The sequence below is a fragment of the Barbus barbus genome (assembly GCF_936440315.1).
Source record: "Barbus barbus genome assembly, chromosome: 43".
Classification (NCBI taxonomy): Eukaryota; Metazoa; Chordata; class Actinopteri; order Cypriniformes; family Cyprinidae; genus Barbus; species Barbus barbus.
In genome coordinates this window covers 181,552-315,000 of record NC_136721.1, presented here as the reverse complement: position 1 = coordinate 315,000, position 133,449 = coordinate 181,552, and the positions used below count along the sequence as shown (strand labels likewise).

At 40.4% G+C, this 133,449-nt stretch overlaps 4 protein-coding genes and 1 pseudogene across 7 annotated transcripts in view; 3 read left to right on the top strand and 2 right to left on the bottom strand.

Moving 5' to 3' along the window:
* LOC306862033 (long-chain-fatty-acid--CoA ligase 6-like) overlaps positions 1-5,713 on the bottom strand; it is a 28,694-nt gene extending 22,981 nt beyond the window's left edge. Inside the window, exon 1 of the mRNA XM_079404620.1 lies at positions 5,463-5,713. Within this exon, the coding sequence (XP_079260746.1) occupies positions 5,463-5,508 (46 nt within the window). The 5' untranslated portion in view covers positions 5,509-5,713. The remainder of the gene's footprint in view (positions 1-5,462) is intronic.
* Positions 5,714-15,277: 9,564 nt separating this feature from the next.
* On the top strand, positions 15,278-18,095 carry LOC306862044 (interferon regulatory factor 1-like). 3 transcript variants are annotated; one of them, XM_079404633.1, is made up of 9 exons: positions 15,278-15,577; positions 16,019-16,109; positions 16,197-16,296; positions 16,382-16,590; positions 16,682-16,760; positions 16,848-16,955; positions 17,047-17,075; positions 17,190-17,319; positions 17,405-18,095. In XM_079404633.1, the coding sequence occupies exons 2-9, from the start codon at positions 16,023-16,025 to the stop codon at positions 17,524-17,526; spliced, it is 864 nt and encodes a 287-aa protein (XP_079260759.1). In that variant the 5' UTR covers positions 15,278-15,577; positions 16,019-16,022; the 3' UTR covers positions 17,527-18,095. The 3 variants fall into 3 exon arrangements, with proteins under 3 accessions (XP_079260759.1, XP_079260760.1, XP_079260761.1); XM_079404634.1 differs by having other exon boundaries at positions 15,456-15,577; positions 15,910-16,109; XM_079404635.1 differs by having other exon boundaries at positions 15,456-15,577; positions 15,981-16,109; positions 17,405-18,017.
* A 51,135-nt stretch (positions 18,096-69,230) lies between these two features.
* On the top strand, positions 69,231-78,405 carry LOC306862245 (solute carrier family 22 member 4-like; annotated as a pseudogene). Its single transcript has 11 exons — positions 69,231-69,683; positions 70,889-70,991; positions 71,127-71,281; positions 71,653-71,823; positions 71,939-71,950; positions 74,922-75,021; positions 75,480-75,577; positions 75,684-75,898; positions 77,702-77,884; positions 77,967-78,102; positions 78,192-78,405. The product of its transcript is annotated as a solute carrier family 22 member 4-like (transcript).
* Positions 78,406-82,645: 4,240 nt separating this feature from the next.
* Positions 82,646-96,792, bottom strand: LOC306862049 (small COPII coat GTPase SAR1B). Its single transcript, XM_079404642.1, has 7 exons — positions 96,110-96,792; positions 89,970-90,045; positions 87,991-88,110; positions 86,714-86,779; positions 86,535-86,638; positions 85,426-85,557; positions 82,646-84,666 (listed from the first exon to the last, which is right to left on the bottom strand). The coding sequence occupies exons 2-7, from the start codon at positions 90,025-90,027 to the stop codon at positions 84,550-84,552; spliced, it is 597 nt and encodes a 198-aa protein (XP_079260768.1). The 5' UTR covers positions 90,028-90,045; positions 96,110-96,792; the 3' UTR covers positions 82,646-84,549.
* LOC306862029 (protein transport protein Sec24A-like) lies at positions 96,749-130,967 on the top strand. Its single transcript, XM_079404611.1, has 22 exons — positions 96,749-96,951; positions 99,969-100,169; positions 108,291-108,446; positions 110,141-110,676; positions 111,591-111,766; positions 111,838-111,940; positions 113,195-113,321; positions 113,442-113,551; positions 114,254-114,366; positions 114,443-114,561; positions 114,640-114,695; positions 114,773-114,979; positions 115,390-115,513; positions 115,964-116,122; positions 116,969-117,142; positions 117,289-117,399; positions 118,509-118,684; positions 123,219-123,353; positions 125,119-125,223; positions 126,570-126,662; positions 127,836-127,939; positions 129,579-130,967. The coding sequence occupies exons 1-22, from the start codon at positions 96,897-96,899 to the stop codon at positions 129,691-129,693; spliced, it is 3,255 nt and encodes a 1,084-aa protein (XP_079260737.1). The 5' UTR covers positions 96,749-96,896; the 3' UTR covers positions 129,694-130,967.
* The last annotated feature ends 2,482 nt before the right edge of the window (positions 130,968-133,449 follow it).

The following is a 133,449-nucleotide window of genomic DNA, read 5'->3' as shown; positions in this document are numbered from 1 at the left end:
AAAATATTTACATGTCTATATTTATATTAATTTAGTCTATATTATAAATAAATATATTTAATATATAAAAATAAACTTTTTCTGAAATATATACGTGTGTGTGTGTGTGTGTGTGTTTATATATGCATAATAAATATACACAGTACATACATATATATTATGTAAACAAAAACTTTTATTTTGGATGTGATTAATCGCGATTAATCGTTGAACAGCACTACTTTAAACACAATGATTTGGAATGTACTTTAGATATAAGGTCTGTTGGCGATACGGATCGGTTAGGCTGTGAAGCAGGACAGGGTCAGATATTGATAATAAGCTCAAAGCTCAGATGAAGCTCTGCGCTGGTCTTCCTCTGCTCTCTATAGTGCTCAGTTCACTACAAACCACAGAGAAAACACACACAACCGGCTCGTTTGCTCAAAGTGTGTTTGTCTAATCAGAAATTCTGGCTTCCATTTAAACCGTTTTCTAAACCTGTTTTACTCACTACAGAAGTTATTGTAAAAAAAAAAAAAAAAAGATGCATATTTTAAAAAGACATCACAATAAACATTTAGGTCTTTAGAAGTTGTCTATTTTTAGTAAGTAAACAGTGACTAATAAAATGAGTGAAAGTTCAGTGAAAGTTCTACTTTCATATTATACCTAATTGAACTTTTGTTTATGGCGAAATTAAGTTTAAAAAGCCCCCCCAAAAATGTATATTGATATCGCTAGGGATAGTTCACCCAAAAATGTAAATTCTGTCATCACTTACTCACCCTCAAGTAGTTCCAAACCTGTATGAATTAGTTTTTTCTGCTGAACACAGAGGAAGATATTTTGAAGAAAGTTTGTAACCAGGCTGTTTTGGGGCACCATTGACTTCCATAGTAGGAAAAAAAATACTATGGAAGTCAATGGTGCCCCAGAACTGCTCTGTTTCCCACATTCTTCAGAATATCTTCCTTTGTGTTCGGCAGAACAAAGTCATTCATACAGGTTTGGAACTACTTGAGGGTGAGTAAGTGTTTTTTAAGTTGGTCTAAAGTATTGTGAGAAAGACACATTACCAAAGCAATGACACTGAGAGAAAACGGCGAGAAAATACTGCTATTAAACACTTGACACTGGATAATGAATCCATAATCAGCAGGCTGAGCTGAGTAATAATACACAGACTGATGGAATCATGTGAAGCGCTCAGATCAGTGTGCTCTGCTGGGATTCTGCTGCTAGAGTCTCCTTTGCTTCATAAAACTGCATTTAAGAGTTTATTTCTCTATAGTCATTAGACCAGCTTCTCCATGTGTGTTCTGCAAATGGACATCCAGAGCCTCATACAGCTTGAGAGCAGTGATGATTGGCTGCTATCCATCTTGAAGGCGGGATCTGGAGAGTAAGGCTCCGCCTCCCCTGCCCTGCCCCAACAAAGGCATCACTAGCAATTAGCTTGCGCTGTCACCGGAGATTACGGCCTATTAGTCCAGAAAACAGATGGACGGGAGTAACCCTTGCTTTCCATTGGCTGTCTAAAGTCTGTCCACCTTTCCCTCCTCACATGTGCTGACTTCCTGAAGACCGCTCCTCTCATGTAGGTCACGTCTCCTGCACTGTTGCCCTAAAGAACTAATTCTACCTGATTTAACGAAGTTGGTAATCAGTGATGTTATATAATATTTTTTTCTTGAATAAATGCAGTTCATGTAGTTTTACATTTTGGTAAAAAAGTGACTTGCACATGTTTCCATAAAGAGATATTTCTACCTGAATTAACCTTTTTTTGGTATAAATTAACATATTTAGGGCGATTCAGTGATGTTAAATAATAAGCAGGTCCTTTAGATGTAGTGTGAGGATGAACCCGATCTGCACTGAACACTGTGTAACTGTGCAATTAATCATTACGTAGCACTTTACAAAAAGGTTTAATTATTTACAATACTTCTACAGAATCTCAGTTAATGTTAATTGCAACATTTACTAATACATTATTAAAATCAAAAGTCCTTTGTTACCATTTTAAAGTGAACTATAGCATGAACAAACACTTCACAATTAAATTTTCGTATCTAACATTAACAAATATTATGAACAAATGCTGTAAAAACATATGGCTCACCACTAGTTCAGGTTACTAACAAGACAGAAATAATAATAATTACTCAATCAACCTAAATGCACTAATTTATACCAACAAAGAGTCATTTTATGGGTTAGAAACAGGTCACCACTTTATACAGTCTGCAAAGAGCAAAAAATAATCAAAATATTGTTATTTTAGTGACCACACACACACACACACACACACACACACTCTTGTACACACTGATGGAGCTGAACTGTTAATATGAATGCATTGCAGTTACTGAATTTAAAGGCATTTTTGTCTCCTTGATATGTCTTGAGCCTGTGTTGCAGCAGCGCTGATCGCTCTGGTTCTGTGTGAATGCTGCTGCAGCGCAGTGATTATGGAAACGCTGGTCCTCGCGGCCGCCGTATCACACCACCCTCAGCAGATGCGGCTCCGCTCAGCCCTCCCTCCCTCCATCCCATAATCCACCGCTCTCCGTCTACCCTTGACTACATGATACACAGTCTTAGCTTACAGCTCTCTCTCTCACACACACACACACACACACACACACACACTGGCTGAGAGATACACAACACATTAAAAATCAAACACACACATTCTCAACCAGCAGCTATATCAGTTAACATCGCTGAGCCAAGCTCAACACAAAACTCAACTCTGCAGAGTAACACATGCAGCTTTGTTCTTCTCAGTGTAACCTCAGGTCCATCCATTCATATTAAACCACATTTTCTAATATCTGCTTGAATAAAGCCCTGCTGCTCTGGAGAAATGCATGATAAACTCACACGGTGCACATCATTACCAGCGTGAGAGTAATCCAAACAACTAGCGCTCACACATGACCTACCCAACTAACCCAGCTGGCATGAGCCGCACAAGATGCGCTCTTTACTCAGCACATTATTCTGCTCACTAAGCGACATTTCAATGGTCCATACAATCATAAAAATCAATCTTCCCCATTCAGCGAGATGGGCTGTGGTTAGACACACATGACTGCTGCCAAAACAGGATCTCGGTGATGTTCCTGTAAACGGCCAGCTCTCGGTGCCCAGCTGTAAAGCAGAAGTGCTGGAGACCATTGAGCAACAGACTGAGAAATTCCCAAGACTTACTTTCACTCGTCTTGTGATTCAAGATAAATCTTTCTGCATTTCTTTCAGTAAGGGCTGAGCATTTTTTATGAGATTTAGATTTTGAATTAATGATCACATCTAAATTAACAGGTTTTATTCGAGTCAAAAATATGTTGAAGAATGTTGGTATCAAACAGATCCTGGTAGCCATTAACTTTCATATACTTTGGAAATTAATGGCTATCGTCAAATGTCTGGTTACCAACATTCTTCAACATATCTTCTTTTGTGTTCAGCAGAATAAAGAATCTCATACTCAGTTTTAACTCAACTCACACAGGACCACATCACCTACAGCTCAACCTGGCAAAGACGGAGCTTCTTGTCTTCCCTGCCACTCCGACTCTACAGCATGACTTCACGATTCAGTTCGGCTCATCAATGATTACCCCATCAACTTCGGTCAGAAATCTTGGTGTAATCTTTGATGACCAGCTGACCTTCAAAGAGCACATTGCAAAGACTGCTCGATCCTGCAGGTTTGCACTACACAACATCAGAAAGATCAGGCCCTTTCTGACAGAGCATGCTGCACAACATCTTGTCCAGGCCCTTGTCGTTTCCAGGCTGGACTACTGCAATGCTCTTCTGGCTGGTCTGCCATGAAACACAATCAAACCTCTACAAATGATTCAGAATGCAGCGGCACGACTGATCTTCAACGAGCCCAGAAGAGCGCATGCTACACCTCTCTTCATCTCCTTGCACTGGCTACCAGTGGCAGCTCGCATCAAGTTCAAGACACTGATGCTTGCATACAGATCTACCACAGGCTCAGCACCCTCCTACTTCCACTCACTATTACGAACCTACATCCCCTCCAGAAGTCTGAGATCTGCTAGTGAGCGACGCCTCGTGGTACCATCACAGAGAGGCTCAAAATCACTCTCCAGAACATTCTCGTTCATCATTCCTGGCTGGTGGAATAATCTTCCCACCCCTATCCGGAACGCCGGATCCCTGGCAATCTTCAAGCAACAACTGAAAACTCATCTCTTTCGGCAATACTTGACTCCATCCTAAACTCAAAAAAAAAAAAAACTTAAACTTTCCCTCTATCTTTCTCTCCGCTTACTAGCTTGTACTTATTTGAACAATGACTGAGACTTGGTGTTACGAGCACTTCCTCTGTCTGATTGCCTCTTCAAGATGAATCGCTTCATGTATTCCCCAATTGTAAGTCGCTTTGGATAAAAGCGTCTGCCAAATGACTAAATGTAAATGTCATACAGCTCTGTAACAACTCGATGGAGTGTAAACGATGACAGAATTCTCACTTTTGAGCTTTAATGGTAACAATTTTTTACATTAAGTGCAGTGTGTCACATAGTAACCCTAAATCTTTAAATTATAGAGGACGGTCTGAAAGATTAGGTTCACCTCTGTCTATCATCACACTGGACTCAATGCATTATTCATACGCGGCACATGGCAGCCGGGCGGCTCGGGTTTGACTTGGCGAGCTGTGGGTGTCTTAGTGCAGCACACGGCTATGAAAAATGCATGAGGTGAAGGTTACACTGTACCAAAAAACAAATCAAACACTTAAGTTTAATTGCTGCCTTGAGTTTTGAGTAAAATCAAAAGGCGCAAGCATGCATGTTTGAACTGAAACTCATAAAATAGAGAAATGATGTGCTAGAGCATGTCATCGAGCGGTTTCTTTGAGTAAAATAAACACTTTGAACTGTTACCCTGGCTGCAGAACCAGTCGTACCCTAAGCAGTGCGCTACCCGCTCAGCTGGGTGGAGTGAGGCGCGGTGACGCTTCAGCACCCCGTCGCTGGACAGCTCCACCAATCAGGCGCGCCGCTCTCGCCGTGACGTCAACGGCCTCTGCTTAGTAGCCTACAATGAAGCACGACACCGGCAAACCAGCCGTTTAACACCACGTCCCATAACATGCTCCAACATAAGACAAGTTACACGACTATAAGTGTCCCGCGTCGCTGTTCCACATCATGCACACTCACAGAAACACACTCTCACGCAGCGACGCGTCGCTCGAGCTCTTAAGCGTCTCGTGCCGCATAACGCAAAAACACCACCATCAGCAACAGCACCATCAGCAACAGCACCATCAGCAACAGCACCATCAGCAAAACGCCCCTGAGGCGAGTGTTAACAGAGCAGCTGATACAGATGAGATAGCGCAGAGAATGCCTCTCTCAGACGATGTTAATTCGTGAGCATCTAATGATGTCCGTCTCTGTGTTTCGAGCGAGCATGAGGACACTCACCTAGCACAACCCAGACAGAGCCCGCGACTAACGCGAAGGCGAGCATGTCTCGTTCATGGGGAGCGATGCCGCAGCGCTCATCTGTGCCGCGTGGAGCCGAGCTGAGACGCGCTGCCGCCGGCCGCAGGAAGAGAGAGTGAGGATCACCTCCTGTCTCCTCCCTCACCGGGATGATGAGGAGGAGGAGGAGGAGGAGGAGGAAGCACCTATGAGGCTGCAGATGCTGCGGGCTGATTCCTCACGTCATGTGTGCACACAGCGGTTTACAAAAGCAGGAGTGGTTTCTCCTCATTTGATTACTATAAGATCGTCACATTTATGACTTAAATCACATCTTTAGTTTTACCTGAATTTTCATAGACTTAATCTACCAGAAACGTGAGATGTTTATTTATTTTTTGAGTTGTTTTTTTTTTAATCTCGTGACGCGCAGTCTATCTTTTGCTCCATCACCAATTCCCAGAGGAATAGCGCATCACGTGACTCTCAAGCTCCTCCTCCCCTGTTTAACCTTGAGTCGCTCTCCTTCTCCACATCCATCCAGAGCGGATCACGTGATATGTTAAACGTGCATTTCATTCATGTTGGGATGCTTCATCACATAACAGTGCTGCTGCTGAGATGCTTCTTCCTCACACCAGACTCTGGGAGAGGATAGGTTTGTCTGGAGAGAAGGACAGGCTGGACAGTGACGCAGCTGCTGTGGATTTGTCACTCAATCCAATGTGACCGAGCTGTCAGAGCAGATGGCCCAGTGGAGATTTACTCAAGCTGCTCTCTCTCTGCTTCACACTGACACTTAAACGCTGTGTGTCTGGATCAACTAGTGCAATTCCAATTCAGGCCTTTTCTGAGATGAATTCCTTAAGTGTTTCTTTTGCAGTGTTTTACTTAAAAATGACAGCAGGTCATGCAGTGGAGATCTCTATAGGTAGACACAATAATGTGTGAAATCTGATAGGATCTCTGTGTGTGTGTGTGTGTGTGTGTGTGTGTGTGTGTGTGTGTGTGTGTCAATCTCATGCAGGAACGGCTGTGAAAACATCTCCACATCTTCAGTAAAGGATCTAAAATTTAAATCAAACATGTTGAACATAAAACCCTACAATATGGAAAATTGCTTCACCTTGACTACAATAAATATTCTGAACATTAATCTGCTAACATGGGGGGCAATTCTGCTTGAGTGCAAAGCCTTCATAAACTATTTCTATTTTAATTTGACATGTATTTAATTTCTTGACGTTGGGTTCAAAGGGAGTGCAAAACCTAATAATTTTCTTTAAAAAAAAGAAAGATATGCACATAACAATGTAAACGATGCTAATCCACAGCACTCCAGTCCATCAGTTAACATCTGGAGAAGACAAAAGCTGAAACAAGACGTTTTTAACTGAAACACGAGTCCATAATCTCCTGTTCACAGTGGAGTGAATTTGCACTGGTTTCTCTTCAGACGTAAAGAAATCGTTTTAAAATTGAAACCTACTTTTTCTCCTCACGACATTCTTCCATCACGTTTTCTGAAACAGATCTTCGATACAGTTGGTCCAGACATTCTATGTACTATTAATAATTTTCTGTCGACTGGGACAGTCTCAACCTGTTTTAAACCTGTATTGTGACCCCAATTCTTAAAAAAAAATCACTTGATGCAGCAATATATGCAAACTATAGACCCATCTCTAATTTGCCGTTCTTATCCAAAATTCTTGAAAAAGCTGTTTTCATTCAGTTACAAAATTATTTGCAAAGCAATTCCATCTCTGACATCTTTCAATTTGGCTTTAAAACCCTGCACAGCACTCAGTCTGCGCTCTTGAAAGTTTTTAATGATATTTTATTGACCACGGATGCCGGTGATGCTATGGCATGTTGTTAGATTTGAGTTCCGCTTTTGACTTTGTGGACCACTGGATTCTTTTATCCCGGCTTGAACGTTCAATCTTCATTTCTGGTACAGTTTTGAAATGGTTTCAATCTTTCCTGTCAAATAGAAGTTTCTCTGATACGTTTAGGCACCCTTTCATCCTCGATGGCTCGACTTACTTGCGGTGTACCCCAGGGATCGATTTTAGCAACATTCTTATTTTCGCTTTTTGACTCACAAATAACTATATGTTACTCAGTGACGATAAAACTCATATGTGACCCTGGAGCACAAAAACAGTCTTAAGTGTCAATTTTTTTAAATTTATGCAAGATTTATGCAAACATTTATCCGGAGGCTGAATAAATAATCTTTCCATTGATGTATGGTTTGTTATGATAGGACAATATTTGTCTGAGATACAACTATTAGAAAATCTGGAATCTGAGGGAGCAAAAAAATCTAAATATTGAGAAAATCTCCTTTAAAGTTGTTCAAATGAAGTTCTTAGCAATGCATATTACTAATCAAAAATGAAGTTTTGATATATTTATGGTAGGAAATTTACAAAATATCTTCATGGAACATGATCTTAATATCCTAATGATTTTTGTCATAAAAGAGAAATGTATAATTTTGATCCATACAATGTATTGTTGACTATTGCTACAAATATACCTGTGTTACTCATGACTGCTTTTGTGCTGCAGGGTCACATATCATTCAATTTGGGCCAAAAGAGCATTTAGGTGGAAAATCCATTGACTTTGGCGCACTTACTCCATATCTTACCTCAGATGTCATGGAGGTAAAATCATTTTATAATTCAATTTAAACATATAATAATTTATAATAATCTTAGCCATTTATATACTAAATTCATTGATTTGTCAGTTATATTATATTTTGTTTTATATTAATTTTCCACTGTTTAGTGTTATGATGTGTGGTTTCAAAGGATGTTTGTCATGAGGAATAGACAAGAGGGAATGTTTATGTAGTGAAGGTTTACTCACCCTCAAGTTATTTTAAACCTGTGTGACTTTTATTTCTTCTGCCAAACACAAAAGAAGATCGTTTGTGGAAAGAGAAGAAATGTTAAAGAATTTTTGTAACAAAACACTTCCTAGTCCTCATTGATTTCCATAGTATTTTCCTTCCATACTACGGAAGTGAATGGGGAACAACGACTGTTTGCTTACTAACATTCTTCAACATATCTTATATGTTAAACAGAAGAAAGAAAATCATACAGGTTTGGAACAACTTGAGCGTGAATAAATGATGACAGATTATTTATTTTTGGGTGAAGTATCTCTTTAACTGATAGAAGACTACTGATTGGCTGTCTGTTACCAGACAAAACGGATATTCTCTGATAGGATCTGGCATCCAGGGCTGGAATTTGGAAACATGATCTAATACCATTGTCTTCCAAATACAATAAAAGGCAATGGGGACCAGAAAGTCAAGGAGTTCTTCTCTTCTTTCATTAATCTGTTCACTTTTATGTAATGGTGGAATCCTCTCAGCTGGTTTAGTTTTTTTATCTATTTATCTATTTATTTATTTATTTACAAAGAATCATGCTTTCAACAACATGTAATTAAAGAGACTAACACTAAATGTTTTATTTAGATCTACTAAATATAGTTTTTCTGAGGCCAAAAGCCAAGGGCCTCCTCAAATGCTTTTCATTTACGAGATGTGCATTAACCGCGGACACGCCAACGGTTGCTGTTCACGGGGTTTATTACTACGACAACCGTCGGCCTGTCCGAGTTGAGCTGCTTCTTGTGTATCCTGCTTGTAGCAAATGAAAATATAATGCATCTGAAGCTGACTGCCGCACGAGCGGAGGTCTCTCTCCCCCAGCGCGCGCACCTCTCTCTCTCTGCGTCTGCTCTGTTCATCACGCGACTGAAAGGAGCAGCGCTTTCAGTTAAAACATAGATAGGTTGCTTCTCTAATTTAACAATGCAAGTATAGCCGAAATCACAGCACAGCTTTGGTCTTTATCTTATGTGTAGCCTATTTGATTTTATCAGACGACGGCTGGATTATAAATCAGGATGTTTGTGCAGATTAACATCTTGGAAGGAAGAGCTGGTGTCTTAATGGGTCGTTTTCAGTCACTATTTCATATTCATTCCGTTGTCTGACAACAGAAACATTTAGATTTATGCATTTAGCAGACGCTTTTATCCAAAGCAACTTACATTGCATTGAAGTTACAGTTTTTACATTTTATCAGCTCTTGCTTTCCCTGGGAATCGAACCCATGACCTTGGCGTTGCTTGCGCCATGCTCTACTATTTGAGCTACAGGAAAGGAAACAGTAAAATATATTAATGAAAACAGTTTTATTGAGAATTTAGCTGCATCAAAATACAGTATGTGGCAAAGAGAGGCAAATGTAATAATAAATAATAAATGTACATTTTGCATGATCAGAAGAAATGAGCTGTCCTGTCCTGCGCAAATGTAAACAGGTTTGTGTAGTAAATTGTTCCAAGCAAATAAAGAGAAGTAATAGGAACCTAGTATTTCTATGTTCTCTTTTTCATGTGTCTGATAGACAAGAACAAGTTCTTTGAAAAAATCTATGACCTATGAAACATGTCTACTCTTCATGCTCTGTTGAGTAGGGTTTCACTAATAATAAACATATATTGCATAAAGCATCCATATTTGTCCATGCCCATGTTGATTAGAGTATTAAAAACTTGAAAAGTATTAATTTAAGGAACATTTAGAACATATAAAAATGTGCGATTAAGTTGCGATTATTCGCGAGTTAACTCATGACAATCATGCAATTAATAAATATTTTAATTGACAGCCATAAATTAAAATTACTAAAATCAAATGTAGGCTTACACTGGTAACTCATCTGTGGATTTTCCTCGTCAATATATGCTATATTCACACTTTTCTCACTCTCACTAATTCAAGTTTTTATAAGAATGAACCTCTGAAGGGAACCGATTGTCTTCAGAAACGTTTCGATGGCATTTTCATTTTACCTGATAAAGTATCATTTATGAGCTGAGCACTGCTTTGTTTACAGCCGTTACCGGGGAAACCGCTATATTTCTGATGTTCCAAAAGCACCTCCTACTGGCAAAGAATGAATGTGCATTTTCAATAATCCAGTCTGCAGTTTTTGTTCAGACCAATGTCAAAATCCACCTAGATGAACCCATTTTAAATAATATAATTCTGACTCATCCCTTTTCTTAAAAAAAATTGGTTTAAAGGTTCAGTTGTTAGGTTTATCATTTTATAATTTATTTTGTTTTTGGCTAAAACTTGTATCTCAATGGTAAATTGCTATTTCATGGTCTACAACATGAAAGAATAAAAGTGTCTGCTAAATGAATAAATGTAAATGTAAATGAAATGATCCCATTATAACATGTACATGAAAAATGTAGAAACATTGGACTCAACTATGAGGCACCATTGTGCAGCAGCAAGCATCACGACAAAAAAGGAACCTCAAGGTTAATCTAGGTAAATGTGTGCAAATGTATAGGGCCTCATTCCTATATTTGCCTAGGGCCCCCAATTCACTAAATCCGCCCCTGTCGAAATCATTTGAAAATAACAATATTCAATGCAAACAAATCACAATGATGTGGTTGTTTTTTTTGGACATTGTCCTGTTCATAACAGTAAACCTGCTGGACATTTTGTCAGGTTTACCTCACTTTGGGGTACAAATTTGTCCCCAAAATATGGTTAAGTAGGTACACTCACTCACACACACACACACACACTCGCACGCACGCACACCCACTCTCACACCCACTCTCACACACACACACACACACGCACGCACACACACACACACATACGCACGCACACAGACAGACACAGAGACGGGAGAGACAGAGATATTGAGGGAAATGAAGAGAAGGCAAAGGGAAGTGAAGGTGCAGTTCAACAGAAAGCCTTTAATTACAGCCCAGCCTAATGATTTACACCTCTTTTTGTATGGCCTTACAAACAATAGTGTTGTCTGTGGTTTCAGAATTTGCTGTGGGTGTATATGATGGCCTGGATGAGTGTGAAATTTCCAGGCCTGAATTGTTTCCTCATCCACCCTGCTATAGGCCATTAGACAGTGAGAAAGAGGCACACTGATAAACAGAGCAGTGCTACAGTGAATGGCATCAGAACAGATCTCGCCTGGCTGTCCACTGAAGCTAGGCAGGGTTGAGCTGGTCAGTACCTGGATGGGAGACCTCCTGGGAACACTAGGTTGCTGCTGTTAGAGGTGTTAGTGAGGCCAGCAGGGGGTGCTCACCCTGTGGTCAGTGTGAGTCCTAACACCCTAGTATTACAGTGATGGGGACACTATACCGTCAACGAGCACTGTCTTTCAGATGAGACGTTAAACTGAGGTCCTGACTCTCTGCGGTCATTAAAAATGCCAGGATGACTTTCGAACAGAGTAGAGTTGTGACCATCTTCATGGTCTTCTTTACTGATTGGCTGCATTGCTGTCTCCTCTCCTCAGTTAGCTGGTGTGTGCCGTCAGGAGCCATCCGGAGCACCAGGACCTCCCCCAGATTAGGTGCTGTTTTTCAGCTGCTTACACACATTTTCAAAACTTTGCCTCTTTATTTTTTTCAAAACTTTACACACAAATCCAAGAATTGCACACAAAATGCAAAATGCCTCACATCTCTTTCCAAACTGCATTCAAAATATCACAAACACATCTCAAAAGCAAACACCTTTGCCATAATATTAATTCCTTTGTGTGTTACATAGAATTGTGTGTTGTGTTTCGCAAAAAGTGTTTTAAAAGAAGTCAAAGGCAGATAATTAGTGTTTTGCAGATTTGGTGTGTGCTTCTGCTGTTTGAGACTCAGCTTTCAGAAACTGTGTGACAAGGAAAGATTTAGTGTGTAAGCAGCTGAAAAAAATACTCCAAAAGTGTGAAGCGGCGCTACGCAATGCATCCAGCAGCAGCAGAGCAGGATCAGCTGATGAATGTGCCTGGACGTAAAGTCAAGCAGCGAGAGTCACTTGATCCTATGGCACAGAAGTGTGTGATACAGTGGTGTGATATGAGAACATTAAAGCTTCTGATGCCACGACGGTGTAAACTGCATAACGAGGTAAACTGATGCCAGTAGCCTACATAATTACAAGCTTGTCAATTCAGCACCATAGTCATTTAACTTGCAGTTATTAACAACAGCCGGATGTATTTATTATAAATGATACTGTCATTACTTATATTAAATATTGGGGAATATTTTACTTTTATAGAAGCTGTTTTTGTAGTTTCCACATTTAGTTTTTTGAAAAATGACAAATTCCATAGTTTGTTGTTACTTATTATTTATTTTAAAAACCATATAATGGTGTTAATGAGGACCAAGGTTTATTTGTTATAATCTTACTATCGGGCTACTATCAGTTAAACTCTGGATTCTATGAACTATAAGGGCAAAGGATAACTTATCAGAATAGATGTAATAGCTTCTATATCGTTAAATGTTTAGTTCTATTTAATTTCAACTGAAGTAAAATGTTAATTCAATAAAATAATTATTAGTGTCTTATATAAAGCAGGTGTGAAATATTTACAAATGTTAAAGTCCTTAAAGGGATAGTTCTCCCTTAAATTTAAATTGTCATCATTCCCTCAATATCATGTCATTCCAAACCTGTATGAATTTCTTTCTTCTGTAGAACATAAAAGAAGATAATTTGAGAAATTCTAGATATTTTTGTCCATACAGTAGAAATCAAGGCTGACCAAAATGGTTTGGTAACATTCTACAAAATATCTTCTTTTGTGTTCCACAGAAGAAAGTAATTCATACAGGTTTGGAACGACATGAAAGTGAGGAAATGGTGACAGAATCGATCAGCAATAAATGTTCTGCATTCTAGCTCAAAATCAATGCTTTCATTTGCTGAGAATTCAGTAATATCTGTCATTATTTGTTTCTGTACTGTTTTCTGTATTCATTTATTTACTCCCGTTGAAGCCCCTATAACCCATGCAGCAAACAGAGGAACTGGTGGGCTGGATCTGTCCAGCGCTGAACTTTAACCCCAGTCCAGCCTGCTGATGATGAGATCCCCTCCTCACAATGCAAAGCGCTTAGAGTGTCTAGAAAAGCACTATATAAATGTAATGAATTATTATTATCATGTGCAGATTTAGTGTACAGTGATTTGCTGAAGTCACTGTTTTTCTGCTGACAATAACTCACTTCTCTTTAAAGCCTCGCAGTCAGAAGAGTTGATGAAGGTGCCTGTCTGAAAGTAAACTATAATACTGAAGAATGCATGATAACTGGAAAGACATGCAAGAAATCCCAGCGCTATTAAAACTTGAGAGCCTGTTCTGACCAAAGCATGCATTTGTTGGACTGTCCTCTGCGAGCTGATCTAACAGCAGTCTGATAGCATTGATACTATTTTAAAAACATTTTCCTTATCGTATAAACATGTGATTTTGGATTATTATATCAAGGATCGCTCATTAAAGGATGTTTGTTTTATTATAAATTTTATTTAATTTTTGTGTAAATTTCACATCCATGAATGCAAGTTATAGGGCAAATAGGACAAGCCTATTTTTATAGGCTTGAAAAAGAGATTAAAATGTATCCAGATATGATGTCAAAATCTAAAAATAGTAAAGCAATTAAAACGGTTACTATATGCTCATAGCCTACTATATATGCTAAATATTTACTTTATGGTGCTTACTTGCAAAGTACATTTTCTTTATTAAAACTGAATTGTAACATGTAAAATATGCACAGTATATATTTGCTTGCAAACTGATGGACATGTAACCGCTCTCCTTTTCTCTCTCTTTTGCTTTTTCTTGTTCTGTTTTGTTGATGCATGTGAAATGTGCTTTGTTGTACACTGGGACATGGCCTCACACATGCTATTTGTTGACAATAAAGCAGTCTGACAGCAGCAGATCCTCTCTGGAGCGCTAGACCTGGATCCTGGCTCCGGTTTCGAGGGGAATATCGCGGGATGATTCTTGGGAAAACCCAGGAATTCACGGAGCAGAAACTCCGCAGGAAAACACCGCCTCCTGCTGCTAGATTACATCATCATCATCTTCATCTTCATCATGCGCTCGCGCTATGTGATTGTGGGTCAGTCTGACAGCTAGTTCTGCTGAAAACATCTCGAGAGCCCTGCGTCGCGCTGCGCTGTTTTTAACGCGTCCTGCGTCAAATTCCCCTAAAACGCGTTTCCTGAGAGCAAACAACACACTACCGTTTAAAAAAACAAAAGACACACCTTTAGCCCTCGAGGCTCATTCCTTCAGCATAATCACGGATCCCGAAACCTAAAATGATATCGCAGGACTGTCATCAGCAGAGAGTTTCTTTGAAACGCTGGCTCTTACAGTAACTCTACAGTAACGCCCCCCAGCGGCGCGTCAACGCGCGTTTCCCGGAAACACACGACTTCTCTCCCGGACTGAACCCTGTCTGCACTCTATTCTGTGTTCATAACACACTCATATAACTCAGTGTAGAAAGAAGACACATTCGCTATATTTACATTAACAGTGGGTAAACTCGCATGCGTGCGTGGACTAAACATCGCTGCTGGTGTCAGACTTGCTCGCATTCAAGAGATGCATGATGCCATACAGGGTTAATTCAGGTTACAGTGTCCCAGTTTACCTGAATTCACCCTATATATGTGAAATGAGTGGAAGTGAATGCTATAATTAACAACAACATCTATTATTATTATCATTATTGTGATTAATATTATTAGGGATTAATTCTGTCAACCTATTATTATCATTATTATTGTTGTGGTGAATTGTTGATTATCGTGGCAATAACACATGAATATGTGTGTGTGTGTGTGTGTTTGTGGGGGGGGGGGGGGGGGGGGGGTGTAATATTCAGCGGTGGCATGTTGAGGGTGTGTGTTTATCCAAACTGAAATGTCTTCCGTACTTAGCCCTTCTATCTCATAACAGCATGATTTCTCGGAAATCAGCCTGCTAAGGTTGTAGAGGGCTGCTCTGTGTGCGCATGCGCGGGATGCTCACCGGGAAAAATCCCCACCAGACCTATATATACCGCGCGCCGCGCCTCCTCCGTGCAGTAAAGCGCGAGCTGATCTAGACAGAACTTCAGCAGCAGTTCTCAGAGTGGATTCACTCCTTCACAGGACTTACTCTTTTTCCAGTTTCTCTCATTTGGATATAACATTTGATCATATTGTAAGTGCCTTTCATAATATGAAACGTTTTATTGCATTGAATATTATTAATGTATTGAATATTATTATTGCATTTATGCTTAGAAATGCTTCGCTTCAGTTGTAGATGCGTGTTGTTTTTCTGGTTAAATAACGTGACAGGCTAATTATTTCGATTGTTAGTAACGAATGCAAGTTACAGCAACAATGTTGCAAAAACAACAACAGCATCAAAAGTAACTTTTTTATTTTGCTAAGATATATTTTGTACATGCATTTTTGCTTAGATGTAAAGCAAACCACATTAATACATAATAAAATAAATATTTAGTAAAGACTGAGAATTTTGCACAGTTGAATTTCTCAGAGAAGAAAAACAAAGTGCCGTTTCCTGGTCATGAACTTGTCAAGGCTCCTCCCTCCAGATGCACAGCGAGTAAAGCAGCTTCTGTCTCTCTCACAGAAACATGCCTGTGTCCCGAATGCGCATGCGACCCTGGCTGGAGACCAAAATCGACTCCAACACCATCGCAGGACTCATGTGGGTCAACAAGGTAATGCAATAAGATCATTAATCACAACTGTCTAGATAAGCATCTGCAAGTGACAGCATTGTTCTAATGGATCTGCAATGCTTTCAGGAGGAGATGATGTTCTCCATCCCGTGGAAACACGCGGCTCGGCACGGCTGGGAGGTGGATAAAGATGCCTGTCTGTTCAAGCAGTGGGCCATTCACACAGGTGAGCAATCGCTCGAGCACACACACACAGACACTGAGATCACGGTCCACCGCAGGTGTGCTCACACTTTGCTTGTGTTCCTCAGGTAAATACAAGGAGGGAGTGACCAATCCCGACCCCAAGACCTGGAAAGCCAACTTCCGCTGTGCCATGAACTCTCTCCCCGACATTGAAGAGGTGAAGGACAAGAGTGTGAACAAAGGCTGTGGCGCAGTGCGAGTCTACCGCATGCTGCCCGCCATCGCCAAGAAGAAGATGAAGAGATCCAAGAGCCGTGACAGCCGCAAGCGCAAGGTAAGCGTGTGCCAGCCAGTCTGCAGCGCAGGTACTTGGATCGATCCTGCATCCAGATCGCAGCATTAAAGTCATGTGTTTGTATGTTCAGATCAAGACAGAGGATGCCGACACTCACGAGATGCAGGAAATGACCCAGGAGAACACCATCGACAGCACCGTCAATCCAAGTAAGGCTTCTCAGATTTGACCTTTCTATCAGAGCTGAGGTGTTCACAAGATCGTGATGTTCATCACATCTCTCCTTTCTCCTGAAGTCAACGCCAGCCCCTCCGAAGACACCCCTGCATACGAGATGGAAATCACCAACTGTCCTGAAGACCTGTACATCAGCAAGTTCCAGGTGTCTCCGGTGCACTCCACAGGTAACAGCTCTCGCCTCGCTTCACCTGTGTCTCTTATCACTGATCACTGCCTCAAACTCACTGTGTGTTTTCTCCATCTTTCCACCTGCAGACCTGGAGGAGAGCGAAGCCATCATTGAGGTGAGTGTAATCTTTGCTCTTTATGCATTGTGCTTTTTCATTGACAGGAATACCCTGTAATCAAAGAACAAGCAAAACCCAGTGGCTTACAAGTTCTGCGTTTTGCTCTTGCAGATCTCACGGGAATTGGAACGTGATAGCACGCAGTGGCTGCAGAGCAATTTCTTTGCAAAGGGGTTCCTGGGCAATGAAGCAGCCACAACAGAATCTCTGAGTCCAGATAGCCAGTGGAGCGAAAGCTCAGGTAAATGTTGCTTGAGCTCTGTAGACGAGTGTCTGTTCTGAACTGAGCAGGAACTCACGTGCGTTTCTCTGTCCTGTTGCTGCAGGAGAGGAGCTGGAGTTCCGGCTCTACACTGAACTGACACCAGACCTGCGTGATGACTCTCTCTGCACCTACACCGAGCTCATGAACATCAGCACCATGCCACAGACCATGTGTTCTCTCTGAGAGCCGCCTCGCTCCTCGGACTCTGTCTCACACACATCTTCTCACTCATGGACAATGGACTCCAATCCACACAATGGCTCAACCTCGTACCTCAGTCTCGTTGGTTCATACGTCTGGATTCTGATGATCCTCGCAGGATGGACAGCTGCTCTTTCTCTGAAGGATCTTCTGGAACGGAAACTAGACGACGGATTGTGGCTTCGCTCCTCTTGTACAGCTCTGTGACCGTGTAACCTCGTGTAATGTGAACTGGAGCGATTCCGTTATGTGCTCATCATGGCAGGGGTTTCCTCAACAATAGGATTTATACATATGTACATTTTTCACATTTATCAGATGAGAGTTTGGGAAGGGGTTCTTCACTGTACATACTGTAAATATTTATTTGTAATAAAAAACAAAATGAATTTATTTGCTGTTGTTTGTCTTATACTTTCCTGAGAGAGAGAGATATTTTGGCTTTGTTGATTAAATTAAACTTGTTTTATTCCAAGCACCATTTCTCATTTCCATTTAGTTTAAAGAATTTGATGCACTAAAGCCAAAAATGAATAAAATAAAATATTTCCAAATAGCTAGTTCAATTCATTGTAAACACAAACTGAAAAACACACAAATAGTTAGATCTAAATGAACTAGTGTATATATATCTGACCCTGGACATCTCTGAATTCAATAATGAAATGCCTTTAACTTTTTTTAGTTTAGAGCTTTATTAATCCCCTTGGGACAATTAATTCAAACTTTCGTAGTGCTTCACATATACAACACTTAACACACAGATACAATACTCAAAAAAATAAATTTTTTTTTAAAAAATACACAAAGTACATAAAAGGGGGGAGAGAAAATAAATATAGATAAAGGTGACGACTTGACTGGAGCACAGAAGCAGTCATGAGTAGCACAGGTATATCTGTAGCAATAGCCAACAATACATTGTATGGATCAAAATTATACATTTCTCTTTTATGACAAAAATCATCAGGATATTAAGATCATGTTCCATGAAGATATTTAGTAAATTTCCTACCGTAAATATATCAAAACTTTTGATTAGTAATATGCATTGCTAAGAACTTCATTTGAACAACTTTAAAGGAGATTTTCTCAATATTTAGATTTTTTTGCTCCCTCAGATTCCAGATTTTCAAATAGTTGTATCTCAGACAAATATTGTCCTGTCATAACAAACCATACATCAATGGAAAGCTATTCCATTAATCGACCCTTACGACTGGTTTTGTGATCCAGGGTCACATATTATTATGTAACATTACTGAATCAACCTAGATACTCTAATTGATGCAAACTTAATATTCATGGGTTGAGTCAGGTAGAAATAACTCTTTAAGCCACTTTTTACAGTCTTTTTAAAGAGACAGTTCACCCAAAATAACACTGAGCACAGCTTGATATCAAATCACCTGCAGAACGCAAAATAAGGTAGATATTTACAGTGTTTAGCTGATGTCATCACAAAGGGCATAAAGTTATTGTAAAGTGATCCGTGCCGCTCTGGAGGTTTAATCTCCTGAAGTGACAGTAAGTCATGTGACACTCGAGAACCAATGAGGGCTGATGTCATTGACACGTTGCCATATTGGATCTCACCTTGTGAAAAGCAACAAATGTGCTGAATTGTATTGAATGTGCACTTGCAATGAACTTTATATCTTTAAAGTTTTTTTGTTTTTGTTTTTTTTTATACTACTTGCAGATAATGTTATATTAATGAAATAAAAGGTCACTTAAGTTCACTTATGTACACTTAGTGCACTTTCATAAATAGTTTTTAATGAAGTCCATTTGAAATCATTGTTTTTGTAATCTTGTGTCGTGTTTCAAGAAGTACATTTATTTTGATGTGTTGATAAACATACTAAATCACACGTAAATAACTTGATTATACTTGTAAATGCAGTGTGTTATGCAATATTACATTCAAAGTTCATAAGTGACCCTGGACCATAAAACCAATTTTATGAAATTAAGATGTATGCATCATCTGAAAGCTGAATAATAATCTCTCCATTGGTGTATGGTTTGTTATGATAGGACAATATTTGTCTGAGATACAACTATTAGAAAATCTGGAATCTGAGGGAGCAAAAAAATCTAAATATTGAGAAAATCTCCTTTAAAGTTGTTCAAATGAAGTTCTTAGCAATGCATATTACTAATCAAAAATGAAGTTTTTATATATTTACGGTAGGAAATTTACTAAATATCTTCATGGAACATGATCCTTACTTATTATCCTAATGATTGTTGGCATTAAATTAAAAATCAATAATTTTGACCCATACAATGTATTGCTGGCTATTGCTACAAATATACCCCAGCGACTTAAGACTGCTTTTGTGCTCCAGGGTCACATATATATTTTTAAAAATGTAGTAAACTGCACATTCTTCATTGCAAATGTGTAAATATAGAGATATTTAAACACGATATTCAAGTTTAAACAGAAATGGCATTACAGTCAAGTCAGCTTTATTTCTACAGCGCTTTATTCAGTAGAGATTGAGTGGAGCAGCTTCACGGCGATGAACAGGAGAATCACTTATGGATCAGTTCAGATTGTGCTGTAAAGATAGTGGAGTCATTATCCAGACCCGCTCAGTTCAGTTCAGAACCAGAAGACTAGAGTCCAGCTGGATTCAGTCCAAGAGCCTGATCTCATCTGATGGTGTCAGTCTGATCGTATCCACAGATTTCCCAACATTTATGTGATTTCTGAACTAATCAAGACAAACGAGGCAGTGGTAGCAAAACTCCATCAGGTGACAGAAATGGTCTGAGTGATATTGATCACGGTTTGTTAAGCTGGCATGAAGTGGAAGAATAGAGCTGCGGTCTGTTCATCAGGATGAAATATGAAGGCAGATCAGGCAGTAAAGGACCAGCTTATCAATGAACGTCCCTAATGCCACTGATAAAGCAGTCATCTAGGAGTATATTACAGTTTACCATAAACACTCGTCAGTACATTCAGCAGAACTTTAACCATATTTCAAAGACAAAAGAAGTAATTATGAATTATGCTTAAGTGGGTCAAAAACACTCTTTAAGCTCATCTAACTGCATTTAATACAAATTTCCTCGATACTACATTTTCATTCAATTGTAAATAACACCGTTAAGGTTATATTCAGTTCACACTTAAGTATGCTCAATAACACTTTAGTTTAGGGACCGGTTCCCACTGTTAACTAGTTGTTTATTAACATGCATATTACTGCATGTTCCTTAATTCACCCCATATCTAAACTTAGCAACTACCTTACTAACCATTAATAAGCAGCAAATTAAGAGTTTATTGAGGCAGAATTCATAGTTAATAGTGAGAATTGGTCCCTAAAGTGTGACTGTTCTTAAGAAGTATATTATTTCTGCAATAGGTGCTCTTTTTAAAGCCTACTTCATTTTCAGAAGGGTCTGTAAACATGAGCTGATGTGAGAGTGATTAAGTGTTTCAATTTCACTCTGTTTGTCATATAAAGTGATCGTATGGCTTCAGAAGACTCACTTTTTCACCACATTTATTTTCTTTTTGGTGCTTGAGACTTTAGACCCCACTGAGTATTATGGTGTTGATTCTTCAACAAATCTTCCTTGTTCTACTGTAGAAAGACAATCGTATGAGTTTGGAACTGATCCTGAGAGTCTGCTTAATTCATTATTCTAACCGCTGTGTTTCTGTTATGGTGAAATTCAGAGAATTCCAGGCATTATTGAGTGAGGAAAGCAGTTTATTTTTCTCTGTTCAGGCGAGAGTGAGCGTTAGAGCTGAGACCCTTCACACAGATAAATAAGTCAGTTTAGAGAAAAGCATCAAGTGCATTTAATGCAATCAAGAAAACACATTAAACAAGAGACGAGTGAGGAAAAGCAAAACGGCTCCAGAGCCTAGTAAACAGATATTCAGCTATTAAAGCACGAAGCGCTCCTGTAATGAAGTGCTTGTATGAGTCCCAGTATTCAGATGGAGTTTGTTGATGAATGTGGTGCCTTGAGAGTCTGGTCTTCACAGGTCTGCACAGCACAGGCTCCCGGCATTAAATCTTGCTCTCTGAAACACAAAGGAAAGAAGGAAGTGTGATGAAAACATCTAGCAAGCAGTTTCCTCTAACCGACCGCCGAGGCCTTTCTCTACATGAATGCATGATATATGTTAGATGGAGTGATTTATGGACGGTCGTGTCATACATCACAGATCTCAACGTCCTCTGCTCGTTTTCTTCTTGAGGAAATACATTCTCTCAGACAGTTTTAGACTCGTAAGATGGCATACCAACGACTAACCCACCTACACATCACTGATTATATCAGCTGTTGTTTGCAAGACAAGCTAAATTTACAGCAAATACCTTCACCTTGTTGCTCTGCCACATGCTTATCTACATTAGAGCCTGCTATAGAGCGCTTCATCTGTTAATGCAGCTGTGCACTCACTCCCATACAGACAAGCGTGTACTTATTGCCTATAAGCACCTGTAATCATTTACTGTGATAATATTTGAACATTTCACCAACATCACACTCTGCACCAATTCTGAAAGCCAGTTTCTAATTTCTCGATATATTTGCATGAATAAGAGTTTCCATTACATTAGGCCAATCAGCAAAATAAACCTTTAAAGTAGGCATAAAATAGCCATTCAAAATAATTATTGAAATTATTTTGTATAATGACAATAATAATATGCATGGATAAATAATTTATAATGACCATAGCAATATTCTATTAACACACGATTGTCAATTATTAAAATCTTAAAATGGTCTTGTACCATTTTATTAACATTTGGTTAAAGACTATTCTTGACTGAGCTAATTAATATATTTGAGTAAAATATATATTAATATATGTACATAAATATATTAATATTGATCTATCTATATTGAATATTATATTGAAATATGTTGAAATAATTATAATCTAGTTACTGCTAGAATAGTTGCCTTCTGCAAAAATAGAAGTAGTCTTTTAATTTTTGAATGAATATGATGCCTGACATCTAAAAGAATTTGAACCATATACAAAACAATCTCAAGTAACATTATTAGATACTACAGCAGTAAAGTGATTTCTTTGAAGTAGGCTTTTATTTGAGGTGCAGTGGGTTAATATAATTTATTTTTAAGTGTTACAATTGCCCCCAAACACTGCTACAGTTACAATTGTAACACTCTGACTTCTTGCATTTGATATTATAGTCTCGTCCTTATTAGTGAACATTAATTATCTCTTTATTAATTAGTGCACCTATACGTGTTTCTTGTATCAAAAGATGACTGGATGTGTTTTAAGTATTCTGTGAGTTATGAAGGAAAACATGCATCCTTTACATGTTTATATTTCACCAACAAATTAATAGAAACATAATTCTACTATGAAAACATTCATATAAAAAGAGGCTTATATGCAATTGACAACTTGAGTTGTATTGAAGTGTTGAATATTAAATAAATGTAATTAATTGATTATTAAATTAACTTTATTTTAGTTTTTCGTTTCAATTTTCGGTTAAGTGGAATTTCTAATTGAGGTAACAAAAAACAACACAAAACATGACATGACATTAATTAAAAGTCTAATATTACTGTTATATATATATATATATTTTTTTTTTTTTTTAATTGAGTGAAATGAAACATAGATTAACAGCAACAACTTGATGTAATGACCTACACAAAAACTGATAGCAGTGACAAATATATACATATATACAGGAGAAGAAAAAGAGAGGGAAAAAACAAGCAGATATGTTATAGATGTATGGATGCGGTCATTTAAACAGGTACAGAAGTAAGTGAATAGTTTCAAGAATTGTAATAGTAATTAATAATATTATTAATCAAAATTCCTTGTGTTATTTTGGCAAAAGATGAAATGAACAATGTGCCATGAACAACCTTTAATGCAGGACCAGCTCTAATGTCATAGTCATTGTAGATGGAAACGATCAAACACTCAATTATATCACTGACAGATGATGGACTACTTTTAAGATTGTGGGACAAAAGTGCTAGTGGAATAATATTAGCAATAATAATAGTAGGCCTAATAATAATAGTAGTGGATATAGCGATGGAAGCAGCGGGAGCAGTAGTGATAATAATAATAACAATAATAATAAATTATAGTAATTATAATAATAATACTAATTAATGGTCTACTCTGTAAAATTATTATAAATAGCCTCATTCCCCTCCATAAAATAAATTAATTATAATAATACTGTTATACAATTATACAAAAACGATATCATTTTAGGTTTTTGGTCAAATGAATCCTGAATTTAATTTCAGTGCATCACTAGTTATTAACAGTGGAGATACAGCTGCAAAACGCAGTGAATATGTTTACAGTTAATGTCTACATAATGTACTTTATGTGAGTTTAATGAACTGTCAAAGATGTTATTTAATCTATAACTCAACCTGACAAATGACATCAGCGGAAGTTAGATGAAAAGTAGAAATAGACCCTTAACGTTTTTCACAGTATGCTGTAGTGTGCCACCACCGTCCCCTCTGTGATCAAAGATCCCCTGCTCTTCTGTAACCTGCAGCGGTCGAGCTCATAAAGTTTGGGAAATACCATCAACGGGCCGTTTGTGTGTGAGATAAGATCGGGGAGAAACCCTGCGCTCTCTGACTCACACACACTCTCACACACACACACACACACTTGAGCTTGCCGTTGACTCACGTAAACATCGAGATTATTTTTAAGCGACGTATGAGGCCTAAATGTCTGCTTAACCCCCAGTGAATCAGAGGAAACACAATTCATTTGTCTGGCGCGTTGAAACGTGTCCAAAAATAACTCATTTCTTTTTTAATGTTGCATAAGGAAAGGGGAACCTCCGAGGAAGTGAAATACTAGTGTGGGGTTTTATTCAGGACAGATAAACAAGGACTCAGGTCATCTGTACATGTGTGTGTGAGTGACGTCTGCTTCGGAAAAGACCCAGAAAGCCTGGTGTTGTGAGAAACGGCTGTGATGTGATGGTGGTCAGGACGGGACTTTTAGGTTTCACTACAGATGGTGACAGAAGCCTTCAATGACAAATAGGGAACTACATTCAATGCACAGTAAAACTAAATATAAAGTCATTAAATATTACCCTACCATGGCTCTATATGTTACGGAAGGGGACTCAACACGAGAGAAATGGTACAAAAGGTGAGTTTATTAAAAGCAGATGAGCGTTGGCAGATGAATGACTGGAATCGTTCAGACTGTAGAGACTGTGAGATGACTGTTGGTTACTGGGATCTTGACAGGAGCTCGTGGATGATCGCGGTGCCACGGTGGTTTTATGGTGACTGGTGATGAGGTGATGATTCAGTGCAGGTGTGCTCATCAGTACTCTGGTGAGGGTGCTCGCTGTGATTGGGTGGACTGAGAGCCTGGTCCATCTGTGACAATATACTACTTCCAGAAATGATAAACTGATGCATGAAGAACCGGTAAACCTAGTGAAAAATAATTATACTTAAATGTATTTATAATACATTTAGTTCATGCTAAGTATATTACCAATACATTTTCATATTTATGTACTTAATAAAATGCCCTGCAATTGTACTTTTAGTATATTAAACTGTTATACTTAAAGTCTGCCAAATTGGAACAACTAATTTTGTAGTTAATGCACTTTAATTGTGTCGAAGTAGTGCTGAAGTCCAACTAAATATATACTTAGTATATTTGATTGTGCTAAAGTGGAAGTATTCCAAGTATACTTCAGGTTCTCTTTAAATATTTTGCATTTTAAGAATTATATTATTCAAAGATCATACACGCCTCATCAAAAGTGACATTAAAACACATTTTAGACTTAATATTAAGAAATGTGCATTGTGCACAAGCAGTACTCCAAATAAAGTTTAATTATAATTTTTAGATGAGTAAGTCTTGAGTTGTCTCTCAGTAAATATGTTAATAGATTTGAACTATATTTAGTATGAAATAAATGTATTTTAAATATATGACTTTTTTATTTGGGAAATATCCCGATCTATCTACAATCAAGCTGTAGCTTGATCAAATAATGGAAAATACTGCAAATATTATTTTATTATTCCTTTTTACTTGATATTAGCTTTAGAAAGACAAGAGTCTGTTAGAGTTCAGGGTTTAAATGTTTTTGAAAGAGTCTCTTCTGCTCATCAAGTCTGACTTTATTTGATAAAAAATACGGTAAAAATAGTGAAATATTATTACAGTGTAAAACAGCTGTTTTCTGTGAATATCTGTTAAACTGTAATGTATTTCTGTGATCTGCAGCTGTATTTTCAGCATCATTACTCCAGTCTTCAGTGTCACATGATCTTCAGAAATCATAATAATATACTGATTTACTGCTCAACAAACATTTCTGATTATTATCAATGTTGAACACAGTTCTGCTGCACAATATTTTTGTGGAAACCGTGATACATGTTATTTTTCAGGATTCACAGATGAATAGAAAGTTCAAAAGAACAGCGTTTATTTGAAATAGAAATCTACTGTAACATTAGAAATGTCTTTACTCTCACTTCTGATCAATTTAATGTGTCCTTAATGAATAAAAGGTTATTTTTTTTTTTTTTTTTACTGTACTGAACCCAAACTTGAACAGTTGTGTATTACAGTTTTTCTCGATTGCTTAAACACATTTCTTGAAACTATGCCTGGTATTCTCAAAGCAGTAAACACGAATCCATAACTTCTAACTCAATTCCCCTAACTTCCTATATTCAGGTCAAAATGAAGCTCTCCACTCAAAACAACTCATTCTTGCTGAAAAAACTAGCTTTGCTTACTAACAGTCAAAAACACACGCACTTCAGAACAGTTTTACACACTGATGAGATCAATTCAAAACAATACTACAAAAACCAGTTATAAGTTATACCGTTTTATTTCTCAGTTTACAGTTTTTCTCAGTTGCTTTGGCACATTTTCCGAAACAGTCTTACCATTCTCTAAACCGTGAGTGCAAATGTCACAACTGTTTGCTGGAACTTCAGAGCTTTATTGCATGTCTGCAAACTGTAGTTACTCACCCAAAACATTTCATTCATGCTTCAAAACCTAGTTATTGTGTCGGTAATTTGGCCAAGGCCACCAAAATATAAAGTATTTTTGTCATCATGTGAGCCACACTGGTCAAAATGTTTAGTTGTTTTTTCACATGACTGTAGACAACTGTGTGTAGTATAACTGAGGCAAACTATGGCAATAGTTTAGATGACAGTTACTGTAAGCCTACTGAAACGCAGAAGGCTGCACATATATCCATTTCAAAAGTACAAATTTACACATTACTGTATTTGGGATATTGATTGAAAGAGACTGTTTTGAAATGTTTAAATTATTGGGGATATGGTTGATCTCCCAATATTTAGCTGCACACTTCAGCTATTGTAAGGCCATGATTGACAACATGATCCACAATAGTGGCCCTAATTTCATCTGATATGGACCTCTGTCCTTGGCCTCTTCTGCCTCTTCCTCTGTTTTGCCTGTGTACCCTTCCACCATGCATTCCTCTCGGCTGTTGACCCTGATCGTTTTCTGGGTGTTCATCCACTGTCAGAATTTGTAACTCAGAATTTGACAACTCTGTGTTGTCCTCTGTCTATATATGCTTTCCAAATGAAGATTCATGAGATGCACCTTTGAGCTATTTCAGAGAACTGGTTTACATATAATTGGTTGATCTATATTATCTTCATTCGTGAAAGTCAAGATTCACTTGCACAATTCATGGCAAATTTACAAAACGTCTAATAGAAATGTGTAGAAAATATGTTTGACAGTTTATGGCAACTAGATCAACCATTTTGCATTTTGACTTATACGATGAACTAATGACTTGAGGTTTTGAGGGGTAAGACTATAGCACAGAGAACTATATAATACATCTTAAACAACATGACAATAGCAACTGATAATGTAGGAAACCACAGAGAAATGTACATAATCAGTTGCATGAATGTACCAAAGCAATCCTAACTTGTTCAAAAGAATGAGAAACTTTTTATGGTGTGTACAAGTGACTAGATGTGGAGGTTGAACAAGTAGTTTTGAGAATTTCATTTCTGATCTGAGAAATGCACCAAAGCCACTAAGAAAAACTGTAAGCTGACTTTGGCCCTTTTATCTCTCCATCGAAGGTTCTGATTGGTGTGTGATACATTTTGACTCCTAGTGTTTCCACTCGGGTAATTGTGTGCTAATTGAGCTCAAACCGTGCAGACTTGAGTGAACAATATTTAATGCTAGTGCTTTCTAAATGATCACATGGTGTAAGCGCTGAGAAAAGTAGGGATTTGTGTGTAGAGTTTTGCAGGAACAGTTCACCAAATCTGACTCGTGTGTTAAAGCAGGGAATAGTGGTTATAGTTCAGCAAAATGGGTGTGCTTTTTGAAAAATGGCGTTACGGTTTTAGTATTTTAGTTCAAAAGCCTGGTTGTAGTGTTTTAGCAGTCGAGAAAAACTGTAATGTCCACTAGTTTTATGTTTTTAATGTTACAAATGAATAAATAAAATCCAAGGAATTTGAAAAAGATATAAAAACAAACGATGAAGGTAAAACGTTCCCAAGAGTGTTGCCCGTAGTTGACAAAATGCTGAATGTTCAGGATATGACTATTGTGGAAGCAAACAGTCTTGTGAAATGTGTCAAATAAGCATATGATTATGTTCCTCTTTCTGTCAGTGATGTGTTTGATTGTAAGGACAGGAAAATCTCCCGCCCCGAGAGAGCCACGATAGAGAGACCTGTTACGACAAGTACACTAGCTAGAGCTCTGCTGCCAAACCAGAGCCGAGAAACAGACCGAAACTGGGACTTATCTGTGCTTTATTACATTTGACCCCAGCTGAAGGAATCGTGACCATTTACAGGAATAGTTCAGCCAAAACATAGAGGTGAATGGGTGCCGTCAGAATGAGAGTCCAAACAGCTGATAAAAACATCACAATAATCCACACCACTCCAGTCCATCAGTTAACATCTGGAGAAGACAAAAGCTCAAACTAATCCAGCATTAAGATGTTTTTAACTCAAACACAAATTCATAATCCATAATAACTCTTCCTCCAGTGAAAAAGTGCATCTGCTGTTGTCATCTCAGATTTCTTCACATTCTTATTTGTGGCTGAGCTATTGCTTTAAGATTTAACAGGTTAATACTTACAATTTTCTACAATCACTTTGCTATTATTTTCAGAACCTTGATGTCATTTTTCACAACTCTAGACACAAAACTCACAACCAATGATCAAAATGCACATTTTTCAAAACTCTAACCCTTTTCTCAATTGCTTGGATACAATACACATAAAACTTAGATCATTTGTTCATTCAACAGAAATCACCTGTTCAATATGACACAACGTAACATCAAAGTACTACTATTTCAAAAGGCAATTCACACATTACATTTCAAATGAGTGTCTATTCATGTCCTTACAATGATCTAACTATCAATTGATACAACTGCTCAACATGATAAGTAACCATTGCATTACTCTTAATGCATAGTTGTATGGAAACAGACAAACAATCTTCCATGTTTAAATCATGAACGTTTCAAGATACTGTAACGAGATTCATTGTCACCAATTAGCGTGGAGCATGAACCAATTAGACTACAATATCCATGAATGTAGCCTAATATTTTATCATAATGCTTCATCAGACACTGTGTCTATGGTCCCAAATACTGTACCACCTTTTCAGACTATTTACAGTATTGACAGTACTGCACTGTATAGATGCAGGCCCTTGTAATTGCTTGTCCAATTCTGCCAACTCGTTACTGATGATTGAGTGCACATTGTGGAATGAGTATATAAAGAGTTGATTGGGATCCAATTGCAAGAGCATAGTGATGCGTAACATGGAGCCAGCAGGTGATCCAGGTCACAATGGAGGTCAAGCAGTGGTGGGAGGAAGACGTGTTGGTCAAAGGAATGGTAGAGGACAGGCACTCCTTCTGAGAGGTGGTCGTGGGCCTCGTTTGAGAGGTGTGGGGGAACGTGGTAGAGGACAGGCGCCTCTTCTGAGAGGTGGTCGTGGGTCTCGTTTGAGGTCGTGGGCCTCGTTTGAGAGGTGTGGGGGAACGTGGTAGAGGACAAGGCCACGGACCAAGACAGCGGCAGCAACAGCATAGAGTGTCCAATGAAATTCGGGCAATAGTTGTAGACCATGTCATAAATCATGGCATGACAATGACTGAGGCGGCTACAATGATACAACCAAACCTCAGAAGGTCAACCGTGGCCTCAATAATCAGAACTTTCCGCAGTGAGAACCGGTAAGTTATCAGCATGCACTAAACATTATGCTACTCTCAATTGTCAAATGACTGCATACCAATGTGTATCACAGAATAGGTGATGTGACCAAGTGTCTTCTTGCTCTAATGTTCCCTGTTGTGTGAGTGTCTTTGTTTGTGTGTGTGTGTGAGTGTCTGTTTGTTTGTGTGTGTGTGTGTGTGTGTGTGTTAGTGAGTGTGTGCTATATATATGCATACTTCATTCTTTGGACAATAGCGTCAGAGGTGTCAGACTCGTCTGACTGATGCATGTTCATGATTGACAGATGAATGAAAATTCACTTCATGTAATTATTTGTTTATTTGTTTTTCCTGTTTAATGTTTTGATTGACAGGTGGTTTGTGGGTCGCTCTGGTGCTGCTAGGTCACACTCAGGGTCAGGCTTGGGGTCTGGGTTTTGGCGTATCTCTCCTCACAAGTGACTAAGCCCTGATCTGAGAATAGATCCATCTGCAGCTGCTCCAGTGCCCCAGATGTTTTCAGATGCATGAATGCTTACATAATGTGTTATTCAGCAGTAATGTATTTCTGCTTTGATCACGTGTGTGTTTGGCTGCTCGACTGGCTGGATGAGTTCAGCCCTTTAATCACTTTTCTGCCCTGACCTGAAAAACCTACAGCTTCTATATGTCGTGACAAGCTGTTCAATAGAAGCACAAAGAACAAGTATCTGAAGGCAGTGTCAAGACAACAAGAGCTTCAAAAACACAGAATGTTTGCTCAGAGCTTTAATGTTATCAGACACAAGCCGCGTGTAAACGTCACAGATGAACGAGACGAATCAGTCATTTTGTCTTTCAGTGTAAATCACCAGTCAGATCAACAGTCCATTGATCTGAACTCGAGCAAATGTGTTTAAGTGTTATTTTAGTATCATTGACACACTATTGTTTTTTTTTGTTTTTTTTGTTTTTTTAATGTTTAGAATTTTTCTTTTTCATTTTAAATTCATTTAATGTTTTTAAATTTTTGTTTTATTTTTGTAATTTTATTTATTTATTTTTTAAATGTCTATATAGTTTTTGTCATTTTTATTTCAGTTTGTTTTAATTGTTTTACTACATCAAACTACATTTAAACTAAATAAAAAATAAGAAATTTAGCTTGGCACCTAGCTGAAATAAAATAAGTTTAATATTTTATTTTACATTTACTTTCATTCGGCAGATGTTTTTATTCAAAGTGACTTACAATTGAGGAATACATAAAGCAATTTACCATAACTTGGCAAATAAACATGAGAAGTGCCCATTTTACAAGGTCTTCAGTCAGGAAGGGATAAGGATAAAAGCTCACGGAAGAGATGAGTTTTCAGTTGTTTCTTGAAAACTGTGAGGGATTTGGCTGGTTTGGTAGGGTATTCCACCAACAGGGTACAGTGAAAGAGAATGTCCTGGAGAGATATTTTGTGCTTCTCTGCAAAGGGACCATAAGCCACCGCTTGTTTACCGACCGCAGGCTTCTGGAGGGGATATAGATGCTTAGAAGAGAGCAGAGGTAGGAGGGTGCGGAGCTGTTCTGTAGGCAAGCACCAATGACTTGAACTTGATGCGAGCGGCAACTGGTAGCCAGTGAGATGAGAAGAGATGAGAAGCGGTGTGACAACAAGACATTGAAAACAAGATGTGCTGCTGCATTTTCAATCATTTGCAGAGGTCTGATTGCAGGTAATAGAAGTCCAGCCAGAAGAGCATTGCAATAGTCCATCCTAGAAATGACAAGAGCCTCATTTGTAAAGCATGCATATGCACAGATTTGTTCTTAACAGAAAAACTCCATGAGATCATGTGGCGATAATATTCATATTATTTTTTTAAACTGATTTAAAAGCCAACACATTGTTTAATGTGTAGCAGTAATCATTTTTACATGTATTTTTGCATTAAATGTTAATTTTCCAACAGAATAGTATGTCAACACAGACCGGGCCGTGTGTCACTGTGTTACAGCTGAAATCTCATATGCTCTCGAAAACTAGATTTATGCTTCGAATTTCATCATAAAACAGACAGATGTCAAAACTTCTCAAGGGCCCCAAAATCACCTCAGTTCCCAGAGGGTTAATGAACACTGGTCGTCTTTAAGTCTGAAGTTGTAGCGCAACACGTTTTGTGCTGTTTTAATATGAAACATAGTCTCAGCTTTCTAATTCTGTCTTATGTTTTATGATGAAATTCAGTCTATATTGTAAGCCTAGCCCTAGAGTTCACACATGTTTATGGGTGAAGTCCTTAAAGAGTGAACGGAGAACCATTATTTCTAATAGAGTTAAATACTTTGTGATGAAAGACCTGCGGCGCTTTAAGCTAAAAGATACAAGACTTTTCCCAGAGAAATAAACCAGTGAAATATGTTGTGTGTGAGTTTTGTCTGTTTTCCTCACACAAACACTGCAGTGTGTTTCAAACACAAGGAAGGAAAGCCTCAATAAACCAATGTTCATTGCGGTGGAATTTTAAAGTCAGATAAGGCCATGTCTGATAATATGTGTACGGCTTGTCTTCAAGCATCACTTGAAGCAAAGAGCAAAGAGGGTTTGTTCTGGAGGATGTGGTGAAAAACCGTTGAGGTGAAAGGTGGCTCTGCCCTTCCTCTTCAGCGGGTTATGACTGAGGCTTTCAGCTCCAATGCCATCAAATCAGAGCTCTAAAGATTGATATGGATGACAGAGAGCTTCTGTTTCACTCCGGAGAGGAGAGCAGCACACATCAGACCTGAACCCAGAACACTAACCCCACATAAATCAAGCTGCTCTTCTCCAACTCCGTATAGTTTATATTTTTTATCTTTTATTTTTAGTTTGTATAGGGTAAATACTTATATATAGTATACTTATAGTTAAATCTGTCAGTAGGTTAGTAGTGTATAGGTTTATAGTGTTTTTTACTTCATTGTTGTATGTCTGTATTTATGTAGCACCGTGTTCCTGCGAGACACGACATCTCATTCCACTGTATGTCCCCACATGTAGAGGAATAACTATAAAGCTCAACTTGACTTGAACTCCTTTAAAACAGTTTACAAGCTTAATAGCTGATGAATTTCTCCAAGTCAGTCAAGTCACATTTATGTCTATAGTGCTTTATAGTCTTTATAAAGATCATTTCAAAGAAGCTTCACAGTAGTAAACAGGAAAATAACAGATTGTAAAGAGACAATAGTGCCTTTATTCAGCTCTACTGATGAAGTTCACCAGTCATTTGCCTACTAGTACTGGTCAACAACAACAAGATATATATGTGTACATATATATACCATACAACTTTGTCCCCTCACACTGTAAAGTGCAAAGAGTGTCTTTAGAAAAGTGATATGTAAATGCAACAAATTATTATTATTATTATTATTATATACATATGTGACCCTGGAACACAAAACCAGTCTTAAGTATCAATTTTTAAAAATTGAGATGTATGCATCATCTGAAAGCTAAATAATCTTTCCATGGATGTATGGTTTGTTATGATAGGACAATATTTGTCTGAGATACAACTATTTGAAAATCTGGAATCTGAGGGAGCAAAAAAATCTAAATATTGAGAAAATCTCCTTTAAAGTTGTTCAAATGAAGTTCTTAGCAATGCATATTACTAATCAAAAATTAAGATATATTTACGGTAGGAAATGTACTAAATATCTTCATGGAACATGATCTTAATATCCTAATGATTTTTGTCATAAAAGAGAAATGTATAATTTTGATCCATACAATGTATTGTTGGTTATTGCTACAGATATACCTGTGTTACTCATGACTGCTTTTGTGCTGCAGGGTCACATATATGACCTGTGCTGGCAAAATGAGTCACATTGATTTTAAAAATGAGCTATTTTTAATTTCACATACTTCATTAAAAGACCTTCAAAATGACGTATGATATGTTGGAATTGGACGGAAAACAACTGAGCAAGAAGTGTTTGAAGTTGACGAAGTCAGCAAAGTCAGTTCTGAGAAAAAACGAGTCACAGAATTTTTTACACACAAAATGACAAAATTACACACGCTGTCACTCAAACAGCAGGAGAACACACCAAATCTGCAAAACCAGACACTAATTCTCAACCTTTGACTCAGTTTTCAATTTCATAAAACAAACACAACACACAGTTCTCTCTGAAACACACACAACTCTATCAGGAAGTATCTTGGTTTCCTTTTTCAAACACAACCATTTAAAATGCCACAGTAATTCATCACTAACTCCTCACATGTGCAAACACTTATTGCTTTATTTAACACTAACCAATCATGGTTTTAGAACAGGCCTATAAATAGACCACAGGTCAAGTTTGGTGCATTTCTTATATCAAAAATGAAATTCTCAATCTACTAGTTCATCCTCCACATCATCTAGTCACTTGTGCACATGATAAAATCAGTTTCTCATTCTTTTGAACAAGTTGTGATTGTTTGGTACATTCATGCAACTGATTATGTACATTTGTCTGTGGTTTCCTACATTATCAGTTGCTATTGTCATGTTGCTCATGATGTATTATATAGTTCTCTGTGCTATAGTCAGACCACAAGTTAAAGTGTAACTGTGAATCCTATCCAGTCTCTTTCAATCAATATCCCACATACAGTAATGTGTACATTTGTATGGATATGGCATAGATAAGAAGTGCAGCCTTCTGCATTTTAGTACAGGAACTATCATCCAAACTGTTGCCATAGTAATACAAACAGAGCAGTGTTATATTGACAACAATACTAAACATTCTGCCTATCTTGTTTGTGATCTTGACTGTGAACAATGACACGAGGACTTTTCATTCTGATGGCACTGATTTGTTCATTGACATAAATGCTGCTTATTTTTTGAGAGATGCATTAAAGATTTTGAGTAAGTTACAGGCTTTCGCAGGAAATCCATTGTGTGGTGCTGTTTGTATGAATAATTTTGAGAAATGCACATACTTCTTTGCAAATATCATAGTAAGGATGATTCAAGAAATGCACCAAAGTGACTGAGAAACACTGTAGGATTTGAACAATGGATGCAAACAATGTATTTCCTTTCTTCTTACTGAGTAATACTGTATTCACAACCACTAATGCTTACAGTAAAAAAAAAAAAACGTTTGTTTTCAATCTTGCGTTCATGTTTACCATTAATTTTTCATGGAATATTTCAACATCTCTTTGCTGATTACTTTCAGTCTTGTACAGAAATGCACTCAGGAGCTCATGAAAGAACAGCTTTAGGTTTTGAATAACTGTGTAGATGATATATCCTAAAAGGTGTTTGCAAATGTTTGCTTTTGAGATGTGTTTGTGATATTTTAAATGCAGTGCTTCATTTTGCAAGAGATGTGAGGCATTTTGCATTTTGTGTGCAATTCTTGGATTTGTGTGTAAAGTTTTGAAAAAAAAAAGATGCTAACTTTTGAAAATGTGTGTAAGCAGCTGAAAAAACAAAACAAAACAAAAAGAAAACGGTAAAGTTTTCAAAGCTAAATCACCCAGCAACATTACATCTTTTCCTCCATTTCTTTTCTTAATAATAATTACTATATTAATAATAACAATATAGCTAATTTTGATTTTATCTATGTCATTATAAATAAAAACATATGCAAAAAAGCAGTAGAACCAATTTAACCTCTTAAGACCCGAGAAAAAAGTTTTAGGAAAATTTTTTTTTTTTAATGTCTTTAAATTGTTTCGAGCATTTAGAATAATGTAAAAAAAAAAAAAAAAAGATATTTCATTCATAAGTTATGCTATGTCCTTGGTTGAGGACATCAGGACTCAATTTCTTTGAAAAACTAAAAAGACATGAATGAACATGCATGGGCAAAAACAATAGATTTCTTAAATCACCAATACATTTTTAGTTTAAGATTTGTTTTTTTTTTACCAAACTTTGTATAAAGATGATTCTCAACTATGTTATAACAGAATGATTCGATATACATTTTTTCTTTCTGCAAAATGTGTGTAAAATGGCCATAAACCGGTTTTCTCATTATATACAATGTATCTATAAACTAAATCTAACTTGCATATTAATGTGTTTTTGGGGCAACATTTAATGAAAAAAGAAGTGTAATAATGGGAGTAATAATTGACCAGATTTTCATAATAATACATAATATTTCATAGAATATTTAAATATAATTTCTTTCACTATTCATTTGTTGTGTCTGAGTATATGTCACTTCACTTCACTTTCAAAACCCGTAATAAACATGCTTTTAGTCCTCATGAGGACATGTATGAAATCAATGCCCTGTTTCATAACAGAAAGTCATATTTTGATTTGAAACCCATAACATTTTCCTGAGATGTTGATTTATGACACACAATTTAAATACTTTCAGACATTTTTGAAAACCAAGGAGAGGGAGTGGTCATGGTGAAACATCCAATCATTTGGTGTCCCTGAAAAGCCCTGAATGTGTTCTGTACAGGACATCCAGACTTGACACTGTGGCATATACAGTCTCAGAGAAATACACTCAAATATAATGTCCTCATATGAGGCCGCAGGGTCTTTAGAGGATAAGAAAGAAACACATAATGCATTACCTTTTCCATTTTACATCTAAACCAAAGCATTCAAATAAGAAAAGCAAATAATCAAATGTAAAATCCCTTTATTGTGTTAATGACAAATAAACTGATTATTAAAACTACAAAAGCAGTTCAATCCAGAGCAGCGAGTGACTCCCTCTTTTCTTTTATTGTTTGACTAACAATGAGACAGATGGCCTACTGTACTGCATGGATCTAATATACTGTTAAACATCTGAGGTTTTTCCCCAACAGTTTCCCAAACCTTCATCTAAAACATAACAGATTATGTTTGCATGAACACTTGCATACTGTAATTCTGTGTATATGTGTACATTTATCGACATCGCACGCTGCCGGAAACACAAACGCTTCGGATGAGAGTCAGCACGAGAAGCGAATCAAGAAAAGGTACTCTTCACAGAAAACAGGATCATTTTGATGTTTCATTTGGAGTATTGAGATCGCTAGACAAGAGATTAATGAACTAATTTTTGTGAAAATTTGACTAAAATCGACATTTTTCACTTTTTTTTGCCTGTAGATCAAAATAAACCTGTGCACTTTCACACTCATTTTGTCACCACGGATCACATATATATTGTGTGTGCTTATATAATGTGTGTGTGTGTGTGTGTGTGTGTGTGTGTGTGTGAGAGAGAGAGAGAGAGAGAGAGAGTATATATATATAGTGCTGTTAATCGATTAAAAAATTGAATGGTGTTAATTAATCACGATTAATTGCACATTTAAAATACTAGGATTTATGAATGAATGAATGAATGAATGAATGATGAATGATGCATTTATATAGTGCTTTATTGTGTATTGCTGTACACCCACAGCACTTTACAATCATGTGGGGGTCTATCCTCAACCACCAGCAGTGTGCAGCATCCACCTGGACAACAGCGCCAGTGCGCTCACCACACACCAGACACAGGTGGAGAGGAGAGAGAGTCATTGAGCCAATCAAGTGGATGGGGATTATTAGGAGGCCATGATAGACAAGGGCCAGTGGAGGGAATTTGGCCAGGACACCGGGGTTACACCCCTACTCTTTACGAGAAGTGCCATGGGATTTTTAATGACCACAGAGAGTCAGGACCTCGGTTTAACGTCTCACCCGAAAGACGGATTTGCCTGTAAATGTGTTGAAATAAAGGAATGCATGACAAACTAGTTTAAGGAAACATAACCTTTCACACCTCCTCCAGATATGAGACATAATCCTTATTATTCTTTTGTTTTAATTCAGCCATTATCAGCCTTTATACTGGCAATAAAACATTTACTAAGCCACATCGCTTCAATCCCAGAACACATTTACCCAACTATTATCAAAAGTATTTCTAAATAAATACAAAACATTTTCTTGTGACCTTACATGAAGTATTATGATAAAATGCATTATAAAGAAGAATTGGAGCTGTTCTGCAGGTGCATTAGAGCTAGCATTAGCATCATGCTACATATTTATGAGATAAATAGTGCACTTTTACTCAGAACTCACTTTAAACCACCATCGAGTGTTTGTAATAACTTCCTTTTGCGATCATGTGTGTATATATAGCCTACACTTTACATTATAAAAGTAGCCCAAAAAAACGCAACCCACGGCTCTGTCATTTTTCCCCAGACTGTATTTTCAAAATAGCCCAATTGTGCGGGAAAAGAAAACCGCAAGCTTGGCAACACTGGTAGTGTGGATAGTGTGCACATTGGGACGCAGGCAATGATTACCTTCCGCGCTGCGATGACGGCACGAAGTTGGGGTCAAACCAGGGCTAGACCTACAGCTCTACTGCGGCACAGGCCCCCATTACTTTTTCTATCCCTTTTTTCTTGAAAGAAAAAAGATTGTGTGCAACACATGGCACTGTACACATTTCCATTGCTTAAACCACTATTCTTACAATAGCAATACTGAGGAAGGTAAACATGTATCTTTAACATACTTAACATGAACATTTACATTGTTTACGGCATAAATGAAATACACTGTATGGAAATAATAAAAGCGGAGAGATTTTTTCTTTTTCTACAGCATTTATTAATCTTAGATGCTATTTACACTAAGTGCAAATAACTATAGATTATATTTACACTGTTAAAGGATTTTCTGCTATTTATACTTATTTCAAATAGTGGCAATTATCTGCACATTAGTATTGTAGTACATTATAAAATGCAATAATAACCATACTGAGAGTAAATTATCATTTTAATTCAAATTATTAAATGGATGCCACCACATTGGAGCAATATAAGCCCTCCCTGCACCGACCCCATGTGATAGGATACTTTAAAATGGAGAAGAAAAAACAAGTTTGGTGAAGTTCGGACCCGGACCCGGACCCGGGTCGAAGCATCTTCTACGCCGCTGGACGGGGCAATGCACTGGCGTATTTTGTAGTAAGCTTACCTTGATGGGCAGGGTTAGTGTAAATTGCTTCTACCGATTATTTGCATTTAGTGTAATAGACACTCCGTTTTTAATAGTGAACTGATTTCAGATATTCTTTTTAATAGTCAACTTATTCGAGTCATCGTCATAAAAGCCCTGTCATAGACAGAAAGATACGTCTTTCATTTCATCACGCTGAATGCTCACTAACTGACAGTCATCAGCTTTCAGGACATTTCAAGTTTTATTTTGATGTGTAACATAGCAGTGATATCTAAGCGGGTGAGTAGTTTACTTAAAGGTGCCATAGAATGCATTGATACAGTATTTTAAATTGTTCTCTGATATCTACACAGAAGGTATGTGGCTTAGGTAAGGGCAAAAAATCTCCAGAAACGATTTTACATGTCCATTTACAACCCTAGGATTTCTCCCTAGAATGAAACGGTCTGTTATTGGCTTATTTGGCAGGGTCATGAATAATAATGAGCTCTGCTCTGATTGGCTGTTTCACAGTGCTGCTCAATGTTGAGCTCTGCTCTGATTGGCTGTTTCACAGTGCTGCTCAATGTTGAGCTCTGCTCTGATTGGCTGTTTAACAGTACGGCTCATCAGCAAGAAGGAAGCACAGGGAGGAAAATATATATTTAAATACTTTCTCTCGCAGTTATATCGTCGGGTAATTATACTGTATATAAAACGCGGGCATCAGGGAGCCGTTATTAATATGCTAGGCATTGAAACTGCTTTTGAACGATCCATCGATCGCGTTATAGTTCACTTTCAAGAGACGCGATCACACAAACTATGTTTACATTATGGAGCAACAGTACTTACCACACATTTCACAAGATCAGATGCTTGTCAGTGGTGCTCAGGATCTGTAAGTCATTCGCCATCATCCTCATCTCTCCTTACTGAGAGTGAAATCTTATGTACTGTCACAGGCTACCGCTAGCAAGGAGCTAACCATGTCCCTTTAGTGGCTCGCGTTATTTGCTTTCTGTGCCTTTCTGAATACAGACACCAACCCATCCCTGCACTTCACACCCCCTGCACGGCCTGGAACATAACATTTATTGTGTTATTTTCGCTGTTGTCCGCGCTTGTTTATTTACAATACCTGCAGAGCTTCTGATGGTTCGGCCGGCTTAGAACAAGGGCGGGTTTATGCAAATGTTGGGGGCGTAGTGATCCCGACTGTTGCGTCACAGTCGGTGTTATGTTCTGATTCGCCTGTTTTTCAGTGGTCTTTTTTAATCACGAGATTTACATATGAAGGAGAAAACTATGGTGTTTGAGGCTCACTGTATGTCATTTCCATGTACAGAACTGTTATTATTTAAATATGCCAGGGTAAAGACAGTTTTTCATTCTATGGCACCTTTAATATGCAATCAATAACGCCATCGTTTTCTTCATTCAGGCTGAGAGCTCGCACAAAACCAAGAGGCGGGATTTATCGCATGAACCAATCACATTCAATCATAACCGATCATATCCAATCATATCAGAGGCCCCTCACTGCAGAACAAAGATGGAGGGGGTGGGGTTGGATCCACATCTAGTGGGTGGAGATTGGTAGGTTTAGGTGTATGGAAGGTGGGAGGAGTTGGATCTAGCTATAACCACGCCCCCTGGATCTTGTGTCATCTCAATCATATCGCGATGGAGGCATTGCCTCGCGTGAATTAGGTACGTTGCATAAAGACCAGTTTTGTTTTTTGTTTTTGCTGCGATTGTCGATGTAAATAAATACACTGACAAATAAAGTAAATTGTTAAAATTTAAACTTGAGATTTATACTGGGGCACGTGCTCCTGTAGAAGGGGTCTAGCAATGCCCCTGGGTCAAACCTTATCAAACTATTAATTTATGTAAAAAAAATATTAACGCGTTAAAATTTTTAGATTAATCACATCACATGCGTTAAGGTGTTAACGTTGACAGCGCTAATATATATATATATATATCAGGGGCGGTGTTTCCGTATGGCATGTGTGAAAAAACATTGAAAATTGAAAAACATTGACAGGCTACTTTTATTATGCACCATTTCCATTCAAGCTTTTCAAATTTAACTTCGATTAGATAGGGACAGCACAAAAAACTAGCACACACACACACACACACACACACACACACACACACTCACACACACACACACACACACTCTCACACACACACACACACACACACACACATACTCTCACTCTCACACACACACACACACACACACACTCTCACTCTCACACACACACACACACACACTCACACACACACACACACACACACACACACTCTCTCACTCTCTCTCACACACACACACACACACACACACACTCACTCTCACACACACACACACACACACACACTCACTCTCTCTCACACACACACACACACACACACTCTCACACACACACACTCACTCTCACTCTTTACTTGTATTGACATGTCTATTATAGTCATATAATTTATATTATAAATAAATACATTTAATATATAAAAATAAAATATTTCTCTGAAACATACAAGCATGTGTGTGTTTATGTAGACATGATATAGGCCTACACAGAACACACACATATATTATGTAAACAAACATTTTTATTTTGGAAGCGATTAATCACGATTAACCATTTGACAGCACTATATAAAATGTATATAAAATAGAAGGGGGAAAATTCAATAATTGAACAACTGCGTCGTCAGCGTTGGTCTTGTAGACTTTCCTGGTCAGTGCTCTTACTGCACTACTGTATATGAAACTCAAGCTCAGATGCAGTTAACAAGGTGACCAGCGAATGATGGAGATGGAGTGTTTTGAACGGCTGTTATCTGTGCATCGCATTATATGCTTTCATCAACTTTTACAGGTTATATAACGTTTATTGTAGCTATATGGGCGCTTAGTTTTTCTTGTTGTTTAATAAACTTGCTTAAAATCTCAAATTAAGAGCTTATGCACAGGATATATAAAACGTACAAAAGTAGGCTGTATTGGCTAGACGGCAAATAACCTCCTACTTCTCCGCTCTTCAAGCACACAAAAACATTAGCCTTTACAGACATTAGTGTTTGAGTAAAGAAAACACTGTAATATTCAAACAACAATTATTTATTTACCCTTTCATTGCGAAAAAGCGGAGAACCTCCTTTCAGATCGACGCGCCGCGCGCAGCCTGGACGAGACACATTTCCGCTTTTTCGCAATGAAAGGGTAAATAAATAATTGTTGTTTGAATATTACAGTGTTTTCTTTAACAGCCGTTCTAATGAGAGACAAAACACTCCATCTCCATCATTCGCTGGTCACCTTGTTAACTGCATCTGAGCTTGAGTTTCATATACAGTAGTGCAGTAAGAGCACTGACTAGGAAAGTCTACAAGACCAACGCTGACGACGCAGTTGTTCAATTATTGAATTTTCCCCCTTCTATTTTATATACATTTTATATAGTGCTGTCAAATGGTTAATCGTGATTAATCGCTTCCAAAATAAAAATGTCTGTTTACAATCATTTTTGCACTAATCACAGAACCTTCATGTCGTTTTTCAAAACTCTAGACGCGTAATTCACAACTAAGTTCAAAATCACTATTATTATTATTTCAAAATGCAACGCATTACATCTGAATTGAGTGTCTATTCATTTCATTACAATGATCTAACTATCAATTGATACAACTGCTCAAAATACTACATAACTGTTGCATTGCTCTTAAAGCATAGTTTTATGTAAAATTTTGAACAACATTATGAAAGTGAAGCGAGTGAGGACTGAGTATGTTTCAGGTATGATCAGTTTCAAGATGCCTGTTATTTGGAGAGGGAAAAAAATCCCAAAAATTCCATGTCATTGTCATCAGTATTTGTTTTTCCTACAGTAAATGTCTTTTTAGAGGGTGATAGAGCTGGAAGCTGATGAAAGCCATTCATATTTTTGGATGAGGCCAAGAGATGGAGGAGAGGTTGAGAGCCCAGCAGTAACGGGGCCCAGAACGATGTTTTCTGGGGGGCCTGACCACTCCTCCACTGAATGTGATTTTGAGGGGTCCCATAGCAAAATCTGTGCAATGGGCCCAGAATTCCTAGCAACAGCACTGAGTGCAATCATGGTTTTAGGCTCATTCCCAGTTTATCACCTTGTATTTACCCCCATACTCTCCTTTTCTTACTGTTACCCGACTGAAGAGTTTTTCTCCACATGGAGGTGGAAGGTTTTCAATAGACCCCCTCACAAACAAGTCACGCTTCTCCAGGCCATAGATGATGTGTGCAATGACAGGAGGAGACCAATGTCAGGCCTGTTTTTGCCATACTAGAAGATTCTTTAGCAAATGAAAACATCCAATAATCCACAAGACGGGGTTGATAAAAACAGAAGTGCAGTGAGAAACGCTCCAGCTGACATTTTACTGTAGGCCTAGTTTTTTTTTTTTTTTAAACCTGTCGCGAGTTGATTATTTGATGAATACTTTTCAAATGTTGTTTAATGATTCCAGTGTCTGTCTAGTCTATTACAATGATGTATGCAAAGCTGCATCATATGTTTTGAACAACTATATTTAATGATTGTACTAACAACTAAACAGTGAAACTATGGGTATCTTGTGTGTGGGTGATCTAAAGTTATGTTCCTGTGATAATTCATAATAAATGAGTATTTTGAACCAATGCTTCTGCAAATGCAAGGCTTCTTTAAAGATATGAAGGAAATATGCAAAGTTGTGAACACTGGACAGCCTGTGTTACAAATAATGACTGTTTTGAGTTTTGTGTCTAGAGTTTTGAAAAATGTCATGAAGGTCATGAATACGTAAATACACACATGCATGTATTTATTTCAGAGAAATATTTTATTTTTATATATTAAATGTATTTATTTATAATATAAATTATATGACTATAATAGACATGTCAATACAAGTAAATAGTGTCTGTCTGTGTGTGTGTGTGTGTGTGTGTGTGTGTGTGTGTGTGTGTGTGTGTGTGTGTGTGTGTGTGTGTGAGAGAGTGAGTGTGTGTGTGTGAGAGAGTGTGTGTGTGTGTGTGTGTGTGTGTGTGTGTGTGTCTGTGTGTGTGAGAGAGAGAGTGAGTGTGTGTGTGTGTGTGTGTGTGTGTGTGTGTGTGAGAGTGTGTGTGTGTGTGTGTGTATTTGTGCTAGTTTTTTGTGCTGTCCCTAATCAAACCAATGAATTCAGTTAACTATGAAAAGCTTGAATGGAAATGGTACATAATAAAAGCAGCCTGTCTTGTACATTTTTTTCAATGTTTTCCCCACACATCACATGTGTCATATTACATCTCAACTCATTTGCTGACTTTCCAACTAAACAAATACACCCATTTTCAAAGAAAAAAAAAAAACATTTTGAGGAACTGACGCCACAGAGTCTGCTATAAATATTCACACAATAAATACTGAAATGGTGTGTGTTGATATCAAACAAACATTCATATGTATTTATGATGTGAAAATAATGCACATACAGCTGTTACTTTTATTTCATTTATTGTTGTTGTTATTTAAAAAAAAATGGGAACATCTAAATTACTGGTTTTATTCAAGTCAAAAATATTATTAACATCACCAAACACCTATATACATTTAACCAACAAAAGTCATTTTTATGACTTTATATAAAAAATATGTATAATATAATATAATATATATAATGTCAGGTTGAATCAACCTAAATTCATTCATACCAACAAAACTAAACGTTATGGGTTAAATTAGGTACACAGTGAAAATTATTTTTAAGTTCTAACAAACTACTTCCGTTTTTCTACTGCATAATGCCATGTTTAATTACTTGCGACTTCTTTCAAATTTGCAGTCAGTTTCTGAGAGAATTGTTTGTCCACATGTTTTCCCCGTGTAGTCACAGCTCTTTAATTGAATGATTGCTCATCAGCTCTTGGTCGATCCTGTGGTAAACACTGGATGTTGTGCCAGTCCTGCCGTCATTAGCGTGTTGTAAGGAGTGGCGATCATCTCAGGAATGTGTTTATCATACGTTTGCTGTAGTTTGACACGAGCCATGTTCTCTTTATGGCTTTTCTGCTGCAATCATAAAACCAAATGCAAACAGACACTTCCTCCTCCTGAAGCCCATCCAGTCTCAGCGCTGTCATTAGGACTGCATTAGGGCAGGTCAGAGGTCAGAACGCCTCAGAGAGACAACACATCTGCTGCACGTCTGCATGCTCTCCTTCAGGTCCTGTGATTCTCCCACAGTCCGCAGACACGAGCCAGGCTAATCATTTTTAAACTGACATTAGTACAGGGGAGGTCAGAGTGTAATGAGCTCTTAGATTCATGTGGAGAAACAGCCAAAGCGTTTGTGTGATGATCCAGTATATGCGCTTCATGCCAGCTGTATTTCATCATCGCACATAAGCTTTTCTGTTCTTTAATGAGGCTGAGCAGAAAAGGGAAGTTGAGCTCAAACGTATTAGGAACTTGACCACATCTGCTAGAAATGTCAGTCTGTTATGCCAACACAGAGTGTGGGAATGTTTCACAAGTGTTTGTAGCTCCTTATCAGAGAGTAATCATTTGTGTGAGAAGTACAACTATGACTCGAGCTGAGTCTGACTGTGTGAACGGCTGTTCACCTGTGAAGGACTTTGAATCAGGTCAGAAACACAAATACTGTACTACTGACAGACAATTGCACACCTGAGCTACATAAATGACGACATGCGAGCGATTGTTCTGCCTGCTATTGTAAAAATGAAGCACTTCTCTTGTGCAATATTTACTGCATTGATCCAAATGAGCGCTGTATGACTTAAGACCCATGACTCCAAAACCCAATAATATGGGATGAATCGCCCTGAGAGCGAACAATAACCCTGCTTCATATGGACATGATAAACATGGGCAGATGGATGCAGCTCGTTGCATTATACATGCGTCTCGCTGGCTGTCAGACGTCTGCTGTGTTTCCTAATAATCTGCATAAAGCCTGAGGACGCTGCTCTCAACCGCCAGCTTGTTGCAGAATCCTAGGCAGAGCAGCTTGGATTTCTTGTAAATCATGTGACTTTAGCTCCAGCAGCACTTCTGCAGCGTGACCAGACGGAGTCGCCCTTGAGAGGAAACGCAGGCATTTACAAGAAATCCCTGAGTATCGCTGGAATCCACCCTGCTTCCCTAGATGCCATACTTCACATAACTAACTGCTGACTGTGACACATAAGACCATAAACACCCTGGCATCTTTCAAGGAGATGAGAGAATCAGAGCTTTATAACAGGATACTTACACTGTCAGTAAAAAGGCCCAGCAGCAGGAGCCTTACAAACAACACCTTCACACCTGAAGGGTGCATATTAGTGTCTCTGGGGAGTAAATGTACCCTTAAGGTAGTAATGTGTTGTCTTAGGATACAAATACCAACCTTTTAAGGGTTTTTCTAGCACAGAGTGTAGTTTCCAGTTGTTGGAGCATCAGTAGGGCTGTTTTAAAGCGGCGCTGGGAAACAGTGTTAGTTAGGAAGAGGAAGCTGTGGATTCCACATCACATGAGTTTCACACACTCACACACTCGCCACATGTGGAAGCGTGCATGAGGTAGTGGCCAGCGATTCGACAGACATCGAGTCATTGTGATTGTGCAATTCATGCTTGAGAATTTATGTATTTTTTATTTCATGAGCCACTTTGATTTCATATGATCATTGTTGCATTGCATTAAAACAGTCTGAGAGTTTGAGGCTTGTGCTGCTTGAAATGCCAGTTTGCAGAGTGATAGATGGAAATGCAGTGAGAACGGCCTCAGAACGAGTTTTTCATACAGTGTGCAGCATACCAGGCTTTATCTCCACGCATCTCATCTCTGATGACTGATGAAGACAAGCTACCTAGCAGCTGTTTGCTTTCATTGTGTTTGTTATTTCAAGCTGTCTGCTGTAGAATCATAGTGGAAAATGAGGCACATATTATAACACGCAATGCATTTGCAAAAGCAAGTAAACAAAGTCTGGCATGACCTCAAACACAGACTAGAAAATGATGCAGCGTACTCAGTCAATTTCCTGCAAAAGTATGCCAACATTTCACTGTGTATTTTAGTCCAATGCAAGCTCAAAACCGCTTATTCTGTTTATTTCCTCACATTGTGTGAAGAGACAATCATCGCCATGGAAGGTCACCTTAAACACCCACAGGGACAGAATCAAACCTGCTGATGTTTATGGATCATTAAAACTTTGCATGACATGTATGAACCTTTGGATGCATTACGGACAGTGCTGGGGAGTGACTAGTTACATGTAACAGAATTACATAATTTAATTACAAAATAAATGTAATTGTAATTAGAAACAGTTACTGAGAAAATATGTGTAATTAAATCACAGTTACTTCTGAAAATGTTAACGATTACATTACATTACAATTTTTCACACACACACACACACACACACACACAGACACACACACACACACACACACACACACACACACACACACACACACACACACACACACACACACACACACACACACAGACACACACACACACACACACACACACACACACAGACACACAGACACACACACACACACAGACACACACACACACACACACACAAAGTCACACACACACACACACACACACACACACACACACACACACACAGACACACACACACACACACACACACACACAGACACACACACACACACACACACACACACACAGACACACAGACACACACACACACACAGACACACACACACACACACACACACACACAGACACACACACACACACACACACACACACACACACACACACACACACACACAGACACACACACACACACACACACACACACACACAGACACACACACACACACACACACACACAGACACACACACACACACACACACACACACACACACAGACACAGACACACACACACACACACACACACAGACACACACAGACACAGACACACACACACACACACACACACACACACACACACACACACACACAGACAGACACACACACACACACACACACACAGACACAGACACAGACACAGACACAGACACACACACACACACACACACACACACACACACACACACACACACACAGACACAGACACACACACACACACACACACACAGACACAGACACAGACACACACACACACACACACACACACACACACACACACACACAGACACACACAGACACAGACACACACACACACAGACACAGACACAGACACACACACACACACACACACACACACACACACACAGACACAGACACAGACACAGACACACACACAGACACAGACACAGACACACACACACACACACACACACACACAGACACAGACACACACACACACACACACACACACACACACACACAGACAGACACACACACACACACACACACACAGACACAGACACAGACACAGACACACACACACACACACACACACACACAGACACAGACACAGACACAGACACACACACAGACACAGACACAGACACACACACACACACACACACACACACAGACACAGACAGACACACACACACACACACACACACACAGACACACACACACACACACACACACACACACACACACAGACACAGACACAGACACAGACACACACACAGACACAGACACAGACACACACACACACACACACACACACACACACACACATTGAATTGACTACTTTCCTAAATTGCAGTGACTGCTCTAATATGAGACACCAATGTTTGAGGAGTTTAGGACACATGCTCATTCCATAACTGTTTTATTTCCTTTGTGGCTTTATGTATATGCTTTATTTTTTTAAGATTATCTGTTTTTCCAAGGCATTATTACATGCCAGTGTTTCCCGCCATCGCTATGCAAAGATTTGATTACAAGACCAGTATTATATAGCTATTCTTTCTTGTTAAGATTTTAAGTCAGTATTTAACCTCTGAATGATCTCAAAGTAAAAGAGGTGTTAAAGTCTGATTTTGTGGTGGCTGTGCTTTAATATGATATTATTATAATCTTAATTCAAGAGATGAAGGGTTTTGTAAGTCTGATAGCAATCCGTGTTGAGTTTTACTGTAAGGTTTACAGTACTGCTTTACATGTTTCAAAATGATTAACAGTTGAAAGCATTCGTTAGAAATTTAGAAAAGTAATCAGAAAGTAATTAAATGTAATCAGTTACATTACTTTAATAAAGGCATTGAAATCGTTACACTACTTATTACATTCTAAATTGGGTAACGTCTGTAACCTGTTACATTTCCAAAGTAACCTTCCCAGCGCTGATTACGGGTTACAACAGCTCTCAAAGTTAAAAGAGTTATCACTATGATGATGTTAGTCATTTTAAACATCAGAGAGAAAAGTCCTATACCCAACAGATCTAGTGTGGTTTTACAGCATACAGTTCATCATAGCTCTTTCTTACAATGATGCACGTTCTGAGTTATAATGTAAATGCATTACAAATGTGGCTACAAGATCTTCTAGGTCATGAGCAACGTATTTCAGTCAGGCCTGTGAACAAAGGCCCTCATTTGCATATGAATGTCTATGGAAATCCTGCTTGTTTTGCTGCTGATCTCCATGGCATACCGGCTAAACAGCAAAGTTCAGATTCAGTGCTGATATCTTGGTGACTAACTGACATTGAGATATTTTGATAATGAGAGCATGTGATCATACGCAGATATGGTGTTGACAGACTCCCTCTGCTGGAGAGAAGCTCCACTGCACTGACTCTCTCTGGGCCTAAACAACAGGTTTAGCATAGTACATTAGTTTAAACCTTAGATAAAATGTCATAAATAAGTAATTAACCTCTATTATACATGATTATACACAGTCTGGAGTACTTGATTCTGATTGGTTAAACGCTAAGGTCAGATAAGGTCAGAATAATAGTAGTGTTGTATAAGTGACCCGCCAAACCTGTCTATCCACGGTCTCTTCATAGAAAAATAATGCTTGCATGTCCATGTATTCATTTATTTAAGAAGTCATTGATGTAAAACAGAATTCTGAATGACGCTCAAGAATGAATGAATATGACATTTAATACTATTACTAATTATGATGAATGCTTACAAACGAACCGCAAGACAACATGAGTATGAGGTTTAAAGCAGGGATCATGAATACCAGTGTTGGGTGTAAAGCATTACTACGTGATTAATTACTGTCATTTAATCACTTTTCCTTTGAAAAAGTGAAGTAACATTTTTCGATTACAGTAACTTATATATAAATGATCTAAAAGCAGCATGTTCAGAGGAACTTATGTGTGCTGATGATGCAGTAGTTTTAGTATTTGATCAGGATACAGGAGTCCTAGAGGAAACGATGACGCTGCAGCTAGATAACAGACTCTGCCCACACGCAGGAAAGACTGAGACCATTCTCTTTGCATCTAAAATTAAACTAAGAAAGGATGATACCTTTTCGATTAAGATATATGATATGGCAATAGAAAAAAAAAAGGTAGTAAATTATTTGGGTTGCTTAATAGATAATAAATGAACGGGTGATTTTATGGCTAGAAAGGTATTTTCACAAATTTGTGGTAAAATGAGGTTTTTAGCGATGAGGCAAGCTGATTTATTAGATGTTCATTCCTTGAGATTATTGGCAGGGGCATTGATTCAACCCCAGTTGATTATGCTATCTCTTTTTGGTATAGCAGTTGAAAAATAAGTTGCAAAGGGCTCAAAATAAATTAGTGAAGGTCATTTTAAAAGTGCATTTTCGATCAAGTTTGGATAGTGAAAGCATAAAAATTGTCAGAAAATGTAGCATAAAATTGTTAATAATCGGGTTCCAAATTACTTAAAAAAATAAATTATATGGTGAGTCAACAGCATTCCTATGGCACTAGGGGTAGAGATTTTAATATTTGTAAAATTCCATGTAAATTTAAGACTTTGGAAGGGAAAAATATGTCCGTATATACTAGTGCTATAGCATGGAATAAATGACCAGTGTCAATAAAGGGAGAAAAAGAAGGGTTGAGTTTTAAGAGATGATGTAATTAGATGGTAATTATACGTGTTTCGATTGGGCAAATTAGTTGTGTTTTATTGTTAAATTGAGTATTTTCTTTTTGCTGTTTTTGAATGAGTTGAATATGTAAGTGATTAGGAGATACTAGTTGCTTTGTCAGTTCTGCACATAGCCATAACCTTTATATTAACATTGAGGGCCGCAATGGAAATAAGCCATAATGGATTTATTGTGTTTTTATCCTCAACTATTTTTTAAGTGTATGGGATACTATGTATTTTGTACAGTTGTTTATAAACTTAAATTTCAGTTCAATTCAACTTCTGATGTAATTGCATTAAATTGTGTATAGATCTCTATATAAAGCAAGTTGATTAAACATCAAATTTTAAATCTAATGTAAAATGGATGTTTCTCCCTTTAAATACTCAATATTTAATCAATGATTTATGCAATTTTATGGAAATGTTTTGAAAGAATTAGAAGAGCAGTTTCACGTCTATCCTTGTTTTGCTCAACTGCTCGAGGTTAATATGAGATTTAGAAAGTAATAAGTACTGCAATAGTTTTTAGAGCAAGTCATTCGCAATATAATTACACTATTGAAGGTGTAATTAGTAGCTAGTAATTGCAGTTTTTCTTTCAGCTACTTCCACACTAAATATTTCCTTGTCACACAGTTTCTGAAAGCTGAGACTCAAACAGCAGAAGCACACACCAACTCTGCAAAACCAGACACTAATTATCTGCCTTGGACTCATAAAACACTTTTTGCAAAAAAGTTCTCTCTGTAACACAGACACACACATCTAGCAGGAAGTATCTTGATTTCTTTTTCAAACACAACCAATCAGAAAGCCACAGTAACTCATCACTAACTCCTCACATGTGCTTCACTGAACACCAACCAATCAATAAACACACATCTACACAGCTACACATGCTGGATGGGTTTCTGTTCTTCTGTTCTGTGTAACACTGTATTCACAAACACAGATGCTTACAGTAAAAAGAGTTTGCTTTCAATCTTGTTTTCATGTTTACCCTGAATTTTACAACATCTCTCTGCCGATTACTTTCAGTCTTGCTTCATTTGCATTTGTGTGCAATTCTTGGATTTGTGTGTAAAGTTGAGGCAAAGTTTTGAAAATGTGTGCAAGCAGTTGAAAAAAAAACCCTGTAAACTTTTGTCGTTCAGAGTTTTACATTTAATTTCTTAATATGCAAATTCGATGCGATAGTGTTATTCTCGGTCTCTGTGGATGAGTGTGGTTATTCTGCCCCCTGCTGGACACTGCAGGCACAGCTCTAGTTACCCCTGGAGCATCCGCTGCGTTACTCTACACATAATTCTACATTACCATGACCAAAGCTGTAAATGTGATCGCAAAGCGACAGAGGAATAAACTGAACAATGAAGGGCAGAATAACTGAAGCCTGTGCGAACCCTGACCGTTCTTCTGATGCATGTTTGACCAGAGCATCCCGTGCTCGGAGCGTGACGTCACCACGACCGTTACACGACTTCAGCGCTAATCGTGAGTAACATCGCGATCGCGACCAATGTAACGACAGCACAGGTAACGCTCGCGCGACGATCGCACGATCTAGACGCGACTCAACGCGCCACAGCCTTTTAACGCAGAGTCACTTTCTCTTTCACATTCGCCAACAGCAGAGATCGCCACAGAACATGAAATTCTGAATATAATTCCCAAAACTCACTAATTCTCAGGCCAGCAGGCACATCACAAGATATCTGTAAATGTTATGTTGGCTATGAGACATTTGTAAAGCATGACAGTAAAACCCGTTTGTAGAGATGTGCTGGTGTGAAACAGCTGGAGTCGTGTAGAGTAATCATCAAGTCGTTTAACTAGAAATCACTTTCCAGACTGAAGGATTGAAACAGGCTTACCGAGAGTCGATCCTGGCGTCTAATACACAGAAGAAATGCGTTTAATCCGAACTCGTGATGGACGCAAAGGTATCAGACGAGCACAAATACACTGAAGGCTTTAAAGCCTCTGCTCTTTCACTTTCGCTTTACTCAGATGTGACGGAGGAGGCTGATGCGAGGAATTCACGAGAAACGCGTGCTGGAAATGACCTTTCTCTGGAATTCATCTTTAGGCCAGGGTGTCAGAGTTTAGTTTCAACCCTGCTTCAACACACAAGCATGTAGTTTTCAAATAAACCTAAATGATTAGATTAGCTGGATCAGATGTGTTTAATTAGGGTTATATCTGTGGCCCTCCAGGAGCTGGGTTTATTATGCGTTATTTTGATGATCTGAATGGAATCAGGGGTCTGTTTCATAAAACAAGTTTACCAAATAACCCAGGCTTATTTCATTTAGTCTGACTTATTTTGAACCAAATCAACTGACAATAAATCAGACTAACTGAAATAAGCCTGGGTTATTAGGTAAACTTGTTTTATGAAACAGGCCCCAGGTTTTAATGTGGTGTTTATTTTTCAGAGCAGCCGCACAATCCTCTGAGCTCCATTCATTACGCTCCATTATTAATTCTAGCCTACTGCACTAAAATAAAATATGGTTACACTTTATTTGAAGGTGTCCTTGTTAGAGTGTAATTATATAAGTACTGAGTAATATTAATTAACTACATGCACTTACTAAAGCTGGGGTTTTCAAACTTTTTTGTCAGCTGAACCCTTTTGACATAAATTATATACTTAAAGTACCGCCTGATATTAGTAAATATTTCAATAATTTAATGGCACATTTGTATGTTTAATTTTAAAAGCATTTATTTTTATCATTTAGTTTTAAATTTCAGAAATATTTATATAGCTATTGTTATTATTCTAACTATTTTTTATCGATTAAACTATTCTAGCTATTAGGCCTACTTTAATTTACAATGCATTACATTTTTTCCACAATAATTGTTTAAATACAGGGTTTTCCAAAAAGAGAATTCTTTTTTATACATTTAAGATTTAACATTCACATGACAATTCTATAAACCTGTAACATTTATTTGCAAAAATGTTTTAAATTATTATTATTAAGCACACCCTGTACCAACTCACGAACCCCCTGCAATTCCCTCACGACCCACCAGGGGCTCACAAACCCCACTCTGGGAAACCCTGTCCTAAAGGGTTAGGGTTAAGGTGAGGGTTTGGTTTAGGGTTAGTTGCATGTTATTATAACAGAAAGTACATGTAACATGTAACAAGGACACCATACAATAAAGTGTAACTTAAAATGTTTATTTTAAACTTACAAATGTGTAAAATATTAACTATTTAGTTATTACTAAATGTTATAATCCACAAATAACAATGATAAAATTATGCTTTATTGTAAAGTAAACTAAGCATTGTTAGACTTATTTATTTGTTTATTTATTTATGGCAGAGTGCATTAGAGCAAAGTGCAGACAGGGACAGATACAGCCTGGTGAAAGTGAAAACAAAAGTGGTTCCTCTGCACTGGTGTAAATGGTGGCAGATGCTCTTTGCACCTCAGTCTATTGTAGAACATTATAAAACAGTATTGCATTCAGTGTATATTTATCAAAATGTATGCTGCATTATTGGGAGTTTGCTTGCCCTGTCCTTTCAACATGATGAACTTTACTATGAATGAATGAATGATGCATTTATATAGCGCTTTATTGTGTATAGCTGTACACCCAAAGCGCTTTACAATCATGAGGGGGGGTCTATCCTCAACCACCACCAGTGTGCAGCATCCACTTGGATGATGTGACGGCAGCCACAGCACAACGGCACCAGTGCGCTCACCACACACCAGCTACAGGTGGAGAGGAGAGAGAGATAGAGCCAATCAAGTGGATGGGGATTACTAGGAGGCCATGATAGACAAGGGCCAGTAAACTTGCAATCCACTGAACCATATATTGTGTAAATGTGTCCTAAAATCGGCCTAAAATATCAATCACAGTCTGAAACCAAAAAAAATCAGAGTCAGTGTCCATCATGAAATCTGTCATCTCTGACTGACCAAAGCCTGCAGAAACGCTGCAGTGACTCCAGACACAGATCTGCGGAGGAGTTTATTCCAGCCTTAACTTGCCCAGGCCAGAATGTTAGACATCTGTAAAGATCGTAAGAACTTGAATTGATTTTGCATATTATTACTAGAGTTTCCTTGTTCCATGTTAGTTCACTCCTCAAAATCTGTAGCATGTCTTGCTGAGTGTTTCCAGGTCTTTATCCACACGGGTCTCTCTATCAGACCGGCTGTGCTCCTCAACAATGTCTTAAGATTTGTTTTTTGGTAATTTGGTTCACAAACCATCTGACAGAATCAGAGTCACTAGACTGATAACAATATAAAAAGATTCATCAAGATTCAAGAGTGTGCCAGTGAGTCCAACGCTCAGCCCATTCTCTGATTATTTAGATTGAGAGCTTACCAGAAATACAGAGACACTGGTTTTACTTGCCATGCAGACAGCTTGAGAGACACAAATGCTCTCTTTTTTGCATGACATGTTTGGGGTCTTTGCATTAAATATGGTAATTCAGTGATGTCTTCACAGATGTGTATTGTGATCATAGACATCCATAAATAAATCAAACACAGACAGCAGAGCACCATTACAAATGCTGCCCACTGCTCCGGGTGTGTGTTCACTACTGAGTGTATACTTGGATGGGTTAAATGCAGAGCACTAATTCAGAGTATGGGTCACCATACATGGCCACATACCACTTCCCTTTCCCCCCTTTCCCTTACAGCATCCAGTGATTTGCTGATAGCATGCATTTATAAGGTCTGGAATTCAGAATTTATATATATATAAAAAACACACACATTGTTAAAGAATATGAATTAATTTAGTCTTAACGAAAACTGATCAATGGGAAAGTGGCAGGAGATTTGTTTGGCACGAGCTCCTCCAGCTCTGAATCAGGGCTCCTACAGATTTTATCAGTGAAATTCAATTTCCAGCACTTTCAAGCAGTGCAGTCAATGCTTTTTTTTATGTGGAGGTGGGACATTAGGACCTAGGGGAGAATGAGGGGTGATATGATCAGAAACGGCAACGTAACTAATTATCATAGAACTAGATAGAGTACAGGCCAAGGCACTTCGAATATGCTGTGGTGCGTTTAGGACAACACCTATTCCTTCATTACAAATAGAAGTAGGAGAAATGCCTTTAGACCTAAGGCGATTAAAACTATCCATGTCTTACTGGACAAATCTGCAAGGTCATGAAGAAACACACCCCACAAAGCCGGTGTTATTAGATTGCTGGGAGTATGGGCGCCCATCATGTGTCAGGGAACTGTCGTGTGTGTGTCAGGTGTTCCTGCCTCTTGTGCCCTTATTTGGTTTGTTTCCTGTCCTTGTTAAATGTAATCATTAGTTAATTCTTGTCTAGCCGTGTTAGTCTCGTTATCTATGATTTACCTGTGTATATTAGTCCTGTCTGTTCAGTTAAACTTCGTCTGGTCTACTCGTTAACCCCGGTGTGTGATGTCCTTGTCTGCCTTGCCTTGTCCTGTCTTGCCCTGATGTTAAGTAAAGACTATTATTTGAGTTTACATCCTCGTCTGCGTGTTCCTGGTTCCTCCCTCGTGTGTGCACCGTGACAGAAGACCAGACCAAAACAGTAAGCGGCGCCCCTTCACCTCGTTTTGTTTTCCGTTTTTTTAAAAGTCTTTCGTTTGTTCCTGTTTTTGGTCTGTCTCTCGTGGCATGGAAGTCGCCACTCGACATCCCGCCTTAGCCCACTGCAAGTCGGCGTGGGAGTTCGGCGGGATCGCCGCGAGTGTCGCGAGTCCGCTGGCCGCGAGCCCTGCAGTCTGCCGTTCGCGGGAGAAGTTCGCCGTTGTCCGCGGCTCATCCTACCCGCCGATCGCAGGAGATATCTGCCGCCGTCCGCGGCTCCCAACCTCGCCGCTCACACCGAGCCCGCCGTTCGCGGGAGTTCACGCCGCCGTCCGCGGCACACCGAGCCCGCCGTTCGCGAGAGTTCACGCCGCCGTCCGCGGCACACCGAGCCCGCCGTTCGCGGGAGATCACGCCGCTACCTGCGGTTCACCCAAGTCCGCCGTCCGTGGGGAAAGCCAACCCACCGTCGGCGGCTTCACCGTGCCCGCCGTTCGCGGGAGATCAACGCTGCCGTCCGCGGGGAAAGCCAACCCGCCGTCGGCGGCTCCCCCTGTTCACGCCGCCGTCCGCGGCTCCCCTGTGCACGCCGCCGGTCCGCCTCTGACTCAATGCCCGCTGGTCCGCCTCTGACTCAATGCCCGCCGGTCCGCCGCTGACTCAAGCCCACCGGATTGCCGCTGACTCAAGCCCACCGGATTGCCGCTGACTCAAGCCCACCGGATTGCCGCTGACTCAAGCCTGCCGGTCGCCGATAACCTCTCCGTGGATCAAGTCCACATGTCACGGCCAGGAGAGCCGTGTTTGTGTTCGTTGTGCCCACAGGAACATTTTAAACTTACCTTGTCATGTCTTGTCCATGGAGACTCGTCTGGGGCAGGCGGCTCCTTGAGTTGTGGCCATGGAGGCCAGTCGCAGCCGCTTGCCCCCCCTGTCGCAGAAGTGGAGGAGGTCGCTGAGGGACCCTGTGAGGGCCCCTGACTCCTCGTCATGCCCAGAGGAAGACTCGGCTTCCTAGCCAGCCCAGGAGGGCTTCTGGTTCCTGTGGGATGTCCTGTTTGTCTGACCCTGGAGGGTTTCTGTCGTGTTTTGTCTGTCTAGCCCCGGAGGGCTCCTGATACCCCCTGGATTCCCCATGGAAATTTTGGGGGGGGGTAGTAGAGCTCTGGGTGGAGTGGGTGGGCCGAAGAAGGATGCCATGGCCACAGTTACCACCTGCCATGGCCTCCTGAGCTCCCTGCTCCGCCATGGGTCCTGTCTGTCTGTTCCGCTCTGGAGGTCCCCGTCCTGTGGTCCGTGTCTGTCCTGAGAGGCCTCCAGAGCGCCCACCCCCCCCTCCCTGATGGAACTGTTAAGGCTCGGGACGAGCCTTTCGGGAGGGGGGAGTTATGTCAGGGAACTGTCGTGTGTGTGTCAGGTGTTCCTGCCTCTTGTGCCCTTATTTGGTTTGTTTCCTGTCCTTGTTAAATGTAATCATTAGTTAATTCTTGTCTAGCCGTGTTAGTCTCGTTATCTATGATTTACCTGTGTATATTAGTCCTGTCTGTTCAGTTAAACTTCGTCTGGTCTACTCGTTAACCCCGGTGTGTGATGTCCTTGTCTGCCTTGCCTTGTCCTGTCTTGCCCTGATGTTAAGTAAAGACTATTATTTGAGTTTACATCCTCGTTTGCGTGTTCCTGGTTCCTCCCTCGTGTGTGCACCGTGACATCATGCAGTTTTGGCTGGCATGGGAATAGGCTGGCAAAGGATATGGAAATTGACAGCATTGCGTGTTGCAAAACTGTTAGTACACCAACAATCCCACCATGGATGTTTTATTCTCCCAGGGTAGATTTGGAAGTTAAGGATATAATTAAATCGGGGATATATCAAAAAGTTCAGAAATATATTGACATAAATTATGATGACACAGTTCAGATTTTCACAGACGCATCAAAAGATCAGACTGGGAAAACAGGGGTTGCAGTCCACATTTTAAAGTATAATGTTAATATTAAAAAAAGGACAACAGACCATTTGGCCATTTTTACAGCAGAAATGTTAGCAATAATTCTGGCTTTACAATGGGTGGAAGAAGTAAAACCCAATAAGCTGATCATCTGTTCAGACTCAATGTCCTCACTAGCATGCATTCAGAGTGGAAAGTCTTCATGTAGACAGGATCTATTAGGTGAAATTAATCAACTAATTTTAAAAAATAATCAACAGAGCATAAGCGTAGTGTTTCTATGGGTTCCTGCACACAAGGGAGTGGAGGGGAACGAGAAGGCAGACATGCTGGCGAAGGAAGCTGTTACAGCAGAACTGGTTGAACTGGATATCAAATTAAGCAGGTCAGAAATTAAAAGTATTATTAAGGACAAAATTAACAGAATGTGGTGTCGTGGCACGCCGGAGTTGTTCTCGTCTGGATCTCAGTTGGTGCAATTATAAAGGCTCAAAACAGCAGAGTTTCAGGTGTCAAAGAAAGACTTTATTAACAAGTAACAAAGCCGAGAGAGAAGCCGCCACATCCACTGTCTCTCTGACTTCTCGAGTGTTTAGTACATCATATATACTCTTTTTACTGCCCAAATTTGGTAGTTCCTGTTTTTTTTATTGGTTATGTCTGTCTGATTTACCACAATTAATAACTAGCCCACCTGGTCCAATTTTAATGGTGGCGTTTGGCCAGATCCGCCATTTTTAAAAAGTAAAAAGTTCTTTATTCCATCACTCCTATTGGCAGTAATCCCAGAAGACATACATCACAGTTGTATCACTCCCATTGGTTGGCAGTGATCCCAGAAGACATACATCATAGTTGTTTACATGTATCTGTCATATTCGTCATATTCTGGAAATCACCCAAAGTTCCTCGGGTTATTCTAAGTTCACTGGTATAACACCTGCATTTTGACCAGTGTATGACCCTTAAAGACTTATAATCAGTATGGCCAGTAGATGGCACTCCAAGACCCATAATCAGTATTTAGACATCCAGTATAATAGTAATTAATATAAGGATATCACACTTTGCATAGAATAGTACATGGATTATGTTCTTAAACATGTCTAACATTTTGAATAAGATAATGCTATAGTGAGTAAACAAAATTATACAATATATTCCCCTCTTTGAGACTTACTAAGTCTCACCATCACGTCCATTACCTAGAGTGCAGTTCCATAAGTCCACCCCTCCTTTTATACCTTCTTTCAGCCAATGTATGGCCTCTCATAACCTCTTATCAAATGGTTTCTTCATGATACCGCACTCCAGAGGAAGCCAGACCCAAACATCTCTCCTCACCCTTGACTAGAGGAGAGTAAAAGAATCTGTCTTCCCATCTAAACATACTTTTGAGGATCAACAATTCAATCATCAATGTGTGTGTAAGCATGTGCACAAAATGTTCAAGCCTTGCCCATGGTTGTCATGGTCATGTAGAATATATGAGTGATTAATCAACACATCTAGAAAATTGATTTAAAACACTGGTTTGTCCCACGCAGCCAGAGGAACTCTAGGCATTTCCGGTAGCCTAGAGTGCTATCTGGTGATGTTATCCTTCGTTGCCAGAGGAGCTTCCTCTAGCCCTATCTGGTGTTGGAGTAGATGGTGGGTTTTTAAACCCCCAGTTGAATCTACTCATGTTGCTAAGCACTGAGGTGCTCGTCGATCCTTCCTTCTTCCTTTCTGACAACATTTCCCAGTGTATACAACAATAATTGTTATAGTAACCAATGGAATGTTAGTGTAATAGCATAAAAAATAAGTATAGAAAAAATACATATTGATCTCTGAAGGCTGGGCTAAATGAATAAACACTGTTATTGCACTCCTGACTTGGGTCAGACCCTCAATCACCTTTCAGATACCAATTAATCCTTCTTTGTCATTCCCTTTTTCTGGTTGCAATGCCTCATAACATGGACAATGACCTGCTTCAGACCCTTATCGTCCCCTTTTTCTTTCATTAATCACATTATACATTTAAGATTAGTAAATTAATTTCAATATAAATGATATAAGGAGTAAATGACTTCAGGAAGGGGCATATGCCAAAGGAAAATACATAGTACCCCTATCTCTCTCCCTACACTATCCAACACCTCTAATATATCTACAAAAGTGAAAATAAAGAAGTATATAAAAAATTAAAAGGCACCCCTTCCCTACCACTCCATTGTTATTCAGGAAGGGTTTACACAACTTTGTCCAGGTCAAAGTCATCCAATTCGTCCAGTCCAGGTCCCACAGTGTACCCGTGGGCATATCCAATGTCAACTCCAGTTGGTTTTATCAATATGTTAAGCATCTGTTTGGCTGCAGCACTGGCCAGCATGGATCTGATGAAAGGCACAACACAACAGAACAGTACAAAAAACACAACAATAGCAATGGCTGTTATGATGCCCACTCTAATCAACCATTCCCCCCATGACCCAAAAATTGAATTTAACCAGTTTCCAATCTGCTTATCTGCTCCAGCATTCTTAGCCACTTCCTCTCTCAGATTTTTTTCAGTTTCTCCATTGCTTGGGTGAATGATCCATCCGGTGCTGTATTATTTGGGATATAGGTACAACAGTCAGAACCAAACATCACACAAACTCCTCCTTTCTCGGCTTCTACTTGCTCATTTCCTTCCCCTACTTGCTCATTTCCTTCCCCTACTTGCTCATTTCCTTCATTTCCTTACTCATTTCTTGCTTTAAATTCTCCTGGTCTCCCTCTAGTTTGGCCAATTGAATCTTAAATACACATCTGGGTCTTGATACATTTCTCTATTTAATTCCAAATAACTACACAATTTCCCTTGAATTTTCCTAGGTCATTTTTCCCTTTTGTCTTGTTGAAGCACTCAACGTCTAATGTGCAATCAATTACATAAGCTACGGGGGGTTCAGATAGATACTTGACCAGTATTCCCTGCAAATAAGGAAACCAAAAACCTTGGCGCTTTACCTTTCTAATCACTTCCCCCCTCGCGCAATGGTCAAAACCATGCGCGTCAGAGATCAGGATTATATTAGCAACACATGAAACATTGGTTAACAGCGGATGTGTATTTGGATTTGGAACCTCAGCAGGCCAGTCCTCCACAATCTCATTCACTGCTCTCAGATCATGTACCAGACGCCATTTTAATTTAATTTTAATAATTTAATAATCTGCTTTAGCTACTGGCAATATTGGAGTGTTACTATGGCTATTAGTTTCAATGAGTATTCTTGCTGCCATTACTCCCTCAATTGTCTTTTTTTTTATTTATTTGTATTCCCTCTATTGCTTCTGGTTTCAAAGGGTACTGTATTTTCCTGGGTATTTTAGCTCCAGGTCTAAGTGTTATTCTAATTGGATTAGCTGATTTTACTAACCCTACATCTGTATCATGTTGTGACCGTAATTCTAATGGCGGTTGTTTCTCTATTTCTTTTATTAATTCAGTCTGTTTTGTTTGATGTTCCTCAACTTTTGGTTTATTTTTTGTATTTACGACCATTCTAGGAATTCCCATCATTGGAGTTGCACATAAAATCTTAAGATACATGTTATCTGCTGATTGAAATATTAGAGGATTTTCTGTAGCTTCCCATTCACTTTTTTCTGCTTCTTGCATCATGGGGCCTAAGTCTTTGGAAACATATTTCTTTATTTACATACAGAGTAACATGGGGAACTGAATTGGACACCCCAAACCATTCATCAATTAATTTTCCTCTATCTATCTGCAGAGCTGCGCCTTTTGGCCCTATCACTATATATTGTGACATCATAGTGATTGTCAGTCCTTTTGTGTCTTTCAGCCATCTTTTTTCAAATTCTGGGTCTTTGCTTTCATCATACTTCATAGTACAATGAAATTCAGTTTTTGGTAGACTTGGTTCACAAAGTTGTTCTCTTATGTATCTTCCCCATTTGCTAAGTGTTTTTTCTACATCTTCATTCAACTCTCCTAACCAATATATGTTAGCACATGGCTCTTGTGTTTGTTATAATTCTGTAAGATTCATTTCTCTCACTGCTCTATCATTTATATAAATTCCATCTGGAGTACACCATATTTGCATTCTCAATTTACTTATATAGCATCCATACCCAACAAATTGACAGGTGTATGTCCTGAAACTAAAATTGGTAATCTTATTTCGGTGTCATCTAAGCTTATGCTCACAGGGGCCGTCATAGGAAGTAGCTGAGTTACCCCCGAGAATCCTACTGTCTTTATATATTTTCCAGACATGGGGAGGTGCGAGGCATATCTTAGATTCAAACAGGAATACGAGGCCCCCGTGTCAAGCATGAGAGTTATTGACTTTCCTTCGATATTAACTCGCAACATTAGTTCTTGATCGGCATCAGAAGATATCATTGGCAGCTGATTCCTCCCCTCAGGCTTCTCTGGGCAGCCCTAGTAACCTTGATCAGGACCACGCCACGGGTTGACAGGTCCTTGAGCTCGGGTCTGCACTGGTTGTTGTTCATAATTAACCCCTGATGTCATCAGTTGGTCTTGCATCCAAGGATTGGAGGGACAGTCTCTTTTAAGATGTCCAGGCTGATTGCATCCCCAACATATTCCTGGTCTCTGTTGATTGTTGTTAAATCTGCCTCTACCACGTCCTCCTTGTTGCGGTCTGTTCCAATTCCTGTTGTTTGCTTGCTCTGGCTTGAGATATATGACCACTGGTTGTCCTTGTGGTACATTGCTTGGTCCAGCAGGTGGCGCCTGTGCTGTCACAATCTGATTTGCTGGTGCAGCCACATTCATTGGTGCTGGTGGATTGACTGGCACTGAAGTATTGACAGGTCATATTCTTCTCTTGTCATGTTGATAGCTTGCTTGATCTTTTCTCTTGTCCTGTTGCATCTTTCCTCCATCTGTGCCAGTTCTTCCCGGATTGAGTCAGCAGGGGGCGCTCCTCCTTCAGATGATTCATCAGACTCTCCTTCTTCACAGCTCTCCCTGCCTCTACCAGCTGATGTCACTTGCCTGTGGCATTCTGCCAATTCTTCTAGCATTGCTGACAGATGATGATGTGTGAGAGGCTCACCTGATTTCTTTTTTTTCTTTGTAGTTCTTGGTCCCCCTTCTTTCAATCCTTGGCTCCTCCCTGTAGGTTGTTTTCTCTTCCTCTCGTCTGGATTATGGCAATGGTGTGGATGTCCACTGCCCCTCCTCCTGTGGCTCCAGCCCCTCCTTCACAGCCCTGTGAGCATACTTTTCCTCCCTATTGTCTGATGGCATTAGTTCTGTGCAGCTCTGCTCATCTATTTCTTCTTCTGGATTTGTGTCATGTACATACCCCTCAAATTCTATGGGCCCTTTTATATCTAACACTGTGACATTTTTATCTATCAGTTTGGTTGGTAAATTGTTTTAACTTAACTATTTATCTCTTTATTAGGTGATTTACCTCTCTAATCCCAGTTATTTAAATTTAATAGCTAATCTTCACCAAGCTCATCAGACGAGGACCACTAAAAGTATCCGACCCCTGATTACACCTGGACTTTTACTGGGCTGAGGACTTATTACCTTATTTATAGAATCCGATTAGTTTGCCTCAAATATTTCAAAATAATCCCAATATGTTTTCTGGTTAATAACTTAAAGGGTAACCCAATGCCTTTTGGTTCTTTTATCTGAAGATTGTTTTTTGTCCAAATGATGTGTTCCCCCAAGCTGAAAGCTTCAAAACTCCACAGTCTCCTCTCATGTAAGTGAGAGATGACATTCATTTTATGCAAAACCCTTTTATCTTGAATATACTAATGTTCAATTCGTCTCTTGTACACCACATTGGGTTTAAGGGTTCCATATAATCAATCAATAACCTTTTTTCCCGCATTATTAGAAGTTTTCTACCTCTTTTTTTTTTTTTTTTTTTTTTTATTAATTGACTATCGTTAATGTCATTTACATTTAATTTATTTTCCAATTGGGAAGATGCTGAAGCACAGAGCCTAAATAAATTAGTTGTCAATTGTCAAATTGTTATATGTTTGTACACCACATCTTCCCAGGGTATTCCTGGCCATTCAATTGATTTTTCTCTCAAATTTGTAATTGCAATCAATTTCCTAAGAAAATTATTTTACTTGAATTCTGTCAACTTTTGTACCTGTCCATCCAAATCAACAAAACTTGATTCCAACCAAAAATGGTTGTGGATACCTTGTGTTCTTACCAAAGCATCCTGAAACTGATTTTCTCTTTCACTGTTACATTCATTTGGTTCAAGGTGTTTCTTTTTCTCTGTTCGTTTCATACTACTTCGGATGAGACAGGCACAAAATAATGGCAAATCTCCCTTTTATTCCTTCGTCCTTAGCTCTTCCTTGCTTCCTTGCTTCTCACACACACTTGCACTCTGCCCGGGCACATACGCACACACACAGTCAGTTTATGTATCCTTTCACACACACAATGAGCTCATATACTCTCACACACACACACTCACACACACACACACACAGACACAGCCGGCCCCCACCTTTGCCGCTCTCCTTCTCTCCCTCTCAACAGTGAGAAGTCATGCGCTCAAACGGTCTCTTCTCTTTTTACAAAGATTAGTCAACTCTTCCCTCTTTTCATCAACAATTTTTTTTTTTTTCTTTCAACTATTATAATTCCATTAACATACTTCATTCAATATGCTCTCTTTCAATTTTTAAAGTGATTTTTCTCTGCAGTTCTATCAAATATCCGTGCAATTGCAATTTCAGACAAACATATATTTCTTAAGTGTACCAGCACTCACATATAACATATCACGAACAAAGACTAACGGTTTCGTTTGCAAACAACCTGTCCGAGCAGCACCCTCTCTCCCAGGGCCGGTAACCACAGGTTCATCAAAATGCCCCTCTTTACTAGGCATTTGCCGGCATTTGGCGCCCCTCTTAACTAGACGCCACACTCTTGCCCTTCTTCTCTAGGCTTTTACTACTACTGTCATTGGCACCATCTGTGCTCTTTTAACTAATGGGCGTATTCTTTAACACTTGAAACTCAATCAATCTATACGCACCTTTTTACTTTAATATTCTTAAATTCGTTGATTGGTGAGGCCCTATCCCAGACTACCATCACAGGCGCCACCCTAGTCAACCACGCAAACAATCTTATATCCAATATATATAAGCAAAACTTGCATACCTGAGGCCTCTTTTTAATTTTGGATTGTTTGCGTGTCAACCTACAGGACGCCGGGCCCCCAGTCCAATTCTGTTCGTGACGCCAAGCTATGTCGTGGCACGCCGGAGTTGTTCTCGTCTGGATCTCAGTTGGTGCAATTATAAAGGCTCAAAACAGCAGAGTTTCAGGTGTCAAAGAAAGACTTTATTAACAAGTAACAAAGCCGAGAGAGAAGCCGCCACATCCACTGTCTCTCTGACTTCTCGAGTGTTTAGTACATCATATATACTCTTTTTACTGCCCAAATTTGGTAGTTCCTGTTTTTTTTATTGGTTATGTCTGTCTGATTTACCACAATTAATAACTAGCCCACCTGGTCCAATTTTAATGGTGGCGTTTGGCCAGATCCGCCATTTTTAAAAAGTAAAAAGTTCTTTATTCCATCACTCCTATTGGCAGTAATCCCAGAAGACATACATCACAGTTGTATCACTCCCATTGGTTGGCAGTGATCCCAGAAGACATACATCATAGTTGTTTACATGTATCTGTCATATTCGTCATATTCTGGAAATCACCCAAAGTTCCTCGGGTTATTCTAAGTTCACTGGTATAACACCTGCATTTTGACCAGTGTATGACCCTTAAAGACTTATAATCAGTATGGCCAGTAGATGGCACTCCAAGACCCATAATCAGTATTTAGACATCCAGTATAATAGTAATTAATATTAGGATATCACACTTTGCATAGAATAGTACATGGATTATGTTCTTAAACATGTCTAACATTTTGAATAAGATAATGCTATAGTGAGTAAACAAAATTATACAATATGGCAGGAGAGATGGGATAAGGAGGTAAAAGGCAGACATTTGTATAAAATACACAAAGAGGTGACAGCTAGTAAAATCAGTGGATTGGAAAGGCAGGAGGAAACATGGTTTAGCAGACGGAGGATGGGACATACAAGTTTAAATAGTGGATTACATATTATAGGGAAACATCAGACTGGATTATGCACAAATTGTGGAGTAATAGAAAATGTAAAACACATACTTTTAGATTGTACACAATACACCAGAGAAAGGGAAAAAATGAAGAGAGCGGTAAAGAAAGATTTAACAATGGAAAATGTATTGAGTATAACCAGCACACAGTCTACAGTTAGGGCGGTTATAACTTTTATTAAAGAAACCCAATTAGCAAGTAGAATTTAGTTTGTTTTTGTTTTTCTTCCTGGGGGTTGAGGAGCTCAAGGTGGAAGCTGGAGGAGCTGAGCACGCAGCAACAGCTGAAGCTTGGGCCTTGATCCTATAGGATGTTAACGATTAGGTTTTTTTTTTTTATTATTTTAAGAATGATGACGTCCCAATGTGGTCACACCTCAGCCCAGTAGATGGCGGTAATGCACAATGATTGCAAGCTGCCAATACAATTTACAGAAGAAGAAGAACTAATTATCATGCAATAAAGCAGGTGAGCAGCTGTTTTAAAGGGAGCAGAGTAGAAGGATGTGAAGCTGAACAGAATGTTTGCGCTGAAAGGATGTTGTGATTAAGTAGCAGCAAGCATGCACATTAAATTAGGCGAAACTGAGCTTGCGTTTGTTGACGACACAGAAGCGGGGCAGATGACTGTTACGCTGGATAGCACGAGCAACTATCTGTGGTTTTAGAGTTTATATATTGCAGTATAGACGTATGGTTTTATTGGTTTGTGACTTTGTGGAAATAGTATGTATGTGTGTTTGAATGTGTTGTGCCCTCCTTCCCCTTGCCATTAGACGCGAGTTGGGAGGTACAGAAGTATAGTTTGGATAAAGGGGAAGGTACTGATTGTGTATTAAATGGTATTTGTTGTGTCTGTAGGTTTCCCAGGCGGTGTCTGCACGTGTGGTGTTGTATTGACTTTGATTGCTGTGGTGTGAGGCTGTTCACAGAGTCGGTAATTGAGTGATATTAATATTAAGGTTTGAAGAGCTTTTATTATTTTCTTACCCACCTATTCTTCAGTGTACTGCCTGGGTTGAGTGTTGATTGTTTTATTGTGACTTGTTTCTCATTTCTTTTAATACTTGTTTGTGATTTATTGTAATAAAACTGCTGTGTAAAAGCCGCTACAACTAAATACCAATTTGACTGCTGGTGTGTTTGTATATTGTTTACTTTTGAACCCATTAATTGGGTCAAGGTTACATTTATAATAAACTATGAAAACTATATTTCAAAAAATAGATTTAATAAAAACAGAGGTGGACAGTAACAAAGTACATTTACTTGAGCACTGTATTTAAGTACGCTTATAATTAAGAGCATTATTTTTATTGTTTGGAAACTTATGACTTTAACTTCACTGCATTTGAAAGACAAATATTGTGTTTTTCAATCCACTGAAGTAGTCATTACTACTGTATGTAGCAGCTTTGAAAGGCAGTGGGGGATTTTTTCTTCACTTAAACGTGACTTCTATTTTTTAGTTTATCAGTAATCACTCTTGTAGGGTTACATGTTCTCCCAGCATTATTGTGAACACTGATCAGTTGCAAATGTGATATTTATTTACAATTCAATAAGAAGTTAATACTGTGGTACATATAAGACACAATATTGTCTGATATTGCAAAATTGTGTAAATGAAATTATATAATAATTATAAATAACCAGAGCTTTCTGGCAGGACAAAATACACTTGCATGAATGGGAGACCATAGCAAACACAATATTTTACGTTCCCATTGACTCCAACAGCAAAAGGAAAAATAATTTCTGTCCTAGAATTCCCATGACTTTCCCAAAGTGGGGGAATATAGAAAGAGATGGATTATGGTAGTCAGAAAAGAATAAAGAGTCCAATCTTAATTTGTAAGCACACCACCAAAAAGTGCTATTCTTTTACTCCTTTGGCTAGTTTTATTGAATTAAAGGTATTAATAACGCAAAGAGGATATGATGTAAACTGTCCCTTACGAACATTAACCCTGGTTTTATTAATCATTGTTTGTTTTTTTTGGGCATATTCATTACCATTTGTATAACCATAGTTTTACTACAAATACGATGGTTAAACTATGGTTAGTGTAGCAAAATCATGGTCAATTTGTGGTTACCATGGTTTAACTGCTGTAGCCATGTTTTTTTGGTTTTATTTGTAATTTGTATTTATAGTTTATTTGTATTTGTAAAACCATGGTTAATTTTCATAAAGGGTGGCTTACTGTAGGTGATCTGTAGTTGTATAGGCCTGATGTTTAATTTTTGAATTATTTAATTATTTGCTCTTCACATAAACATAATTCATACTCCTCTTTCAAATAAGCAGAAACGTTTTCAGGAACAAATCGTTCCGGCTGAACTGTTGATGAAGGGAGGACAGATGTGATTTTAGGCGTGTACATGAGGACTCACAATGCATGAGGAATCTACAATAATGCTTTAATTATTTTTGTCTCTTCTAAAAAAAATTGCATTTTCAAAGATGATATTCAAACCTCAGGCTCTTGATAACAATTAGAATCAAGTATTTTCCAGACTGAAGGCTGATCCTGCGGTGAGCTAATCAGATTGCAAGCATTCGTAATTCTTTTGGCTCCTTTTAGTGGAAAAATGTGCCTTGGATTAGTTGCCATGTACATAATGTTAAAGACCAGTCAAACTCTGACAAGACTCACAGCCTTCCTTCATGTGTCCAGGCAGAGGATAGCAGTGTTCTTCTCCAAATATCTCCAGGAGTTTCCAAACACCAAAGACCTAAAAACCAAAGCTGACTTTCTCTTGAATGCCGTCTACATTTCCACGGGGCTTCACAGCCTCTACATAGTTTTTGTTGGGGCTTCACCATCACATCACTGTCGGATAGCGGATAGAAATCTAAGTGAAGAATGGCTGAAAGCCAATATTCCCAATGAGATGGTCAATGGAAACCTACAGCCAAGTCAGTGTTGGAGATACAGGCTGGAGACGGTCAGAAGCCTGTGTGCGCAGAGTTACTCGCCGCTGGAGGTGAATCTGACAGACATTACGCTGGAGAAGTGTGTGGACGGATGGAGCTACAGCACAGACATCTACCACTCCACCATCGTCTCTGAGGTGAGTGCCTGCACGCAAAACTCTACATTTAGGAAGATTCATGTAAAATACAGTTTTTTCAACTGCTTACATTTTCAAAAATTTGCCTATTTTCTTTTTTACACACAAATCCAAGAATTGCACACACAAAATGCAAAATACCTCACATCTCTTGCAAAATTAAGCACTGCAATATCACAAGCACATTTCAAACGCAAACATTTGTTTTGCATTGCAAACACCTTTGCCATACCATTATATTTTTGGATATATCATATGCACACAGTTATTCAAAACCTAAAGCTGTTCTTTTATGAGCTCCTGTGTACATTCCTGTACAAGACTGAAAGTAATCGCAGAGAGATGTTGTAAAATTCAGGGTAAACATGAAAACAAGATTGAAAGCAAACTCTTTTTACTGTAAGCATCTGTGTTTGTGAATACAGTGTTACACAGAACAGAAGAACAGAAACCCATCCAGCATGTGTAGTTGTGTGGATGTGTGTTTATTGATTGGTTGGTGTTCAGTGAAGCACATGTGAGGAGTTAGTGATGAGTTACTGTGGCTTTCTGATTGGTTGTGTTTGAAAATGAAATCAAGATACTTCCTGCTAGATGTGTGTGTCTGTGTTACAGAGAGAACTTTTTTGCAAAAAGTGTTTTATGAGTCAAAGGCAGATAATTAGTGTCTGGTTTTGCAGAGTTGGTGTGTGCTTCTGCTGTTTGAGTCTCAGCTTTCAGAAACTGTGTGACAAGGAAATATTTAGTCTGTAAGCAGCTGAAAGAAAAACTGCAATAGAAAAGAAAATTTCCATCCACTTGGATTGCACAGCTTTAACAAACCAATCAACTTCATGTGATTCATATTTGTCAGTCGTATATTAATAAAACAAGAATGAGATTTGAGTAGTACTAATGAACTGAATCTGTTTTACTCTGTTATAGATTTATCATCAATAAATCCAATTTGTTTCATTTGTTATATGTGAACTGAATCTTGTTCCACAGCTGACCATTTTTTTATCGATTAAATTTTTCACAATTAACAGATTTATGAGTTTAAATTAAACCAAACAGATGCAAATAAAGTATGCCATGATTCCTTTTTGAGTGCATGAAAACTCGGCCAGTGATAAAATGGCCAGTGATTCATCCAGTAATATTAATAACAGTGTGTGAAGAGCAGATGATGGTAAGCTGTCGATCTGTTATATGTCCTGGCGCAGTGGGATCTGGTGTGTGACAGCGAGTGGAGAGTCCCGTTCGCAACCTCAACACTATACATGGGCTACCTGTTGGGCTCTCTGGTTTCTGGCAACTGTCTGACAGGTACTGCTTTTGTCCACATGTCATAATCAGTGCAAACATTCACAAAATATTTTGATAATTTGTTTACTGCAAGTGGTCTGTTCCCTCCTCACCACCGCTGTTAGAGACACACAGTGACGTCTGGTGTCTCATCAGGTTTGGCAGGAGGAAGGTTTTCTTTGAGTCTCTGGTGGCAGAAACACTAGTGATGCTCGCACAGTCCTTCTCCGACTCCTGGCTGCTCTTCTGTGTTCTGTATTTTTTTGTTGGCACAGTCCAAATATCCCTGTACCTCACAGCGTTTGTGCTTGGTAAGCATATTATAAAATGAGATGTCACTGAAGTGAATATAGTCTGCTGATGAATTTCACTGCCTGAGATATGCTGGAAACGCATGCATTCTTAAAAATAAAGGTTTAAAATAGGGGTTTTTCACAACAATGGCACAGAAGAACCATTTGGAAGAACCATCCAAAGAACCTTTCAGTGAACAGTTTTTTCTTAGTGTGAGGAACATTTTAATAATCTAAAAATGTTTTTGCATAAAGAACCTTTTGTGCATTGGAAAGGTTTCATGCTTGTTCAGGGTTCTTCTTGAACTATCAAAGCCAATGAAGAATCTTTGTTTTTAACAGTGTGCATGGGATATTCTAGATTAATAAATGTCATTACGCTGTCACAGGCAGTGAAGTGCTGAGTAAGTCCTTGCGTGTTTTCTTCACAACGCTGGGAGTGAGTCTGCATTACTGCATCGGTTACATGATGCAGCTTACATGGCCTTCGCCATCCATGACTGGAGGTCCCTACTGAGGGTTCTGTCGTGCCTGACCGTGGTCTACATCTCACTGTGGTGGTGAGTCTCAAGAAAACCAGAAGGGTTTCAGTTACACTCGCACTACACTTTCCGTTGCATTCACACTGGAGACACAAGCTCCTGCGAAGAAACCTGCAGCATTTTAAATCTGCAGCATTGCAGAAAGGTAGACTATGCTTTCACATTTTGGATCATTTGTTATGTTGAATTATAGTTTTTATAAGGCACACAGAGCATGCTGTCACATCTCATGCTGAAAGCCTGAATTCATCTTTAGAATTGGCTCAGTTCTCATCATTGGCCACTTGACCCTTCAGTCCTTCCCTACAATAGATCATCTCCATCTATTGTAGGGAAGAAGTTGTGCAGCATGTTTTGTCAGAAAGGGCCTGATCTTTCTGATGTTGTATAGTGCAAACCTGCAGGATCGAGCAGTCTTTGCAATGTGCTCTTTGAAGGTCAGCTGGTCATCAAAAATTACACCAAGATTTCTGACCGAAGTTGATGGGGCAATCATTGATGAGCCTAACTGAATCGTGAAGTCATGCTGTAGAGTTGGAGTGGCAGGGAAGACAAGAAGCTCCGTCGGCGTAGCAGTGATAGGAGAAGCCATGTGCATGTATGATGGGACCCAGTCATGTAGTGTATGTGGAGAAGAGGAGGGGTCCTAGAACCGATCCCTGAGGAACTTCAGTGACCAGTTGATGTGGTTTGGATACCTCCCCTCCCCAGGCCACCCTGAAAGACCTACCGGTGAGATAGGATTCAAACCAGCGAAGTGGAATCCCAGTGATGCCCAGTGATGAGAAGGTAGACAGGAGGCTCTAATGATTGACAGTGTCAAAAGCAGCAGAATGAGGACTGATGATTTGGAATCGGCCTTTGCAATTCGCAGGGTTTCAGTGACTGAGAGTAGCGCAGTCTCTGTTGAATGGCCACTCCTGAAACCTGACTGTTTAGTATCCAGTTTGTTGTACTGTGAAAGAAACCGTGAGAGCTGGTTGAAGACAACTCGTTAGAGTGTTTTCCCTATGAATGGAAGGAGAGAGACAGGTCTGTATTTTTCTAAAAGAGAAGTGTTTAATGTAGGTTTTTTGATCAGTGGGGTTACCCGAGCCTGCTTGAATGCTGTGGGGAAGATGCCTGTGAGGAGAGATATGTTGATAATGTGTGTGAGTGCCGGTAAGAGTGTGGAAGAGATTGTTTGGAGAAGGTGTGAGGGGATCGGGTCGAGAGGACATGTTATAGGATGGCTGGAGAGGAGAAGTTTGGATACTTCTGCCTCGGTGAGGGGACAGAAGGAGAAGATGGGAGTTAGAGCAGTGGATGTGGTTGATTGGAGGTCCTGTGTGTGTGGAGTTGAGAACTGGTTACTGATTGTTCTAGTTTTGTCTGTGAAAAAGTGTCAAAGTCGTCAGCAGTTATCGAAGTGGTGGGAGGTGGAGGAAGGGGACAGAGGAGAGAATTAAATGTTCTGAAGAGATTACGCATGTCTGGAGCGCTGGTGATCTTGTTGTGGAAATGTGAAGATTTGGCAGTGTGGACTTCAGTAGAGAAAGATGAAAGCAAAGACTGATACCTACTCAGGTCCGACGGATCGTTTGATTTGCGCCATTTTCTCTCTGCCACTCTGAGTTTGGTCCGATTCTCACGAAGAACATCGGATAACCAGGGGTTAGAAGGAGCAGCCCGTGCTGGCCTGAGGAGAGAGGACAGATGTCGTCTAGACAAGAGGTTAAGGTAGAGCATAAAGTGTCAGTGGCTGCATTTACATCCAGAGAAGAGAAATGGGTAGGCGAGGGAAGAGAGGAGGATACTACAGAGGAAAGAAGGGAGGGGGAAAGGGAGCGTAGGTTGCGTCTGAAAGTAACCGGTAAGGGAGATGGTGGCACCTGGGTAGCAAAATGTAAAGTAAATGTAATGAAGAAATGGTCAGAGATATGGAGTGGTTGTACCAGAATGTTATCTGTAGAACAATTGCGTGTGTAAATTAAGTCAAGTCGGTTGCCTGATTTGTGCGTGCTAGTAGTGGTGAGGCATTTGAGATAAAATTAAGCTAGGAGTGAATGGAAGTCTGTAGCATAAGGCCTGTCTAGGTGAATGTTGAAATCGCCGAAGACTAAGAGTGGAGTGCCATCCTCCATGAAAGAGGACAGCAGTCCGTCCAGCTCATCTAGGAAGGTTGCTAGAATTTGGCCCGGGGGACAGTAGATTACCACAATCTGGAGTTTTATAGGAGCTGTTACCGTAATGGCATGAGATTCAAATGAGTTGAGATTGCCTAGGGGAGAGTGGGTTGAGTATTTCTAATTGTTTGAAATGAGCAGACCAGTGCCCCCACCCCGGCCAACTTGCCTCGGGATGTGAGAGAAAGAGAAATTGTGAGCGAGAGCAGCTGGGGTTGCTGAGTCTTCTGGACGAATCCAGGTCTCAGTCAAGCCCAGGATGCTGAGTGTGGATTGTAAGGAAAATGCAGAAATGAAGTCTGCTTTGTTGACAGGGAAAGAAAGAGGTGCAGTGGAAGATGTAGAGATAGGGCGCAGGTTAGCAGGGTTACGTAGCCTTCTGCGTGTGTTTTTAGAGCGAGGTTGAGAGAGAACCGGAATGGTTTGGAAACACATGACAGACGTGGAAGGATAGAGGATAGGAAAGTGTGAGGGAAGATAAAAACGATACTTAAGGGTGTGCGGTGTCATTGCTCGGTCAAAGTCGCGCAGGAAAAAGTCGTCTGTCTTTACACTTCTGCATCAGCGTTCGGACATAAATAAATACAGTTTAGGAACTAGAGTGAAAACAGCTGTGGCCGGCTTCTGATCAGCCCAGCCAATAAGGTTAAAGGACTCCTAATAGCCCAAGACCAAACTAACACTTAGCACAATCACACAGGCTCATTCTCAGCTGAGGCGCAAATTATTCTAATTACCAGTAAGTGCAATCAAACATAAAAACCTCAATGAATATGTAGAGTAGAAATAGGTAGGAAACGAACTATGCCTTCCTAGCAGCAAGTAAATAATTTAAACATCAGAACTGCGACCAAGTATTCAAAACACTTACGCGAGCTGCCGTCTCTTCTGGTGACTAATCGGCTTTCCCCTAATTTTTTTATATTTTCCCCTAATTCTTTAATAAACCAGAAACATGCAGGAGACCAAGCACTTCACACTTCAAATAAAGACGACACCGAACAAAGAACAGAAAGAACTGAGGAAAGATAATCAACCAAACAGGGAGCAGGTATGTGCTAATCAATGTGTAACCCAGGTAACAAACGAGTAACTGGAAACAAACAGGAAGATGCTGAGAAATTAGTTCAACTAAGGAAGACCGGAAATAAACCAAGGAACAAAGAGCACTAGAACCAAACCAAAACAGAACATAACCTTCATACTGTTATGAAAACTTTATTTCTGAATGTTTTTTTACATGTTCAAAACATCCCGTTTTTGTTTTGTTATTGTAATTATTAAGTTTTTTTCTTGGTTGTGCATCATGAGAATCTTACATTTGAATGTTTTTTCAATACATAAAACACCATATTTTCTTTAAACATGTTAACATCAGATATTGATAATGTTATAAGAACGTTATTTTAAGACTGTTTTGTCCTAACCTTGAAGAAGCATTCTGGGAGCGTTCCCATGGTTAGCTGGAGGTGTTATGAACAGCGGATCTGTTTTGTATGGTGTTGCTAGGTTAAAGAGGCGACGTCCCAGAACAGCAAGTACAGCGTGCTTGACGTTATACGGACCAGCGATATCCGCAAAACCACGTTCCTGTGTTTACTGCTGCGGTGAGACATTCATGCAGTCTAACATGCATGCTTCAGTGCGATATATATTTCTCCTATGCTCTTCAGATGATACCACTTTCCATACATCAGTGAGTGAGGAAAATAGGATGGCCATCAACATTGGATATTTCGGCTTGTCCATGAATACCACTAACCTTAGCGGCGATCTGTTCCTCAACTGCTTCCTCTCCGCGGTCACTGAGGTGCCTGCCTACATCGTGTCCACGTTTCTTCTGAAGAGCTGTTCTCGGAGACCCGTCCTGTCCGCTTTCCTCGTCATCGGAGGAGGATTTCTGCTTCTGGTGCAGCTGATACCTGAAAATAAGAGCTCATACACGCAATACTGACAAAATACCTTTGGCATGGATCACAAGATCCTACTGCGGATTCAGATTTAAAAATGAGCCTTACATTTAGATTTGAAGAGTAAAACACTCTTGTCCATGCAACATCATCTTTTGCTGACAGTACTTAGAGAAAAGGACAGTGTTGGTGGAAATATAAGAGCCATTTACTGTACATTAACTCATTAAGCAGAGGGTTTATGCTATAAGAGTCAGTAACAGCAGCAGTGAGTAATCGAGGGTCATAGAAATTATGTTTGAGAGGAGCATGTTCAGATAATTAATTTAGCAGGATAGTATATATATGCAGCCAACAGGCTATATTCTGAGCTTGGAGGCCTCTCCTCGGACAGCACGCCAAATATGCCTACTGTTTGTTCAATCTGATTATGTTTAAATGCGAACTTTTGAATTTATTATAAAACCCTAAAAAGCACACAGAGGACTGTAAGCATTCAGAAAAAGCATCAGCAATAGGTTTATCAACCCAATCCTATGAATGCCAGTGAGTTTATGACGGGTCGAGGGTTAGCTTTCATTCCATGCAAGTAAAACTAGATTTGGACCATTTCAAGGAAAAGAGGTTAAGCCTATTACTTCCACATTTATTGAGAGAGCTGGGGCCTCATTTATCAAATGTTGCGCAGAAACCATCCTAAATTTGATCTTACGATCATTTCTAAGATATGCGTACGTGCAATTCATAGAATGAACATACGAACAGAAATCACTCGTACGAGTTTCTTTCAGATGTGAAATCTATGAATCACAAATGATCTTGAGTTTGCGCGCTATTGACTGGTTTAATCTCGCTGCCTTGTAAACGACTCCTAATTAATATCATTAACATATAAAAGATCACCAGTCATCATACTTAAGAACAGCTTATATTTTAAAAAACCTGCAATACTCCGACAATAAAAAGTGCGTACGTCTGCTCAGACCCTGACGTGATGCTAAGCACTTTTCCACGTCAAAGACTGTCTTTATAAATATGAACGCTGGCGTGGATTTAAGCGTACGCACACTCTACGATCAAATCTGAGCGTACGCACGCTTTATAAATGAGGCCCCCAGGACTGGATGTTTCCAGGACACTTTCACATATGTGTCCCTGCAGCACAAAAGCAGTCATGAGTAACACAGGTATATCTGTAGCAATAGACAACAATACATTGTATGGCTCAAAATTATACATTTCTCTTTTATGACAAAAATCATTAGGATATTAAGATCTTTTAAGATATTTTGTAAATTTCCTTCCATAAATATATCAAAACTTCATTTTTGATTAGTAATATGCATTGCTAAGAACTTCATTTGAACAACTTTAAAGGAGATTTTCTCAATATTTAGATTTTTTTGCTCCCTCAGATTCCAGATTTTCTAATAGTTGTATCTCAGACTAATATTTTCCTATCATAACAAACCATACATCAATGGAAAGATTATTTATTCAGCTTTCAGATTATATATAAATCTCAATTTCAAAAAATGTGACACTTAAGACTGGTTTTGTGGTCCAAGGACACAAATATTTTTGAGTTTTTGCTGATTTAAGACCTTTTCTATGGGACCGTTCACACCAGTCGCAATCATTCGTGCTCCTCTCAAACTTTGTTAATAAACATCATATATTGCTGATAAAACTAAGATATAATTCTAATTTGACTAGGAAATTAGTTTTAAAAGAAAGAAAATCCACGGCTGATCAAGGGTGTTTGATAAAAGGCAGTTATTTTAATGCAGTGGTCATTATAATGCTGAGACTCTTTCACAGGTCTGCAGACTCTGGCTCTGGCATTAGAGATGGCCGGCAAGTTTGGCTTCACCGTGTCCTTCTGTGTGGTCTACATCTACACGGCGGAGCTCTATCCCACCGTCCTGAGGAACCTGGGCATCGACACGTGCTCCTCAGCCGCTCGCATCGGCAGCATCACTGCACCTTACGTCATATTCCTTGGTAAATCTGTCCTATGAGTCTAATCTTCTGCATCACAGTGGACTGGAGACGAGACGTTGTGTTCTTCTTTCTATTCGTAAAGGCACTTTCAACAAATATCTGCCCTACATCCTGATGGGAAGTCTGACCATTGCTTCCTCAATAGCAAACATGTTTCTGCCGGAGACGTTTGGAAAAGCGCTGCCCGAGACTCTGGAACAAATGCAGAAATGCAAAAGGTAAGTCACTTGAATTATGTGTGTGTTTTAACAAACCATACATACACATTCATCTTTATCTATAGACTTTACCTCTTGTTTTTTATTAGTTTTATTCGAAGAGAGAAACGCACCTTGGAGGAAGGAAAGGAACAGTCATCGTGAAAGAAGAAAAAATGTGAAAGAAGAAAAGTTTGATGGCTACACAACTGGAAATAAATCCTTCTCTGGACATTAAGACATTCAGAAGATCCTACATGGCTCCTCATCAGTGGCTTCAGTTTTATAGGCAACTCTTGATAAAATGTGAATAAAATCAGAATCAGAATGAGCTTTATTGGCCAAGTGTGTTTACACATACAAGGAATTTGTTGTAGTGACAGAAGCTCCACAGTGCAACAGAAAGACAGTAACAGGACAGGACACAGGTAATGAAACAAAATACAAGAAATAGCCAATAACCAATGTACAAAGCAGCAAAAAAACAACAACAACACAATATATAATATAGGCGACTATGTATGTACAGGTCAAGTATGTACAAATTAGAAATGAGAAAAATAAAAATAATATAAGTGAGTGTGGTGAATGGATAATGAATTAGTTGTGTGTTCCACGTTTATTTATTGAGTGTTCATGAGATGTATTGACTGAGGGAAGAAACTGTTCCTGTGTCTGGTCGTTCTGGTGCTCAGAGCTCTGTAGCGTCGACCAGATGGTAACAGTTCAAAGAGGGAGTGTGCTGGATGTGAGGGGTCTAGAGTGATTTTACCAGCCCTTTTGCTCACTCTGGATAAGTACAGTTCTTGGAGAGTGGGGAGGGTTGTACCAATGATTCGCTCAGCAGTCCGGACTACCCTCCGTAGTCTTCTGAGGTCAGATTTGGTAGCTGAGCTGAACCAGACAGTTATTGAGGTGCAGAGGTTGGATTCAATGATGGCAGAGTAGAACTGTTTCAGTAAGTCCTGTGGCAGGTTGAACTTCCTCAGCTGGCGAAGAAAGTACAACCTCTGCTGGGCCTTCCTGACAATGGAGTCAATGTGAATATCCCACTTCAGGTCCTGAGAGATGGTGGTGCCCAGGAATCTGAAAGACTCCACTGCAGTCACAGTGCTGTTCATGATGGTGAGTGGGGGGAGAGCAGGGGGGTTTCTCCTGAAGTCCACGGTCATCTCCACAGGTTTGAGCGTGTTCAGCTCCAGGTTGTTAAGACTGCACCAGACAGCCAGCTCCTTAACCTCCTGTCTGTAAGCAGACTCGTCACCGTCCTGGATGAGGCCAATCAGTGTGGAGTCATCTGCAAACTTCAGGAGCTTGACAGAGGGGTCTTTAGATGTGCAGTCGTTGGTGTAGAGGGAGAAGAGCAGTGGGGAGAGTACGCAGCCCTGAGGAGCTCCAGTGCTGATGGTTCGAGTGCTGGATGTGAATTTGCCAAGCTTTACTAACTGCTGTCTGTCCGTCAGGAAGCTGTTGATCCACTGGCAGACGGAGGTTGGGACGGAGAGCTGGGTTAGTTTATTCTGAAGGGTTTCCGGGATAATGGTGTTAAAAGCAGAGCTGAAGTTCACAAACAGGATCCTCACATAAGTCCCTGCTGTGTCCAGATGCTGCAGGATGAAGTGCAGTCCCATGTTGACCGCATCATCCACAGACCTGTTTGCTGTGTAGGCAAACTGCAGGGGGTCCAGTAAGGGTCCAGTGATGTCCTTCAGATGAGCCAAAACCAGTCTTTCAAATTATTTCATGGCTACAGACGTTAGGGCCACAGGTCTGTAGTCATTAAGTCCAGTAATTTTGTGTTTCTTTGGGACGGGGATGATGGTGGAGCGTTTGAAGCATGAGGGGACTTCACACAGATCCAGTAATCTGTTGAAGATCTGTGTGAAGATAATGTGAAAATATGTCTACAGGCTTTTTTTTTACATTGAGGTTCTTTTTTTTTTGAAAGGGTATTTGTTTTTTTATGTCTATCTGTAATTGGTATCAGCACATGAATTTTAATTTTTTACATTAACCATTATACTTAACATATAATTGAAAAGATATGAATGGTTATTGTGAGAATCGTACCAAAATCAGAAAAGGTATTGGCATCCAGGTTGTTGCATATTTAAAGTGTTTGTGCAAAACTTGATTATGATTGGCCGAGCTGCACTCTGCTCCTTAGTACTCTTATTACATTCATTCCCAGTGGAAGCAAAGCTAGACATCTTTTAAGATGGGTAATAGGGTTACAAAGAGGACCAATCACAGCTGTTGGGGTCTGTATAGACATAAAGAAATGCCAGTGGTGTGAAGTAACGAATTACAAATACTCACGTTACAGTAATTAAGTAGTTTTTATCAGTAATTTTACTTTTTTGAGTAGTTTAAAAATTGTGGACTTTTACTTTTACTTGAGTACATTTTAAGTGATGTATCGGCACTTTTACTCCGCTATTTTCCTCCGTTTGTGGTCGTTACATGCTTATTTTAATTTTATTTTTATCCATTAATATGATTGGATAGGGAGATAGTGTCTCGTGACTTTCGTCAAATCAAATTGTGCCTAGAAAGCTTTAACCGCCAGCTGCTGTCTATCACGGCTGCTGGAAGTGTATTCCTCAAGCATCAATGCAGTCACATCTTCCTCTAATATGTTCAGGTAAATTTTGGATTTCTGCTTACTGAATGATTTGTATATATGCTTGCCTCTCTACACGACCTGAAATGTGCTGTGAGGTTGCGGATATTGCGTGCAGTGTTAACTCCCGCAAGTGCCACGTTCAGTAAATTCACTTAAGAGCCGCGCGATCTGCGCTGCTTCTCTCTCTCGCGCATTCAGCTGCAGTCACTTGGATACGTTTTTGCTTGTTGAACTTGTTGACTTTTGATGAGTTTGAGCGTGTGATGCGCTGTGAAAAAGTGTGTTGGAAACACTGTAAAACGATTTGCAATATTGTACTCAAATTGAGGACCAATATGCACCTTATTGATGACCTGTGGCGTTAATACTAATAATCTAATAATCTGTGTCAGCGCGTGATGTAATAAAACTGCAGCTCATTAATAAACTTTTTTTAATTTCTTTTTTTTTAATCCATTTTATTCAATCCGCCTTCATTTAGCATGTGTACTCGCGCATAAACAAATGTCAAGTTCAACACTGTTGCATTCAGTTGTGGATGCTGCTGATCACCGAGACCGCCGCGTGCGTTTGTTTTCTTTTGAAAAAGTTTCCCCAGAAATACGTTGTTATTTAATGTATTTTTCCTTACAAATTGTTTTATCGACATAACAATTCGAGTAATGTATATGTACATGTAATGTACATGATGCCATCCTTCTAGAACAATGTGCATTTGTTAAAATTGTAACATAAATTATAGTTGTTCTTGTTTCTTTATTGCAAAACGCTAAAACTGGCCCCGTTTTGGAGAGAAATGGGCTCTCATTTGAACCCATATCATGGTGTGTGATGCTGAACTATGAGTTTCTTATGGTGTTTGTATTTGCACTGTTTTAAACATTAATATTGTATGTGCAACAACAGCATGCTCTCAGTGGCCTTACACATGATTTTAAATCTATTTTTCAAACTTTATGATTTAAATGGGGATAATTGTACTGAGAATAACTTTCATCTTTTCTTCAACTGAATACTGTTTCCGTGCTGTTTTGATGTGTTTTAAAGAGTTGGCAGTCAAAATCAATCAAAACTGCTGGATTATAGATATTCTTCATTCTTTATGACAAACAAGATAATGTGAATTCCAGAATGTACAACGTTTTTTAAAGGTGACCCTGGACCACAAAACCATAAGTGTCAATTTTTCAAAACTGAGATCTATACATCATCTACACAAAGCTGAGTAAATCATCTTTCCATTGATGTATGGTTTGTTATGATCGGACAATATTTGGCTGAGATACAACTATTAGAAAATCTGGAATCTGAGGGAGCAAAAAAATCTAAATATTGAGAAAATCTCCTTTAAAGTTGTTCAAATGAAGTTCTTAGCAATGCATATTACTAATCAAAAATTAAGTTTTGATATATTTACGGTAGGAAATTTACAAAATATCTTCATGGAACATGATCTTTACTTAATATCCTAATGATTTTTGGCATAAAAGAAAAATCTAATTTTGACCCATACAATGTATTTTTGGCTATTGCTACAGATATACCCCAGTGACTTAAGACTGGTTTTGTGCTCCAGGGTCACACATGTATAAATTGCAGTGTAGAGCAGTTATTATGACGGGGTAGAATCCACAGCTCAGTACTCACTACTCAATACTCATGAGTACTTTTACATAGGCTACTCTTTTACTCTTACTCAAGTAGTTTTGTGGACAAGTACTTTTACTCTACTCACACTACATTATTTGGAAGGTAATGGTACTTTTACTTGAGTATATATTTTCAGTACTCTTTCCACCACTGAGAAATGCAAAGGACAAGCTGACGAGACAAGACTACTCAAACTGAGATAAACAGCACCTGCATACACAACAATACCTCTGCATTAAAGCAGGCTTCTGTTGAGTCCTCTAGTACCAAGTAACCGCACAAGTACATCCTCTTAGCTCTTTATTCAACACATGCTACATTTTACAGGACTATTACAGCTTCTTCTTAGAGAACACCAAGTAGCACTTCTACACAAACAATATACTGCCACCTTGTAGTTAAACTACAAAACACCACAACTTCTAGTTATTTCTGAAACTGGATGTTTTTCATGCAGCTACCTCTGGATCAAATTTACAGTCAAATATTATGATCATGCCTCGACCTGTTTAACGGAGAACCACGGCAGAGTCTGAAGAGCATTGCTATATATACATTTTCCATTGGGATGTGGAATAAAGTAATGGAGAGCGTGTCTTAGTTTCCTCTGCTGAAGTTGGTTTAGAGATGCTGTAAGTAATGAGACCTGGATGGAGTGATGGATCAGAGGTCTACGGTGAACCCAGGAGATCAACAGAACAAGAGATGTGCATTTGATCAATCAAAATCTGCCTGGAAACTTAAGTACTTTCTTTTTTTATTCAGTAAACATCAACATTATACAGTTTGCATAATTATTAACTTCATACAATAAGAAAAGCCAGAAGGAAAAGCAAAAAAGTGAAAGTATTCACATGCACGAGCACATCCTCAGTGGCACTGCGGTCTACTCCACTTACATTGGTTTGAGAGCTGACAGTGTTATTTGTGCCTCATTGATGGTTTATCTATCGCTGATGTTTGGATTGCATTGGCTTTATTGCAGGACTGTTCCTCTTCCACCTACACCACACTTCTCTCTGCATGTATACGAGACATTAAATAATTCAGAAAAAAAAAGTGAGCTCAACATGGCTTGCTTTCATTGCAAACATTTATTACAATTTCTGATGGAAACAACTGTATCTCTCGTAGATGGACCAGCTCATGGAATGACAATGATACACTGAAGGACAGTACAGAAAATAAAACGCATTTATGTGCCATTCCACTGCGACTCCATAGAAATAGACCTTGGCATCTCATCCCGTTTTAGATGTTTTACACTAAGTTATTTGTGTTTATTTAAAAAAAACTAATAAAAATTAATAATCATGGAACAAGGCATGCATAATGTTTTTTCATTCATGTTATTCAAATTAAGGACAGCTTTAAAAAAATCCATATATGGCATTTATATAAATTACATTTCGTCCATGTCATCGATTAACAGCTGTCCTTATTTCACTCACTTGCACCCAAGCTCTGCTATCCAACAGCTTCAAACATCACCATCTTGTGTGTGTCCACTGTTCACCATCATCATGTTACTAGTCATTAGCAGTTAAATATAATAATCAGTGTTTGTGTGAAAGGCATGCTCTTCTCTCGCCCCAACTATCAGACACTTGTGGCCAGTAATGATATTCACTGAGCTTTACTGCCGTGTCTTCAATTCCAAATCATATTCAAAAAGAAAAACAACTATTGGTCTATTTCAGTTTACAGTAACTTTGGGAATGAGTTTCTGAATGTGGCAGTACAATTGTTTTAATTTTTTGGGTGAACAAAAACATATGCAATTCAACACGGCCACGTCAGCGCATTAACAGACAGTCTCGACTTCAGCTTAAAGCCTGAGGACTGTGGCCTCACGACAGGAAACGAAACGCTGGAGAAGTCAAAGCACTTCCTGTTTAAAGTGCGTGATGCAAATGACTCAGAAGCGGTGTACAGTTGTATGTGGTGCGGTCAGTACACACACAGAATCATTCACTGATGGACAAAGAAATCAACGGACATTGAACAAAAACCATCAAATTACAGAGTAAATAAAACTGAAGTCAATGCAAAGATTCGCTGTTTGGAATTGACCACATTTGCAGAATCACTGCAGGTTTGTTGTTTTGGTAAGAAATAATATGAACTGAATGATAACAGTCTGTGGGAGTCGAGTCGTCGCTGTGAAGGCGGGATGAGTGTGGTGTGGTCCTCTAATCGATGTACTGTGAGAGCCAGCGGAAGCCCTCGCCGTAGCCCTGTCTCTTCAGCACGCTGCACATGAACACCTCCAGAGGTCTCGTGTTCAGCTCTTTGAGGGGAATGTTGCCCTGAAGACACAAACAAGACCATTAAAGGCACTTGAACACAACTCTGAGACGTTCAGGTGAATGCATCAAGCAGGACTGTGACTGAGTCACAGCGCCACCAACAGGCACAAATGCTCCTCTAATATTTCACCCAAATCACTTCAAACTGGCTCAGAATAATGTCAAGACACAGATGATACAAAACTTTGATCCTTGATTTCTTAAACGATGTTTCCATTTAACGCATCAAGCCTTAAAATTATTTTCTTAGGCATTTCTGAGTCTCTAAGCATTCATTAAATGTCATGACATTCAACACACAAGAGTTATTGGTCACTGGACATCAGTAACAGCTCAGAAACGAGCGTAGAGGGAGGGTCTGCTTTCGACTAAAGCAGTGGGGTTTGTTTCACCCCTACAGCCACCAAACCTGGTACATAGGGGCTTTTGCACTGGGTGGTTATAGGGGCTCAGTAGCTGCCTGTGCCTTAAACAGACCACCGGGGCTAACAGCCTCGGACCTGCAGCACCGAGCACAATATTACTGTGTTTCCACTGTTAGGCCAGAAGCTCTGCTGCGCTTCACGCGCTTCACGCAACCCCATCATTTCACCAACAAAGAGAAGTCAACAGAAAACTGACCATGGCATGTTTTCACAGACATCTACCCAGCACAAAGAAATCAGGACACAAGCTACAATGTGTTTTGACTGTTCCTTTCAGGCTCTCATCTCAAACAACATGTTCTCATGAAGCGTCCCTGAGAGGTCTGTGTCTCACCTTTCCCGTCGTCTGACCGTACAGTCCAAAGATCTCGCGCAGTTTCTCCTCACTAATGGCTTCAGGTTTGTCGATCTTGTTGCCGAGGATCAAGATGGGCACATTTCCAATGGTTTCATCTGTCATTAGTGCCTGTTATTCACAGACAACACACACACACACACACACACACAGGTACAGTATGGCATGAGACGATGAATTGAGACACTTCAAATAAAATTTCCATATTGCATAAAGGCTTGCTCTGACAGGGAGTCTCTGTTCAGCCCAAAGTATACTTTTTTTCAGTTTAATTTTGAACTACCTATTTTACATTTTAAAATTATTTAAATTTTAACCCCTCATTTAAATTTCAGATTCAATTTTAAGCCCTTATGTCACATAACATTTTTTCAGTGTAAATTTTAAACCCCTCTTTTTAAAAATTCCAGTTTACATTTTAACCCCTTGCATTAAATTAAAAAAAAATAATTCTGTTTAAATTTTAACTCCTCATTTATTTATTTTTATTTAAATTTGAATCCCTTATTAAAAAAAAAACAAAACAAAAAAAGTGTTTGAACTTTAACCCCTTATTTCAAATTTTTTATTTTTCCAGGTTAAACTTTAACCCCTTATTTTAAATTTACCCCTCATTTAACATTTTCAAAATTTTTCACTTCATTTAAAAAAAAAATAATTACAATTAAATTCACATTTTCTAACCCTAACTACTCGGACAGAGACGTGTTTTTATTGCTCAAATTGCACATTGTTTGAAGCTCAACATCAGGCAAGATGTGGAATAACAACTTTGTAAAAAATGTATTCAAACGTATATAAAAAAAAAAAAGTATATTTTTTTTATAATTAAAAATTTAAATATTTTTCCATCCAGTCAATGGCAGTAATTGACAGACAAATCCAGAGGTGTCCAATCCTGCTCCTGGAGGCCCTGCTGCAGAGCTGGAAGTTTCTAGCGAGTCTGAAGCCCTTGACTAGCAGGTTCAGGTGTGTTTAACTAGACGCTGTAGGACAGTGGCCCTTCAGGAACAGGTTTGGACACCTCTCGACTCACTGATTATCAGAAGCATGGTTAGTTGACTGGCTGGAGACAGTATAAAGCTCACGTCTAGCTCTGTTTTGGACTCGGCCAGTCTGGGGACATCTGCGCAGTCCACCAGGAAGACGATGCCGTTAATGGCTGGGAGGTAGTTCTTCCACACTCGTCGAGCTGTTCAGAAACACACAACACTGAGTACAGTGACCTGGTGCAGACAGACGGTGATGTGTGGATCTGTCTACTCACCCTGAGCGTGGCCACCCAGATCGAACGTGGTGAAGGTCATACCAGCAATCGTCAGCTCTTCTGAGGCTGTGAGGATAAACAGACCCACGAGAGATTATTCCTGCCCACATTCCCTCTCCAACTGAAACCATTATTACTTAAACAATAATAAATACTTCAGATGACAACTTCTGAATTCTGTAATCTATTCATAGTATTTTCTCACCAACAAAGCAACTGTTAAAAACATGACTAAAAAGTAGTAAGCACTGTAACAAACAATGCATCAGTAATCTGGAAGGTTTGTGCTCACAAACAAAGACCACGCAATGCTATTTACACATACGGTAGAGTGAATATCTGTCCCTGCAGCACAAAAGCAGTCATCAGTAACACAGGTATATCTGTAGCAATAGCCAACAATACATTGTATGGATCAAAATTATACATTTCTCTTTTATGACAAAAATCATTAGGATATTAAGATCATGTTCCATAAAGATATTTAGTAAATTTCCTACCATAAATATATCAAAACTTCATTTCTGATTAGTAATATGCATTGCTAAGAGCTTCATTTGAACAACTTTAAAGGAGATTTTCTCAATATTTAGATTTTTTTGCTCCCTCAGATTCCAGATTTTCTAATAGTTGTATCTCAGACAAATATTGTCCAATCATAACAAACCATACATCAATGGAAAGATTATTTATTCAGCTTTTTATGTATAAATCTCAATTTTAAAAAAAATGGACCCTTATGACTGGTTTTGTGGTCCAGGATCACAATATGCATTGAATAAAACTATAAAACTGTGAATATGCAGGATTTCTCTGGGCCTGCCGACTTTAGCGAATGAAAGCTCTGTCTGGATTATAATATTCAATGTTGTGAAAGAAATATTAATTTTGTGTACATGTAATGTGTGATTCCATTCATATAAAAACGAAAAGATTTGCCAAAATGTTTCTTGAACAAAACACGCAATTGGGCGACAACTCAAAACTGAGAAATTTAAACTTGGAATCGAGAATAATTAAGTCAGAACTGTGAGAGTTGCATTGCCTTTTCATTCCAAGGTGGAAACACAGGCTTTCATAGAATATTACACGAATATGAGAAAATGGCCAACTGGAAGTAGCGTAGAGTAGTCTTCACGAACAAGAATGTAAAGTGTGTTGCTCATGCTATCCACTGAGAGCATACGATGTTCACGGTCAGACGTACGGTACTGTGTTTACAGACGCACCGGTGAAACTGAAGCTCTCTGGAGCCGGTGTGGTGAATGCACACTTACTGGGGTGTAAGGTTGGCACATGCTGACCCAGTCTGTCATCTTTGAGCATATGCAGAAGCGTCGTTTTGCCAGCATTGTCCAGACCGAGGAATACTAATTTGCCAGACTTCTTGTACAGCCCTGAAACAGAGTGATTTTATCTGATTAAATGCAGCAGTTTTCATGGAATAACCCTCCTTTCCACACTGAGAGCGATGTGAATCACCCGTGAATGCTGCTTTCACACCGAGCGTAAAACGAATGTTCGCCTTCTGCTAATTCACGCCTGCACGCTAGGTGGCGCTGACCAACAATGTATTTTTCCTCAGATATGTATCCGCGTATATGGATTTAACATCTAAATGAAGATAAACATAGCTTGTGTTTCTGGTGTAGAACCAAACTATCTATAATTCTTACAAGAATAGGCTACATCCTAAAATATAATTAGAAGTACAATTAGCATCAAGCTACACTTGAAAATGTATTTAATTTATTAATGTATTTGCTTACCCACTTTAAACCATCATCAAGTGCTTGTAATGACTTCTGATTGTGGTTCATAGTTGATTTTGATTCTATAATAAGCAGACATATGCACTCTTTGTTTAATAACGCTACGCTGCTAATATTAGTCAAACATCCTTTATTGCTATAAAAAAATACCATGAGCTGCATACAACACATCCAGAAAATATATCATCATAATCATGCATTTGCATTCATATTTCATGTGTAGAAAAATGTTTCACTATTTTTTAATACAGAAGATCTAGAGAGTGAACGTGCTCTGTCTCATAACACTCGCACACAAGGAAGAAAGCAGACGGCTCTACAAATCACGATTCAGTGGAGAATTATTAGAAATGATATTCTGTATGAAGAACATGTGAGAATAAATCTGTTCTCAAACACCAACAATAACAAGAACTCAGCATCCACTCTCTTATCCAGGATACTCTTCTTCGTTTGTTTACACTTCTTTTGGAAACAGCGCCACAGCTTTCGTGCAGCTGCTCCGGTCACGTGATCCTAGCTCAAATCTGATGGGACAGCCTGTGTTTTCGCTTTGCAAAAGTGAAAAGATTCGTCGGATTGGACGAGAAAAAAATTCACATTCACAGCACCCATAGAAAGCTGTTGTTTTATTCCAGCGCGTCATCACATGTGAAATTAATTTTGCTTTTTCATGCTCCGTGTGGAAAGGCCTTAACTCATTCAAACTGTTGAGTGGCAGATAATTATGCTAAGTATCATTAACTATTACACAGTAGCAGTGCATTAATCACCCTATTTTCCACTTCGAGCACTGCTTCAGCTCAACTCTTACTCTTTTCTCACTATATAATAAGACTCCTAGATTACTCAGTGTGTTCATGGTAAGAATGAAGGCCGACGCCCACAGTGCAAACCAGAGATATGATTGGATGGACTCATCTACATGAACGAATTACTGGACTCTTCAGAATATTTGGTGAATTCAGAATATTTCTGATAAGCGACGGTACAATGTTTTGACAGTTTTGGAGCTCAGTATCAGTCTGAGCTGGACGAACAGGAAAAACCAGACTGAACAGAGACACAGGGTAAGATCGGCCCATGATGCAGTGCATGAGTCAGTACAGAAACTACACCAACATCTGCTTCAGCTCCATTTACTCCTGCTCTTTCATCGGCGTCTTAGATCAAAAAGTAACACCCTGTTTTTACTCAGAAATGAACTGTCAGATAATGCTGACTGACAGATTTAACAAATTCACATTCAGCTCTGACCTCCACTTGATCCCAACATCTCCTGAAGAATAAAATCCAGTCACACACCACTTTCTGTCATTGATTAGCCAATTTCACACAGAGATATTTCACGTTACCAAAGTAAACTGGGTTGTGATCTGGAAGTTCATGTGTTTGTGACCGTTTTTGATTGGAAAGTGAACTTGGAGAGGATGTTTCACGTTTACAGTCGGTCAAATGCAGTAGGAGGCAGCTCATGAACTTACCCAGGAACTGCAGAACGCTACTGAAACCACTATAAATCCAGTCAAATATGAAGGACATATCCAGGCCGTGGAATATCTGAAAAGAAACAGAAGTATTAAGAGATTTCACAGGACACACTTTCAGGTGTTTTGAATATGCACTAAACGGGTAATTAGCAAATCAACTGAAAGTGCTGAAACATTTGCAGTTATACGCACATGTTTTTCCACACATACATGTGATGTTCTGCACTTTGGCTTTCCATACGGTTCTGCTCCGCAAGTCTCTCACGAGCGCATCTGGCAATATGGACGAGGCCTGACGCACGCGAGCAACCTGTGTCCACTCGCCCCTGGCTCCACGTTTAAAACTAATGTAAATAACTACTTGCCAATTTCACTTGAATGAAATTAAACATTCAGCACGTTTCCCACTTGTTCTTAAAATCCCAAATACTTAAAAATGAATGAATCAGCCTGTGTAACATGTAATACTTCAGTAATTGACTAAAGAAACAGTTCTTTACTTATAAAAAATAAACAAATCTTTCCTGTGAAATTCAGTAATTCTGTAAAAGTAGTAATACCATTATAATCTTCCCTGCAGAAAAAAAACAAAAACAAAAAACAGTAGAACCCCTCCCAAAACACAATAGAAAATGTAAATGATTTAAGGGTTATAATGGGAAAAGTCTCTTTATATAGTCTTTGATGTAATCTAGCAGATGGCAACCAATAGAACAACAGTAATACCTATTGGAATAATGCCCAAACAAAAAGGAATTTGGTATTGGTTTTTATGGAAATTATAAGAAATTCTGTGATGGTTTCTATTGTTTAGTTTTTTTTCAGCAGGGTAACGATACTCATACTGTGCTGCACATTATTGACAATATTGAGCTGAAGCTTGACTTTGCAAATTTAGAATCGCAAATCAAATCGCAATGTCATAAAAAAAGAAAAAAAGAAAAATAAATCCGCAATTACATTTTCCAACCAAGAACTCATACATTTAAGACTTTATGCTTTAATTTAAGATCTTTTTAAGGCCTTAATTGGTGGATGGAGAATTAAGACCTGCAGAAACTATTACATGCACAAATTTTTGCCAAAAGCCAAATAAAGTTTCAGAGTTCTGTTTATACGAACACTTTTTATTCGTTTTCTATTCATTCACATGTATTACATGCGTCCTGAACAAAATGAATCACATGTGCAGATCTTCAGGTCGCACCTCAGTACTTCAGAAGAGCTTTCTTTAGGAAATATGTTGTAACTATTCAGTCTCCTCTACTGGCCAGCTCATAAAACAGGGTTAAATACACATGCGCAGGAGAACATAAACATACGAACCATGAATCTGAGTGAGAAGCAGTCATATTCAAGCGTTTACAAGATCAGTTTTTTCCTATTGATCAGATTATCTCAGGTCTTCAATCGGATTTCACTCAGATCAAGATCAATTGGATCGATTAGAGGGGTTTCTGATCTGATTAAGCCATCAAACTGATTTGGCTTTATGTAACAGTCTGTACGCAAACTATAATTTTAATGTAATTTTTGTTTTATTTTAAAAGAACTAAACCTCGTCATAATGAACATCCATAACTTATCTTCCAACTTAACTTATCTATTTTGTAACGCAATAGCATACAGTACTTCTGTGATAAAGACTTCAGCTGTTATCAGGATTTGAGCGTTTGATAGCAGCAGCTGTATAAAGTTCATTCAAAATAAGGTTTTTTTATCCAGAGATAATCTGCCGCTGCTGAAGAGTCGACAGGCAGGTCTCAGGTGATTCAGTGCTCATATTCAGAGCGGTTCTGATCATCATCATCACAGATGTGAAGGAAGGAAGGAAGGAATGAATGAGCGCTGGTGTTGCGCCAGGGCTCGCTAGATCGCTAGCCCGACGTCCCGGGGCTATTGTGTTTTCCAGTCGGGCTACCAAAATGCATCACTGCCCTGCCCGACGGGCCTTAAATACAGGGCTCCCACGCAGTGTTCCCTCGGCCGCGCAGGAGAAATAAGTGTGAGTTGGGAAGCCATTTGATTGAATGCCGCCAGTCAAAGGGAAAGAATAGCAATGCTCGGGCAAACCGCTATAGAGCTGATGTCACGATAGAGTTAGAGCCGGTGAATGCGGTTTACAGGTTTCATAGAAAGAGAACGATATGCACCAAATGAGTCGCTAGGGTTGTAACGGTATGAGATTTTCACGGTATGATAATCGTCTAAACATGTTGGATGTATTGCCTGCTTTTGCAGCCACTTTGCGTCCACATTTTTTGCAAATTGGATTCGTCCTCAAGGACAACCCCACGTTCGTGTTTTTTTTTTTTTTTTTTTAATATCCAAAATATTCCCATAATGCAAATTTAAACTTTTTTTCGGCGGGGGATGGAGATTCTCTCTCTGTCATTTCAGCAGAGTGAAGCAGCCGAAATAAATTGCATATGCGCGGGTGAGATTATTATATATATATATTTTTTTTAAACCGTAGATATGCAAATGTTTACGGTATGATAATCGTGTACGTTCAAACCGCGATAGACAGTCATACCGGTATATCGTTACAACGCTATGAGTCGCTGTAGAAACTGAATACTTCAATGGTTGCGGTGCGCTCAACACGAGAGACAACACAAACACAATCACATCTGAAATAAAACATCCTCCTGTATTAAAGAAGAGTGGCTTGATTAAGTGCTGAAATAACAGAGGATGGGCAAAGAACAGTAACAAAGACATGTTCAGTCACACAAGAGTATTGAACAAACTGTACTTCATAACCATGTTTAGACAGATATAGAAGAATTCATATGTTCACGCTTTTATATTTAACTTACAGATCTCAGCTTAAGTTTTGCTTCAGATTCTATTCTATTCGATCAGTTTAAATAGTTTTTGATAATATATTATGTTAGGGCTATATTATAAACCTGATAAATAATTGTTTTTGAGTCTTTGACTTTGAGTCTCTTGCTCATCAAGGCTGTATTCATTTCAAAAATACAGAAAAAAACAGTGATATAGTGAAATATTATTGCAATTTCTAATATCGGTTTACTATTTTAATACCTATACAATAAAATAGTATTTATTCCTGAGATCAAAGCTGTATTTTCAGCATCATTACTCCAGCAGTGTCCCATGATCCTTCAGAAATCATAATAATATGCTGATTTATTATCAGTGTTGAAACTCTTGTGCTGATTAATATTTATTTGGAACCTGTATTTCTTTTTTCTTTGATTCTTTGATTAATAAAAAGTTTAAAAGAACAGCATTTATTCAAAATATAAATATTTTCTAACAATAGAAGTCTTTACTATCAATTTTATCCATTTAACACATCCTTGCTGAATAAAGTTTATTTAACTTTCTTTAAACTTTTTTAAAGTATCTTTAAAAAAGAAAGAAATAAATTTCTGCCCCCAAAATTTTGAATAGTTTATATTGTAACACAAAATATCTATTTTGACTAAACACTGTTCTTTTTGACTTTTTATTTTTTTTTAAATATCACAGTTCCAGCATTGATTATAAATCAGCGTATTAGAATGATTTCTAAAGGATCATGTGACTCTGAAAATACTGCTTTGCTTCACAGGAATTAATTACATTTTAAAGTATATTAAAATAGAAAACTTTTTTTAAAATTGCAATAATATTTCACAATATTATTTTGTGAAATAATATTCAGTATTTTTTATCAAATAGATACAGCCTTGATGAGCAAAAGAAACTTCTTTAAAAAACTTTATTGATCCAATCTTTTGAACTGCAGTGTATTGTTCAGTAAAAATGTTTTCTCTTTAACCTAAAATATACATCATTTAGTCACATCAAGGGTCAAATCAAATATAAATAGCACATTAAAGTTAAAAGTTACACACTTTTGTGTGCGTGCTGTACAGGTCTGGTATGAACAATGCTTTTGCTGGAGACCGAAGTGTCCGGCCAAAAGAGAAAAGTTTTGCTCAGCAAGAAAACAATTAGAGGAACATTGCTCCCACGGGTCCTTAAATTTGATACGACTATACTGAAGAGTTGTTCAGGCCTTAGACCATTTAACGTATTTAAAACGGTCTAAGAAATAATTTTTCAAATTGCCTTAAATAGGTTTTTAAGAATTCTGCAGATACCTTGTAAATAGTCAAATAAAACGCTTTCCTTGATAATCGTTGATATTTGTGTATTGAAAATGTTTTTGATTGACATTTATGGTCTTAGGGCTAGTTAAATTAATTTTCGGGCTACCAAAATCTGAAGAGTACCTGCCGAAGGGATACCAGGGATTTAGAAATTTTGCGAGGCCTGTGCGCAATCCGTCAGCAGCCGCTGGATTAAAGAGCAGCAGCGCTAAAGGTGAAGGACACGTGTGAGCTACACGTCAGCATGATCTTAAACACACACACACAGAGAGAGAGAGAGAGAGAGAGAGAGAGAGAGAGAGAGAGAGAGAGAGAGAGAGAGAGAGAGAGAGAGAGAGAGAGAGAGAGAGAGACACACACAGAGAGAGAGAGAGAGAGACACAGAGAGAGAGAGAGAGAGAGAGAGAGAGACACACAGAGAGAGAGAGAGACACACACAGAGAGAGAGAGAGAGAGAGAGAGAGAGAGACACACACAGAGAGAGAGAGAGAGACACACACACACCACTGACTGACTAAACAACCTTATCCCTTGTAGCTGTTTTCACTAACACAAGGATATGCAAACATGTCACTGCTTTATAAAAATAATTATTTTCATAATTCCTGAGACAGTGAACCTCAATCTCACCCAACAGATCGGCCTTGATATCAAGAGAAATATTTTAAATATATTGGTGCATTTACATGAATGTTTTATTAATGTACAATGGCATCTAAATAAATAAAATAACAGCCATAGCTCATATATGAACAGACTGCCATTTCATCAAAACCATCAATCCATCAATCAAAGACATAAACACAGCTGCTGGCACAGAAGGCCTCTTATTATGAACCTGATGATGGGGAATTCATTCATCTAAGAGCAGGAAATACGTATGACTTCATTATCAGTAATAATGCTGATGTGAGTGTAAACGGGTCATATTTGTAACAGGAGCATCTACAGCTCAATCAAAAGCACATTCAGCTACTTGAACGCACTTTACTAAAGAGACTGGGTTATTTCTGAATCAATGCTTTTCTGAGCAATAATTCAAACACGAGGTTTCATCAGAAGAGGGGACCTGGTCAAATCCTCAAAACAACAGTACTTTGGCATTTCTTTAAGACACGTCTGGATATTTCTTCACAGCTCATTAGCATGTCAAATCAGAGTCATGTGATGTAACCAACCAAACACATCCAGAAGTTCATCTGTCAAACACTAATCAAGATACTTTTATGAAATCTGAGAGGTTTCTGTCGCTCCATTGAAAGTCTGTAAAACTGAAATGTTCAGAAAGCGTCATAAATCATCTTGTGAAGTCACACACTCATTTTATATGACGAACAGATTTAACTTCGGGTTTTATTCACATTCAAACACTGATCACCACACAAACAGAAGGTCATTTTGATGTCTTCATGAACTTTCCATGAAGAAACAGAAAGCTCTCGGGTCTTCACTGGCGTTTAAACTACTCTTATGAATCTGAGCAATTGATCATAACTTTCATAATTCATATTCATTTATGAAGAAATGATTGGGATGCGTTATAAATAAAGACATTACAAATTATGAATTATTAATTGATAAACTGATAATAGATGCGTGTTTATTGGCTGGTTACACCATGAGTTATTAACTTAAAATGATCAAAATAATACAGGTTTGAGGAGTATATTAAATATTATCATATTAAAGCAACATGAATACAAACATCACATTCCTACGAATCTGACATGTCTTCGAAACAGATTGTCCTTGTCTTTACTCTGCTCGGTGTTTTCAGGAGTTATTTTGATCTGAGGAGTAACAGTGCGGTATACTAACCCACACTGAAGGCGCTGTCATGACGCTATTAGATGATTAGAGTTAATTAAACGAGCTTCAGCGTTACACAACTCAGTCAGGCTAACATCTCCCGTTAGCTTTAGCGCTAGCGGCCGGCAGAGGAGAAACCCGCTCACACGGCGGAGAAAAACACACAAACACACACACCGAGACACACAAACCTACCTTGAGTGTGTGTACAGATGAGTGCAGCTCTTTCCAACGCAGCTGAATGACTGAATATTACAGAAGAGTCGAGAGAAGACACTCACAGCCGCTCACAGCCACGACACACAACAATGGCGCTACTTCCGCTGAGTGTCACAATAGAACCCGTCCGGCGCGAAACAACCTGCATAAACAACAGCGCGCGCACACGCACACATTCTCTCTCACACACAAACACACTCACACTCAATTTTAATAATATAACTATTTAGAGAACTTCAGCACAAAAGTGATTATACAGTGTTAAACACCGCAAACAAATGTAATAATCATTATTAGGAAGATTGTATAAAGCAAACAGGACAGCTTTCGTAGTTTTTACATTTCTATATAATTCTCAGGTCCTGACCTCTACGGTAAATTGTTTAAATGAATGCGTTTTTTCGGTTCATGTAACTTTTCGTATGCACTCTTGTAATAATGAAATCTTATACATGTGCATTTCTCCAGTTGGAGCACGTTTGCATGTGTTTGTTTCGAAGTATAAATAATATTAGCTTCTTCTGTGTCTCATTCATTCTGAGAGCTGAAGCTGAACGCTCTCTGCAGTGCTCGTGTTTCCAGTACGGCGGAAAACGGCACTACACAGGAAATGCCACGTGTACCAAGTGCGCATGCGCGCTGCTCCGCTCGACTTCCGCTGAGAGGAAGGCGCTGTTTATCACCGCGACGCTCGGCAACGCGAGGCAGAGAATGACCGCAGCCGCGGGCCTGTGAGACGCTCGCTGACCGATCCGACTTCACGATGTCCAGCGGCGGCTTCGCGTCACAGAACGGCGCCGGAGGCTCGTACGCGAACGGTGAGTACCACGCGTCTGAACGCGCCGCGCTTTCTCCGGAGTTTGATCACTTCAGCGACGCGACCGGCCGGAATCCTTGTGCGTCGCGTCGCTTGATGAAGGCCGAGTTCTGTGATCTTCGAGTAAAGTTCATCACTAACGACTAACTTAGTCAAGCGGGTTAACCCTAGTTAGCGGACTGGCGTCAGAGCGACTAGTCAAGCGGGTTAACCCCTAGTTAGCGGACTGACGTCAGAGCGACTAGTCAAGCGGGTTAACCCTAGTTAGCGGACTGGCGTCAGAGCGACTAGTCAAGCGGGTTAACCCTAGTTAGTTAGCGGACTGGCGACAGAGCGACTAGTCAAGCGGGTTAACCCTAGTTAGTTAGCGGACTGGCGACAGAGCGACTAGTCAAGCGGGTTAACCCTAGTTAGCGGACTGGCGTCAGAGCGACTAGTCAAGCGGGTTAACCCTAGTTAGTTAGCGGACTGGCGACAGAGCGACTAGTCAAGCGGGTTAACCCTAGTTAGCGGACTGGCGTCAGAGCGACTAGTCAAGCGGGTTAACCCTAGTTAGCGGACTGACGTCAGAGCGACTAGTCAAGCGGGTTAACCCTAGTTAGCGGACTGGCGTCAGAGCGACTAGTCAAGCGGGTTAACCCTAGTTGGTTAACGGACTGGCGACAGAGCGACTAGTCAAGCGGGTTAACCCTAGTTAGTTAGCGGACTGTCGTCAGAGCGACTAGTCAAGCGGGTTAACCCTAGTTGGTTAACGGACTGGCGTCAGAGCGACTAGTCAAGCGGGTTAACCCTAGTTGGTTAGCAGACTGGCGTCAGAGCGACTAGTCAAGCGGGTTAACCCTAGTTAGTTAGCGGCCTGGCGACTAGTGGCGCAGCTCAGCGCTGATTGGTCCAGACCCGCGGGGTTTGTTTGTTAATGTCATGAAACATGGTCTTATAGAATTAATTAATCGCTGCAGGAGTATTTAGAAACGAACAAGTGAAAGTAAAAATGGTTAAATATGAAAAACTAGAAGCTTCACAGAAATGATGACCTTCCACACGCCACGCTCTGATAGAGCTGTCAACTATTAATCACATCCAGAATAAAAGTTGTTGTTGTTTGTTTAATATATATGTGTGTGTACTATGTATATTTTTATGTACATATATACATGCATGTATATGTTTAAGAAAAATGTTGTTTATATATTAAATGTAAATGTGTGATATGAATATAAATATATACATGCAAGTACATGTTAATATTTTAAATATATATGCTGTTTGTGTGTGTTTATATATATATATATATATATATATATATATATATATATATATATATATATATATATATATATGTGACCCTGGACCACAAAACCAGTCATAAATGCCAATTTTGAGATTTCTACATCATCTGAATAAATAATCTTTCCATTGGTGTATGGTTTGTTATGATAGGACAATATTTGTCTGAGATACAACTATTAGAAAATCTGGAATCTGAGGGAGCAAAAAAATCTAAATATTGAGAAAATCTCCTTTAAAGTTGTTCAAATGAAGTTCTTAGCAATGCATATTACTAATCAAAAATGAAGTTTTGATATATTTATGGTAGGAAATGTACTAAATATCTTGATGGAACATGATCTTAATATCCAAATGATTTTTGTCATAAAAGAGAAATGTATAATTTTGATCCATACAATGTATTGTTGGCTATTGCTACAGATATACCTGTGTTACTCATGACTGCTTTTGTGCTGCAGGGACAGATATATATTATGTAAACAAACTTTTATTTTGGACTTCCCAAATTAATTTAATTAAAGTAATAAATCCAGCTAACCAAATACAATGGTGCACTAATATAGTCATTTCTGGTATTATCATCTGATAGCATGACTGTAACTCCGTACACTACTCTCACATTGTGTTTAATTTCTGAATATGATATGATACGTGTTTACTGTAAAACAGCAGATAATGCTTCAGAGCCTGGAAGATGCTTCTCAGCGGAATACTGAGGCGTCTTATTCTAGGCTCGTTTAAAATTAAGGTTATCTGACCTGAATGTTTGCACATTTCAATTCGATGTATTTGTATTTTAACAATAGATATTATTTAAGCAGTTTTACAAAGAAAAGTGCCTTACAAATGTCCCTATGTGTTATGCTGAATGGTGATTATACGAGGATCTAAGCTGCGACCCCAGACACGGCTTAACCCTGATCAGTGCAAGTCTGAGCTGTTTCAGCTGAGAGAAACTGGCCCTGACTGATCAGTGCCTGTGTTTTGTCTCAAGATGCACACTAGTGATGTTTTTTCTAAGGCACGTTTATAAAAATGGCTGAAATGTCCTATTTGAGCTATGGCCTGTTCCTGATTTAGTCCTGTCGGTGACACCGCGCCCAAATCTGACACAATCTGGGGAAGTTTGTACAATATCTTCAACACAATGGTACAAAAACATTTGATTTCAAACTTTCATTATTCATTTTATGTATATGTTATATCATTTATAATTAATTCATTATATTTATGAAATTACATTTATTTGAACAAAAAAAAGGTAAATAAATCTGAAAAATGTAAATGCTATCAAATATAAGCTTGTGTTTTGCACATCAAACAGAAGTCTCTCTGTTCAGGAACCCAGCGTTTTGGCTTTTAAATACTTCTAGATTCACACCACGGTGTTTCATTCACTATATTAATATTAATATTTTAGAACTGTACTGTGCAGCCGTGTGATTGCTGTCAGATAGCGGGTTATTCTGAGGCTCTTCATTCGCTGAAGGCTGTTCCGCTCGTTAGAAGAGACGCTGTGTGACACTGTTTTGAACGTTAGCATCACAGGCGCTTGAGATCTTTGAGTTTTGATTGCTCATTTATCCTGGCTTGGATTCAGTGTGTGTGTGGAGATCTTCCTCCGGGTGAAGATGACGTTCTCCTGCGTTCATCAGGTTAGGGGACTAGTCTGTGATGGCCAGCTAACCCAGTGTTTGTAACGGACTCTTGTGTTGTCGTGTGCTGCAGGTCCATCGCAGAACCCCGTTGGTGTTTTCCCGTCTAATCAGGGCTTCATGGCTCCGCCGCAGCCGGGCTACATGAACACTGTGCCGAGCAAAGGCCTGCCGCCAGCCATCTACTCCCAGCAGCCTCAGCGGCCTCCGCCCGGCGGGAACCATCCCAGCATGCACCGCAGCACACCGCCGCACGCTAACTCTGTGAACCACGGTACATCACACTCCAGCCTGATCAGTCTGCTCACCACGCTGCATTCATCTGATACTAAACACAGTTCAACAATAATACTCGCAAATATCATTAGTGTTTAAAATAGCTCTGTGAATAAATGTATTTCTGTGATCTGCAGCTGTATTTTCAGCATCATTACTCCAGTCTTCAGTGTCACATGATCTTCAGAAATCATTATAATTTACTGATCAACAAACATTTTTATTATCAATAATAATTGATCATGTGACACTGAAAACTGGAGTAATGATGCGGAAAGTATTTCTTTGCGCATCACAGAAATAAATTACAGCTTAACACATATTAACACATTTCTGTTTTACATTCTAATAATATTTCACTGTTTTTACAGTATTTGTGATCAAATAAATGCAGCCTTGCTGAGCAGAAGAGACTCTTTCAGAAACATTCAAATAACTTTTGTCTGGCAGTTGTGTGTTTAGTTTTGTGCTCTGGTTTGATTTGCTGATTTATGTGCTTTGGTTTGTCAAAAACTAAATACAAATGCACAGTTTTTCACCAGATTTGAACAGCAGGTCTAAGCTCTTCATCTTTCTGCCACAATGAAGACGTGCAGTAATGATAATAATACTACATAAATACATTACAACTATAATTTTCTAATTAACTGGGTTCTAAAATCATAACTGAAAAGTTGTGAGATGCTTTCATACCCAAAAATGACCAAAAAGAAATGAAATGAGTTGAAGTTGCAGTGTAACGCAGAAAGAACACACTCTTGACCTCTTCAGCTGTTTGAGATGTTAAATGTTTATCCATATCACTATCATTCAGCTGATCAGACACTGAGAACGTCTGCTGTAATGATGTGTGAAGACATACGGACACTGTTGCTCATGTATATTGATGCCAAATGAATCCCATCTGCTCCGACTGAAGTCCATGCAGCGGGCGGCTCCTCAGGGGATCACACACACACTCACTCACTCAACCCTAACTGTTCCTGACTTCTAGTATCTTAGAAATGGTAAAGCTAGTGAGAAAATGGTTCTGTCTCAATAGCCATACACCCAGAGATATTATTTTCCAGTCACGTCAAGACGGAGGTCTCGGTGTTCCAAACATTGAATGGATTTATACTGCTTCCAGAATAGGTCGTCTTCTTAACATGCTGAATAACGACGATACATCTGTCAGAGAGTTGGCACGTGAGTCACTCTTTCTTCATCTACAGCGGCGCAAAATACCGGCTGCTTCGTGCAACGAGCCACAGTTTCTTGGATTTAAATTAAAACAGAATGGAAAATTGGACATCAAAACAGCTGGATTTGGAGTACCGTCTGATTGGCTGGACTTAATGATCTTTGCCAGCGTACAGGACAGCAGCTCTCTTGGCAAGGACCAGACGAAGCGGTGGTGGTGCTTAATGAGAATATAATAACAGATCTGCATATCTCTACTCTAGCGGTACTCAACACAGAAGGAACATCTCGTCAATTATCGTCCAATAATGTATGAGTCTCACTTCATCTTAGAAAAACTGAAAGTGCTCAGCATTGGATGGGCTTGAAACTACAGGGAAAATGAGCACTTCTCCAATCAGCTGACCATTCAGTATCCCACTCTGTTTTGACTAACTTTTCAATCTCAGAGGATATTCAAATGTTTATGATTAAAGCACGACTACAATGTCTTCCAACAATGTACAATGTCAATATGGTATCCGTCAAAATACAACTCCTATTGCCTGTTACATCAAAATCAGCAGGAAAATGAAACCGTCGCTCACATCTTAAAGGGATGTTGTTGCTATAAAGGACTGTATGTGTCCAGACACGATCGCCTGGTTGATTTGATTGTAAAGGACTTGAAAATAATACATAAAGACAGTAAGATTTCCCAGCATACTACTGTTGAATTGAACTGGTTCTATCAGAACACATCTGACAGAGACTATATTAAAAACATTCCAAATACTCCTGACATTGTGATTGTAAACGAGGCCTGAACTCTGTATTTGTTATTGAAGTTGGATGTTGTTTTGACTTGTATTTGGATACTTCCTATCTATCCAAATTGCTCAAATATCAGCCATTGGTTGAAGCCATCCATCAACTTGACTACCAGTGTAAGTTAATTACTCTAGTATTTGGAAGTTTAGGTCATGTGCACAAGAATGTGATTAAAGGACTGCAGCTGGGTGGATTGCAAAAAAAGAAAGCAAAAAAACTTGCTAAATTTTGTTCAGTTTCAGCTATTATAGGGAGTATGCAAATATGGAAACAAAGATGTTTGTCTATCCTTGAGTGTTGATTGTTATAAATATAAGGACTTGTGAATGTATGTTAGCCGTGTGAACCTGTCATCTTGCAAACTGACTTCCCAAGGTGTTTGGATTCCGTTTTTGTTGCTTGTCTTGTGGATCCAAATAAAGGAAGAGAAATGTGAGTGAGTGAGTGCGTGCGTGTCTGTGTGAGTGCGTGTCTGTGTGAGTGCGTGTCTGTGTGAGTGGGTGTCTGTGTGAGTGGGTGCGTGAGTGAGTGAGTGCGTCTGCGTGAGTGAGTGTCTGCGTGAGTGAGTGTCTGCGTGAGTGAGTGTCTGCGTGAGTGAGTGTCTGCGTGCGTGAGTGCGTGCGTGGGTGGGTGAGTGCGTGAGTGAGTGTCTGCGTGAGTGAGTGTCTGCGTGAGTGAGTGTGAGTGAGTGTCTGCGTGAGTGAGTGCGTGCGTGGGTGGGTGAGTGTGTGAGTGAGTGTCTGCGTGAGTGAGTGCGTGCGTGGGTGGGTGCGTGAGTGAGTGCGTGGGTGGGTGAGTGTGTGAGTGCGTGAGTGAGTGCGTGGGTGGGTGGGTGTCTGCGTGAGTGAGTGTCTGCGTGAGTGAGTGTCTGCGTGAGTGAGTGTCTGCGTGAGTGAGTGCGTGCGTGGGTGGGTGAGTGTGTGAGTGAGTGTCTGCGTGAGTGAGTGCGTGCGTGGGTGGGTGCGTGAGTGAGTGCGTGGGTGGGTGAGTGCGTGAGTGTCTGCGTGAGTGAGTGCGTGAATGAGTGGGTGCGTGAGTGAGTGTGAGTGAGTGTCTGCGTGAGTGAGTGCGTGCGTGGGTGGGTGAGTGTGAGTGAGTGTCTGCGTGAGTGAGTGCGTGCGTGGGTGCGTGAGTGAGTGAGTGCGTGAGTGAGTGCGTGGGTGGGTGCGTGAGTGAGTGGGTGCCTGAGTGAGTGTGCGTGGGTGGGTGCGTGAGTGGGTGAGTGCGTGAGTGAGTGTCTGCGTGAGTGAGTGTGAGTGAGTGTCTGCGTGCGTGAGTGCGTGCGTGGGTGAGTGCGTGAGTGAGTGTCTGCGTGAGTGAGTGTCTGCGTGAGTGGGTGAGTGCGTGAGTGAGTGTCTGCGTGAGTGCGTGCGTGAGTGGGTGCGTGGGTGAGTGCGTGAGTGAGTGTCTGCGTGAGTGAGTGCGTGCGTGGGTGGGTGCGTGAGTGAGTGAGTGCGTGGGTGGGTGCGTGGGTGGGTGGGTGCGTGAGTGAGTGCGTGGGTGGGTGCGTGAGTGAGTGGGTGCGTGAGTGAGTGCGTGGGTGGGTGCGTGAGTGAGTGGGTGCGTGGGTGGGTGTCTGCGTGAGTGAGTGCGTGCGTGGGTGGGTGCGTGAGTGAGTGCGTGAATGAGTGGGTGCGTGAGTGAGTGTGAGTGAGTGCGTGGGTGGGTGAGTGCGTGAGTGAGTGTCTGCGTGGGTGGGTGCGTGAGTGAGTGGGTGCGTGGGTGGGTGAGTGCGTGAGTGAGTGTCTGCGTGAGTGGGTGCGTGGGTGGGTGAGTGCGTGAGTGAGTGTCTGCGTGAGTGAGTGCGTGCGTGAGTGGGTGCGTGAGTGAGTGTCTGCGTGAGTGAGTGTGAGTGAGTGTCTGCGTGCGTGAGTGCGTGCGTGGGTGGGTGAGTGCGTGAGTGAGTGTCTGCGTGAGTGAGTGTCTGCGTGAGTGGGTGCGTGGGTGGGTGAGTGCGTGAGTGAGTGTCTGCGTGAGTGAGTGCGTGCGTGAGTGGGTGCGTGAGTGAGTGTCTGCGTGAGTGAGTGTGAGTGAGTGTCTGCGTGGGTGGGTGCGTGAGTGAGTGCGTGGGTGGGTGCGTGCGTGAGAGTGCGTGAATGAGTGAGTGTCTGCGTGAGTGAGTGTCTGCGTGAGTGAGTGCGTGAGTGTGAGTGAGTGCGTGAGAGTGCGTGCGTGGGTGCGTGAATGAGTGGGTGGGTGAGTGCGTGAGTGAGTGTCTGCGTGAGTGAGTGTCTGCGTGAGTGAGTGTCTGCGTGCGTGAGTGCGTGCGTGGGTGCGTGAGTGAGTGCGTGAATGAGGGGGTGCGTGGGTGGGTGAGTGAGTGTCTGCGTGAGTGAGTGAGTGAGTGCGTGTGAGTGCGTGCGTGGGTGCGTGAGTGAGTGTCTGCGTGAGTGAGTGTCTGCGTGAGTGAGTGTCTGCGTGAGTGAGTGTCTGCGTGAGTGAGTGTCTGCGTGAGTGAGTGTCTGCGTGAGTGAGTGATTGAGTGTGAGTGAGTGTCTGCGTGAGTGAGTGTCTGCGTGAGTGAGTGTCTGCGTGAGTGAGTGTCTGCGTGAGTGAGTGATTGAGTGTGAGTGAGTGTCTGCGTGAGTGAGTGTCTGCGTGAGTGAGTGTCTGCGTGAGTGAGTGTCTGCGTGAGTGAGTGTCTGCGTGAGTGAGTGATTGAGTGTGAGTGAGTGAGTGGGTGGGTGCGTGCGTGAGTGAGTGTCTGCGTGGGTGAGTGAGTGCGTGGGTGGGTGAGTGAGTGTCTGCGTGCGTGAATGAGTGAGTGCGTGGGTGGGTGAGTGAGTGTCTGCGTGCGTGAATGAGTGCGTGCGTGAGTGAGTGTCTGCGTGAGTGAGTGAGTGAGCGCGTGAGTGAGTGTCTGCGTGAGTGCGTGAGTGAGTGCGTAAATGAGTGGGTGCGTGTCTGCGTGAGTGAGTGTCTGCGTGAGTGAGTGTCTGCGTGCGTGAGTGCGTGGGTGGGTGCGTGAGTGAGTGTCTGCGTGCGTTAGTGCGTGCGTGAGTGAGTGCGTGAATGGGTGAGTGCGTGAGTGAGTGTCTGCGTGCGTGATTGAGTGTCTGCGTGAGTGAGTGCGTGAGTAGGTGAGTGCGTGAGTGTCTGCGTGAGTGCGTGCATGCGTGAGTGAGTGTCTGCGTGAGTGAGTGTCTGCGTGCGTGAGTGGGTGCGTGAGTGGGTGCGTGAGTGAGTGTCTGCGTGGGTGAGTGTCTGCGTGGGTGGGTGAGTGCGTGAGTGAGTGTCTGCGTGCGTGCGTGGGTGGGTGCGTGAGTGAGTGCGTGAATGAGTGGGTGGGTGAGTGCGTGAGTGAGCGTCTGCGTGAGTGAGCGTCTGCGTGAGTGAGCGTCTGCGTGCGTGGGTGGGTGCGTGAGTGAGTGCGTGGGTGGGTGGGTGCGTGAGTGAGTGAGTGCGTGGGTGGGTGCGTGAGTGAGTGCGTGGGTGGGTGGGTGAGTGAGTGTCTGCGTGAGTGAGTGTCTGCGTGCGTGGGTGAGTGCGTGAGTGGGTGGGTGAGTGAGTGTCTGCGTGAGTGAGTGTCTGCGTGAGTGAGTGTCTGCGTGAGTGAGTGCGTGGGTGAGTGAGTGTATGCGTGAGTGAGTGTATGCGTGAGTGAGTGTCTGCGTGAGTGAGTGTCTGCGTGAGTGATTGAGTGTGAGTGTCTGCGTGAGTGAGTGTCTGCGTGAGTGAGTGTCTGCGTGAGTGAGTGATTGAGTGTGAGTGAGTGAGTGCGTGAGTGTGAGTGAGTGTCTGCGTGAGTGATTGAGTGTGAGTGTCTGCGTGAGTGAGTGTCTGCGTGAGTGAGTGTCTGCGTGAGTGAGTGATTGAGTGTGAGTGAGTGAGTGCGTGAGTGTGAGTGAGTGTCTGCGTGGGTGAGTGAGTGCGTGGGTGGGTGAGTGAGTGTCTGCGTGCGTGAATGAGTGAGTGCGTGGGTGGGTGAGTGAGTGTCTGCGTGCGTGAATGAGTGCGTGCGTGAGTGAGTGTCTGCGTGAGTGAGTGAGTGCGTGGGTGGGTGAGTGAGTGTCTGCGTGCGTGAATGAGTGAGTGCGTGGGTGGGTGAGTGAGTGTCTGCGTGCGTGAATGAGTGCGTGCGTGAGTGAGTGTCTGCGTGAGTGAGTGCGTGAGTGGGTGAGTGAGTGTCTGCGTGCGTGAATGAGTGAGTGCGTGGGTGAGTGAGTGTCTGCGTGCGTGAATGAGTGCGTGCGTGAGTGAGTGTCTGCGTGGGTGGGTGCGTGAGTGAGTACGTAAATGAGTGGGTGCGTGTCTGCGTGAGTGAGTGTCTGCGTGCGTGAGTGCGTGGGTGGGTGCGTGAGTGAGTGTCTGCGTGCGTTAGTGTGTGCGTGGGTGGGTGCGTGAGTGAGTGAGTGCGTGAATGGGTGAGTGCGTGAGTGAGTGTCTGCGTGCGTGAGTGAGTGTCTGCGTGAGTGAGTGCGTGAGTAGGTGAGTGCGTGAGTGTCTGTGTGAGTGAGTGTCTGCGTGAGTGCGTGCATGCGTGAGTGAGTGTCTGCGTGCGTGAGTGCGTGAGTGGGTGAGTGAGTGTCTGCGTGGGTGAGTGTCTGCGTGGGTGGGTGAGTGCGTGAGTGAGTGTCTGCGTGCGTGCGTGCGTGGGTGAGTGGGTGGGTGAGCGTCTGCGTGAGTGAGCGTCTGCGTGAGTGAGCGTCTGCGTGAGTGAGCGTCTGCGTGAGTGAGCGTCTGCGTGAGTGAGCGTCTGCGTGCGTGGGCGGGTGCGTGAGTGAGTGCGTGGGTGGGTGAGTGAGTGTCTGCGTGAGTGAGTGTCTGCGTGCGTGAGTGCGTGGGTGAGTGCGTGAGTGGGTGGGTGAGTGAGTGTCTGTGTGAGTGAGTGTCTGCGTGCGTGGGTGAGTGAGTGCGTGGGTGGGTGGGTGAGTGAGTGTCTGCGTGAGTGCGTGGGTGGGTGAGTGCGTGAGTGAGTGTCTGCGTGAGTGAGTGTCTGCGTGCGTGCGTGGGTGGGTGAGTGCGTGAGTGAGTGTCTGCGTGCGTGCGTGAGTGAGTGAGTGGGTGGGTGGGTGAGTGTCTGCGTGCGTGCGTGAGTGAGTGAGTGTCTGCGTGCGTGTGTGTGTGAGAGTGTGAGAGAGAGAGGGTTAGTGTGAGAGAGAGGGGGTGAGTGTGTGAGTGGGTGCGTGAGTGTCTGCGTGAGTGAGTGTGTGAGAGAGAGGGGGTGAGTGTGTGTGTGTGTGTGAGAGGGTGAAAAACCATGCATTAAGAGCCGGGGCGTGAAAGCTTTTTGAATTTTGAAGATCAAGGTAAATTTAACTTATTTTGTCTTCTGGAAAACATGCAAATATCTTCCATAGCTTCTGAAGGGCAGTACTAAATTAAAAAATATTATATTTAGGCAAAATAAGATAAATGTACACACCTCCATTCTGTTCAAAAGTCTTCATGCCCCAGCTCTTAATGCATGTTTTTTCTTCTGGAGCATCAGTGAGCGTTTGAACCTTCTGTAATAGCTGCATATGAGTCCCTCAGTTATCCTCAGTGAGGAAAGATGAATCTCAAAATCATAGTCATTGTTGGAAAGGGTTCAAATACACAAAAATGCTGAAAAACCAAACAATTTGTGGGAGCTGAAGGATTTTTCTGAAGAACAGCAGGCAGTTTTAACTGTTCCGGACAAACAAGGGACCCATGAACAACTATCACTAAACAAAAAAACAGCTTTGGATCGTTAGGGTTAGGGAAGTGTATGTAAACTTTTGAACAGGGTCATTTTTATAAATTCAACTATTTTCTCTTGTGGACTATATGTAAACATCTTTTATGTGAAATATCTTATTCAGGTCAGTACTAAATAAACAATAAAATGCATTTTGTATGAGCCGTCTTATTTTGGTGAAATAAATAACGTTTTGCAAATTCTGAAATGGGGATGTAAACTTTTGACCTCAACTGAACCTGTTATTCATGACAAATGAAACATTGAATGTTTGGCACAGCTCGGTCACTCTGATTGTGCTGTCATCATGGAGTAATTCTGCTTTTAGAAGTTAATTTTCATTCACCGCAGGACCGTTTCATTGAGATGGTGAAGCCAAAGCTGGTTCAGACGATGCAGAGTGGATGGCTTTATTCCTTGATAGTGTTGTGTAATGCTCACTGATGTTCTTCTGATGTGTGGCAGCTCCTCCTGCGCTGAATGTGATGGCTCCCCCTCAGACGTTTGGTCCTCCTCCTGTGGACGTGAGAGGAACACCTCCTCTTCCTCCTCCTGCAGTCGGTCCTCCTCTTCCTCCTGCAGCGGCTGTGAGAGGAACACCTCCTCCTGCACACAGTGACGGTAAGAGAGCCGCATGAGCGCTCTCAGAGAGACAGCTCACCCAAATATTAAAATCTTGACCAGCGGCGCGTCAGGCTCTCGCAGGTAATACTGAGCTCCAGAGAGGGAACCAAATGTCAAAAATTATCCTGTTGCAAAACAAAATATATATGTGTGTACTGTGAAGACATGCATGCATTTATATATTTTAGAAAATTTTTATATTTATATATTAAATACATTTAAATATAATATAAATTATATGAATACAAATATAAACGTAAATATTTTCAAAATATATACTGTGTGTTTGTCTATATATACAAAATAAATACACACAGTACACATTATATGCGTGTATATATATATATATATGTATATGTGTAAAAAAAACTTATTTTGGATGCAATTAATCGTTAGACAGGACTAAATAATATGGATTCATTTTACGATGCCTTAATAAATCTTTTAAGTTTTGGACTTTCAGTGTTTTAGGTTTCATTAAAAACACCTTAATTTGTCTTTGATGGAGGAAGTAAAGCCTCAGGTGTTTGGAAAGACATGAGGGCGAGTAAATGATGATTTGTGGGTGAACTATTTCTGTAATGCTGTGCTTCCGTTGCTAATCTGAACTGGGGCTGTTCAGTTTAATACATATAATTATCGGCCGAGATAAATTGCCTGCTGTAGATCAGGTCTGACGTGAGTTACAGTGATGAAGGCGCTCTTCTTCATCCTCTGTATGTGACTGTAACTGTGTTGTCTTTAATCCCGCATAATTAATATTAATTCAAAACCTCAATCTGACATTAATTACTAATCTCGCTTTTGATCAAAATGATTGCTTGATTTGTCTGTTGCTCTCTGTTTAAATGACGGTCGTCTGTGTTTGGATGAGCTGTTTGTCAAAATGGAAATGCTTGCATGATAATATGTGACCCTGCAGCACAAAAGCAGTCATGCAGGTTATAATATCAACCTGTCCAGGGACTGCGGGTGGAAATTAGCATTTTTTGCTATAACCTGGCACATGACATCTCTTCTTTTCTAATGTTTTTTGTGCATTGTCCCTGATCAAATAAATTCAATTCAATTCAATGAGTAGCACAGGTATATTTATATCAATAGACAACAATACATTGTATGGATCAAAATCATACATTTTTCTTTTATGACAAAAATCATTAGGATATTAAGATCATGTTCCATGAAGATATTTAGTAAATTTCCTACCATAAATATATCAAAACTTAATTTTTGATTAGTAATATGCATTGCTAAGAACTTCATTTGAACAACTTTAAAGGAGATTTTCTCAATATTTAGATTTTTTTGCTCCCTCAGATTCCAGATTTTCTAATAGTTGTATCTCAGACAAATATTGTCCTATCATAACAAACCATACATCAATGGAAAGATTATATATTCAGCTTTCAGATGATGTATAAATCTAAATTTCAATTGACCATTATGACTGGTTTTGTGGTCCAGGGTCACATCATATAGCAGTGAGATGTGTTTATGTCCTTGAGAAGAACATCAGAAGCAGTCGATGTAAACAGTGCCTGACCCGTCAATGTGGCCGTCTCAACCGAATGCTTTTGAAGCGTTTCATTTGAGGCTCTATCAGACATTTCCACAATTTATCTTTTTTTTTCTTGGATTAGAAGAAACGGTTCTCCGTGCACTGCAGTGTGATGTTGTTGTGTCTGCAGGAGTGTACCCCGCTCACCCCGGACACATGCACCGGCCGCTGGGCAGCTCTTACCCCTCGCTACAGCTGGCCTATCAGAGCGTGTCCGGCTCGCAGATGCAGACGCCGCCTCCTGCGCAGCCGCAGCTCTACACACAGACGCAGACACCTCCTCCTGCGCAGACGCAGCACTACACGCAGATGCAGCCGTCTCCTGCGCAGCCGCAGCTCTACACACAGACGCAGACACCTCCTCCTGCGCAGACGCAGCTCTACACGCAGATGCAGCCGTCTCCTGCGCAGCCGCAGCTCTACACACAGACGCAGACACCTCCTCCTGCGCAGCCGCAGCTCTACACGCAGATGCAGCCGTCTCCTGCGCAGCCGCAGCTCTACACACAGACGCAGACACCTCCTCCTGCGCAGACGCAGCTCTACACGCAGATGCAGCCGTCTCCTGCGCAGCCGCAGCTCTACACACAGACGCAGACACCTCCTCCTGCACAGACGCAGCTCTACACGCAGCCGTCTCCTGCGCAGCCGCAGCTCTACCCGCAGGTACGTCTGTCTCAGATCAGACTCATGCTCAGGATTCTCTCAGCACGGAGTAGTTTTCAGCTACTCTGCACTCGCTCTATGAACTCTACTTTTAAAGGTGTTTTTCTTGTAGTAGTTATAGTTTGGGTAGGTATAGCTATTAGATGGATGTTAGACTGTTATGTAATACAAAATTGGTGGGGGGGGTTTTTCTGTCCCAGTTCAGAGATCTTGACCCCCTCTAATAGGTTGTAGCTGATTGATTAATTTACGTAGCACCAATATCGCAAAGCCTACGATTGAATCAAAATTAAAGCTCAATTTTACATACTATATTTAAAAAAAAATTACAAATCTATATATAAAACAATTTTTTTTTTAATGAAATTACATTTTTCACAGTGTAATGTAATTATTACAATAGATTTCCTGTTTTGTATAATATTTTATAATAATTACGATAAGTCATTATTATTGTTTTTTTTATTTCTTATTTTCTGTGCTAAAGCTCCCCCCAACACAATCACCCCAATTATTCTAGAATTATTTCTTTCCAAATAGAACTAAGTCATTTGGTGAAAAGTCCATTATTTTTTTCATATCACAGTATGAAACGTATATACAGAAAAAAATATTGCATTGTCAGGTTTTCCCAAAATCAGCGCTACAGTATGCAGCGTTTAAAATCATATAGCAATGTTATGATCGAACTGTAATGTTATGAAAGGAATACAAATATGCATATGCTTAAACTCAGGAAATAAAATTAACAAAGAATAACGGCTAATTAGATTTGGGTTGACTTCGAGGCTGATAAAGTTAAGCAAGTCCTCTTACTGACCATTTGCTGAAAACTGAGTGTTTTTTTGTGAGTCTGTTTGTGGTTTATTGTCTGAGAGCAGAGCTAAGCTAGTGTTTGTGCTGTTCTCTTGCAGCCGTCTGCAGCTCAGCTGAGCCCCTCGTTAGCGTCGTTAAGCCTGCAGTCCCAGCCTCCGGAGGCGCTGAGGGTCGTGAACCTGCTGCAGGAGCGCAGCCTCCTTCCTCCAGAATGCGTGCCGCCACCGGTGCCCTGTCTGCCCCACGACCTGCAGAAGCTCAACTGCAGCCCAGAGTCAGTGCTCCTCTCTCTACGCGCTCTCTTGCTGGGGTTTGTGCTCTCGCTGACCGTGTTCTCTTCCGCAGGGTGTTTCGCTGTACTCTGACCAGCATCCCACAGACGCAGTCTCTGCTGAACAAGGCCAAGCTTCCCCTCGGCCTGCTGCTGCACCCCTTTAAAGACCTCTCTGTGAGTCCCCTGATCCTCAGACACCACATCTCACCTGGGCATCCAAAACACCTTCTGTACACCACCTCTCACCTGGGCATCCAAAACACCTTCTGTTTTAGAACCGGTTTCAAATTCCCAAAAAGCGAGTGTTCGATGAGACACGTGCATTTGCATTCTGCTTACCGATTCCTGCGTTCGCATTTTAATGTGCTTTAACACGATTTAAGTGCAGGAAGGGAAAGAACTTGCGCCCTGTTTGTGTGCAGCGCAGACGTCTGAAGCACGAGCACAGAAAAGATCATTCCAGGCCGGAACTGACTTCTTTCATATTTATAGACCAGAAAACTACATCAGAATATCATCATAAACACAGCGGTTTCTGTCTTAAGTGAATGTAAACATGAGAAAGAAAACACTCATGTACAGTATTATTAGATCTGAGTGCGTACTGCTGAACACTAGTGCTGTGCAAATAATCGAATGTGATGATCATGCGCATCTAATCAGTAAAACCGCTTCTGTGATTAGTAGTAAATCTCTTTCACGCGCTTTCAGAGCAGCATTTACTACACAGAGCCATAGTTCACAGACAAACTACGCAATATCGTGTTCATAATCGCAGATGAATTGCATTCGATTATTTCCACAGCCCTACTGAACACTGAGAGCAGTCGAGCACCAGAAATGAAAACCGTCATCGTTTGCTCCCTCGTCTCCTTCTAAACCTTACTGACTGACTGTCTTCTGTGGAAGGAGAAATTCAGTGTGTTGAATTTACTTTCGGTAATAATGAACAGAAATCGAAGCTTTCCGGCTTCAAAAAGCACACAGAAGCATTGTAAAAATATCCTAAATGTCACATAGTCAGACAGTAAAAATAATAAGAAAAAATATTTTTATTTAGTCACCAAATTGCAGAATTGCATTGTTCAGAAGTGCTGCTTTTTTTTTCAGTCATTTTACGTTTATGTATTTAAAAGATTAATCTTCAGCATTATTTGTAGTGTGTAAATGCATTCATCCCACCTCAGGGCTGCATTAAACAGTTGTGTAAACGCATTTAATGTCAGTTCTTCTGTGCTTCACTTACGCAGTGCAACGATGGATTTTGTTGATTTTTGGTTAGTAACGATAGAGCTTTGATTTTTGGGTGAGCTTTATCAATCCTATCACAATCAGAGCACCAGTGCTCTTCTCATCACGAACATCCTCTCAAGCGCTGACGGAAATGATCTCATGAGTTATTAATGAGCTAATGTTCTTCCTCTTCAGCAACTGCCTGTGGTGACGTCCAGTAATATCGTCCGCTGCCGCTCCTGTCGGACGTACATCAACCCGTTTGTGACCTTCATGGACGCTAGAAGATGGAAGTGCAACCTGTGTCACCGAGTCAATGATGGTGAGCACTAGTGTGATGATGAGAGAGATTATGCATAATTAAAGTGGTATGCACGGTGTTGTATATGCGGTGTGATATCTGAATCATGTAAATGAATGTTTTTGAATCATGTGATCTCAGTTCCAGAGGAGTTCATGTATAATCCGGTCAGCAGATCGTATGGAGCGCCTCACAAAAGACCAGAGGTCCAGAACGCCACCATCGAGTTCATCGCCCCGTCAGAATACATGGTACGAGTTATTATAGTTTTATTAACATTATTTTGTATTTTCTGTTTTTGTTGTGATTTAAAAAAAATTGTAATTTTGTTGCATGTTTTTGTCTAAATAATTATTCTGAATATTTTGAAATTTTAGTTTTTTTTTTTTATGAACATTTTAGTCATTTTGTTGTGTGTGTTTGTCATTTTTACTAGTTTTCTATGTCTGTGAGGTTTTTAGTAATTTAATTCAGTTTTAGTTTATTTTAGTTAATCAAAATCAAATGAACAATGTTTCCATTGCAACTAGCTAATATTAAAAGTTAAGTTTTTTAAATATATTATTTTAGTTATCATTTAAGTAACTTTTTTTAAATGGTTTTAGTTCGCTATAATAACCCTGGTTTCATGTAGGCACTGACAGACAGTTCTATCTGTAAGATCATAGTATAATGTACAGATCTGTTAAATTACATACTAATATCAAGATTTCTACATACGAAGTGATGAGCCATTCAGCAGGCATTTATAAATTCTATGTAGACTAAGATCTTTTATAACTTTTTGTTAATTGTATACCTTGTATAATTTATTTAGAGATTGCCATGAAAATAGCCTTGATGCTGGCATGGTGTTAAGTATATGAATAACACACAGATTGAGAGTGTGTGAGAGATGTGAGATGTTGAAGTGTTTGTCTGAAGCTGGTGTAAAGTGCAGTGTTTATCTGCAGCTGAGGCCGCCGCAGCCCGCCGTTTACCTCTTTGTCCTGGACGTGTCTCATAACGCGCTGGAGACCGGATATCTGGATGTCGTCTGTCAGACGCTCCTGGACAACCTCGACTCGTAAGTGAGCATCACTGATGAAGCTGCTGTCCGCTGCGCTTGAGCTCACTCATCAGTGTGTTTCTTTATGATGAAGGCTTCCCGGAGACACTCGGACGAAGATTGGCTTCATCACGTTTGACAGCACCATCCATTTCTACAACCTCCAGGAAGGCCTGTCGCAGCCTCAGATGCTCGTCGTGTCAGACATCGACGGTAAGCGCATTCTCCCATCAGTACAGATGTGCAGTGAAGTCTCTGAAGTGAGCTGACTGTCGGCTGTTCCTCCCTCAGATGTGTTCTTACCGACGCCGGACAGCCTTCTGGTCAACCTGAGCGAATGCAAAGAGGTGAGTGAGCGAGCAGCATGAGCGCTCTGGCTCTGTCGGAAGCGACTCTAAACGCTCTGGTCTGGTTGTGGTTGCAGCTGGTGCAGGATCTGCTGGCGAGTCTGCCGCAGATGTTCAGTAAGACGATGGAGACGCAGTCTGCTCTGGGTCCGGCGCTGCAGGCCGCCTTCAAGCTGCTGTCTCCCACCGGCGGACGCATATCTGTGTTCCAGACGCAGCTGCCAACCATCGGCATCGGCTCGCTCAAACCCAGAGAAGAGCCCAGCCAGAGAGCCAACGCCAAGGTTTGCCACCTGATCACTATGTTGATGGATTGATTGATCAGTGGTGTAAACTGACTGCTTTGAGCCTCGGGTTCAATAATTCATAGATGCAAACTCCTCACCTTTCAGTGACAACTCACTTTTTCAGATCAAAAATAGGTCACCTATGAGATTTGCTTAGATCCAATGAGAAAGTGTTTTTATGAGGGGGGGGGGGGGGGGGGGGGGGTGTCTTACAAGGGTAAATAATGAACTGGGGCTGGTTGCATAAACTGTTTAGACTATTTTTTTCTTCAAAACTGGCCATAACGTTTTTTTAAATCTGTTATGAAAAGGTAGATTGGTCTTATTTGTATTGGGAAAGTTAGGCAGCTGCTAGTTGGTTAAAATGCTAGATGTTAATAGGATTTTGTGGTGTTTTTGCTCTCTAGGACGTGCAGCATCTCAGTCCTGCGACGGACTTCTATAAGAAGCTGGCTCTGGACTGCTCCGGTCATCATGTGGCGGTGGATCTTTTCCTGCTGAGCGCGCAGTACTCTGACCTGTCCTCTCTGGGTCAGTCACTAGCTATTAACCCTTTACTAATCAGCTCAAGAAGTGCAGTCTGCTTCAGGATCTCTTCAGAGGATAGATGCAGGAGACCTGACTGATATTAGGCAAATAAATTAACCATGTAAAGCCTAAAAAAATTTTAATTGAAAGTTTACAGAACCCTTAAAATGTTTGCATTAATTGTTTTTTGAGTATCATATTTGTTCCAACAGGCGTTTATTGCTCATATAGTCTGATATACTGAGAATGACTGTGAATTCACAACCCAGTCTGAGTGAGTGACAGACGAGGAACGTCTGCAGTGCGCTTCATCTTTCTCCTGTAGATGTTTGTGTAATATAGTGAAACTGGACAGAACTGGTGTGGTCCGGTCAGCACAGATGAACGCTAATGCCTCGTTGTGGTTTGTGTCTGTGGAAACTCTATTAAACAATCCTTCATCTCCTCCCGAAGGCTGTATATCCAGATACTCGGCCGGAAGCGTCTATTTCTACCCTTCATACCACAAGCAGCACAACCCGCCTCAGACGGAGCGTCTCCAGAAAGACCTGAAGAGATACCTGACGCGCAAGATCGGCTTCGAGGCCGTCATGAGGATCCGCTGCACTAAAGGTATGTGGAACGCAGAGGTCGCGTTAACCCAACATTTTCCGTCATTTACGGTATTTTTTTTTTTAGCAGTGATGAAAAAAATCTGAAGGCTGTCCGTCACTTTGACAGATTACACTGAAGGAGATCTATTGTAATTTCTAACTGTAATTCCCAGTCCTGTCCAGCTGGTGGCAGCAGTGCGGGATCATCCGCTCCAGAACACAAAACTCACCAGTCTTTTGCTATACGTTTGATTACGCACAGGTAAAGCGAAAGAGATGATCAGTTCACTGCTGCCTTGTTTGGGCTGAGGTGTCTACAGCGATCTATCACGCCACAGTATTTATTGCTTGAAATTCCTAATAAAATAGACAGAATTTGACATCTGAGACTTCGTTTCATATCAGAAGTAACAACGCACAGAGCTTAGCTTGATTCTTAGATTTATTGGATGGGAGGCACACTATATGTATTCATCAACTGAAAACAGCATCGATTGGGATTTAACAATTGATATTGGTTCAGAAAAATTAAAATCTATTAAAATCGAGAAGTCTTTTTTTTTTTTTTTTTTTCTCACCCAGCCCTAGCATGTTTAGTTGTTTTTAGTGTCCTCCGCTGTCACTGCGGTGTTGAACATGAAAAGTGACGCACAGTCTCTGTTCATCTCTTCATTAATAAATAAATGCATTAGCCTATATGATCGTACTGTGAATGAGAACAAAAATACAAGCAATTAAATGTGTTGTTATTAAAGTGACGGATAATAATAGATTATGAGGGAATTTTTACAACCCTGTGTCAGAATGCCGGATGTTGTTAAAGTCTGGTGTAGTAGAGCGCTGATGTGTGTGCTGTGCTCCTCAGGTCTGTCCATACACACCTTCCACGGGAACTTCTTCGTGCGCTCCACTGACCTGCTGTCTCTGGCCAACGTGAACCCCGACGCCGGCTTCGCCGTGCAGATGAGCATCGAGGAGAACCTGCTGGACCTGCAGACCGTGTCCTTCCAGGCCGCGCTGCTCTACACCTCCAGCAAAGGTGCGAGCCGCTCCTCCAGTCAGCTGACTGCCGTCATGTGACGCTCCTCCAGTCAGCTGACTGCCGTCATGTGACGCTCTTCCAGTCAGCTGACCGCCGTCATGTGACCGCCGTCATGTGACGCTCACTGTGCTCCTCTGTTGCAGGAGAGCGGCGGATCCGTGTGCACACGCTGTGTCTGCCTGTGGTCAACTCTCTGTCAGACATCTTCGCTGGAGCAGACGTCCAGGCCATCACGGCTCTTCTGGCCAGCATGGGTACGGCTGATGATCTGATCTCTGCTGACAGACGTACAGGAAAACAGCGCTCGGACGCTGAAGACACACTTAAAGGCCCAAAAATCTTCCTCGTCACACGACGCAACCTCATACAGAACCAACAACAAATTAAGGACATACACAGAAAATAAAAATAGATTATCAATAATATATAATAAACTATGAAGAAATATGATATGAATAAAATGCAGTATAATAAATGTAATAAGCTAGCAATTGTGAGTAAAATTAAGTACATTATTAATGTTACTTTGTAAGTTATAAAATATAATGAACTAACGAGAAATATGATGTAAAAAAAATAGAATATAATAAACATGAATAAAATGGAAAGTAAAATATAAATTATAATAAATTCAAGAAATGTTTATAAGATAGAATTAATCTAGTAAACTATTAATAAGCACGATGTGAATAAAATGGAAAAAAGAACAAATGTATAATATAATTAACTTCCAAGAAGCACAGTGTGAATAAAATAGAATATAAATATAATAAATTAGCAGTAAACATGAATACAATTCAAAGTAGATTATAAAATACAGAACATAAAATAAAAAATAATAGAATAAAATAGAATATGTAAAATTGAATAAACTATTTTATTATAATAAAATGGAATTAGTATAATAAACATGGTGTGAAAAATGGAAATCGAATATTACGTATATAATAAACTATTAATAAACATAGTCAATAAAATGGGAAATATAATAAGTAATAAACGTAATGCGAATACGATAGAAAATAAAATACAGCAAGGATTTTTATGAATTATGAATACAGATCATTCTGTCCTCTTGAATTTCTAGAAGAGATGTTTAGAAGAATATAGAAGGCATTTATATAGAATTGAACTGATCTCAGGTGAATATCAGATATTGATTGAGGCTTATCCTCTCTGAACCGTTTTATAATATTAGTTTGGCGGCTTCTATGGAGTTTAGCGTTTGGTAATGTGAAGCTGTCAGACTGGGCGCTCGTGCTCTTGATCTCAGGAATAGCAGAGGTTACTGCATTCTCATATGAAGTGTTGTAACAGAGTGTTTGATGTTGTGTTTGTTCTGATGTGTGTTTGTGTGTTTCAGCCGTGGATCGCTGTGTGACTGCAAGTCTGAGTGACGCTCGGGACGCTCTGATCAATGCTGCCATCGACTCGCTAGCGTCCTACCGCTCCTCAGTTCTGACCGTCCCTCAGCCCGGCCTGCTGGCCCCCGCCTGCCTGCGCCTGCTTCCACTCTACATCCTGGCCCTGCTCAAACACGTACGACACACGCTACATACTCGCACACCCGCTCTACATCCTGGCCCTGCTCAAACACGTACGCCACACTCTACATACTCGCACACCCGCTCTACATCCTGGCCCTGCTCAAACACGTACGACACACGCTACATACTCGCACACCCGCTCTACATCCTGGCCCTGCTCAAACACGTACGACACACGCTACATACTCGCACACCCGCTCTACATCCTGGCCCTGCTCAAACACGTACGACACACGCTACATACTCGCACACCCGCTCTACATCCTGGCCCCCCGCTCAAACACGTACGACACACGCTACATACTCGCACACCCGCTCTACATCCTGGCCCCGCTCAAACACGTACGACACACGCTACATACTCGCACACCCGCTCTACATCCTGGCCCCGCTCAAACACGTACGCCACACTCTACATACTCGCACACCCGCTCTACATCCTGGCCCCGCTCAAACACGTACGCCACACTCTACATACTCGCACACCCGCTCTACATCCTGGCCCTGCTCAAACACGTACGACACACGCTACATACTCGCACACCCGCTCTACATCCTGGCCCTGCTCAAACACGTACGACACACGCTACATACTCGCACACCCGCTCTACATCCTGGCCCTGCTCAAACACGTACGCCACACTCTACATACTCGCACACCCGCTCTACATCCTGGCCCTGCTCAAACACGTACGACACACGCTACATACTCGCACACCCGCTCTACATCCTGGCCCCGCTCAAACACGTACGACACACGCTACATACTCGCACACCCGCTCTACATCCTGGCCCCGCTCAAACACGTACGACACACGCTACATACTCGCACACCCGCTCTACATCCTGGCCCCGCTCAAACACGTACGCCACACTCTACATACTCGCACACCCGCTCTACATCCTGGCCCCGCTCAAACACGTACGCCACACTCTACATACTCGCACACCCGCTCTACATCCTGGCCCTGCTCAAACACGTACGACACACGCTACATACTCGCACACCCGCTCTACATCCTGGCCCTGCTCAACCACGTACGACACACGCTACATACTCGCACACCCGCTCTACATCCTGGCCCCGCTCAAACACGTACGACACACGCTACATACTCGCACACCCGCTCTACATCCTGGCCCCGCTCAAACACGTACGACACACGCTACATACTCGCACACCCGCTCTACATCCTGGCCCCGCTCAAACACGTACGCCACACTCTACATACTCGCACACCCGCTCTACATCCTGGCCCCGCTCAAACACGTACGCCACACTCTACATACTCGCACACTCGCTCTACATCCTGGCCCCGCTCAAACACGTACGCCACACTCTACATACTCGCACACCCGCTCTACATCCTGGCCCCGCTCAAACACGTACGCCACACTCTACATACTCGCACACCCGCTCTACATCCTGGCCCCGCTCAAACACGTACGCCACACTCTACATACTCGCACACTCGCTCTACATCCTGGCCCCGCTCAAACACGTACGACACACGCTACATACTCGCACACCCGCTCTACATCCTGGCCCCGCTCAAACACGTACGACACACGCTACATACTCGCACACTCGCTCTACATCCTGGCCCCGCTCAAACACGTACGACACACTCTACATACTCGCACACCCGCTCTACATCCTGGCCCTGCTCAAACACGTACGACACACTCTACATACTCGCACACTCGCTCTACATCCTGGCCCTGCTCAAACACGTACGACACACTCTACATACTCGCACACCCGCTCTACATCCTGGCCCTGCTCAAACACGTACGACACACTCTACATACTCGCACACCCGCTCTACATCCTGGCCCTGCTCAAACACGTACGACACACTCTACATACTCGCACACCCGCTCTACATCCTGGCCCTGCTCAAACACGTACGACACACTCTACATACTCGCACACTCGCTCTACATCCTGGCCCTGCTCAAACACGTACGACACACTCTACATACTCGCACACCCGCTCTACATCCTGGCCCTGCTCAAACACGTACGACACACTCTACATACTCGCACACCCGCTCTACATCCTGGCCCTGCTCAAACACGTACGACACACGCTACATACTCGCACACCCGCTCTACATCCTGGCCCTGCTCAAACACGTACGCCACACTCTACATACTCGCACACTCGCTCTACATCCTGGCCCTGCTCAAACACGTACGCCACACTCTACATACTCGCACACTCGCTCTACATCCTGGCCCTGCTCAAACACGTACGACACACGCTACATACTCGCACACCCGCTCTACATCCTGGCCCTGCTCAAACACGTACGCCACACTCTACATACTCGCACACTCGCTCTACATCCTGGCCCTGCTCAAACACGTACGCCACACTCTACATACTCGCACACTCGCTCTACATCCTGGCCCTGCTCAAACACGTACGCCACACTCTACATACTCGCACACTCGCTCTACATCCTGGCCCCGCTCAAACACGTACGACACACTCTACATACTCGCACACTCGCTCTACATCCTGGCCCCGCTCAAACAATAAATTTCAGGCCTAGTCTAGTAATAGTAATAGTAAATGTGTAACGTTACATAAGCTCATTCTAACTTGGTGTCATATCCATATAAATCATTATTTTTAAGGCTAGGACCTGCAGTTCCTAAAAGGAATTGAGTTTACTACTAGACTAGGGCTGTGCGATATTTTATTTATTTATTTATTTATTTATTTTTTGACATTGCGATTTGATTTGCGATTTTAAATTTGCAAAGTCAAGCTTCAGCTCAATATTGTCAATAATGTGCAGCACAGTATGAGTATCGTTACCCTGCTGAAAAAAAACAAAACTATAGAAACCATCACAGAATTTCTTATAATTTCCATAAAAACCAATACCAAATTCCTTTTTGTTTGGGCATTATTCCAATAGGAATTACTGTTGTTCTATTGGTTGCCATCTGCTAGATTACATCAAAGACTATATAAAGAGACTTTTCCCATTATAACCCTTAAATCATTTACATTTTCTATTGTGTTTTGGGAGGGGTTCTACTGTTTTTTGTTTTTGTTTTTTTTCTGCAGGGAAGATTATAATGGTATTACTACTTTTACAGAATTACTGAATTTCACAGGAAAGATTTGTTTATTTTTTATAAGTAAAGAACTGTTTCTTTAGTCAATTACTGAAGTATTACATGTTACACAGGCTGATTCATTCATTTTTAAGTTTTTGGGATTTTAAGAACAAGTGGGAAACGTGCTGAATGTTTAATTTCATCCAAGTGAAATTGGCAAGTAGTTATTTACATTAGTTTTAAATGCGTGCGTCAGGCCATATTGCCAGATGCGCTCGTGAGAGACTTGCGGAGCAGAACCGTATGGAAAGCCAAAGTGGTCATAAACGCCTGCTCAGGCGTCTGATTGCACACTGACACGTCACAAGCGTACGATTCGACAGCAAAGTCCTGAGACTTTGGAGTCCTGGACGCGCGTTTTGCCATGAAAACGCGTGTTCTTGACGCGCGCTTTGGAGTCACCAAAAACAGGCGTTTTTGACGCCCATTTCCTGTTATGATAAACGCACGTCAAGAACGTGCGTTTTATAGGAAATCACACGTCGAGGACGCGCGTTTTGCTGTCAAATCGTACGCGTTTGACGTGTCAGTGTGCAATCAGACGCCCGAGCAGGCGTTTATGACCACTTTGGCTTTCCATAGAACCGGGCGCGAGACCGCGAGTATAAAAGAGCAATACGAGACAGGCTGCGTGTAAACAGCTCGTCCGTGAGACGCAGGAGACGCACAGCGTGGGGCAGAGCGGAGCGAGTATGAGAAGCATTCAGAGAACGTGCATTATAAACTTATTTCAAATTAATCTGTTGGGGAGCTAAAATGTGTAAGATAACGTTCCTGTAGCCTACTAATAAAAACATCTAAAAATGTATCTTTTATTCTCCAGTACTGAAAGCAGAACCGATAAGGGAGCTCTTGCAAATTACCTTTTTTGTTTGTTCTCTGTCATTTCGAAGCTGAAGTTGCATACGTTTTTTTTTAAATTTTTTTAATTTGCCTAACTTTCGATCTGACCCTTTTTAAATGGTGGGTGTTTACGCAGTTGGCTAGAGCAGTGCTGATCGGGGAGAACGGAGGTGCGCTCACTCTGGTGGTTAATAAGACCGTCACTCAAGGCTGGCAGTCATATACTCTGAAACGGAGTAATATCGCGTCCACATCGCAGGCTTTGTGATTAGCAAATCGCAACGTCTCAAAACAGACTAAAAACAGCGCTACGTCCCACTTCAACACGCAATATTTTTACACATTTGTGAATAATCACCTGTCAAGGTCTTTGGGAAAATTATGGGAGGCAAGATTTTTACTGTCACACTGATCCACTTTTGCAGTGGATAGCCCAACATTGTGTTCTTTTATTCCTCTATGACTCTCTTTGGTGGTTATTCTGTCTGTTTGTGTGTCTCTGTGCTGTTGTCCGGCTGGCCTCACTCTGACCTGTGCTCCTCAGAAAACCTTCCGGACGAGCGGCGGCCGGCTGGACGAGCGTGTGTTCGCCATGTGTCAGCTGAAGCAGCAGCCGCTGGCCTTCCTCCTCATGATGGTGCATCCGGGCCTGTACCGCGTCGACCAGCTCACGGACGAGGTCAGGAATTCAATAACTCAGTGATCGCTGGGATCTGAGCACAGATACATGACGCTAAATAAGACCTTACATACATGAAGGGTTGGGCATCAAAAACACCTTCTGTTTTAGAACCGGTTTCAAATTCCCAAAAAGCAGGTGTTCGATGAGACACGTGCATTTGCATTCTGCTTACCGATTCCTGCGTTCGCATTTTAATGTGCTTTAACACGATTTAAGTGCAGGAAAGGAAAGAACTTGCGCCCTGTTTGTGTGCAGCGCAGACGTCTGAAGCACGAGCACAGAAAAGATCATTCCAGGCCGGAACTGACTTCTTTCTTATTTATAGACCAGAAAACTACATCAGAATATCATCATAAACACAGCGGTTTCTGAATGTAAACATGAGAAAGAAAACACTCATGTACAGTATTATTAGATCTGAGTGCGTTTGGTGTTTAAAGAGACAGCAGCCTAATAAACACGCTGCCTGTCTTTAATGTTGATCAGAGAACAAAATCATTCATACCCCTTTTCCACCAAAGCAGTTCCAGGTGCTAGTTCAGAGCCAGTGCTATAGCCGGTTCTTAGCTAGTTCGACTGGCGAGCCCTTTAAGAACCGGTTGCTTTTCCACAAGCTAGAGAGCCAATACAGAGCCAGGTCTTACGTCACTGAATACGTTTCATGTTTCGGATCACTAGCGCGGCACAACAGGCATCTGTACAAAGCATCAGCGCCATGCAGATCGATCGATCGGCACACAACACGCTAAAGCACCGCGAGAGCGATCCAAAAGCATAAAGAGCCATCTGCTTTCCAGTCGCTCCTGCAGCACCCCGATATGCCTCGCACCGAACGGTCCGCGCAGCACCGATCTATCCCGGACAAGCCTAAACAAACTATCAGCAATAGCGGACATTGCGTTGCTATTGATGTTCATGGCTTTGCGAACCTAAATCGGCATCCAAACACGCGAATCAAACGTGTTAGCGTTTAGCTGCTATTTCAAATATGGCGGTCCAAGTTTCTGTTCGTCTTGTTGGTCACGGTAACCCCGCCCCCAGCTCCTGACGCAAGCGGTTTTTTTCTTCTAGCCCAGCAATGTTGTGGTGCTACGTACGAACCGCTTTTCCTGGTTCGGAGCTGGTGCTTTGGGTGTCGAAAAACAAAGAACCAGCTTGAAACTAGGCTCTGGCTCTGAACCAGCACTGGAACTGCCTTGGTGGAAAAGGGGTATCACTGATCTTGACTGAATATCTTTAATAACTTTAATCTATATTCTATTTATGAAAAGAAATCTATGCAGTGTTTTTAAATGTTTAATTACAGTTTCTGTTCCTGAAATTTGGTTCAGTTGTATTTATTTATGCTACTGCTAATTTATTTATTTGTTCCTATTTTATTACTGACTGTTTACTTGTCTTTAACACTTTAATATTTGAAATTTATAACTAAAGTCCATAATCCATGATAACACTTCCTCCAGTGAAAAAGTGTTCTGGTGCGAATCATGAGAGAAATCTGCACAGATCAAGCAGCGTTTACAAGACAAAACAGCTCTAAACAAATATGTGGCTGGATTTTGATGTGAGAGACACCAGGAGATGCACTTTTTCTCTGGAGGAAGCATTATTATGGATTATGGATTGTATAATGACAGTTTTTCACTTCTCGAGATGTACACTGGCAGAGATCATGATCGTGAGCTGATCAGTGGTGGGTTTATGTGAGCGTATGTGCCGATGCTTTAGTGTGAAACTGATGTGAGGTTTGTTTTGCTATCAGGGGGCTCTGAACATCAACGATCGCACGATTCCTCAGCCCAGAGCACTGCAGCTGTCTGTGGAGAAACTGAGCAGAGACGCAGCCTTCCTCATGGACTGCGGCACCGTGAGTACACGCACTCACACACACACACACACACACACACACACACTCTCACTCTCTCTCTCACACACACACACTCTAACTCTCTCTCTCTCTCACACACACACACACACACACTCTCACTCTCTCCCTCTCACAGGAGACTGTGCGTTTCCATTTTCCCCCCAAAAAAACTCACTCTGTATGATTTATAAGCGTTTTGAAAAGTGGGGACATGGGGCAATGTCCTCATAAGTCACCTTCACCTTTTACATTTTACATTTATTCATTTACCTTTTTAATACCTGCGTCATACCTGTGTCATTATACACATTTATACACACACACACACTTAATCTGTCACTTCAGTGTTAATGAAAGTTAGGCAGAATCTGGCTGGTTATCATCACTACGGGGCCGGCCCGTTGAATGCTTGAATCTGATTGGCTGATGAGCGTTCTGAGGTGTGCAGTTGTTTTCAGGGAAACGTACGGCGAACATGGTTCCAGGCACCACATTACATGTCCATATCACTTCGCCAAATGATTTGCAGTATTTCAAAGGTCCTTACAGCCTAAAACTGCTAAATAATCAAAACCCACAATGACACTGGCCAAACAAATAAATATAGTAAACGATGATAAAAACGTCAGATCATATCCACGTTTTTGGCACAATTTTTTTTATTACATATACGGAAAGCACATACTCTCTCTCCCGCTCTCTCCCTCACAGACGCACACACGCTAATGTTGTTAGCGATACTCTTTTAACGATTTTGTCAGTATTTATAAACTTAAACGACATGACTTCTCACAAGCGAGGTAACAACAACAGTGCTGTTCATGAAGAAAATGAACTTAAAGTTTTACTATTAGTAGAGACATTGCTGCCGAACACTGTTGAGAGAGAGCCTCAGAGAGATAAATCATCTCTCTCTGTAATAACTTAGTTATATTAGCTGCATTAGTCTGTCATCAGCGGCTCAAGCCTCGTTACTAGAACTAAACTGATGTTGTGGAATTAGCAACAGAGGAGTTGGATGAGATGCTGATAAATTAATCCTACTCACAATAGCATTTTAAGTACAAAAACTAGAAGAATGCCTTGAAATATATCATCTGACCGATGTCTTGTGCTGTGGTAACCGTAGTGTAAGCAGAATAATTGACTTCGGGCTGTTGAATTATTAGAAAATAATGCACACCTGAGGTGTAACTCCGCTTCACATCGTGGCCGCATCACCACCTCGGGTGTGCATTATTTTCTAATAAATCAACGGAGCGATGTCAATTATTCTGCAGCACTTATTATGCAGCTGATCACAAACATAATGATCACACGGGTTGTTGTGTGCCGGTTCTCCTCAGGTCATGTATCTGTGGGTCGGGAGGAACTGCAGCCCAGAGTTCCTCACACAAGTGCTGGGAGTGGACAGCTACGCCGCCGCTCCTCTCGACATGGTAAACTGCATTATTCACTTACCAGACACTGCTTTACAATACAACACAGCTTCTCTACTAACAACTCACTTTGTCCAGCAAGTGTTCTTTTATGTTTCTGCCTATATCTCTATCACTTATGAATGATTGCAAATGCTGCTGTTCATCACTGCTGGACCTCATTAGAAATTATTTCATTAAACCTCATTAACAATTATTTATTGGTTTTATTGGTGGTGTTTTATGTAAATAAATACTGTTTAATGTTATCGCTCTTAATGAGGTTGTTTTTGTGGCAGATGATGTTGCTCTGATGCAGATGTTGAGTTAATTGAACATGTCCGTAGCTCAGAGTTCATCTGACTGGTTTTCAGCAGCAGCATGTGCTTCAGGGATCCTACGCAGTTTATAAAAGGAAGAAATTTGATTTGAGTATCTTCCAGGTCTGGAAAAATATGGAAAAAAGAAAGCAGAGTATGAAAAAATAGTTGCATTTACAGACGTATTTAGTTTTCTATAATAGAAAATAAATAAATTAAAAGAAAATAAAATAAATTTATCATACAAGAAGTGTGTTTTCATGGCAGCTGTTTAGTGATTGTCAAACACAACTGGATGAATTCATGGTGTACTTTTTAATTATGCAAATATGCAGGTTATAGGTGTTGAGTTTCTTCTCATGATGTTCTTAGCACCATATTACAAAGTCTGTAAATTGATTTTTGCAAAAATATCTGTGCGCATAAGGAACCATTAAACTTAGCAAATAGGATGATGCTCACAGAGTCATGTATTGCGCCATCAGCCCATTTCGTGTCATGGTTTCTCCACCGCGTGTTAAAGTGGACATTAGGCTTTGATATTAGAGGAACTACCCTAAGGAAAGCCAAATTCTGAGCAAATAGATCTCTATTAATTCATGTGCATGCATGCTGTCACTTTCTCCATGGTAAGATGGCAGTGGCACACAAAGGAAATAGGTGATAGCATATGTAAAACTAGAAATATGAATGCATAAGAACACAAAAACAAAATTCCCATGTGCATCTGTTTTTTTGGGTTTTTTTTTTAAGGGGCTCTGTATGTTGTTACTTTGAGAAAATCAATGAATAAGAGTGATTGTTTAAGCTGGTTTAAAGGAGCAGAAGTGTATCCGTTGAGATTTGGAGTGTAACGTGTGTTTTCTCCTCTCAGATCCAGCTTCCGGAGCTAGACACGGCCCAATCTTCACGACTGCGAACGTTCGTCGACTGGCTGAGAGAACGCCGGCCGTTCCACACCGTCCTTCACGTCATCAGGTAAGAACAGAGACATCATGAACACAGTTCTCCTCCAGACAGCGAGCCTCAGTCTCACCTTGGACATCTGTTCATGTCAATATCAAATGCAAAATATCTGCCATGGATAAATATGGCACTAAAACCGCCAGTAGGTGGCAGCAAATTCCTGTCTTAATGAGTGATTCATTTCATGATTCTGTCAGAGATTCATTCAAAGCAGCTGATTCATTTAGAAGCTGCCCCCTAATAGTCAACTAACCGTTAGTCGACCAGAAGAGGCTTGATCGACCAAAATCTTTAGTCGCAGAAAAAATGTATCAAAATCCACATTGGCAAAGTCACGTAGATCGTTAACGGCTAGTCTGTGTTGGGCTAATACAGTGCTCAGGCATCATACATTGACCTCAAATAAGACTTATCATCTGAAATATATTAGTTGCAGCAACTTTACATGGGCGCTCAATCTGATGTTAACCTAGAGAAATGTGCGCTATAGTGTGTGTGTGTGTGTGTGTGTGTGTGTGTGTGTGTGTAGAGTGTGAAGCTGAACAGTAGCTCACTGCAGGACAGATGGAGGCGATAACTTGCTCTTAAAATACTCCCTCATTTTTGCTCATACATAGGAGTAATACATCTTTCAAATCTGTAAAGACTCTGCGTTTATTTGTGTGCACTCACAATAACAACAAAACATTGCGCTTTTGTAAAATAATGAACGCAAACAGGATGCGCTCTCTGCCGTCTGTCTCCATGAACTTGAGCGCAAAACTCTGTGTATGCTTGCCTTGCAGACATAAAAAAATATATCTATAAAGAGCGAAATGTCTATTTTCTAATGAACCAATTCAAATGGAAAACAAATATTCTCAGATTATGTAATCCATGTGAAACATGCATGCAGGTGCTCACTTCTGTGGAGATGACGTGTCAGTGTCGCCGACTTCATCTCTTAAACCGAAAACAAAAATGCACTTGTTTATCAGTGAATTATTAAAATGTTAATGCAGTCTCCTTACTGTTTTTCCCTGACACACATTCATGATCATTACTTCTGAGGTGCGCTGTGGCAAGCTTTAGTATGTGTGCGCTTGAGCGCTTATTAGGCAATGTAGGCAATTACAAAAGCTCATCATTATGATTTAAATTATTTATTAATAAATGTGCGATTAGTTGACTAGTGCTTCAAATGAACGACTAGTCGACCAGAAAAATCCTTAGTCAAGGGCAGCCCTAGTCTTTATGAATGAGTCACTGAAACATTGACTCAATATTCATTCAAAAACAGATTCATTCCAGATCGAAACACCGCTGTGTTGTTCGGAGTAGCACAAATATATTTTTTCTTTCAATACTTGAATTATCAGTTCATTTTAACTGCTTCATCATGCAGTCCAATGCTTTTGGACTCTAAAGACGTGTTTTCATTTGTTTTTTGCAGAGTGACATACTCGATAATGTCAGCTCACATATAATGATGTAATGATGCTATCATAGACGATAAATATCACACACCCCTATACCTTACATGATATTTTTTAATGGAAATTTAAAAAAAATCAATTCTAATTATTTGGATCACTATATGACCGAGTTTTGCTGATGATCCAGAGATGTTTTTCTGTCTGAAGAGAGTCTGACGCTCCTCTCCTGATTTCAGAGACGAGTCTCCGCTCAAGGCTGAGTTCATGCAGAACATGATCGAGGATCTCAGTGAATCCGCTCTCTCGTACTACGAGTTCCTGCTGCATCTACAACAGCAGATCTCCAAGTGATCCATCCCACAATGCCCGGCTGGAGCCAGACGCAAACCTGCTGTCTAATAAAGTCCCGTCTGTGTCCCACTACAGCTGTTTGTGAGGAGTGATGCTTGTCGACACACGGGTGACGTCACGGTCACACGGCGCTCTGAGCGCACGTCCTTTATAATTTATTGCCTTTTACTAAAAAAACACAAATGTAGGAAAATGGTTTCTTATGAATTTCTTAAGACCTTTTTAATTAGTGCTACTCAGAGTTAGCGCTTTATAATTAGTGTGGTTATTGTCACAGGTTTATCTGTTCGATCTTCAGGTTTGTCTGTATTCGTCAGTCATTGTTTTAATTGATGAGGAAGGCAATGCAGTTGAAGTCAATATCTGCCTTAAGTGGGACTCTGAGAAGAAATGCTTTGTAAGTATGTGACGTTTTACACGGGCAAATTCAGACACTCGACCCTGTGATCTTTACACATTATAGAAACATGTATATTGATAAACCTATATTATATTCAAAAGATTGTTAATTTTAGGAAAAACATTATTCAGATGATGCGAGATGATAAAACAAACTGCTTGGGACTTTAATATTTTTTCCATGAGAGATTTTTAAGAACTGGCTAAATCTATGAAAGCTTTGTGAAGTGATCAGCTACAGAGACATGCGGGAAGCTGACTATGTGCTTAAAGCTTGAAATATAATCCAAAATACAGAGAATTCTCTGCCACTAATAGAGCTTTATGTTGAATGGCTGGTTGTGAATGGAGAACTGATGAAGGTAGGAGTAACAATAATCTGAGCAATCTTCAGTCTTGATTCTGTTCGCAGGAGTTTCTTGCATAATCAAATCCAACATTCAGAGGGATATTTTTTTATATTTAAAAAAAATCCTTGTTTCCTCTGCGGTTGTTCAGCTCATTTTAGCACACATGACAACTGTGTTTTTGAGAAATGATTTGTAAATTCTCTTCAATTTTGTACATGTGAACTTTCTAAATGAAGTCATTAAAGAGAATGTCGTGTGAGCTCTCCTGAATATCTCCACTCTTTCACAGATACTTTGGCGTCTATGCGCTCATGTTCTCTCATTCAGTGCACAGCGTCTGCTGAACCAGACCAGACCAACAACATCAGCAAACATGTTACTCTCCTCCGTAATGACCTGATAAAGAGCAGCTTTATTGAAGCGTTAGGTGTTTGCATGAGTGTTAATCAAGACTGGGTTTCAGCATTTATTGCTGCTGCTCTCTACAGCTGTCCATTCAAACAGATGCGTTTGGAATGCAACTTCAAAAAGACAAAAAAAAATCATATTTGTAACTTGTCGATACTGTTTTGAAGCCAGAATGTCATTTAGCCTACACATTGGTGCAGAAGCAGTGACCCCTGTTGCGGGCAATTGGAGAATCAGTCTGAAATTGTACAAAATGAAACACAAGAGTGTTCTCAAAGACTAATTTACTGTTTTACAAACATGAAAATGCAGGCCAATCTCCAGCAGTTGAGTTCAGTTGCAATCAGAAGCCCAGATCCATTACACCAGCTCCATTTGGCTGGCAGACATGATGTTGTTTCAGGGAGAGGCACACGTTCTTTTTCAAGCATATATTTCGCTGTCTCACTATGGGATATCCTAACTCCTGTATTGCCAGATAGCCTGTCTCAAAGTCTGCTGCCAACCAAAGATAACTATAATAATAGGGCCGGTTGAGTCAACACTCAAGATCCTATGCTCATTACGGCATGTGCAAGAGTTTGAGCTAAACATCCAGTGCAAATGTGTACTGCTTCACAGATATCCTGCATCGTGACCCCTGTAAAGAGAGCCCACGATGTTGACATTCCCCTTGTTGAGTGAGCATGTAAACCAGATGGAGGCATAAGATCTAGAGAAATTGCCTCCACCATCCAGTGGAATGAACGCTGTTAAATGATCGGCTTCCTCATACGTGGCTTTGCCCAAGACACAAACAGCTGATCACTCTCTCTCAACTCTTTAGTTCTATGTCAAATCATAAAGCATGCTCTAGGCATAATGCATTCAGCCTTTGCTGTTCTTGGCTCTTAACTCGAGGAATAATATAATTAACCACTTTGAGCATAAATGCAGGGTTAGGTTTCTAAAGTACCCCTAAATCCCCTGGCATGAATTGCCTACATGCTGAGCGCACAAAAATGCGTTAATTTTACTTATGCTCTTTGCCATCTGAAACGACAGTAATTTAAAGTCAGTTTTGTCCAGTGGCTCAAATGGAGTCACAGAAAGGGCATCAAGCACCAGAACCCGTTTCAGAAAAAGAAGAAAATGCTTCAACGTTAGAAAAACGAACAGCATCTCCATGTAGTTTATGTGTCAGCGGATCAGATGGTGAACCCATCTTCCGTTCACTGTCCTGCCCTTGTGAATGCCCCTTCAGCTGGACAGCAATGTGTCCATCATTATGACTTTCCTGGCCTGGCCAATGCCCATGGTACCCCTTGTGCCAGAAAGGACGGGTGCTGCCAATGACGCAGTGCCAAGAGTGCCACTGGCGTCACTCTCACTCTCCTCCGGAAGTGCTGTAATGGGTCCATTCTCAAATAGGCTGCTCAGCATTGGAACTTTCTCATACATGGTCAGCCTAAGGGAATGACTATTAGATCTGAGGCCATCAGACCTAGTAGTCTGAGGCATGTGCAAAAAGAGACACTGTTTCACCTCTGAAATTCGGCCAGACATTACTTACTTTTTTTTACTTTATTGTTTATTTTTACAGGGACATTCCACAATTAAATGTAATTGCACCAGAGTTAGCTAATAGCTAATTTACATCTGCTGTCCCTGGGCAGGTAAACAAATAAAATAACATACAATATTACATATACACCATATAGAACATTACAATGCATATATCCAGAAATGTAAGATTAATAAAAACAGTATGTAAAAAACACGGAACTTACAACACAGTCATTAGTGGTTACAGATTTGTTCTGATAGTATCCAGTGCTTAAGATTGGTTTTAAAACTGTGACGCTGTCAATGCTTTGGATGTTTGTAGGTGAGGAATTCCATAACCTCATTACTTTAACCGAAAACGCTGTCTGACCAAAGGCGGTTTTTCTATACTGCGGTACTAAATCTCGCCTAGCAGATGCTCTTGTCCTACCGGCACTGCCGTCATGGGCTAGGCATCCTCTAAGAGGAGGGGGAGCAAGATTATGGATAATTTTGTACATCAGGCATACATCACTGTAAAATACAAAATGATCAATTATTAAGTTTTATCACTCTCTCCTCTGATAGTCGTGCTCTGAATGTCACTGAATCCAGTGACCACCGGAGATATATTACTGACTGCTTGGTAACTAACACAGTCTTTTCAGTGTTTAATTTTTAAGCCCAGTCTCTGTAGACCAGGGGTCACCAAACTTGTTCCTGGAGGGCCGGTGTCTTGCAGAGTTTAGCTCCAACCGTATTCAAACACACCTGAACCAAATAATCAAGGTGTCTCAGATTATGATCAAATTCAGTGAAGTGTCCAAACCTCTCTTTAAAACAAAAAATATATATAAATATATATAGAGAGAGAGAGAGAGAGTTGAAGTCAAACTTTACATGGCTGCAGGGCATGTTCCAACATCATAACGATCCCAAACACACCTCCAAGACGACCACTGCCTTGCTAAAGAAGCTGAGGGTAAAGGTGATGGACTGGCCAAGCATGTCTCCAGACCTACACCCTATTGAGCATCTGTGGGGCATCCTCAAACGGAAGGTGGAGGAGCACAGG

Coding starts and splice junctions, on each gene's coding strand:
- LOC306862044 (XM_079404633.1), top strand. CDS start 16,023: ATGCCTGTGTCCCGAATGCGCATGCGACCCTGGCTGGAGACCAAAATC. Junction 16,110..16,196: donor GACTCATGTGGGTCAACAAG/GTAATGCAATAA, acceptor CAATGCTTTCAG/GAGGAGATGATGTTCTCCAT. Junction 16,591..16,681: donor GTGACAGCCGCAAGCGCAAG/GTAAGCGTGTGC, acceptor TTGTATGTTCAG/ATCAAGACAGAGGATGCCGA.
- LOC306862049 (XM_079404642.1), bottom strand. CDS start 90,027: ATGTCCTTCATATTTGACTGGATTTATAGTGGTTTCAGTAGCGTTCTG. Junction 88,111..89,969: donor TAGCGTTCTGCAGTTCCTGG/GTAAGTTCATGA, acceptor ACTCTGTTTCAG/GGCTGTACAAGAAGTCTGGC. Junction 86,780..87,990: donor TGTGCCAACCTTACACCCCA/GTAAGTGTGCAT, acceptor TTATCCTCACAG/CCTCAGAAGAGCTGACGATT.
- LOC306862029 (XM_079404611.1), top strand. CDS start 96,897: ATGTCCAGCGGCGGCTTCGCGTCACAGAACGGCGCCGGAGGCTCGTAC. Junction 116,123..116,968: donor GAGGATCCGCTGCACTAAAG/GTATGTGGAACG, acceptor TGTGCTCCTCAG/GTCTGTCCATACACACCTTC. Junction 117,400..118,508: donor GGCTCTTCTGGCCAGCATGG/GTACGGCTGATG, acceptor TGTGTGTTTCAG/CCGTGGATCGCTGTGTGACT.